Source organism: Ranitomeya imitator, chromosome 2 (assembly GCF_032444005.1).
Source record: "Ranitomeya imitator isolate aRanImi1 chromosome 2, aRanImi1.pri, whole genome shotgun sequence".
Taxonomy (NCBI): domain Eukaryota; kingdom Metazoa; phylum Chordata; class Amphibia; order Anura; family Dendrobatidae; genus Ranitomeya; species Ranitomeya imitator.
The window spans coordinates 783,490,484-783,634,662 of NC_091283.1; the positions used below are offsets into that span (position 1 = coordinate 783,490,484).

At 48.1% G+C, this 144,179-nt stretch overlaps 1 protein-coding gene across 5 annotated transcripts; it reads right to left on the reverse strand.

Moving 5' to 3' along the window:
• Positions 1 to 8,437: 8,437 nt before the first annotated feature.
• On the reverse strand, positions 8,438 to 106,006 carry IPMK (inositol polyphosphate multikinase). Of its 5 annotated transcripts, none has more exons than XM_069753543.1 (6): positions 105,707 to 106,006; positions 57,846 to 57,931; positions 52,770 to 52,866; positions 50,614 to 50,786; positions 12,570 to 12,651; positions 8,438 to 10,759 (listed from the first exon to the last, which is right to left on the reverse strand). In XM_069753543.1, the coding sequence occupies exons 1-6, from the start codon at positions 105,825 to 105,827 to the stop codon at positions 10,146 to 10,148; spliced, it is 1,173 nt and encodes a 390-aa protein (XP_069609644.1). In that variant the 5' UTR covers positions 105,828 to 106,006; the 3' UTR covers positions 8,438 to 10,145. The 5 variants fall into 5 exon arrangements, 2 of the variants coding, with proteins under 2 accessions (XP_069609644.1, XP_069609645.1); XM_069753544.1 differs by lacking the exon at positions 105,707 to 106,006 and adding an exon at positions 62,336 to 65,782; XR_011318520.1 differs by lacking the exons at positions 8,438 to 10,759; positions 12,570 to 12,651; positions 50,614 to 50,786; positions 52,770 to 52,866; positions 105,707 to 106,006 and adding exons at positions 62,336 to 64,345; positions 64,793 to 64,903; positions 65,027 to 65,821 and having other exon boundaries at positions 57,844 to 57,931.
• Between the last annotated feature and the right edge of the window lie 38,173 nt (positions 106,007 to 144,179).

Consider the following 144,179-nt stretch of genomic DNA (forward strand, 5'->3'; position numbering starts at 1 on the left):
TCTGGCCAATATACTACGTGACTGGCCAATATACTACGCAGCTGGGCAATGTACTACGTGGACATGCAATATATTTTATATATATATATATATATATATATATATATATATATATATATATATATATATATATATATATATATATATATATAATTATCCCCCTTTCGCCCCATTCAAAATAAAATAAAAATAAATAAATAAATGAATGAATAAAAACCTACACATATTTGGTATCGCCGCATTCAGAACTGCCCAATCCATCAATAAAAAAAATATAGGATTAACCGATCACTATACAGCGTAGCGAGAAAAAAAAAAAAGAGAACGCCAGAATTACTTTTTTTGGTTGCCGCGACATTGCATTAAAATGCAACAACGGGCGATCAAAAGAATGTATCTGCACCAAAATGGTATCATTGAAAACGTCAGCTCAGCACGCAAAAAATAAGCCCTCACCTGACCCCAGATCACGAAAAATGGAGACGCTACGGGTATTGGAAAATTGCGCATTTTTTTTTTTTTTAAGCAAAGTTTGGAATTTTTTTATTACTTAGATAAAACGTAACCTAGACATGTTTAGTGTCTGAACTCATAATGACCTGGAGAATCAAAATCGGAGGTCAGTTTTAGCATTTAGTGTACCTAGCAAAAAAGCCAAACAAAAAATAAGTGGGATTGCACTTTTTTTTGCAATTTCACCGCACTTGGAATTTGGCAGTTTTGTAGTACACGACATGCTAAAACCAATGAGGTCGTTCAAAAGTAAAACTTGTCCCGCAAAAATGAAACCCTCACATGGCCATATTGACGGGGAAAAAAAAAAAAAAAAAAAGTTATGGCTCTGGAAAGGAGGGGAGCGAAAAGCAAGAAGGCAAAAATGGAAAAGGGCAGGGTCTTGAAGGGGTTAAGCTCTTTAAGTTTATAATCGTCCTGTAGAACCGATCTGTTTTTTCCCTGAGGAAGAGCGGGGAGTAAAACCTTTTCCCTCTTTCTTCGGGGGGTGGAGGGGGAGGGGGGGGGGGGTTTGAGTACCTCCATAAGAACTCCCTTCCCCAGAAGTCCCATAACCTCCTGTTCCAGAGCTAGTTGTTCCTCTACTGAGCATCTCCAAGATGTTATCAGGAAGGATGGTTGGGGGGGGCGGAATTTGAACCTCAGTCTCAATTTTATTATGTCCAGGATCCAGGCACTGTTGGTTATCTTTTCCCAGGCTGAGAGAAAGAGGGACAACCTTCCCCCCATCTGGGGCAAGAGTTCATTGGGAGGTTTTTTTTTAGTATCGGTGGGGCTTTTGTTGAACATGAACCCCTTATTCTTTTTGTCCTCCCATCAGTTTTGTGTTCTTGGTGGCTTTCTACGGATGAATCTCTTACTCCGAAAGGGCCGCTTGTAGGATGGGTATGAGAGGATGGGGAAGGACTTTTTCTTATCCCCTGCCTTGTCTAAGATGTCATCTAAAGTGGAACCGAATAGGAACTCTCCCTCAGGGAATGTTGCATAGCTTCGATTTTGCCTGATGATCTCCAGGCCAACATTGAAGCCAAAGAGCTTGTCTAGCCGCGTTGGAGAAGACTGCTGATCTGGCAGCAAGTCTGATAGAGTCTGCAGATGCATCTGCCAGGAAAGCGGCCGCCCCTCATTACTGGTAAAGTGTTTACCATAATGTCCCGAGATGTTTTCCCTTTAAGCTGAGATTCTAACTCATCCAGCCAGATCATTAGGGAACGGGATGTACAGGCGGCTACTGCTGGTTTTAGTCCTCCCCTGGCTGCTTCCCAAGAACCTTTCAGGAAAGCTTCAGCTTTTTGGTCCATGGGGTCTTTTAAGACTCCCATATCCTAAAATGGAAGGGCAAACTTTTTAGACGCTTTAGCGATGGCTAAGTCCAATTTGAGTGATTTTCCCCAAAAAGGAGCATGCTGGGTCCTCAAAGGGGCACTTCATTTTGGGTGTAAGTAAGGCCTTCCTTATGGGTTTTTTCCATTCTTTGTTGTTAAACAAGGCCTGTATTTTTTCATTAAGCGGGAAAGCTCTCTTTTGTTCAAGCCCTCCAAACAGAATATCTTGAATTGATTTTTTGGGGTGGGGGGGTCAGCCAATCCCATGGGGTTTCTAACTGCTTTAACGAGGCTGTCTCCTCTAGAGGAAAGCAACTGCAACCCCCCTGTGGAAGATGACGATGAATTAGAGGAATCTGAACCTTTTCCTTCGCTATTTGTGTCACTAGAATCGGGTTCAGGGGACCTGTGTCTAATCTTAACTTTTTTACCTTCCTGAAGGGACCTAAAGGTGTCCTCTACTTGGGTTTTAAATTGGTGATCTAAGCTCTGTTGCGAACTCATGAAGCACTTCACAGAGTATGCAGTTCATGTATAGAACAGACAGTCTTTTTTCCCACGTGGAGAGCAGATCTTTACAAAGCGCACAGATCCTGTGTTTGGTTTTCCCTGAACTTTTTCTCCCCTAAAGAAGAGAAACAGAAAAAATAGGGCTCTATTACCCACAAACTTTCACGAAGATCACTCACCACCTGGTGGACCAATCAATACCGGTTGGGGGATGATCCGTATCTGCTGTAGGATTCTCCCTTACGCCAGAGGCTACACTGGAACCTTTGCTGTATTGAGATCCTGAGCGTCTTTTCCCAGTGGTGCCATGTTGCTGGTGAGAAGAAGCTTGTTTCCCCTTTGCCTGTGGTCGCCGTTTTTGCTGCTGCTGCTGCTGGGGTGGTGACCTGGCTTGTGGGGATCTTGATTCTGGCAGGTCTAGGTCAATCATGCCTGCTGGGGAACGCTGATCGTGCTCCATTTAGAAGCATCCGGTCAGAGTACTGTTCCCCTTAAATAGTATATGACTTGTTTATCCAGTCCTGACCCCTGCCAGCGAGCCATTATGCCCCGCGGTTACCCAGTCATGCATTGCGCCTGAACGCGTCGTTGTACCCGCGCATGCACACTAACCAGTCCCAGAGGTGATTTGAGGCGGTCCGCCTCCAGTAAAGGATCGCGTGCTTCCTTGTTCCCAGAGCCCCGGTGGCAGCAGATTCCATTCTGGGGAAGCACTTACCTGCGGCTGCTTCCCCCCAGTCCCACCCGGAGGGACCCCTCGCAGAGGTGTACTGCCGGCGACGCCATGGAGGGTTTTTTGGGAGCGGCGGTCTCGTTCCTGCCGCCACTCCTCGCACACCCTAGAGGCCCACTGACCCCAGCGGTGGCGCTTCGGGTAACCACACCAGCTGAGGCAGGGAACCCAAGCTGCCTGGATGGGTCTGACTGGCCCCAGTATTCCCACGAAGATTCCAAGGTAGGCTTGCTGCAGGTTCCCCATCAAGGACAGGAAACCAAACTGATGAGGGAGAGAGGTATCGCCTTTTTATCTGTAGGTTTTCTGTCCTTCTGTCGGAGGGCGGATCCCCTCTCTCTCCGTGATGCCGTCATGGGTTTCTCAACGCAGTGATCCAGAACACTGCCCCCATCCCTTATGGGAAATATGCAAATGCATGTAGAAAAGCAGCGGAGACACCATCACGTGTTTCTCAACGCAAGCAATTGGATCACTACGTTGAGAAACACGTGATGGTGTCTCCGCGGTGTTGGATGTTTTGATCTCCCCGAGGTCATTCATCCTTATGTTTAAAAAAGAGGAGCTGCCAGCAGCAGATCTTGATGCCTTGTGCTCCCAGTGCATTCAGCGTGGTAGAATATTGCACAGATGACCATTAATAGTCAACATGCTAAGGTGTGCAAGTGTATTTCTGCACATGGTACTCACATTCAATATATCTAAAGGTTTTTCAGCACTTTTCTTCATCTCTTGCATATCATTAACAGGTCTCAGTCCTGTAATTTCCATAATGTTTCCTTCTTGGTGTTAAAGAGTATAAAATTGTGGTATAAAAACCAGCCACTTTACCACAATTTGGGAAAATTACAGCAAAAACGTGCAACGATATAGGGTATGATTACATGATACAAATAATTGGGCGGGTAATTAGTCAAGCAAACAAAAAACAAGCAAATTATTGTAGAACAGATTTTAATAGCAATTCAGGTATGTCAAATATACAATTATATTTAGCTAAATACCACTTACATTACAAAAAAGTGGATTAGACCGTTTTGAAAAATAAATGTCCACTAAGATCACAGGTAAAATATTGTTTGTTTATCTACATGTAGTGACCAAGATTACCAAAAAATTAAAACATCCATGTTGTAATTACATCAAAATAACGCTTATACCACTTCTCGCACATTAGTTTATCAAGTACAATAGATTTTTAGTACTGGAGTTATGAATAGTTTTAAGACAAACTTTTCTATTTAGTTTCCAGATCTTTCATACAACTTGCAGTACGTATCCCAGAGATTAAAGTGTCGGCGTGCATACAAGGTCATCATTCAATGCATACATACAATGCACTTCCACATTGCAGCTTCATTGATAAGTGGTCAGTTTTGAGATTTCATTTGGTACAAAAACTTAAGAATAAACGTTAGGATATTGTCACACTGCAGTATTAGCTGGCCATGATGTGGTTATACAAGGAGCAATATAAGGAGTAATAAAGAGGTTTTTCCCCAATGCAAATGGTTGAAAACATTTTTCCAGTATTCCCGTCGATATACTGTCTAATCCTTTAGGCATTACATAAACACATACCTATTACAAACGTGGCCTTAAGCAATCCTCAAAACAGAATTTTATTTCTAGAAGAATTATTTCTTAAAAGTTCTTTATTAGCAATGAGGGAACATGCTAGGATAATGTCTTATCCGACTATGCTCGGGTGTTATCCGACCATCTCGGTTCGTGCTCGTATATTATGTTCGAGTCCCTGCAGCTGCATGATTTGCGACAGACAGCCTCGGCACTCAAAAGATAAATTTATTACCAAATACCAAAATGAGGCACAGGTAGCTCGCCATCGAACGGTAGTTTCCACACCACGCAGGCATGACTTGATTAAATTCCATGACCAGAGACCCCTCTCCGCTCAGATTCGGCTTGAAAAAGTCATCTTCTTGCCGAAACGTTGCAGCAGGAGTACATCTGTTTTACGCCTGGGTCATTCTTTCCCTCTTTTTTTTTTTTTTTTTTTCATATGGTGGTGGTTTGCCTTATATTTCATATGAGTATTTGGTAATAAATTTATCTTTTGAGTGCCGAAGTTTTTTGTTTCTTTACTTTTTGGAATTTTCTTCAGAGCAACACGATTCACTAACAGTGAGCACACCTTATATTCCACATGTTAGGACAGCCTCAAAACATGCGATTTGCGACTGTTAGACAGCCTCAACACATGCGGGGCTAGCCTAACAAACAGGTAATCCCCACGTGTTCAGGCTGTGCTACCGTCCAGCCAAGAGAGCCAGAACTGAAAGTGGCCAGCAGCTTGGTGGCCTACTGACACTAATGGAGAGGTAAGGGGGCGATCAGTCATTCACATGCAACTGCCAGCGCTTCATAAAATACAAGAAAACCACCAGCAGAACCCCCAACATTACTTGAATCCAAAATTCAGGGGGAAGAAATACAGACAGCATACAAGTAAAAAGTTACCAGGGATCCTAGAATTAGAATGGCTACCAATTTTGTCATTCTGTTCTGACCCCACCATCAATGATTATCCTGGGAAATTGAATTTCTGTATCAGAAAGATGGAACTAGTACTAAACTTCTATGACAAAACAAATCTGCACAGTATTGTAGAGCAAATTCGGATTGAAGAGTGGAAGAAAAAAAAAAAGTGATGTCCACTGCAATATTTTAGGACTGTCAAAGCACAGAAAATGTCTCTAGGGAAACAAGAGCCACAACCAAAGAGGATCTATAAAGTTCATGCAATTATTTCAGACCACAGTTGCGAACATTGACTTTTGCTAACAATTTAAGTGTCTATATTGCCAAACTCTCAGATATTGCTATGGACACGTAATATTTTTCTTCAGAAGACTCATTTCAGAACCAAAAATTTCCCTGCCCTCACAGAAAAAAAAAAATAAAAAAAAAAAAAAAATCAGGGACATGTTAAAGTAAAAATCCTACACCCAAAGAACAGAATTGATTAAAAAAAAATCCTATATAAAATTAGTTTTGGAGGCTTAGTGTAAGTTCAGAATGGCTGGTGGAACATGGGTAATGGATAGAGTTCAATATAAACTGAATTTAGGGAAGTTTGCAGGCACTAAGATTGGGAAATGTCTGGTGTATAGAAACTAGTATATATGTTAATTTATATTACAACGTTGCAACCATTAAGCATGTATTGCCGTCATCAGCAACAGGAAAACTAATAAATCAGTGGATCAATCCACTTCCAGCCATTTTAAAATTCTTGTCCCATCCCTTCATGTGGGGGAAAGGGGAGCAGCCAGCCAAAAATAAAAGGATTCCATATGATGGGGCTCAGAGGAGCCACAATCCTATAAAGTGCCCCTGTAAAAACTAGAGTTCTTAAGAAGAACACTCAAATATAGTTTGGGGTTGTTTTTTTTTCTCTCCAGTATTTTACATCAGGCCTTTAACCAAGTTTTTTTTTTTTTAGCTTTATTGCTTACATAAAATGGATTTCTCATGAGAATATAAGTTTAGTTAGAGAAGGTAAACTAGAGAGGGCTTGGTTTTTTTTTTTGTGGTCTAAGTGGACATTTTAACTTGCGTACCGTGCTGTACCTAGTACAGGGACAGAGGAACTCGAACTACACCAGCACAGTCCCGTACCACCTCCCTAAGCTTTGCCCTAGGTATAGAGCGTCCAATAAATAGTTCAAACTTTCCTTTAAAAGATAAAGTCAATGATTTTTCAATGATCATTATAGATATCTTAATTAACACAATTGAGCCTGCCCCCGTGATCGCTTCTCCGCAAAGATCCAGAATGATCTATACCACGGTACAAGAAGCCTTCCATCGTTTCCAAGAAACAGCAGGTACCACTTTAAATACATTACTAATCCTTTAAATCACAGCAGCAAAAATTAATGTAGAAATAAGTAACGAGATGAAAGCACTAATGTATGGCAAACCATAATCAAAGAGAACCGGTCATCCGATTCGTACTGGTCAAACAGTATGATGCATCAAAACAGTCGCGGCCCGGGTCCGGCGCCTCCCATCTTCATGCGATGACGTCCTCGGCCTTGCTTCCTGTCGCAGCTCCTGCGCAGACGTACTTTATCTGCCCTGTTGAGGACGTCTTCGCATAAAGATTGGAGGCTCCAGATCCGGACCGCGACGCCCATCGGAGTGGGTCGCAGCGGACTGCCCCCCACCCCCGGGTGAGTATAATCTAACTTTTTTTTTCTTATTCTTCAGGTTACATCAGGGGCTTATCTACAGCATTACAGAATGCTGTCGATAAGCCCCTAAGGGCGGTGGCCGAAGCTTATATACCAAAAAGTAGGTGACAGTTTCCCTTTTAAAGTGCAATAATGCAAAAAGTAGAAGAGAAAAAAAAAATAAAAAAGTGTTCACAATAAGACATCGTAAGTAAATGCATCTAAAAAAAAAAAAAACAATCAGAATAGGAAATTTGGGAGTCACATTTGCCTTCCAATTTTATGCTGCTGCCAAGGTGCACATCAAAAAGGAAACCAGCAGGCAAAAATCAGATCTAAGATTTGCAAAGGCAAAAAAAAAAAAAAGATAGATCTCACAGAGCAATTGTAGAATTTCATGGTGCAGCAATAAAAAGTTAGGGTTCATTTCCTTTGAGAGGTAGAAATCTTCTCTTGTAACCAAGCAGCATATGATCAGTCTAGTAATAGGAATGACACTGCTCACAATGGTAATTCAATTTTCGGTTTGAATATTTTATGGACACTGAAGAAATCTTTCGTTTTCATTTCAGATATTCAGAGAACAAGACTAAATGGAATATGGGAGAACATAAAGCTTCCTGGGCATTACGCTGATGCAGGTGAAGAGGCCAGCGTCCCATTATGTAGGTTTCAGGAACTAATTAGTGGAAGAAACCAATGAATAGTGAGATACACTACATCAACTCAAGAGCAATGCCTTCTTCCATTTCTACTTTCATACACCGAGGCTACTACTCCATGACCTACAAGTTTCCCTTCACCAGCTCTCCGAATCTTACCACATTTACGCCCCTCTAATTAGTATCCGCTCGGCCACACATCATCAACACGCTATGATGCCTTCACGAAGGATGATTTACTAGTCAAAGCCTAGTCACCTTCTTTTTCTTTGAAGCCATTAGATGTATTTCTAAACTACAGTAGTTCCCAAGGGCACTCAGGCCAAATTAGCAAGATGATTGTTACTTCCCGTAGCATCAAATAATTTACTACAGTTGCGTATGTAAAAAAAAAATATATATATATATATATATATATATATATATATATATATATATATATATATATATATATACATATATACATATATACATATACATACACACACATATACTCTAGTATAAACCAAGATTTTCAGCCCATTTTTCTGGGCTGATAGTCCCCCTCTCAGCTTATACTTGAGTCATACCCAGGGGTTGGCAGAGGAGGGGGAGCGGAGACTGTCTAATAATACTCACCTACTCCTGGCGCGGTCGCTGCAGGTCCCTGCTTCCCCGATGTCGCAGCTTCTTCCTGTAGTGGGCGGTCACATGGTACCGCTCATTACAGTAATGAATATGCGGCTCCACCTCCCATAGGGGTGGAGCCACATATTCATTACTGTAACGAGCGGTAACGGTGACCGCTCAATACAGGAAGCTGCAGCACCGGGAGGCAGGGACTGCACAGCGCCAGGAGCAAGTGAGTATAATGGGGAGGGTAGCGCAGCGCTGTGCGATATTCACCTGCTCCTTGTTCTGGCGCCGCTCCGTCTTCAGTGTCTTCTGAAGTGACGCTCAGGTCAGAGGGCGCGATGACGTGGTTAGTGCACACCCTCTGCCTGAATGTCTGTGCAGAAGAAGCTGAAGATGGAGCTGCGCCGGAACGAAGTCAGGTGAATATTGAAAGTGTCGGGGGCCTGAGCGACAGAGAGGCAAGTAGGTGATTCTTTTCTTTTTTTTTATCGCAGCAACAGCAAATGGGGCAAGTGTCTGTATGGAGCATCTTATGGGGCCCATCATAAACTTTATGGAGCATCTTATGCGGCCATAATCAACGTTTGTGTAGCACTATATGGCGCAAATATCTTTATGGAGCATCTTATTGGGCCATAATTAACGTTTGTGGAGCATTATATGGGGTAAGTGTCTGCATGGAGCATCTTATGGGGCCATAATCTAGGTTTGTGCAGCATTATATGGGGCATATTTTAATATGGAGCATCTTATGGGGCCATCATAAACTTTAGGGGCTCCTGATTCAATATGGATATTCAAAAAAACACTTAACCTACTGATGTCTCAATTAATTTTACTTTTAGTGGTATCTATTTTTACTTTTGACATTTACCGGTAGCTGCTGCATTTTCCACCCTAGGCTTATACTCGAGTCATTAAGTTTTCCCAGTTTTTTGTGGCAAAATTAGAGGGGGAGGTCAGTCGGCTTATACGCGAGTATATACGGTATATATCTCCATATCATCTACCATAGGCATTTCCAGTTTTAATCTTTGTAAACCATTAAATTGGGGTTAAACATACATGGATAAATGGCTCAGTATCAGGAAGGATGCATTGTAGCTATTCTATTTTTTCATAAAGGTAGAATATTTTCCTCCAAGACGAGTAGAACACCCTAGTGATTTCTGTAGGAAGGCACGGTTTACTTTACATCGAGACTTCCCATATACAATATACGGTCTTGGAAGAATGGTCCCAATTTTAGCTAGAACCTGGCCAAAATTGCATAAGTTTCCACCAGAGCACCAACACCTCCTCTTCCAATCATCATCATCCACCAAGCACTTTGAGAAGAACATTATCCAGTTTGCTCACCCTCCATAATTTCGCTAATGTCTACATATCATTCCAATTTTCCTGAGTAAATATTATAACACAAAAGGTATACCCCTCCCACCGAGATGAGAAAAACAAACAAAAGAATGAAGAATCACGATAAAAAGGGGAAAGAAAAAAAAAGTTACCACAATTACAAGTGCAAATATTCTTGAAGGTAAGTTCTTGATTATCTGGTCATTGGTTCCCAATAAGAATCACATAAAATCTATTCATTTAAAATACTCTGCAAGACAGAGATTAAATTTTTCAATCCATACATATACCCAAGGTCTTGGCCGTCACTAGGAAAGACATGAGCAAAGTCAATCATCCTCACGTCGACTTGTGCGCTATCCCTCGGGTCTGCAGAAACCTGGCAAAGTACACTTTCCAGTTTAGTGAGAAGGTTTCCATTTAGATGCTCCTGTGGAACAGGATTTTGATTTTTCGGGGTTGTGTCTTCTCCTTCCAGAAAGGCTTCGCTGTGCAGCCTTTTAGGACACGTCTTTTTGTGCGCGGCATAGATTTTACAGCGTTTCTTTTCGGCCAGTTCCTCGTTTTTCCCATTCTCCATAGAGCTCATTATGCTGATGTTATTGTTGCACTCCGTCACCTCGTCCTCTGTGAGCAGCTCCGTGGTACAGACTTTATTCTCGTGGACTCTTCCATCAACTGCCGACTGTGGGCAAGAACCGTCATACACAAAGAGCAGGGAGCTTGCATAAAAGTGGAGCGTGTCCTGGTCCTCGAACCATTGCAGAATGTGCTGCACCTTATGGAGGCAGGCGGACACCGCGTCTTTTCTCAGATAACAGCCATTGTGGAAGAATTTGGATAGACCTGCATATAAAAAAAATAAATAATCTGTAAGACTACGTAATCATTCTCATGCCCAACCAGGCTAGGTCATCATTAAAGATTGGGGGTTAGCGACATCTGGCAACCCCTGCCAATCAGCCAACTTTATGCCAGCAGGATATGATCAGCTGCACAGTTCCATCAACTGTATAGTGGTCACGGCACATCTGCCTCTTGACGTCAATGGACAGAAGCAGATGTGCAGTACCACGCCGCGGCCACTATGCAGTTGACAGAGCTGTGCACATCTGTCCGCCGCCGGCATTGGGAACAGCTTATTGGCTGAGGTGTTGCTCCCCCAATCAGATATTGAAGGCCTAGTCTAAAGACAGGCCATAACCACAAAAAAAAAAAAACCAGATAAACCCAATTTAGTGGCCTATATCTTGCACCAGTTCATTTCTGCAGCAACTAGACATGAGTGAATATGCTCGGCTCCCTCCTTATTCGGCAAGCTATAGCGGGAACACGGATAATCAGGTGTCCGGCACAGCAGCTGCATGATAGTCACAACACACAGGCACTCCATGCATGTAGAAAAAATTGGAGTCAGGCTCAACAGGACTGGATTTTCCTTTTCAAAAGAAATTATAGTGCACACAAAAGAAATATGTACATGGTCGACGTTTCGACTGAACCAAGAAATCAATATTAAAAAGCAGCAGGTATTTTTACCATAAGATCTGCGATCAGCATAGGGTAGATGGGAAGATGCAAAGATCACACCATAGTATTTAATTCAGTATGCTTCCATAATAAACTAATTAAAGGGAACCTGTCACCCCCAAAATCGAAGGTGAGCTAAGCCCACCAGCATCGGGGTCTTATCTAAAACATTCTGGAATGCTGTAGATAAGCCCCCGATGTATCCTGAAAGATGAGAAAAAGGTTAATTATACTCAGGGGCGGTCCTGGAAAGGTTCTGGTCAGATGGGTGTCGCAGTCCGGTCCGGGGCCTCCCATCTACTTACGATGACGTCTTGTCTTCACGCTGCGGCTCCTGCGCAGGTGTACTTTGTCTGTCCTGTTGAGGGTAGAGCAAAGTAGAGGCCCCGGACCAGACCGCGACGCCCATTGGACCAGAACCGGATCGGACCGCCCGCCCAGGTGAATATAATCTAACCTTTTTCTCATCTTTTGGGATACATCGGGGGCTTATATACAGAATGCTGTAGATAAGACCCTGATGCTGGTGGGCTTAGCTCACCTTCGATTTTGGGGGTGACAGGTTCCCTTTAATGCTAGGACTTTAATGAGAGCCGAGTTGAAGTACCTAACAACAGCCACTGCACGGCGCTGTGGAGTTCTTGCTCCATACAGTTTTCTGCAGCCTCTCTACCAGCTGATGGTGGGGGTGCTGGGTGTCAGACCACCACCGATTGATATTGCTGAACTATGCTAAGGATAGGTGACCAGTATCTCAGTTCTGGACAATCCTTTTAAGTGTAGAAGCTGGAGACACAGCTAGCAGATAGAATGGTAATCGAGTGCTTTGGCAGTAGCCGCAGACACTTGCAGCTGGTCATTCTGGCTGAAGCGGAATAATGAGGATCAAAGTGCTGCAGAAATCACAAAAGTTGTTCTTTCATGGAGAGCAATACTGAATAGTTCCTCAGGCGTATAAAGGCCTAGCAAGGAGTAATGATACGTGGGTAAATTCCTGGGCGCCTCTTGGAGATGCCTGATGGATGGAAATAAAGAGTCTGCACAATGTCGGCTTACAGGTCCATTCAATGTGGCTTTCACATCTGAGCTGTCCACTGTGAGCTCACACAATCTGCACGTTACTCACCCTGTTTTATTGTGTCCTTTGTCAGTCTCCGGCCATAATGCTGGTTTTGAGTCTCAAAGCTGTCAGAATCCATGTGATAAATCTATTATAAGTATTACAGAACAAGGACAGAAAAAAAAAAAATCCAGGTTAGGACATCAGCACTCAACCGCCATGTGAAAGGCAGAGACAAACATTATACTCTCCAAACTAACAAGGGCACAATTTGTTCTGGGAACATAGGAAGACCATTCGGAATATTATTAAAAAAAGATGGACCTGGTGTTTGAGCCAATGCAAAAAATAAAATATTCTATGTAATTTTAATAAAAAAAAGAAAATGCAGACTAGCTGTATGGGACACAATAGACATGTGTGGGGCAACACTGCCATCTAGTGTACAAATCTATAAAATACTTATGTTCTGGATACCAAAGTATAAAAGCTGGAAAACAAAAACAGGGAGATTGATTCTGGAAGTTATTTAATAACATTTTGTTTTAATTCCATTAGCCATCATGTAGATGTCACCAGGCAGTAAAACGTAGAGACAGACCCCGATTCTAGTGATGATACACTTACTGGGCTGCTTGCTGTAGCTTTCATAAACTCCTGTTAATAAGTGATTTGATCACCGCTACCGCCGATTGGCAGCTTTCTTACACTGTGCATAGGCAGAAAACCGCTAGTCAGTCAGTGGTGTGGGCAAATTATACAAAAGTTCTAAAGAGAACTGATTAGATAAGAACATTGTTTTATCGGATTCGTACCAAAACTGCAACAAGCAACCCAGTAAGTGACACATCACTGAAATCATGGTCTTTGCCACGCAGAGGAGGCAGCAAAAAAAATAGAATTATTCTTACCGTTAATTCGGTTTCTAGTAACCCACCACGACAGCACACCTGGAGGATGTTACCCCTTTCCTAATAGGGACAGGAAATGACAAGAGGTTAAATAACCCCTCCCTCATCCTCCCCTCAGTGTTATTATAAAGGACCACAGGAGAATGAATGCTTCAAATTATATTTATTCTTTTCAGAACGTATATTAAGCAAAGGGAGGGATTACTCCTGCTGTCGTGGTGGGTTACTAGAAACCGAATTAACGGTAAGAATAATTCTATTTTCTCTAGTAACCCCCCACGACAGCACACCTGGAGCAGTACCCAAGAGTAATTTTTAGGGAGGGACTACAGCACTAAGGACTTTTTCTCCGAAGGCTGTCTTCTTTTGACATCAGGTCAAGCCTGTAATGTTTGGAGAACGTATGGACCGAGGACCACGTAGCCGCTCTGCATATTTGCTCGATGGAAGCACTGGCTTTCTCGGCCCAGGAGACAGCTGTTGCTCTAGTAGAATGGGCTGTGAGCTTTTCTGGTGGTGGAAGGCCTTGAATTTGATAAGCCTCCAGGATTGCTCTTTTGATCCAATTTGCAATTGTGGATCTGGAAGTCTTCTTCCCTTTATTCTGGCCGAGAAGATGAATAAACAGATTTTGATCCTTTCTAATCTTCTCTGATGCATGAAGATAATAGAGTACCATTCTTCGAACATCCAAAGTATGGAAATGTTCCTCTTCCTCATTCTTTGGTTCTTGATAGAATGATGGAAGAATTATCTCCTGCGATTTGTGGAAATCGGAGACGACCTTTGGGAGAAAAGGATGGGTCTAATCGTAGGATAAGCCTGTCCTGAAGAATCTTCATGTAGAGCTCATTGATTGACAGGGCTTGTAGTTCACCCACTCTTCTGGCTGTTGTTATAGCTACCAGGAAGGTGGTTTTCCAAGCAAGTTTATCCATGGTTATGGAAGATAAGGGTTCAAATGGTGGCAGTGTAAGTCCTTTCAGGACTATATTCAGGTCCCAGGATGGAACTATATTTATGGGTCTTGGAGATATGCGGGATGCCGCCGTCATGAATCTTCTTACCCATCTATGGTTGGCTAAAGACTGGTCAAAATAAGAGCTCAAGGCTGCCACTTGTACCTTGAGGGTGCTGGGTCTGAGACCCTTCTCCAGCCCATCTTGTAGAAAATCCAGGATCTTGGCTAGGTTTGGTTTATCTGGGTTAGGTTGCTCAGGAGCACCCCACGTGATGAACGTCTTCCAGATCTTTTGGTAAATAGAATTAGTAACCGTTTTGCGACTTTTTTGTAATGTTTCAATTACCCTCTTTGATAGTCCTCTAGTTCTCAGAATTGAGAATTCAGAAGCCAAGCATTTAGGTGTAGCCTCTCTGGATCTGGATGCAGTATTGGCCCCTGGTAGAGAAGGTCTTTGACCGGTGGAAGTGCTATTGGCCCATCTATCTTTAGACTGATGAGGGCCCCAAACCAACCTCTTTTGGGCCAAAGTGGAGCCACTAGGATCACCTTGAGTTTTTCTGCCCTTATTTTCTGCAGGACTTTTGGTAGGACCGGCAATGGCGGGAAAGCGTATGCTAGCGAGAATGTCCATGGCTGGACCAATGCGTCCACAGCTAACCCCGGATTCATCGGATCTAGCGAGAAGAACTGGTCTACCTTTGCGTTCTGACTGTTCGCGAACAAGTCCACTTCTGGCTGTCCCCATCTTTTGACTAGTATCTGAAAGACTTCTGGGTTTAGGCTCCATTCTCCTGGATGGACCTCTGTTCTGCTCAGGAAGTCGGCTTGTACGTTTATCTCCCCTTTTAGGTGTAGGGCGGATATGGAGAGAACATGTTCTTCGGCCCACGAAAATATTCTTGCGGATATTCTTTTTAGATCTTCGTGTCTTGTACTTCCCTGGTGGCGAAGGTGGGCAACTGTTGTCATGTTGTCTGAGTATATTTTTAAATGGGAATTTTGTACAAGAGTTACCGCCGCTTTGAGAACTTCTTCTACTGCTTTTAGCTCTTTGAAATTCGAGGATTGTTGTGCTATTTCGGCTGACCAGAATCCCTGGAATATGTGTTGGTCTACCGTAGCTCCCCAACCTTTTCCACTGGCATCTACTGTTATGGTCACTGCTGGTACCTGCAACCAGGGAACTCCTCTCATTAAGTTCTCTTTTTGTAGCCACCATGTTAATGAGGACTTTACATGCGGTGGTATCCGGATCTTTTTGTCTAGAGAACCTGGGGATCCGTCCCAGCTTGACAGAATATGTGTCTGAAGTATCCTGGTGTGGGCTTGAGCCCATGCCACCATCTGGATGCAAGATGTCATGGTACCTAGAACCGACATGGCCCATCTTAGAGATACTCTCTTCTTGTCCCGCAATGTTCTTATCCTTGATGTAAGCAGGGACCGTTTTTGTTCGGGCAAGAAAGAGGTTTGTCTGTGGGAGTCTAATAAGACCCCTAAAAAGATCTTCGTTGTGGACGGAACCATATCCGATTTTTTGGGGTTTATCACCCAACCCAGGGATGACAGTACCTGGACTGTTTGAAGATGTTCCTGTAGAATTGGAACTGTGGGAGCCACTACCAAGAGGTCGTCGAGGTATGGGATTATGCATATCCGTCGACTTCTGATGTACGCCATCACCTCGGACATGACCTTTGTAAAGATCCTTGGAGCTGATGATAGTCCGAATGGGAGGACATTGAACTGGAAGTGGTCTATAACTTCTCCTCTGGTGAAGCTTAGAAATTTCCGATAGGTTGGATGGACTGGGACATGATAATATGCGTCCTGTAAGTCGATGGTTGCCATGACGAAGTCTTGCCCTATTAAGGGTACTGTCGATCTGACGGACTCCATTCTGAATCTTCTGTAGGTTACATATTGATTCAGCGGTTTCAGATTGATTATCATCCGATGGGTTCCGTTTGGTTTCCTTATCAGAAATAGGCTGGAATAATGGCCCTTGTTTCTTTCGTCTTTTGGGACTGTGGAGATCACATTGTTGATTAAGAGATCTTCTATCCCAGTTATCAGGGTGGACTGTAGCTTCGGTGTTGATAACGTTGTAGTTTTCATTCTTTTTTGGGGGTATGATGTAAACTCTATTTTCATCCCCTCTTTGACCAATCTTAAGGTCCACTGATCCACACCGATCTCTTGCCAGACTGGGAGGAAGTTCGAAATCCGACCCCCCACTATGACGGCATCATTGCTTTCTCTGGTTTTGGGGTTGTGAAAGAAAAAGATTCCTGTCTTTCCCTCCTTTCGGATAGCTCCAGCGACCTGTTTTACCCTTTCCTCTGTATTGAGGAGTATGCTCCTGCTGAGCGTGGAAGGGTCTTTTCCTAGGGTTTCTAGGTTCTGGTAAGGTCTTTTTCTTGTCTGAAGCCTTCTCCAAAAGGTCATCCAAGGCTGGTCCAAACATATACTTCCCTTTAAAAGGAATAGAACACAGCCTCATCTTGGAAGTCATATCCCCAGACCAGCATCTTAGCCAGAGTGCACGCCTTACCGAGTTTGACAGTGCGGATGATCTCGCCGTCACTCTCACGGATTCTGCGGAAGCATCTGCTAAAAAGCCTGTTGCTTTCTGGAAGATAGGCAAGGAGGCTAGAATATCTTCTCTCGGGGTACCTGAGGACAAGTGCTCCTCTAGCTGCCCCAGCCAGCGATGCATCGATCTAGCCACGCAGGTGGATACTGAATTGATGTTCAGTAAAGACGCTGACGTTTCCCACGACTTCCTTAGTAGTCCGTCCATTTTACGTTCCAGAGGGTCTCTCAGTTGGGAGGCATCCTCGAATGGTAGCGTGGTCTTTTTGGCTACTCTGGCAATCTGGACGTCCACTTTTGGAACTTCAGACCAGCATGACGCTGTCTCAGCATCCACAGGAAATCGGTCTTTGATTTCTGCTGGAGTAGTCAGCTTCTTTTCTGGGGATTCCCACTCGTCCAGAACTAAATCCCGGATGTTTTGGTGAATAGGAAACACCTGACGCTTCCTAGAACGAAGTCCTCCAAACATCTCTTCTTGCACTGACTGGGCCGTCTTCTGTTCCTCAACCTCCATAGTTTTCCTTACAGCCGTAAGGAGTTCTTCTATATCAGATGAAGAGAAGTAGTATCTCTCTTGCTGGACAGTTTCAGAGTCCAGGGATAACTCACCCTCCTCTGGGGGTTCGTCCGACGTCTCTCCTTGAGAGTCCTCCTGCTCTTCCTCCTGTGGATTAAGTTTCCTTTTCTTAGCCTCAGGAGGGGCACTAGGAGATGGTGTAGGCTGGGAAAGAGTGGCCAGAGATGTTTTAATCTCCTGCTGGATTAAGGTTTTAATCTTCTATCAGGGATGGCTGTTCCTCTCTGATTATTTTGTCTGTGCATTCTTTGCACAATGATTTCTTGTATGAAGAGGACAGCTTCTTCATACAAACTGCGCATTTGCGGGTAGTTTTTGTTTTACTTCCTGATGTGGGTTCCTTGTCCCCCTAAAAAAGAAGGGGAGAAGGAATCATAAGACTACAACCCACATCAGGGATTGGACACCCTGGGCCAGATTACTTACTGGGGCCGGGATGGTGCTGGGATCTGCAAGAGCAGAGCGCGAGGCAGACGTCTCCATGATTTCACCACACTGTGGTCTTACCTGAGACGTCTTCTTGTCCGGGGCTCTTAAATAGGCGACCGGACACAGCACCTGTCCTCCTGTGAGAGGACCTCCTCCTCCAATGTCCGGATGTGGGGGGAGAAACCGCCGATATCCACGCTAACTGTCATGCGTTCCAGCGTGGAACGCAAAAGGAGCCTCCTGAGTACTGAAGCCGGCCGGCGTCTGACGTCACTTCCTGCCGCCGGCTTCAGACCGGAAGCCCTCATCGCGCGCACAGCGCTGGAGGAGGAGAGGGGCTGGAGAGCTCAGGGAGGCCTCCAGCCGAAGAATGCCGCCCAGACCTTGCCTTATCGGTGCGAACTGGTGGCGGAAGTCCCGAGTCCGGAGAGACGGGAGCAGCGCTCGGGGAAGAGAGGTAAGTCTGCTCCCCAGCTGCCCGGCATAGAATCTCTATTCCCCCCGGTGACCGCTGCCGGCACAGCACACCTGGGATGACCTCTTCATCCCTAGTAGGGACAGGAAAAAACACTGAGGGGAGGATGAGGGAGGGGTTATTTAACCTCTTGTCATTTCCTGTCCCTATTAGGAAAGGGGTAACATCCTCCAGGTGTGCTGTCGTGGGGGGTTACTAGAGAAAATAAATAAATCTGGTGACGGATTCTCTTCAAGTCAATTTCCAACAGACCCTGCATTTTGGATCCAGTGGCAAATGGCAGCACGCAAGGTCTTGGATCCAAAACATTGTACGGGTGAAATTTACCGTATCTTGGGGAGGCTCATGTCTCGCAAGATAAATAGACATGGTGCAGCCTGGAGAGATGCGCCACATGTCTGTCTCCGCAGGCGAACCATGGACGCATAGTTGGAATAGGTTTCCTTGAAATCCCAATCCACTATGCTGTAACATCTGGATGCTGCGGACTGGAAGCGGCAGACGTACGCAGCGTCCAACCCGCAGCGTTTACTGATCATGTGCACATACCCTTAGGCTACGTTTCCAGAAGTCCTTGTCACGCCAGTTGGCTTATTTCAGCATTTAATAAGGGCACCGTGTGGCACTACAGCCTCATTTTTGTCTATGTAATCTGAAAGCAGCACAATGTAGGGGCTTAAAGCCTGATTCCAGTGATGTGTCACTTGCACTACAGTTGCCAAAGACAGAAATGTCCAACTCTATAATTGTTAAGCGCTACTCCTAATTATTATTACCCTCCCTCCAAGATGTGGCTACTAAACTTCTAACTATGTATACCATCACATCGCAAATTTTGGCCCCAGATTCATTAATACTGGTGCTTCGTTCTCCAAGCGTTAAATGAGGAGGGTATAGGAATAAGATGCGCCAAAGTCGCTATGAGGCGCACACCACTTAATGAATTCACGGTATCTTACCAGCAGCGTGCGCCTCAGGGACTGGAGTTAAATTTCTGGTCTACTGTCAGTTGACGCACAAGTCTTGGGAGCTGCGTTTCTCCACATTGAAGCCCGTTCCTGACCAGGGCCATTTTTTTTTTTCTTTTATTATATAATATTCATGGGAAACTTCTTTAAAAGAAACTGCAATTTTAATAGCCTGCTCGTCAAAAATTAGATAAGCAGGACCCTGGCGGTACCGACACATCTTCGACCATGTCTAGAATGCCACCTACTGGTGGCTTGATGACAGCTATTCCTTTAAAAAGGGAATCTGTCTACAGGTTTCAACCATTTAAATCCAAAAGCAGCATAATATAGGGCTCAAGAGCCGGATTCCAGGGATGTGTCACTTATTAGGATGTGTGTTGTAGTTTCAATACAAATCAGTGTTTAAAGGGAACCAGTCACTCCCAAAATCGAGGGTGAGCTAAGCCCACCGGCATCAGGGGCTTATCTGCAGCATTCTGTAATGAAGAATTTCCATTGAAATAAATCAGGAAACACATTTCAAGCAAAGTTCTGAGTCAGTCACGTCCAAGCTCTTAAACAGATTCACAAGGCGTTCGTTTGATTAAAAGGCTGCGATGGCTCAATGCCGTCGTCATTTATCTAAGCTCGTGCGTCCCCTGCGATCACAGAATACGCCTTCCCCTGTGATCAGACACTTGACAGTCAGATAGAACTTGTTTAATGTGAAGCCTCCTTTCCAATTAAAAAGTCGAGAGTCTCCAGCTACATAGTGCGCACTCGCCAGAAATCTCAAGAAAGCCTGGAAATTCTGTCAGGCATGGGAGTTAAAGGGCTAAGTCGTCTAATCTTCCAATTATTCCAAGCCCGAACGCTTACATTAGGGAAAAAGGCTAAATCATCTGAATACGGGCACAACGAGGCACCAGATCAGCCTCACAAATCATATGACCCCAAAGTTGTATTGGAGTGAAGGAAAGAAGGCTTAAAAAAAAAAAAAAAAAAAAGTGAGATTTTCTTACATTTCTCAGGCTGCTCTGCCAAGATGTACAGATTAGAATATATGCCAAGAAGGCAGACATTAGGAAAATGGCCTGTGAAGCACTCAACGTCGTGTGTCCATCTTTAAAATGGGAGAGACAGAGCATGGAGGGAACGGCTGTATGACGACAGCCGCTTTAATGGCGGTAACACGCCCCCGAAGAAATTACAATAATTTTTATGGATCCCAATTCATTGCAACATTAATATTATAGATCCCTCAGTAATATAGAGCACATATTAGCACAGTCAGTGCATTCCCATCTTCAGGATGAAAGGTAACTTATCGGTTGGACCTCAGCGATCACAATGGAGGTGAGCGAGCTCAACCTACGCTTCATTGTCTATGAGACTTCTGGAAATAGTACTGCACTACATCTGACAGACTCGTAGTCAAGGAGTACGGTTTCCGTATGCTGCCCACAAACACACACGCCATACAGCTCTTCTTACAAAAGAGTAAATACTATCAATTTACTCACACCCACCTCCGATACCAGTGCGGTTACAGCCTCTCTCCCAGGGATCGCATGACTTATGCCACTTTATCCCTGGGTCAATAAGTGCTGGCTCAGACAAGTCGCATACATCAGGAGACCTATTCCTCTGGACGTATGCCGGAGGTAGGTATGGGTGTTCTTACACAAGAGGAAAACAAAAGACTGTCCGAGTAGTGGAAAATCCTTTTAAATGTGGGAACAAAATGTACTGCCAAATGATATTTTGATTGACACTGCTCATTTTACCATATAAATGTAATAAGCAATTGAGGGGTGGAGGACAAAAGAAAAAATTTTAGAATATATATATATATATATATATATATATATATATATATATATATATATATATATATATATATATATATATATATATATATATATATATATATATATATATACACATATATATACATATATACACATATATATACACATATATATACATATATATATATATATAAGCTGAAGAGCCCGGCGTTGCCTGGGCATAGTTAGTATCTGTGGTTAGTTATAGCACCTCACGTCTCTTATTTTCCCATCACGCCTCTCATTTTCCCAATCACATCTTTCATTTTCCCCCTCACATCTCTCATTTTCTCCCTCACTCCTCTCATTCCCCCCTAACACTTGTCATTTCAACCTCACATCTGTCATTTTCTGATCACTCCACTATTTTTCCTCACTCCTCTCATTTTGCACTCACACCTTTTCATTTTCAGCTCATCACCTCAGTATATACATGTTTGTCATCTCCCTTATATATAGTATACATATGCATGTCATCTCCTGTATATAGTATATACCTGTATGTCATCTCCCCTGCATATAGTATATACCTACTGTGTGTCATCTCCCCTATATATAGTATATAATAATAATAATATAATTTTTATTTATATAGCGCCAACATATTCCGCAGCGCTTTACAAATTATAGAGGGGACTTGTACAGACAATAGACATTACAGCATAACAGAAATCACAGTTCAAAATAGATACCAAGAGGAGTGAGGGCCCTGCTCGCAAGCTTACAAACTATGGGGAAAAGGGGAGACACGAGAGGTGGATGGTAACAATTGCTATAGTTATTTGGACCAGCCATAGTGTAAGGCTCAGGTGTTCATGTAAAGCTGCATGAACCAGTTACCTGCCTAAGTATGTAGCAGTACAGACACAGAGGGCTAATACTGCATAAAGTGTATGAGAACATGATGCGAGGAACCTTTTTTTTTTTTTTTTATTATTATAAAATAGGCCACACAGGGATCGTTAGGTTAATGCATTGAGGCGGTAGGCCAGTCTGAACAAATGAGTTTTTAGGGCACGCTTAAAACTGTGGGGATTGGGGATTAATCGTATTAACCTAGTTAGTGCATTCCAAAGAATCGGCGCAGCACGTGTAAAGTCTTGGAGACGGGAGTGGGAGGTTCTGATTATTGAGGATGCCAACCTGAGGTCATTAGCGGAGCGGAGGTCACGGGTAGGGTGGTAGACTGATACCAGGGAGGAGATGTAGGGTGGTGCTGAGCCATGGAGTGCTTTGTGGATGAGGGTAGTAGTTTTGTACTGGATTCTGGAGAGGATGGGTAGCCAGTGTAATGACTGGCACAGGGTAGAGGCATCGGTGTAACGGTTGGTGAGGAATATGATCCTGGCTGCAGCATTCAGGACAGATTGGAGCGGGGAGAGTTTTGCAAGAGGGAGGCCGATTAGTAGAGAGTTACAATAGTCCAGACGAGAATGAATAAGTGAAACAGTCAGAGTTTTTGCAGAGTCGAAAGTAAGAAAAGGGCGAATTCTAGAAATGTTTTTGAGATGCAGGTAAGAAGAGCGAGCCAGTGATCGGATGTAGGGGGTGAATGAAAGGTCAGAATCAAGGATGACCCCAAGGCAGCGGGCATGTTGCTTTGGAGTAATGGTGGAACCGCATACGGAGATGGCAATGTCAGGCAAAGGTAGGTTAGTAGAGGGAGAGAACACGAGGAGTTCAGTTTTTGACAGGTTTAGTTTCAGATAGAGGGAGGACATGATGTTAGAGACAGCGGTAAGACAATCACTGGTGTTTTCTAAAAAGGTCGGTGTGATATCAGGAGAAGAAGTGTATAATTGGGTGTCGTCAGCATAGAGATGGTACTGGAAACCAAATCTACTGATTGTTTGTCCAATAGGGGCAGTATACAACGAGAAGAGTAGGGGGCCTAGGACTGATCCTTGAGGAACCCCAACAGTAAGGGGAAGGTGAGAGGAGGAGGAACCAGCAAAACATACAGTGAAGGATCGGTCAGAGAGATAGGAGGAGAACCAGGAGAGAACGGTGTCCTTGAGGCCGATGGAGCGGAGCATAGTGAAGAGGAGCTGATGATCCACAGTGTCGAATGCTGCAGAGAAATCCAAGAGAATTAGCATGGAGTAGTGACCATTAGATTTAGCTGTTAGTAGGTCATTAGAGACTTTATACCTGAATGTCATCTCCTTCTATATATAGTATATACCTGTATGTCATCTCCTCCTGTATATAGTATATACCTGTGTCATCTCCTTCTATATATAGTATTTACCTGTATGTCATCTCCTCCTGTATATAGTATATACCTGTATGTCATCTTCTATATATAGCATATACCTGTATGTCATCTCCTCCTGTATATAGTATATACCTGTAGGTAATCTGCTCCTGTATATAGTATATACCTGTGTGTCATCTCCTCCTGTATATAGCATATACCTGTATGTCATCTCCTCCTGTATATAGTATGTACCTGTATGTCATCTCCTCCTCTATATAGTATATACCTGTGTGTCATCGCTCCTGTATATAGTATATATCTGTGTGTCATCTCCCCTGTATATAGTATATAACTGTGTGATCTCCTGTATTAGACCTCGTTAACACGTTATTTGCTCAGTATTTTTACCTCAGTATTTGTAAGATAAATTGGCAGCCTGATAAATCCCCAGCCAAAAGGAACCCCTCCCCCTGGCAGTAAATATTAGCTCCCACATACACATAATAGACAGGTCATGTGACTGACAGCTGCTGTATTTCCTATATGGTACATTTGTTGCTCTTGTAGTTTGTCTGCTTATTAATCAGATTTTTATTTTTGAAGGCTAATACCAGACTTGTGTGTGTTTTAGGGCGAGTTTCGTTTGTCAAGTTGTGTGTGTTGAGTTGCGTGTGGCGACATGCATGTAGCGACTTTTGTGAGATGAGTTTTGTGTGGCAACATGCGTGTAGCAACTTTTTGTGTGTCGAGTTGCATGTGACAGGTTAGTGTAGCAAGTTGTGTGCAGCAAGTTTTGCGCATGGCGAGTTTTGCGCGTGGTGAGTTTTATGTCTGGTGCCTTTTGAGTATGTGCAAGTTTTGTGTGAGGCAACTTTTGCATGTGTTGCAAATTTTGTGCATGTGGCAATTTTTCCGCGTGTGCAAGTTTTGCGTGTGGCGAGTTTTCCATGAGGTGAGTTTTGCACTTGTGGCGAGTTTTGCGTGAGCCTAGTTTTTGCATGTGGCGAGTTTTGTGCGTGGTGAGTTTTGAGCGGTGACTTTTGTGTTTCGACTTTTATGTGGCGAGGTTGGTGTATGTGTGGTGAAATGTGTGCTGAGGGTGGTATATGTGTTCAAGCATGTGGTAGTGTGTGGCGCATTTTATGTGTGTGTTCATATCCCCATGTGTGGTGAGTATCTCATGTCGGGGCCCCACCTTAGCAACTGATCGGTATATACTCTTTGGCGCCATCGCTCTCATTCTTTAAGTCCCCCTTGTTCACATCTGGCAGCTGTCAATTTGCCCCCAACACTTTTCCTTTCACTTTTTTCCCCATTATGTAGATAGGGGCAAAATTGTTTGGTGAATTGGAACGCACGGGGTTAAAATTTCGCCTCACAATATAGCCTATGACGCTCTCGGGGTCCAGACATGTGACTGTGCAAAATGTTGTGGCTGTAGCTGCGACGGTGCAGATGCCAATCCCGGACATACATACACACACACATACACACATTCAGCTTTATATATTAGACTAGCTGAAGAGCCCGGCGTTGCCTGGGCATAGTAAATATCTGTGGTTAGTTATAGCACCTCACTTCTCTTATTTTCCCATCATGCCTCTCATTTTCCCAATCACATCTTTCATTTTCTCCCTCACACCTCTCATTTTCTCCCTCACTCCTCTCATTCCCCCCTAACACTTGTCATTTCAACCTCACATCTGTCATTTTCTGATCACTCCACTATTTTCCCTCACTCCTCTCATTTTGCACTCACACAGTATATACCTGTATGTCATCTCCTCCTATATATAGTATATACCTGTATGTAATCTCCTTCTATATATAGTATATACCTGTATGTCATCTCCTCCTGTATATAGTATATACCTGTGTGTCATCTCCCCTGTATATAGTATATATCTGTGTGTCATCTCCTCCTGTATATAGTATATACCTGTATGTCATCTTCTATATATAGCATATACCTGTATGTCATCTCCTCCTGTATATAGTATATACCTGTAGGTCATCTGCTCCTGTATACAGTATATACCTGTGTGTCATCTCCTCCTGTATATATTATATACCTGTATGTCATCTCCTCCTGTATATAGTATGTAACTGTATGTCATCTCCTCTATATAGTATATACCTGTGTGTCATCTCCCCTGTATATAGTATATACCTGTGTGTCATCTCCTTCTGTATTAGACCTCGTTCACACGTTATTTGCTCAGTATTTTTACCTCAGTATTTGTAAGCTAAATTGGCAGCCTGATAAATCCCCAGCCAACAGGAAGCCCTCACCCTGGCAGTATATATTAGCTCACACATACACATAATAGACAGGTCATGTGACTGACAGCTGCCATATTTCCTATATGGTACAGTTGTTGCTCTTGTAGTTTGTCTGCTTATTAATCAGATTTTTATTTCTGAAGGATAATACCAGACTTGTGTGTGTTTTAGGGCGAGTTTCGTTTGTCAAGTTGTGTGTGTTGAGTTGCGTGTGGCGACATGCATGTAGCGACTTTTGTGAGATGAGTTTTGTGTGGCAACATGCGTGTAGCAACTTTTTGTGTGTCGAGTTGCATGTGACAGGTTAGTGTAGCAAGTTTTGTGCATGGCGAGTTTTGCGCGTGGCGAGTTTTATGTGTGGTGCCTTTTGAGTATGTGCAAGTTTTGTGTGAGGCAACTTTTGCATGTGTTGCAACTTTTGTGCATGTGGCAATTATTCCGCGTGTGCAAGTTTTGCGTGTGGCGAGTTTTCCATGAGGTGAGTTTTGGACTTGTGGCGAGTTTTGCGTGAGCCTAGTTTTTGCATGTGGCAAGTTTTGCACGTGGTGAGTTTTGAGCGGTGACTTTTGTGTTTCGACTTTTATGTGGCGAGGTTGGTGTATGTGTGGTGAAATGTGTGCTGAGAGTAATATGTGTTCATGCACGTGGTAGTTTGTGGCGCATTTTGTGTGTGTGTGTTCATATCCCCGTGTGTGATGAGTATCCCATGTCGGGGCCCCACCTTAGCAACTGTACGGTATATACTCTTTGGCGCCATCGCTCTCATTCTTTAAGTCCCCCTTGTTCACATCTGGCAGCTGTCAATTTGCCTCCAACACTTTTCCTTTCACTTTTTCCCTATTATGTATTAGGATAGGGGCAAAATTGTTTGGTGAATTGGAAAGCGCGGGGTTAAAATTTCACCTCACAACATAGCCTATGACGCTCTCGGGGTCCAGACGTGTGACTGCAAAATTTTGTGGCTGTAGCTGCGACGGTGCAGATGCCAATCCCAGACATACATACACACACACACACACACACACACACACATACAGCTTTATATAGTAGATAATGGTGGCCCGATTCTAACGCATCGGGTATTCTAGAATATGCATGTCCACGTAGTATACTGCCCAGCCACGTAGTATACAGCACAGAGCCACGTAGTATACAGCACAGAGCCACGTAGTATATTGGCCAGCCCAGCCACGTATGTAACAGGTTAAAAAATAAACATTTACTCACCCTCCGAAGGCTCCTTGTAGTCCTGGCGCCTGTGTACGGTGCACGCGGCAGCTTGCGGTCCCAAGGTTGGTATGAGCGCAGGACCTGTGATGACGTCGCAGTCACATGACCGTGACGTCATGGAAGGTCCTTCTCGCATAGCATCTTTGGAACCAGAACCTGCCGCTTGCACTGCCGAGGACAACACGAACGGAGGGTGAGAATAACTTTTTTTTTTTTTTTTTTTTTACATTAGATCGTTTTACTATTGATGCTGCATACGCAGCATCAATAGTAAAAAGTTGGTCACACAGGGTTAATAGCTGCGTGATGCTGGCATTAACCCTGTGTGAGGGCTGACTGGATGACTGGAGGGGAGTATGGAGCGGGCACTGACTGCAGGGAGGAAAGAGTGGCCATATTGCCGCCGGACTGTGGCCGTTGCTGATTGGTCGTAAGCGTTTTGCCACGACCAATCAGCGACTTGGATTCCATGACCGGCAATTACATTTCAGTATATAGTTCCAGTAAACAGTCTTTAAAAGGGAGTACTGTCAGGTACAAGGTTCAGCAGTTGTATTGCAGGGAGGCAGATGGGCTCTTCGGCGTCTGTACCGAACACCTACATATCTGTTCAATTGATGCTCCTGCTCTCTCTGCCCAGGAGGTCGCCACCGATCTGGTTGAATGAGCTCTGACTTCCTCTGGAATGGCTTCATTACTTGACGAATACGAGAGGATGATGGCGTCCCTTATCCATCTCGCAAGTGTGGCATGCGATGCTTTATGCCCTTTATTTGGACCCTGAAAACACACAGAGACCTATCCTTCCTATAGTCTCTTGTGTCCACTAGATATTGGACTAAACATCTTTTAACGTCTAGTGTGTGTAGATGTTCCCCTTTCCCATTTCTGGGATTTGAACAGAACGGGTAATGAGATCTCCTGAGATCTATGGAAACGTGATGCCACTTTAGGAAGGTAGGATGGATCGGTTTTAAGGATTACCCTCATCTAGTATGCGTGTCAGAGGTGGGTATGCTGATAGGGCCTGCATGTCACTAATCCTCCGTGCTGACGTTAGTGCCACAAGAAGGGAGATCTTGAGAGATATTTTTAAAGAGGCTTGGGACAGCGACTCAAAAGGTGGTTTGGTTAGTGCGGAGAGCACTAGATTTAGATCCCAGGGAGGTGTAGTATGGTGTACCACTGGTCTACATCTGGTCGAGGCCTTAATGAATCTTTACCCAGCGGTTCCCCGCCAAGTCACAGTTGTAAAGGGCCCCCAGCGCTGCTACCCGGACTTTAAGCGTGCTCGTTGCCAAGCCTTTTTCTAGCCCCTTCTGAAGAAATTCTAGTATGTTTTGAATTGGGATTTCCTCAGATAAACTGGCACCTGATTCTGATAAAAATCTCCGCCAAACCTTCCCATATGCCCTAGCAGTCACTGGTTTTCTACTTAGCAGGAGAGTGGAGACTAGATTTGAAGAGAACCCTCTCTTGATTAGAATCTTCCTTTCAAATTCCAAGCCGTCATATGCAATTTCTTTACTTGCGGGTGATTTACCGGCCCCTGATACAGCAGGTTTGGAATCTCTGGAAGGACCCAAGGGTCTGTTACAGACATTATCCTTAGCCATGGAAACCATGCTCTCTTTGGCCAGAAAGGAGCCATCATGATGACTCTTGCTCCGTCCTCCCTGATCTTTTTCAACACTAAAAGGAATTAGCGCTATTGGGGGAACACATAGGCTAGATGAAAATTCCATGGAATTGAAAAGGCATCTAGGGTTACTGGGTTCCCGCACGGGTCTATTGAACAAAAGGCCTGAGTCTTCAGTTCCAGCAAAGGTAATCAGTTTTTGACAATTATGAGAGACAATTACCTTTCACAACTGGTTCAGGACCCAACAAGAAGGGGGGCACTGCTAGACCTAATATTAACCAACAGGCCAGACCGCATATCAAATATAAGGGTTGGGGGTCACTTGGGAAATAGCGATCACAAAATAATAAGTTTTCAAGTATCCTTTAAAAAGATGTGTAGTAGAGGAGTTACAAGGACACTAAACTTCAGGAGGGCAAATTTCCAACGGATGAGAGAGGATCTTGGTGCAATTAACTGGGACGATATCCTGAGACACAAAAATACACAAAGAAAATGGGAGACGTTTATTAGCATCCTGGATAGGACCTGTGCACAGTATATACCGTATGGGAATAAACATACTAGAAATAGGAGGAAACCAATATGGCTAAATAGAGCTGTAAGGGGCGCAATAAGTGACAAAAAGAAAGCATTTAGAGAATTAAAGGAAGTAGGTAGTGAGGAGGCATTAAATAAATACAGAAAATTAAATAAATTCTGTAAAAAGCAAATCAAGGCAGCAAAGATTGAGACAGAGAGACTCATTGCCAGAGAGAGTAAAAATAATCCTAAAATATTATTAACTACATAAATAGTAAGAAACTAAAAAATGATAGCGTTGGCCCCCTTAAAAATAGTCTGGGTGAGATGGTGGATGAGGATGAGGAAAAAGCCAATATGCTAAATGACTTTTTTTCATCAGTATTTACACAAGAAAATCCCATGGCAGACAAAATGTCTAGTGATAAAAATTCCCAATTAAATATCACCTGCTTAACCCAGCAGGAAGTGCGTCGGCGTCTAAAAAAATCACTAAAATTGACAAATCTCCGGGCCCGGATGGGATACACCCTCGAGTACTGCAGGAATTAAGTACAGTCATTGATAGACCATTATTTTTAATCTTTAAAGACTCCATAATAACAGGGTCTGTGCCACAGGACTGGCGTATAGCAAATGTGGTGCCAATATTCAAAAAGGGAACAAAAACTGAACTCGGAAATTATAGGCCAGTAAGATTAACCTCTACTGTGGGTAAAATCCTGGAGGGCATTCTAAGGGATGCTATACTGGAGTATCTGAAGAGGAATAACCTCATGACCCAGTATCAGCACGGGTTTACTAGGGACCGTTCATGTCAGACTAATTTGATCAGTTTCTATGAAGAGGTAAGTTCCAGATTGGACCAAGGGAACCCAGTGGATGTAGTGTATATGGACTTTTCAAAAGCTTTTGATACGGTGCCACACAAAAGGTTGATACATAAAATGAGAATAATGGGGATAGGGGAAAATATGTGCAAGTGGGTTGAGAGCTGGCTCAGGGATAGGAAACAAAGGGTGGTTATTAATGGAGCACACTCGGACTGGGTAGCGGTTAGCAGTGGGGTACCACAGGGGTCAGTATTGGGCCCTCTTCTTTTTAACATATTTATTAATGACCTTGTAGGGGGCATTCAGAGTAGAATTTCAATATTTGCAGATGACACTAAACTCTGCAGGGTAATCAATACAGAGGAGGACAATTTTATATTACAGGATGATTTATGTAAACTAGAAGCTTGGGCTGATAAATGGCAAATGAGCTTTAATGGGGATAAATGTAAGGTCATGCACTTGGGTAGAAGTAATAAGATGTATAATTATGTGCTTAATTCTAAAACTCTGGGCAAAACCGTCAATGAATAAGACCTGGGTGTATGGGTGGATGACAAACTTAAATTCAGTGGCCAGTGTCAGGCAGCTGCTACAAAGGCAAATAAAATAATGGGATGCATTAAAAGAGGCATAGATGCTCATGAGGAGAATATAATTTTACCTCTATACAAGTCACTAGTTCGACCACACTTAGAATACTGTGCACAGTTCTGGTCTCCGGTGTTTAAGAAAGACATAGCTGAACTGGAGCGGGTGCAGAGAAGAGCGACCAAGGTTATTAGAGGACTGGGGGGGTCTGCAATACCAAGATAGGTTATTACACTTGGGGCTATTTAGTTTGGAAAAACGAAGACTAAGGGGTGATCTTATTTTAATGTATAAATATATGAGGGGACAGTACAAAGACCTTTCTCATGATCTTTTTAATCACAGACCTGAAACAGGGACAAGGGGGCATCCTCTGCGGTTGGAGGAAAAAAGGTTTAAGCATAATAACAGACGCGGATTCTTTACTGTAAGAGCAGTGAGACTATGGAACTCTCTGCCGTATGATGTTGTAATGAGTGATTCATTACTTAAATTTAAGAGGGGACTGGATACCTTTCTGGAAAAGTATAATGTTACAGGGTATATACACTAGATTCCTTGATAGGGCGTTGATCCAGGGAACTAGTCTGATTGCCGTATGTGGAGTCGGGAAGGAATTTTTTTCCCCAATGTGGAGCTTACTCTTTGCACATGGGGTTTTTTTGCCTTCCTCTGGATCAACATGTTAGGGCATGTTAGGTTAGGCTATGGGTTGAACTAGATGGACATATAGTCTTCCTTCAACCTTAATAACTATGTAACTATGTAACTATGGTTGTTCGCAAATAAATCTATTTCTGTGAGACCCCACAATTGTACTATGTGGTTGAAGACTGCCTGATTGAATTCCCACTCTCCCTGGTTGAGTTGTGTTCGGCTTAGAAAATCTGCAATTTGATTTTCCGACCCCTTGATGTGAAGAGCTGACAGTGACGACAGATTGGCCTCTGCTAATAATAGAATGGATTTTGTCACTTCCATCAGTGTACGAGATCTCGTGCCCCCTGGTGATTTAAGTAGGCTACCACCACCCTGTTGTCCAAGAATACCCTCACGTGATGGGAATGGAGGGAGTGTAGGAAGTGGATGAGTGCATATTTTACTGCTAGGAGTACTTTCATGTTACAGGAACCCAGCTTTTCTTCCTCCGACCATGGCCCTTGAGCAACCTGGTTGTCTACATGAGCCCCCCAACCCCAAGGACTCGCGTCGGTAGTTAGGGTTATAGATGTTTGCCCATACCCATGGAACACCCCTGCTTAGATTGTGTGGGTCCACCCACCAAGCTAGGGAATGTATTGTTTGCAAGGAGATTTTTAAGTGCTTTTCTAAATCCCCTTTTAACATAGAAGCAGATTCTAAGATCTCCCACTGGAGGTCTCTGGTGTGACTCTGGGCCCATTGGACCGCTGGAAGACAGGCTGTCATCGATCCCAGTATGGACATCGCTTTTTTGTAGAGTTGATACTAGAGACTCTCCGAGTTGTTCTACCAGTTGGAGCATGTTTGAAACTTTCCCCCTGGAAGGCGGCATTCTTACCGGTTTGAGTCTATTATTAACCCCAAGTATCGTTGTACTTGGGTTGGAATTATTCTGGACTTTGCTAGGTTCAACATCCAACCTAGGTTTGTCAAGGATGTCATTACTTTGTTCAATTGTGGAGTGCAGTGGAGGGGAGTTTTGCCAACTACCAGGAGGTCATCCAAATATGGAACTATTAGGTTTTGCTCTTACACTATGTTCCAAATTATTATGCAGATTACATTTTTCTCGGATTTTCCTAAATGGTAGGTGCAAATGACAGTCAGTCTAATAAAAGTCATCACCCATTAGAGTATACATTGAATTTTATTGAAGAAACCTCCCAATGATATCAGTATAATCTCCAAAATGAATAAAAACTCAAAATGCACTGTTCCAAATTATTAGACAGTAGAATTTCTAAACATTTGATATGTTTTAAAGAACTGAAAATGGTCATTTGTGGAATTTGCAGCATTAGGAGGTCACATTCACTGAACAAAAAAAGCTATTTGACTCCAAAACATCCTAACAGGCCAAGTTACATGTTAACATAGGAACCCTTCTTTGATATCATCTTCACAATTCATGCAAAGACGTACAAGAAGAAACTCTCCAAAAACTCAAGAATGCAAGAAGTCCGAATAGCCTCCCAGAGCTGCCGTTTTGATGTGAACTGCCTCCCACCCTCATAGATCTTGTGCTGGATTATACTCCAAAGGTTTTCTATAGGGTTGAGGTCAGGGAAGATGGTGGCCACACCATGAGTTCATCTCCTTTTATGCCCATTTGAGCCAATGACTCAGAGGGGATTCTTTGCAGCATGAGATGGTGCATTGTCATGCATGAAGATGATTTTGCTCCTGAAGGCACGTTTCTGCTTTTAGACCATGGAAGAAAGTTGTCAGAAACGCTATTTACTTTACAGAGGTCATTTTCACATCTTCAGGAACCTTAAAGGGCCCCACCAGCTGTTTCCCCATGATTCCGGCCCAAAACAGGATTTCTCCACCTCCTTTCTGACGTCGCAGCCTTGTTGCGACATGGTGGCCAGCCACCAACCATCCACTACTCCATCCATCTGGACCATCCAGGATTGCTTGACACTCATCAGTAGGGTTGAGCGAAACGGATCGGTCATTTTCATAAGTCGCCGACTTTTGGCAAAGTCGGGTTTCATGAAACCTGACCCGATCCCTGTGTGGGATCGGCCATGCGGTACGCAACCTTCGCGCCAAACTCGCGTTTCATATGACGTGTTCAGCGTCATTTATCAGCCAATGAAGGAGGACGCAGAGTGTGGGCAGCGTGATGACATAGTTCTCGGTCCCCACCATCTTAGAGAAGGGCATTACAGTGATTGGCTTGCTTTCTGCAGCGTCACAGGGGCTATAAATGGGCGTGCAAGCCGACCGCCATCTTACTGCTGCTGATCTGATCATAGGGAGAGGTTGCTGCCACTTCGTCAGAAGCAGGGATAGCGTTAGGCAGGGAATATAAACCCCCAAGCCGCTTGTGCTGTAGCGATTTCCACTGTCCAACACCACCTTTTCCTTGCAGGGACAGTGGAGGCTAGATTTCAGTGCATCAGCTCTGTAGCTTATAAGGCTGCCTTATAAGGCTCCCTGATAGCTGCATTGCTGTGTGTACGCCGCTGTGCAAACCAACTGCTTTTTTCAAAGCACAAATCCTGTTGCTCCTTCCTTTCTGCACAGCTATCTTGTTTGTCCACACTTATTGCTGCCTGCCATACTTTTCTGAGATTACTGTAGGGAGATAGTAATTGTAGTACTATATATATATATATATATATATATATATATATATATATATACATACATATACATATACATATACATATACATATACATATACATATACATATACATATACATATATATATATATATATATATATATATATATATATACACATACATACATACATACATAATCTTCAAGCCACTTTCTGCCCCTGAAACTGTGTAGTGTGAAACAGTGGGCCTGTATTTTTCTGCACTGTCCCACACCTAAAAAGGGAGATTTATTTTGCCAATCAGTGCATCTGTGCCAGTCCAGTCTGTTGTATCTGTCAGTCATTTTCTGCCACAGAAACAATACTGTAAAACAGTGGGCCAGATTTATTCACTAGTCTTCCATATAAAAACAAAAAGGGGAGATTTTTTATTTCCAGTGTGTGCATCTGCGTCAGCCCTGTTAGTGGCATATCTGTCAGCCACTGAAACTGTGTACTGTAATACAGTGGGCCTGATTTTCCCTGCAGTCTCACACACCTATAAAGGGAGATTTAAAGTCACAACAATTTTGCGTCCACCTTGTAACTGGTGTTACAGTACCAAATACCGTTTGTTAGTTTGGTTACATATTTCCAAGAATGAGGAAGTCTGGTGGAAGAGGTCGTGGCCGTGGGCGGTCATTGCCAGCTGGTAATGATGGTAGTGGAGCATCAGGTGTTCATGGGAAAAGCAATATAGCACCTAAGTCTCGAGTTGTTCAGCCACCGTCATCGTATGGCTACACAAGGCCTCGAACGCTCCCTTTTCTGGGAGTAGGAAAACCGCTTTTAAAGCCGGAGCAGCAGGAACAAGTTTTGGCTTTCCTTGCTGACTCTGCCTCTACCTCTTTTGCCTCCTCTTCGGAAAGTGCAAAATGTAAAAGCAGCGCGTCGTCAGTGGATGTTCCCGGTCAGGGACAAGTCGCTTCCTTGCGTTCTTCACCCAGAACAACAGAGAAGGATGCGTCAGGCGACACAACGGGTTACTCCATGGAGCTCTTTACACATACCGTTCCTGGGTTAGAAAGGGAAATTGTTAACAGGCCATGCCCATTACAAGATGAATCGGACATGGAGTGCACAGATGCACAGCCAGCGCCAGATTACTATGCTGTTCCTTTGACTCAGACCAGAACATTGCCCTTGCAGTGTACTGATCCAGAATCTGACCCAGATGAGACTATGGAGCCCCGTCACGAACGCTATAGCACCGGCTTACACGGTGACACAGAGGAAGGTGCACAGGACATAGAAGAGGAGGTCATAGATGACCCAGTTGTTGACCCAGATTGGCAGCCATTGGGGGAACAGGGTGCAGCCGGCAGTAGCTCTGAAGCGGAGGAGCCGCAGCAGGCATCAACATCGCAACAGGTTGCATCTGGCAGGCCTGTATCTGGCCAAAAACGTGTGGCAAAACCAAAACCAGTTGTACGACAGCGTGGCCATCCGGTTAAAGTAGCTCAGTGTGCAATGTCTGAAGGTATCAGATAGTAGGAAGAGTGCAGTCTGGCATTTTTTTAACCAAGATCCAGATGATCAGTGCAGAGTCATCTGTAAGAAATGCTCAAGGACCTTCAGCAGAGGTCAGAATGTTAAAAATCTAAATACAAGTAGCATGCGTAGACATTTAACCACCATGCATTTGCAAGCCTGGACTAACTACCAAACGTCCCTTAACGTTGTTGCACCCTCTCACAATGAAGCTAGTCAGCAACGCTACATCCCTTCCCTCACTGTAAGCCCACCATTTACCACACCACCTGCAGCAAATGTGGAGGTTTCGTCGCAAGGCCAAAGCAATCAGGGAATCACCAGGTTCTTGGTAGGAAACACTGTATGTAGGCCAACAGCAAGAATACCAACACCAACCCTCTCTCAGTCTGCCATGTCCACCGGCACCCCCGCTAGTTCCACCATATGCAGCTCTCCAGTCCAGCTCACCCTACAAGAGAGACTCTCGTTAGGAAAAGGAAGTACTCATCCTCTCATCCGCGTACACAGGGTTTGAACGCCCACATTGATAGACTAATCTCGTTAGAGATGATGCCCTACCGGTTAGTTGAAAGCGAAGCTTTCAAAGCCCTGATGGACTACGCTGTACCACGCTACGAGCTACCCAGTCGACACCTCTTTTCGAGAAAAGCCATCCCAGCCCTCCACCAGCATGTAAAAGACCGCATTGTCCATGCACTCATGCAATCTGTGAGTAGAAAGGTGCACCTGACAACAGATGCATGGACCAGTAGGCATGGCCAGGGGCGTTACGTGTCCATCACGGCACACTGGGTTAATGTGGTGGATGCAGGGTCCACAGGGGACAGCAATATTGGGACAGTTTTACCTAGCCCATGGTCTAGGAAACAGTTGGCTGTAGGCGTTCGCCGCCCCCACCCCCCTCCTCCTCCTCCAGCAGAAGCGAGAGCTCGTCCACAGACTGCAGTCGCACGACCACTCCATCCGCAGCTGCCACTGTTGCACACAAGGTGTCCCATTATGGGACAGCTAGTGGCAAGCGTCAGCAGGCTGTATTGGCAATGAAGTGTTTGGGTGACAGACACCGCAGAAGTTCTGTCCGAGTTCTTGCAGCAAGAAACTCAGTCATGGCTGGGCAGTGTACATCTTGAGGCAGGCAAGGTAGTGAGTGATAACGGAAGGAATTTTACGGCTGCCATAGCCCTTTCACAACTGAAACACATTCCTTGCCTGGCTCACACCTTAAACCTGGTGGTGCAGTGCTTCCTGAAAAGTTATCCGGGGTTACCCGACCTGCTCCTGAAGGTGCGCAGACTTTGCTCGCACATGCGCCGTTCGCCCGTACACTCCAGCCGTATGCAGAACCATCAGCGATCTTTGAACCTTCCCCAGCATCGCCTAATAATCGACGTTGAAACAAGGTGGAACTCCACACTGCACATGCTTCAGAGACTGTGCGAACAGAGGCGTGCTGTTATGTATTTGTGTGTAGGATACACATACACGGGCAGGCAGTTGGATGGCAGACATGGAGTGGTCAGGTGTGCAGTAGTCGAAGCTACAAGACCTCTGTCAAGTCCTTCAGTGTTTTGAGGAATGCACACGGCTGGTTAATGCAGACAACGCCATAATAAGCATGAGCATCCCCCTAATGCGTCTGCTGATGCAAAGTTTGACGCATATAAAGGAGCAGGCATCTGCAGCCGAGGACGAGGGAAGCCATGATGACAGTCAGCCATTGTCTGGTCAGGGAAGTCTACTGGACGAGGTGGCGGGCGAAGAGGAGGATGACAAGGAGGATGATGGCGATGAGTATTTTTTTGGATGAGGAAGCTTCTCAGGGGGCAATAGAAACTGGTGGCGTTGCAAGGCCAGGTTCAGGGTTTTTGAGGGAGGCAAGTGACGTGGATTTGCCCGAAAGTGCTCCTCAACCCAGCACAAGCAGTAAATTGACAACTGGAACATTGGCCCACATGGCGGATTATGCCTTGCGTATCCAAAAAAGGGACACACGCATTATAAAAATGATGACCGATGACAATTACTGGTTGGCCTGCATCCTGGATCTACGCTATAAGGGGAAACTGCAAAACATCATGCCACATGAGAACCTTGAACAAATATTGGCAACCAAACAAGCAACTCTTGTAGACCATTTGGTTAAGGCATTCCCAGCACACAGCGGCGGTGATGGTTCTCACATGAGCTGCAGGGGGCAACAGGGCAGAGGTGTTAGAGGTGCACAAATCAGAAGTGGCGTTGGACAGAGGGGTTTTCTGACCAAGTTGTGGAGTGATTTCGCAATGACCGCAGACAGGACAAGTACTGCAGAATCAATTCAAAGTGACAGGATACAACATTTGTCCAGTATGGTTACTAACTATTTTTTCTCCCCTATCGATGTTCTCCCTCACCCGTCATTCCCATTTGATTACTGGGCATCCAAAATAGACATCTGGCCTGAATTGTCCGAATATGCATTGCAGGAGCTTGCTTGCCCAGCAGCTAGTGTGCTATCAGAAAGAGTATTCAGTGCTGCTGGTTCAATATTGACCGAAAAAAGGACTCGTCTGGCTACCCAAAATGTTGATGATCCAACCTTCGTTAAAATGAACCACTCATGGATTTCGAATTATTTTGCCCCACCTTTCCTTTAAAAAGGTCTTTCTTTTGGACTGGTCTTACTGAGTGTTCCAATTTCTCCATTTGCAGCTGCTTTATGTCCAGCATACGACATGTTTACACCTCCCTAAATGGGCTAACTCCCCCCCACGTGGCCGTGGTCTCGCCACTTGGCGAAAGCACCCGTGAGAGTGCAGTTTGTCTGAAGAGGTGGGTGTGCCTACTTTTGGTCGAAGGCATTGGCACCGGGTCCCTCATAGTACAATGAAGTGTCTCTGGTGGTGGTGGCGCGCACCCAACGTCAGACACACCGTTGTAACATGAGGGGCCTTGGGCCAGTACCGCCGGGCACGAGAGAGTGCCCCCTGTTGTGAATTCTGTTGTCGGGCTCCCTCCTGTGATCATGAATGGTACTTCGGCTGGTTCTGTCCATGGACTTCCTCTGGTGGGTGTTTCTGAGTTTCCTTCCACAGGTGACGAGGTTAATTCGTTAGCTGATTGCTCTATTTAACTCCACTTAGATCTTTGCTCCATGCCACCTGTCAATGTTCCAGTATTGGTCTAGTTCACTCCTGGATCGTTCTTGTGACCTGTCTTCCCAGCAGAAGCTAAGTTCCTGCTTGTATTTCTTTGGTTTGCTATTTTTCTGTCCAGCTTGCTATTTTTATTGTTGTCTTGCTTGCTGGAAGCTCTGGGACGCAGAGGGAACGCCTCCGCACCGTGAGTCGGTGCGGAGGGTCTTTTTGCGCCCTCTGCGTGGTCTTTTTGTAGGTTTTTGTGCTGACCGCAAAGCAACCTTTCCTATCCTCAGTCTGTTCAGTAAGTCGGGCCTCACTTTGCTAAATCTATTTCATCTCTGTGTTTGTATTTTCATCTTTACTCACAGTCATTATATGTGTGGGGGGCTGCCTTTTCCTTTGGGGAATTTCTCTGAGGCAAGGTAGGCTTTATTTTTCCCTATCTTCAGGGCTAGCTAGTTCCTTAGGCTGTGCCGAGTTGCATAAGGAGCGTTAGGAGCAATCCACGGCTATTTCTAGTGTGTGTGATAGGATTAGGGATTGCGGTCAGCAGAGTTCCCACGTCCCAGAGCTCGTCCTTTATTATCAGTAACTATCAGGTCATTCCGTGTGCTCTTAACCACCAGGTCCATTATTGTCCTGACCACCAGGTCATAACAGTACAGGTGGCCCAAAGTACTAATGCATCTCAATAGAGGGATAAGAGAAGTTCTGAGACCATTTTTTTTTCTTTGCAGTGTGTTTTGGCTCTCTTTTCCCCTTTACCTCTGGGTGGTTCAGGACACAGGTGTAAACATGGACATTCAAGGTCTGTCCTCTTGGATGGATAATCTCACTACAAGGGTACAAAACATTCAAGATTTTGTGGTTCAGAATCCGATGTCAGAGCCTAGGATTCCAATTCCTGATTTGTTTTTTGGTGATAGATCTAAGTTCTTGAATTTCAAAAATAATTGTAAATAGTTTCTTGCCTTGAAACCTCGCTCCTCAGGTGACCCTGTTCAACAAGTGAAGATCATTATTTCTTTGTTACGTGGTGACCCTCAAGACTGGGCATTTTCCCTTGCGCCAGGAGATCCGGCATTGCGTGATGTTGATGCGTTTTTCCTGGCGCTTGGATTGCTTTATGACGAACCTAATTCAGTGTATCAGGCAGAGAAAATCTTGCTGGCTCTGTGTCAGGGTCAGGATGAAGCGGAGATATATTGTCAGAAGTTTAGAAAGTGGTCTGTGCTCACTCAGTGGAATGAATGTGCCCTGGCAGCAATCTTCAGGAAGGGTCTCTCTGAAGCCCTTAAGGATTTCATGGTGGGATTTCCCATGCCTGCTGGTCTGAATGAGTCTATGTCTTTGGCCATTCAGATCGATCGACGCTTGCGGGAGCGTAAAGCTGTGCACCATTTGGCGGTACTATCTGAGCATGGGCCTGAGCCTATGCAATGTGATAGGACTTTGACCAAAGCTGAACGGCAAGAACACAGACGTCGGAATGGGCTATATTTTTACTGTGGTGATTCCACTCATGCTATCTCAGATTGTCCTAAGCGCACTAAGCGGTTCGCTAGGTCTGCCACCATTGGTACGGTACAGTGTAAATTTCTATTGTCCGTTACTCTGATTTGCTCTGTCATCCTATTCTGTTATGGCATTTGTGGATTCAGGCGCTGCCCTGAATTTGATGGACTTGGAGTATGCTAGGCGCTGTGGTTTTTTCTTGGAGCCCTTGCAGTATCCTATTCCATTGAGAGGAATTGATGCTACGCCTTTGGCCAAGAATAAGCCTCAGTACTGGACCCAATTGACCATGTGCATGGCTCCTGCACATCAGGAGGATATCCGCTTTCTGGTGTTGCATAATCTGCATGATGTGGTAGTTTTGGGGTTGCCATGGCTACAGGTTCATAATCCAGTATTGGACTGGAAATCTATGTCTGTGTCCAGCTGGGGTTGCCAGGGGGTACATGGTGATGTTCCATTTTTGTATATTTCGTCTTCCACTCCTTCTGAAGTTCCAGAGTTTTTGTCGGATTATCGGGATGTATTTGATGAGCCCAAAGCTAGTGCCCTACCTCCTCATAGGGATTGCGATTGTGCAATTAATTTGATTCCTGGTAGTAAGTTTCCTAAGGGCCGATTGTCCAATTTATCTGTGCCAGAACACGCCGCTAGGCGGAGTTATATAAAGGAATCCTCGGAGAAAGGCCATATTCGCCCGTCGTCATCACCGTTAGGAGCAGGGTTCTTTTTTGTGGCCAAGAAGGATGGTTCTTTGAGACCTTGTATTGATTACCGCCTTCTTAATAAAATTACAGTCAAATTTCAGTATCCTTTGCCGTTGCTGTCTGATTTGTTTGCTCGTATTAAAGGGGCTAGTTAGTTCACCAAGATAGATCTTCGAGGGGCGTATAATCTTGTGCGTATTAAACAAGGCGATGAATGGAAAACAGCATTTAATACGCCCGAGGGCCATTTTGAGTACCTGGTTATGCCATTCGGGCTTTCCAATGCTCCATCAGTATTTCAGTCCTTTATGCATGACATCTTCCGAGAGTACCTGGATAAATTCCTGATTGTGTATTTGGATGATATTTTGGTCTTTTCGGATGATTGGGAGTCTCATGTGAAGCAGGTCAGAATGGTATTCCAGGTCCTTCATGCGAATTCCTTGTTTGTGAAGGGGTCAGTGTCTCTTTGGAGTTCAGAAGGTTTCATTTTTGGGGTTCATTTTTTCCCCTTCTACTATCGAGATGGACCCTGTTAAAGTCCAGGCCATTTACGATTGGACTCAGCCGACATCTGTGAAGAGCCTGCAAAAGTTCCTGGGCTTTGCTAATTTTTATCGGCGCTTCATCGCTACTAATTTTTCTAGTGTTGCTAAACCGTTGACTGATTTGACCAAGAAGGGTGCTGATGTGGTCAATTGGTCTTCTGCGGCTGTAGAGGCTTTTCAGGAGTTGAAGCGTCGTTTTTCTTCTGCCCCTGTGTTGTGCCAGCCAGATGTTTCGCTCCTGTTTCAGGTTGAGGTTGATGCTTCTGAGATTGGAGCAGGGGCTGTTTTGTCGCAAAGAAGTTCTGATGGCTCGGTGATGAAGCCATGTGCTTTCTTTTCTAGAAAGTTTTCGCCCGCTGAGCGTAATTATGATGTTGGTAATCGAGAGTTGTTGGCCATGAAGTGGGTATTCGAGGAGTGGCGTCATTGGCTTGAAGGAGCCAAGCATCACGTGGTGGTCTTGACAGATCACAAGAATTTGACTTATCTTGAGTCTGCCAAACGGTTGAATCCGAGACAGGCTCAATGGTCGTTATTTTTCTCCCGTTTTGATTTTGTGGTTTCGTACCTTCCGGGCTCAAAGAATGTGAAGGCTGATGCCCTGTCAAGGAGTTTTTTGCCTGACTCTCCGGGTGTTCCTGAGCTGGCGGGTATTCTCAAAGAGGGGGTTATTTTGTCTGCCATCTCCCCTGATTTGCGGCGGGTGCTGCAAAAATTTCAGGCTGACCTGACCGTTGCCCAGCGGAGAAACTGTTTGTCCCTGATAGATGGACTAGTAGAGTTATCTCTGAGATTCATTGTTCAGTGTTGGCTGGGCATCCTGGAATCTTTGGTACCAGAGATTTGGTGGCTAGATCCTTCTGGTGGCCTTCTTTGTCACGGGATGTGCGTTCTTTTGTGCAGTCCTGTGGGACTTGTGCTCGGGCTAAGCCCTGCTGTTCTCGTGCCAGTGGGTTGCTTTTGCCCTTGCCGGTCCCGAAGAGGCCTTGGACACATATCTCTATGGATTTTATTTCGGATCTCCCTGTCTCTCAAAAGATGTCGGTCATTTGGGTGGTTTGTGATCGCTTTTCTAAGATGGTCCATTTGGTACCTTTGTCTAAATTGCCTTCCTCCTCTGATTTGGTGCCATTATTTTTCCAGCATGTGGTTCGTTTACATGGCATTCCGGAGAACATCATTTCTGACAGAGGTTCCCAGTTTGTTTCGAGGTTTTGGCGATCCTTTTGTGCTAGGATGGGCATTGATTTGTCTTTTTCCTCGGCTTTCCATCCTCAGACAAATGGCCAAACCGAACGAACTAATCAAACTTTGGAAACATATCTGAGATGCTTTGTTTCTGCTGATCAGGATGATTGGGTGTCCTTTTTGCCGTTGGCTGAGTTCGCCCTTAATAATCGGGCCAGCTCGGCTACTTTGGTTTCGCCGTTTTTCTGCAATTCTGGTTTCCATCCTCGTTTCTCTTCAGGGCAGGTTGAGCCTTCGGACTGTCCTGGTATGGATACTGTGGTGGATAGGTTGCAGCAGATTTGGACTCATGTGGTGGACAATTTGACATTGTCCCAGGAGAAGGCTCAACGTTTCGCTAACCGCCGGCGCTGTGTGGGTCCCCGACTTCGTGTTGGGGATTTGGTTTGGTTGTCGTCTCGTTATGTTCCTATGAAGTTTTCCTCTCCTAGTTTTAAGCCTCGTTTCATTGGTCCGTATAAGATTTCTGAGGTTATCAATCCTGTGTCATTTCGTTTGGCCCTTCCTGCTTCTTTTGCCATCCATAATGTGTTCCATAGGTCGTTATTGCGGAGATACGTGGGGCCTGTGGTTCCATCCGTTGATCCTCCTGCCCCGGTGTTGGTTGAGGTGGAGTTGGAGTATGTGGTGGAGAAGATTTTGGATTCTCGTATTTCGAGACGGAAACTCCAGTACCTGGTCAAGTGGAAGGGTTATGGTCAGGAAGATAATTCCTGGGTTTTTGCCTCTGATGTTCATGCTGCCGATCTGGTTCGTGCCTTTCATTTGGCTCAACCTGGTCGGCCTGGGGGCTCTGGTGAGGGTTCGGTGACCCCTCCTCAAGGGGGGGGGGGGTACTGTTGTGAATTCTGTTGTCGGGCTCCCTCCTGTGGTCATGAATGGTACTTCGGCTGGTTCTGTCCATGGACTTCCTCTGGTGGGTGTTTCTGAGTTTCCTTCCACAGGTGACGAGGTTAATTCGTTAGCTGGCTGCTCTATTTAACTCCACTTAGATCTTTGTTCCATGCCACCTGTCAATGTTCCAGTATTGGTCTAGTTCACTCCTGGATCGTTCTTGTGACCTGTCTTCCCAGCAGAAGCTAAGTTCCTGCTTGTTTTTCTTTGGTTTGCTATTTTTCTGTCCAGCTTGCTATTTTTATTGTTGTCTTGCTTGCTGGAAGCTCTGGGACGCAGAGGGAGCGCCTCCGCACCGTTAGTCGGTGCGGAAGGTCTTTTTGCGCCCTCTGCGTGGTCTTTTTGTAGGTTTTTGTGCTGACCGCAAAGCAACCTTTCCTATCCTCAGTCTGTTCAGTAAGTCGGGCCTCACTTTGCTAAATCTATTTCATCTCTGTGTTTGTATTTTCATCTTTACTCACAGTCATTATATGTGTGGGGGGCTGCCTTTTCCTTTGGGGAATTTCTCTGAGGCAAGGTAAGCTTTATTTTTCTATCTTCAGGGCTAGCTAGTTTCTTAGGCTGTGCCGAGTTGCATAGGGAGCGTTAGGAGCAATCCACGGCTATTTCTAGTGTGTGTGATAGGATTAGGGATTGCGGTCAGCAGAGTTCCCACGTCCCAGAGCTCGTCCTTTATTATCAGTAACTATCAGGTCATTCCGTGTGCTCTTAACCACCAGGTCCATTATTGTCCTGACCACCAGGTCATAACAGCCCCCCAGCTCAAACTGTGCTCTACCACTTGCAAAATTATCTGTCACTGCTCCACCGCTGTTTAGTCTATGCGGTGAAATCCTTCAATGCCTGGCACTGACAATACCAATTTGTTGACATGTATGATGCTAGTTAAAATAGTCAGTGGCCCTGTCCTACATTTACACCAGTAAATACTTTGTGTCAAATAATGTCTGAAAGTCAGCAGAGGAGCCCACCCCTGTACCTAAGTACGCCACCCTTTTTTTGGGGGGGTTTGTTGCGAGACATTAACATCTATGTATTATTTTGGAGTACTAACTGTGTCAGACACTCCTTCCAATAGTCCTCCGCTGACCACACCAATGCTGCCTGTGTACCCATGTAACCTTTTTTAAACCTGCATCGAGCCAACTTTGTGGTGTAAGGCCTACTAGCAGTGTGTCTGTGCCACTCAATACAGCTGTCCTCTTAAAAAAAATGACCTGCAATTGTCAGGTTTTCAGCCTATCAGAATTTTAATACTGCAGTGGGGCTCCAAGTTTGGTTGGGGCCTACTAACAGTGTCTGCCGCTCCAAGGTGTTCTCCTGGTTGCCTTTCCTGAGCTTCTATCTTCAGGCTATTGTTAAATAGAACAAATGCAGTGGGGCTACTAGTTTGGTTGGGGCCTACTTACGGTGTCAGCCGCTCCTTACTGTTCTCCTGGTTTCCTGTCCTGAACTTTGATCTTCAGGCTCTCGTTAAGTAGTTGTTAATATTACACTGCATTTGGCCTACTAGTTGGGTTGGGGCCTACTAACGGTGTCAGCCGCTCCTTGCTGTTCTCCTCCACTGAACAAAGCAGTGCCACCTGTTTACTACTGTTACCAATTTTGAACTGCATTTAGACTACTTACTGATTTGGGCCTACTCACTGTGTCAGCCTCTCATTACAGTTGTCCTCCAATGAACAAAGCAATGCCGCCTGGTTAGTCCTGTTACCAATTTTGAACTGCTTTTAGCCTACTTTTGTATTTGGGCCTATATCTGTTTTTCCTCCTCATCCTGCCCATTGCAGCCAGTGCTAGATGACTCTGCTGGTACATTGACCCAGACTGCTACATTCCCCTTGCACGCTACACAGCCAGATTCTGACCCTGCTGAAAGTGAGGTTCCCCTTCCCGCATACTACACCACCTTACATGGGGACAAAGAGCAAGGTGCAGATGAAAGTGCAGGTTCCTTCATCAGGGGGGGGTGAGAAATACTCGTTGGTGACGTCACTGGCACAGGTCCCCTCAAAGTACGCAAAAAAGTGTCGCTGCCGGTGGGAGGCGCCCCCACCGTGCAAACACACTGCCGTACTTTGAGGGGCCCTGTGCCAGTGCGAACGAGTGGGCCCCCCCCTGCTTGCTCAGGATCACAGCACTTGCAAAGTTGAAATACTTACCTCTCCCTGCTCCACTGCCGTGACGTGGTCCACATTTCCTGGGCCCACTAAATACTTGAACCAGCCCTACCCCCCACAACTTTAGCCAAATGACCCCCAATGTCCAATGCCTAACTATTATTATAAAGGTAAATTAAGATTGACAAGCTTCAGTACCAAGAATGGATGTTTTTGCCATTAAAATGGGCACTGTAGGCGTTTTCCTGGCCTCCACTCACTGCCGACTATGCTTCCCCATTGACTTGCATTGGGTTTCGGTCGACCCCCGACTTTTCGCGATAATCGGCCGATTTCACTCGACTCGACTTTTGAGCTAGTCGGGTTTCGCGAAACCCGACCCTAAAAAACTAAAAGTCGCTCAACCCTACTCATCAGTAAACAAGACTGTTTGAAAATTAGTTATCCTGTATGTCTGGGCCCACTGCAACTGTTTCTGCTCATGAACACTGTTTAGGGGGGCCAAATAGTAGGTTTATGCACCACAGCAAGCCTTTGAAGGATCATACACCTTGAGGTTTGAGGGACTCCAGAGGCACCAGCAGCTTCAAATAACTGTTTGCTGCTTTGTAATGGTATTTTGGCAGCTGCTCTCTTAATCCAATTTGTCTGGCAGAAACCTTCCTCATTATGCCTTTATCTGCATGAACTCTGTCTGTGCTCTGTTTCAGTCACAAATCTCTTCACAGTATGATGATCACAAAGTTTTTGTGAAGTATCTAATTTTTTCATAACTTGTCCAAGGCATTGCACTATTTAACGCTTTTCAGCAGCAGAGAGATCCTTATGTCTCATATTGCTTGAAAACTTTGGCTTGCTTAATAATGTGGAACATCGTTTCTAAGTAGTTTTCCTTTAATTAGAATCACCTTGAAAACTAATTATCACATGTGTTTAAGATTGATTTCAGTTATCTATTGAGCCCCGAGACACAATACCATCCACAAGTTTATTTAAAAAACAAAACAATTAAATCTTTATGACACATATCCAATTTGCATAATAATTTGGAACACACTGTATGTGAGCCATGACCTCCGCGATCAACTTCGCAAGTAACCTCGGGGCTATGGCTGGGCCGAAGGGAAAGGCCCTGCATTAATACCGCCACTCTGAGAAATTTCTGGTAGTCTGGGTGTATGGGCACATTGTAGTATGCGTCCTTTAGATCGATGACAGTCATAAAACAAGACTGATAAAGAGTTCTCACACATGTCTTTATTGTTTCCATCTTGAAACTCTCCGTCACTAGGTACTGATAAAAATTATTTATTATCGTGCTGTAAGTTCCATCCGGTTTCGTCCGAAGAAACAGAGGAGAACAGAATCCCATGCCTTTCTCCTGGTTTGGGACTTTCTAATAGCGTTTGAATCTCCTTTTGAAGGCCCAATTGTTCGGCTTCCGCTTTCCTTTGTGGTGTTATTACAAAGTGATTTGACGGCATTGAATGGAATATTAGTTTCAGCCCTGTTTTTGTTATATTTAGCGTCCATAGGCTCCCCGATATTTCTTCCCAGGCTGGGAGAAAGTGTGCCAGTCTCCCCCCACCTGGGGACCACCTTCATTGGGGTTGTTTTTTGGTGTCAGGCTTGTTAAACAAGTAGCCCTTTCCTTTAAGTTTATCGTTCCATCCTTCTTTCTGATTTTTTGGGGGCCTTCTACACATGAATTTTTTGTTCCGAAAGGACCGTTTATATAATTGATTAGGGAACCACGGAAAGGCTTTTTTCTTGTCCCCCGCTTTTTCCATGATATCATCTAGGGTAGGGCCAAATAGGAACTCCCCTTCACAGGGTATGAAACATAATTTGGCTTTCGTTTGTAGGTCCCCCGGCCAACATTTGAGCCATAAAGCCCACCTAGCTGCATTTGAAAAGGAAGCAGCTCTTGCCGCCAGTCTCACAGAGTCTATAGATGCGTCTGCTAGAAACGCAGCTGTTCCTTTTATTATTGAGATTGAATCTGATATTGATTCTCTCGGAGATCTATCTTTTAGCTGTGACTGTAAATGATGTAGCCAGACCATTAACACTAGCGGTGCACGTGGCGGCTATAGCTGGTTTTAGTTCCCCCCCCCCCCCTCCTCCCAGCAGCTTCCCAAGAACCATTTAAAAATAAGTCTGCCTTCTTATCCATGGGGTCCTTTAGGGTCCCCATATCTTCGAAAGGTAAAGCAAATTTTTTCGATGCTTTTGCAATGGTGACATCTAATTTTGGCGCCTTACTCCAGGAAGAACAGGCCGGGTCGTCAAAAGGATATTTCCTTTTCGGGGTTAAGAGGACTTTTTTGTCTGGCCTTTTCCACTCTTTATTAGGGCATGTATTTTATCATTTACTGGAAATGCCCTTCGTTTCCTTTGTTCTAAACTGCTAAACAAAGTCTTGAGTGTTTTTTTTGGATTTCACTAAAGCGTTTGTCTCAATGGGAAAGCAATTGCTGCCCCCCTCCGAGGAGGAAGAGGATGATATAGAGGAGAGGAGAGTTTCCTTTTTAAACCTTTGGCACTTTTTAATGCATCCTCTACCTGGGACTTAATTAACTGTTTTAAGTCAGATGCGAATCTTGGGGACTCTTCTGAAATGATATTTTCTATGCATATCGCACAGTTTTTTTACCCACGTAGCGGGCAGTTCTACAGAGCAGATCGGATCGGACATACTCTGTGCCTGGTTTTCGTTTTACACTTCTTCCCCTAAAGAAATCACAATAAAAACCCTTTTTAGAAAATGAGCATTAACGAAGATCACTTACCCTCCTAATTTGAGGGGGATACCGGTTCTGGCGTAGGAGTAGCTTCCTCGACTTGAACCGTTACTGGTCTTCCGGATCCACCCGAGCCTCTGCTATGTTGAGATCATGAGCTGCGACGCTGGGAAGGAGTGTCAAGCTGTCGCCGCTGCTGCGGATATTGCTGCGGTTGGCGCTTTTTCGGCGGGGACTGCAGAATTTCTTCTGCCGGTTGCTCCTTCTCACTCATGGTGAGAATTTGCTGAGCACCAGCCACGCTGGATTCTGTTTCTTTTTATCCATAAGCGGGGCGGCGCACCGCAGCATCCATTACCCAGAGATGCCGTGTGCCGCCCCGGAAGTGACCCCCGCTGCCGAGCATTCTGAGAATACCATAATGCTTTGCGGCCAGTACGCACGTGCTCATTCCTCCGGCGTCTTGCTTCCTGGACGGAGCTCTGCCATTTCATCGCCTGCCAGATCGCCACGCCGTCACCACCGCACCCGACCAGCCTCTCCTGGGATTACAGGCGCACTCCGCAGCAGAGGGAGCACCGCTCCAGCAGGAAAAACCAGCGGTAAGACACCAGGTGACCGCCGTAACCTATTACCGGCTGCTAAACTTATTTATGGGGAGAAGCAGACTGGGTCTTTCTTAACTGCTTCTCCCCTGTTCACGCACAAGGCCCGCTGACCCTGGGATCGTGGCCTTTGGGGGAGGGATATCCACCGCGTCCGAAGCAGGGCCCCCCGCTGCCAGTAATTGAAGCGATGGACCCCGGCATCCCACGACGATCATGCTGCAGGTTCCCCGTCAGGGACAGGAAACCTAACTGATGTGGGACAGAGGTACCGCCTTTTTCACCTGTAGGTTTCCTGTCCTTGAGGGCGGATCCCTCTCTCTCCGTGGTGCTGTCAAGGGGGTAAGAGAAATGGCAGTCATGAAGTGGTTAAAGCAGTGAAGTGAAACCATTAGATTTGGAGGTGTTGGGTGGGAGTCCTGCACTTACAAGCAGTATTACAGAAAACCAGGACAGATACCAGCTGCTTTCCCATTCCAGTGGCGTGCTGACAAACAACAAGCTTAATCTGCACTGGGACAAAGTCCCATTTGGCAGACAGATTCCAATTTTACACATCATGGAATTTAAAAAAATAAATAAATAAATGTCTTAACTTCAGCAGATAAGCATGGCGTGGACAACATGTGACTCATCCAAAAGGATCTTGTGAATTTTTCTCCAAGGAAAATTAGTTCCCCGCAGGCTTATTATGTTTGACTGCGTTCCAATACTCAAATCAGGATTTAGAACAGTAGGTGTAAAAGCTTTGTGCGAGGGATAAGGGGTAATGAGCTCCATTAGCAGCGTTTAACCTAAATCACTGCCAGACAGGCAGAAACATGCCTAGTTCATGCATTTACCGCTACCATTTAGAAGAAAAAAAATAAGTGAAAAGTTCTCAGATTCCTGCAGATCCTGTTTCAATGCATTCCAGCCCCCTACCCCTAGACAAAAAGAAAATGACCGCTTATCCATTATCACAAGATGGTCCCACATTCCTCATCAGTGGCCATCATTGCAGGAGGAAGAAGAGCCCGGCAAGGGACTGGTCAGCAACAGGGTCGGCGTGCCAGAAGAGGAGGGCGGCATCACTTCACACTAGTTTCAAGGTTTGACACCAGGTCTACGAATCCGAAATAAAAAAAGTGGCTCTGCCATCTTAAAGGAGCTACAAAGGTGACATCTAGAGACGCTCAAATCAGAAATAAGCAGTGCCGATGACATTATCACCTACGCTCAAATCGGCAGGGATTGTTCTATTAAACAAGACATGGACGCAATATCTGCCGAAGGGTATGGTGGTTGTAACATTATCGGCATTGCTCACTCTAATGTGGAAGTAGGTGGTTATGGAGGGCGCCAGATAAACACCCTCTCCCCAGTTGCAGTAACACAAGTGTGACACGAGTTATGCACTCTACATAAAAAAAAATATGTATAACGGGACATTCCGAATTCATGTTCTGCTATACTCTGCAGTGATTACATCTTCAGCCTCCGAGAGTTCTTCATGGAGTTCAATGACCTGTACTGAGCACAGCTGTGGCGGGAAATAGGATGGGCGCCAACGTGGGCCGCTGCTGGAATTCTAACAACCCTTAACTCCTCCAGAACCGGAGGCTACAATATGAAGTACAGGAATGGTTCCGGAACGTGGAAAGATTTGGTTCAGATAAAATATTTATGGTGCAATCTGCTTTAACAACAAGTATTGTGGCAAGTTTCATTCTCCCGCAAAACATACTATAAAGACTCATTCTTACCCTCATGCCTAAAACCAAAAAGCCAATCTCTTCCATCAAGGGGTACTTGCTGATCTGCTGCTGGATCTTCTCGGCTGACGCGTGTGGATCATAGCTCTTTTGGCCTATTTTTACATCCATGATACATGGTTTGTCAAATTTTCGGGTTACATCTTCCAGTTTTAAATAAAGATCTAAAAGCAAAATACACACCTTTATTATAATACACCAACAGTCTACATATCATTAAAAAAGAAAAAAAAAAAAAAAAAATTTGAAAAGCGTGTGAAACTTCTTTAGGCCTCATTGATGTCCGAGTGTCAACCTATACCATCAGTTTCATCGGTGATTTTCACGCATGGCTAAATTGCAATGTTAGGAGAAGCCTTGTAATGTTAATCGCAGACTGACGCCATCTGTGTGCCGTCCATGATTTTAGTGAACCCTTGTATCGGTAATTTTCATCCGTGACGTCGTGGTAGGGAGAAAATACACCACCCCAAAGATTATCATGGGTATGTGCTCTATACAGGTTCTATCTGTGGTTTTTCATGTATGTGAAACATGAACGTCTGAATGAGGCTTTAGAGAGTTGGCTGCACTTCAGCTTTGGACACTGACCGGCATTACATAGTCCAGGGCTAACATGCTCTCCCGCCTCCTGTCACAGCTGCACAGTGTAAAGCTTTAGTCACACTAAACGACTTACCAACGATCATGACCAGCGATACGACCTGGCCGTGGTCGTTGGTAAGTCGTTGTGTGGTCGCTGGGGAGCGGTCACACAGACAGCTCTCTCCAGCGACCAACGATCAGGAGAAAGACTTCGGCATCGTTGAAACTGTCTCCAACGATGCCGAAGTCCCCCTGCAGCACCCGGGTAAACATCGGGTTACTAAGTGCAGGGCCGCGCTTAGTAACCCGATATTTACCCTGGTTACCATTGTAAAAGTAAAAAAAAAAAAAAAAAAAAAACACTACATACTCACATTCTGATGTCTGTCACGTCCCCCGCCGGCGTCCACAGGGTTAAAACTGCTTTCGGCAAGAGTGTTGCTAATGCATGCGCTGCTGCCGAGAGCTTCCCTGCACTGACTGTCAGCGCCGGCAGTAACAGCGTGTGCTCTGCTTTACGGCCGGCGCTGACACAGTCAGTGCAGGGAAGCTCTCGGCAGCAGCGCGTGCATTAGCAGCGCTCCTGCCGAAAGCAGTTTTAACCCTGTGGACATCAGAATGTGAGTATGTACTGTTTTTTTTTTTTTTGTTTTTTTTTTTTAACTTTTACAATGGTAACCAGGGTAAATATTGGGTTACTAAGCGTGGCCCTGCGCTTAGTAACCCGATATTTACCCTGGTTACAAGTGAACACATCGCTGGATCGGCGTCACACACGCCGATCCAGCGATGACAGCGGGTGATCAGCGACCAAAAAATGGTCCTGATCATTCCCCAACGACCAACGATCTCCCAGCAGGGGCCTGATCGTTGGTCGCTGTCACACATAACGTTAGCGGGATCGTTGCTACGTCACCAAAAGCATGATGTTGCAACGATATCGTTAACGATATCGTTTTGTGTGACTCCAGCTTAAGAGATCGCACAGGGAGTGGGCTGCGGGTGTAAGAGCAAACTGTGCTGTTCTCCCAATTGAGAACAAACAGGGAATTTATCAAGACTGTCAATTTATTTGGGCATCTGAGTTTTCTAAGAGTCAGTACAGGAAATCTATGCCAGTTACGAGCTGGAGAAGATTTCAACTCCAATTCACCCCAATTTTCTGACATACAGTATAGCAAAATTGTTGGGGAGCAGTTGATTTTGTTGGGGAGTAGTTGAACACAAACTTTATGGTTAAAGGGGGTTGTTTGATAAACTCTGATTTAGTATCTTTAAAAACTAAGTATTTTATTTATTAATTTTTTTAAACAACCATACATTTCTTTATTGTTTTTTCAGGCTAGTGATACATCGAAACAATACTACATTGTACTCAAAACAGAGCAGAGCAAGGTAAAGATGTGGTTTTTTTTTTTTGTTTTTTAGTTTTTTTTAAACCAGACAGCTTCTATTCACTAATAAATAGATGAATTGCAGGTGGCGTCATGTGGGGAACTGAGCATGTAGTCAGCGTTGTACAATTAGGTGATTAAAATACAAAAGGGGAAAATAAATAATACCATTAGTAGATCCAGGGGGTGCCCATGTGCCAAAATATTTTGGTAAAAATATTTGTAAGTCTCGCAGCTTAGAATCAGTGCAGTCTCTTGAGAAAACCTGAAACAAAAAAAATATATATATATATATTTGGCTGTTTTGCTGGCAGTGAAGACTCATCTGTGAAATGTTAAAGTGACTGATCTTCTACTTTTATCCCCTTGGGATAAGAGAAAACATCAGACACAGTAGCTGTGAAGTGAACATTCTGCTTAATGATTCCGTAATGGAGCAAACGTGAAGTTCACTGGTTCAAAATATCAAACACTGCTGCCAATAGCCGGCGCTCAGACAAAATGAAATATCACAGAGAGTGAGCATGGATTATGAGAATTCTTCGAAGCAAAGGAAAAAAACCTGATCCCCAAGTCTGGCAAAATATAAATAGCAAAAGCATAAGCTAAAATTAAACTAACTGCATCCCAAACAAGGGAGTACATCATTTCCTACAGGATGGGCTCCGTTATCCCTGCACTCTTCTACTCAATTCAGCTCTACTGTACTGGCGTTCCCGAGAAGCCTTACCTCTAGATCAGCTGGGACATCATCCCAGCAGACAGAGGCTTTCCACAGGGACTGATCAACACAATAATATGTTACACGGATGCCAAGTCCCCATGGCCTGTCTTAGGCTAGGTTCCCATTGCGTTAATGGGACTGCGCTAACGGACAGCGTTGCACTGCGAAATTAATGCCGTGCAATGTGTCCGTTAGCGCGCCCATTAACAGCAATGGGGATGCGCATCACTAGCGCGTGCCATTTTCAGCACGCGCTAGCGATGTGCCGGTGTTTTGTGGCGCGCCGCGGACGCTGCTTGCAGCGTCCGAGGCGCGCCCGCGGTCCGTTCCCCGCTCTCGCAGATCGGAGATCTGCAACAGCGGGGACGTTTAACGCGACCCCTTTAAAACACATTACGTTGGCACTAAACGGATTGCACTAACGCAATCTGAACCTAGCCTACGTCTTACGTGGCACCTATTAGAACGTAGCACCATTGCATATAGGGTCGTTTAAAGAGAAAGGATTTGTTTTCACACCTTCAATTCAGGCCTGCTTCCATGGTAACAGACCACAAACAAATCTACGTAGTCAGAACATGCAGTCATACTCCCATGTGTCTCACAGAACATACATCGGAAAGCAGGTGAGGCTTTCTTACCGTGATCACCATATGAAGTGTCAGACATTGGATACAACAGTGTCTCAAAAAATAAAAAAATATACATATATTCATCAGGAGGTAGAGTATGTACTATATAGGCGACAAAGGGATAACAAGTGAAGGGCCCTACATGGCCCTTGTAGTTGCTTAAATCTTCTCGTTCCTCATTTCAAGGGAATATTTTTGGTCTCCTCTAGAGATGAGAGAGTTTGACTGGGTCCCTGCTTATTTGGCAAGCTATAGCACTTACCAAATAAACTGCAGAGAGAACCCGGCTTCCTGGATCGCTCCGGCTGATCAGTTGTTTGGCTCCGCAGCTGCATGTGTGTCGCGGCTGTGTGATAGTCACAGTACATGCAAGGAGAACCCAACACAGCCGCGACACATGCAGCTGCGGCGCCGGACAGCTGATCAGCCGGCGCGCTCCATGTATCCGGGTTCCTACTGCAGCTTATTCGGTAAGCGCTATAGCTTGCTGAATAAGCAGGGACCCGATCAAATGCGCTCAACTCTATCATAAATACTTAATCTGGTCAGATGAGACCAAACTTGAATTCTTTGATTCTTTGGATGCCAAAAGGCACTGCATATCACCTCAAAAACAACACTTTTTCAGCATATGGCACTGACAAACTTTATATAATTGAAGGATGAATGGACAAATGTACAGACATAGATAAAAATCTGCTGCCATCTACTAGGATTATGAAGATGAAAAGAGGGTGGACATTTTTAGCAAGACCGTGGTCCCAAATACCCAGCCAAGGAAACTCAATTGGTTTCAGAGTAAGAAAATAGAGCTGCTAGTAGAATAGCACAGCCAATTACATGACCTGAATCCAATAGAGCATTTATGGAACCAAATCTCAGAATTCATAGAAGGAGCCCACAGAAACGTATTGGAAGAGACTTTGTATGGAAGAATGGGCCAAAAATCACACCTGAGCAGTGCATGCAACTAGTTTCTCCATATAGGAGGAGTCTTAGGCTATGTGCATACGACGCGGATTTTGTGCAGATCCGCAGCAGTTTCCCATGAGTTTACAGTACATTGTAAACCTATGGGAAACAGAAATCGCCGTGCCCATGCTGCGGAAAAAGCCGCGCGGAAAATTTTCTGCAGCATGTCAATTTTTTGTGCGGAATCCGCAGCAGTTTTCCATCTGCTCCAATAGAAAACTGCAGATGGAAAACCGCAGCGGAATCAGCAGTAGAATCCGCAATAAATCCGCATTAAAAACTGCAGCTGATTTAGCAAATCTGCTGCGGAAAAATTCACAGTGGCCCATTCTACGTGTGCACATAGCCTTAAAACGGTCATCAAAGGCTTTTGTACACAGTATTTATTAAGTTTCAGCAAGAGTGTCCAATACTCTTCTCTTGTGTCATTTCTTATTATTACACAACTTAATTTATGGTCATCTATGGTTTTGATTTCTTTGCCTGTGTGTATTGGGTGGGTTGTTACAAACATCTGGCGAGAATTTCATCTTAACAGCACCTTTGGATATATATTTACTTAGAAAATTGGTGATGTGTTCAATACTTATTTCACCCGCTGTATATAATAGTTTAATTACTCCCCCTTAGGGCAGTCTCACATGTCCAGATAATTCCGGTACCAGGGAAAGAGGGGGGGAAAAAAAAAAAAAAAAAAAAAAAAAAAAAAAATCGGTACCGCAATTATCCGTGTCCTGGTGCGTTTGTGGCACACGTGTGCCCACTGGGTACCACATGCACCGTGCTGGGTACCACACGCACCAGCATCTGGTGCTGAAGCCGCGATTCATATCTTCCCTGCAGCAGCGTTTGCTGTAGAGAAGATATGAATAATCGTGTTTAAAATAAATATCCATGTGCCCACCCCCCTCCCACCCCGAGATCAGCGCGACCAAGAGACAATGATGGGAGTTGTATTCAGCAGCAACTGTGTAACAGCTGTGTAAAATAAAGAATACAGTGTAGCATACCGTGCAATTTTCATACGCAAAAGGGAAAGCCCACAGCTGGGGACTAATATTAATAATCTGGGACAATATCCCAAAAGGTTCTGAGGCGAATAACAGCTCACAGCTGTTTGATAAGCCTTTACTGGTGAATTTACCGCAAGCAAAAGAGAAAAAAGAAAAATGGGAGGCCCACCTATAGTTTCAGACCAGCAAAAGATAGACAGACAGCTCTGGGTTGATATTAAAAGCCTGGGAAGGGGTCATGGATACTGCCCCCACAGGCTACTAACATCAGCCCTCAGCTGCCCCGGAAGATGCCTCAAATCTCACGCTTAGCCTCGCTCCTCCCACTTGCTCTGGTGCAGTGGCAAGTAGGGTAATATTTGTGAGGTTGATGTCACCTTTGTATTGTCAGCCAACGCCTTTCTACTACTAACCCGTGGGCTTGATGTCACCTGACAACAGCCACATAAATTTAACTCTAGTTGCCTCCGCACCAGGGCAAGTAGTTAAGAGCAAGGCTAAGCACCTTATCGATGCTGCATTTCTGGGGCGGCTGTGGGTTGATATACCCTTCCTAGGCTATTCATATCAACCCACAGCTGTCAGTTTAGCTTTTGCTGGTTTGAATTTATAGAGGGACCTGACAGCTTTTCTGGGGTCCCACGTAAATTCACCAGTAAAGGGTAAGCAAACAGCTGTGAGCTGTTATTAAAAGCCTGGGACCCTTATGGGATACTGTCAATTGTCCCAGATTATTAACATCAGTCCCCAGTCATGGCTTTCCCTCTCCTGCTTATGAAAATTGCGAGGGAGCCCACGTCGTATTCTTTATTTTACACAGCTGTTCTACAGTTGCTGCTGAAAACAACTCCCATCACTATGTCCTGGTCACGCTGATCCCAGTTCGCGCAGGAGACCATGAAAGCTGCCTTCAGCCGCCGGGACCTGGGAACAGCGCAAATGGTCATCTGTATATCATCAGTGCAGTGTGCGGCATGCAGTGCCAAAAAAAAATAAATAAATAATAAAAATAAAAACCACCACAACAGGTCTACGAGTTTCACACGTGTACACGGTCCATGTGAAAAACCCGACGTGCGCACCACCATTAAATACAATGGGTGTGTGCGTGAACATATTTGCAGCCCTTAAAAACCGACCGCATACGGACACAAAAAAACGGATGTGTGAAGAAGGCCTAACAGATCGTTCTGTTCCCATGCATAGGTTTTCAGCAGAACATCTCCTGTTAACATTTGGTGATGCGCTTCTGAGAACAATGGTCCGGACTCATTAAGACTGGAATCGTGCAGCCAATCTTAATGAACGGGGCCGTTGGGAGCAACACGCAAACCACTTAATGCATTAGGAATCTTACAAGTGCTGTGTGTCTCCAGCAGAAATGTACACACTACAGAGGACTTAGAAGTCTGTCTCCTCTACAGTTCCTCTAGCCCAGGGGTCCCCAACTCCAGTCCTCAAGGCCCACCAACAGGTCATGTTTTCAGGATTTCCTTAGTCTTGCCCAGGTAATAATTGCATCACCTGTGCAATGCAAAGGAAATCCTGAAAACATGACCTGTTGGTGGGCCTTGAGGACTGGAGTTGGGGACCCCTGCTCTAGCCTCCCGCAGGTTAAAGAACCTTTGATGACAGCATGGTCCCATGTCCACCATACCAAAGATCCTTTTGCAGTCTTAAACTCAGAAAATATATTGACAATACAGAACTCACGTTATCAAAGCAGTTTCTACTTGAAACACTGGGGGCACATGGAAGGATGGTTGCCCTGAGCAATCGTCAGGTTTGCCACCTCCCAAAAGCCGATCCTGACTGACACCTCCAACAGAAGAAAAATGAAGCATCACATACAGAATGGAGACAGATGGTGGCCCACACCTTTCAACAATGGCATTTCACGTACCATGTTATAGAAGTCCAGTTCTCTTGGTCCACGTGGTGGTGGCTGTAATTGCTTTAACACCGTACCATCAGGATGCTGCAGTATGCCTGAAAGGAAAGTAATATTTTAGGTATTATTATTATTATACATTTTTATAGCAACTTATTTCATCAGATCAAATGCAAACCACATATGTTGTTCTTATTTGCAAGTAGATCAGTGTAGGACTGGGTCCTGAGACCCCTACCAAACAAAGTGCACCCCTCAAAAAAAAAAAAAAAAAAAAAGTCTGAAATCAGCCAACCAGAAGAAAACCGGTATACCTCGTTCGGGTCGGAACGATACCATAAAGAAGGGGAAAAAAAAAGTCATTTAATCACCAGTAATGGCACAAGACCAATTCTTGACCTGCTGTTTTTGTTTGTGGTTTTTCATTCTGCCTCCAAAAGATTGCAGTAAGGCTCGGCACACATTTATCTTGTGCTCTACGCTCACACCTGGGTTTCATGTAATTCTCTGAAATAAATGATTCAGATGGAATCCTCAGCGGAAAAGATTTCCTATGAGGCAGATGGAGGCACTGTGGATGCCGCCTGACCTGTGATCCGGCGGTGTCCGTCTTTTTAGGCGTGCATAAAAATGCAGTCTGCCACAGTTTTGTACACTTCTGAAAAGGAGACCGCTGAACAGAGGCCAGACAGAGTTCAGAGTAAAGGTACCTTCACACTAAGCGACGCTGCAGCGATACCGACAACGATGTCTATCGCTGCAGCGTCGCTGTTTGGTCACTGGAGAGCTGTCACACAGACAGTTCTCCAGCGACCAACGATGCCGGTAACCAGGGTAAACATCGGGTTACTAAGTGCAGGGCCGCGTTTAGTAACCCGATGTTTACCCTGGTTACCATCGTAAAAGTAAAAAAAACAAACACTACATACTTACCTTCGCTGTCTGTCCCCGGCGCTCTGCTTTCCTGCACTGACTGAGCACAGCGGCCGGAAAGCAGAGCGGTGACGTCACCGCTGTGCTTTCCAGCTGGCCGGCGCTCACAGCCAGAGCAGAGAAGCACAGCGCCGGGGACAGACAGCGAAGGTAAGTATGTAGTGTTTTTTTTGTTTTTTTTTTTTAACTTTTACGCTGGTAACCAGGGTAAACATCGGGTTACTAAGCGCGGCCCTGCGCTTCGTAACCCGATGTTTACCCTGGTTACCAGTGAAGACATCGCTGAATCAGTGTCACACACGCCGATTCAGCGATGTCTGCAGGGAGTCCAGCGACGAAATAAAGTTCTGGACTTTCTGCAGCGACCAACGACATCACAGCAGGATTCTGATCGCTGCTGCGTGTCAAACTGAACGATATCGCTAGCCAGGACGCTGCAACGTCACGGATCGCTAGCGATATCGTTCAGTGTGAAGGTACCTTAACTCTGTTGCCTCATAGTGAATGAGCCCGTCGGGTGTGTCATCTGAATTACGTCATTTGGAGATTTAGATGGAAACCCCGATGTAAGGGCTCAGCGTAGAGCACCGGATAAACGTCATCCCAAACGTTATATAAAATGTTCCCAATAAAAAAAAAAAAAAAAAAAACACAAAACACAGTACTCAGGTGTGTCATCTATCAAAGGAAATGTAGGGGCTGCCACATTACTGGTAGCACAGAGGCTCTGAAGAAGCATAATAGCACTTCGCCCGCCAAAAGAAACCCAGTGAATTCTGCACTGCCAAATCCAAATGCCACACAGTGTGCCTAAACCACATTTAGCACCCACATGGTTGGCATTTCTGGAGCGATGAGAGCCTGCCTAAATTACGGGTTTGTGTCTCCAGAAGCATGAGCTGGGAATAATGTACGGGCTATGGAGTTGGTGGAGTCAGAATGAAATGAATCAACTCAGACTTCTAAAATAAATAAAATTCGGTTCAGTAGTACAGTGCTGTAAATGTTCTCATAAGAATTTGGGAACGTTATGAAATGTCCTATAAATGTCTGTTCCTGATCTAAGGATCTCGGCTTGTAGCGGAGATGAATCTGTGCTGCACTTTATGTACTTGCTCATTAGTGACCAGTGCTGGGGAGTCGGAGTCTGGGAAGTTGAGGAGTCAAAGTTGGTGGTTTGACTTACCGACTCCACAGCCCTGGGCACAATAGCAAATTTGCAATTTCCACTCACAAACATCCACTGATGCTTGTTTCTGGAAAACCTCAATAAGTCTAAATCATCACTACACCTATAGATAAATTCCCAGAGGGGTAGAATTTCCAAAATGAGGTCACTTGAGGTGGATTCTGCTTTCTAAAGGAGCCCTGTATATTGAGTCCGTAAAACTATTCTAGGAAAATGTATGCTCCAAGCAGCAAATAGCGCTCCATCCCTCCCAAATCTCTCCATGTGGCTAAGCAATACTGTGCAGCCACATATGGGGTATTTCTAGTTCAATAGAAATTGGACAAATTTTGGGTTTTATTTTCTCCTATTACCCTTGTGAAAATAAATTGAGAGCTAAAGTAAAAAAAAAAAATTATATATATATATATATATATATATATATACACACATCCCTTCCACGTTGCATTAATTTCTGTGAAGCACCTGAAGGGATAATAACCTACTTGGACGTGGTTTTGAGCACCTTGAGGGGTGCAGTTTTTAGAATGGTGTCACTTTTGGGTATTTTCTGTCATATAGGCCCCTTAAAGTCACTTCAAATGTGATGTGCTACCTTAAATCAAAAGTTTTAGATTTTGCTGGTAAAATGAAAAATTGCTGATCAACTTTTAACCCTTCTAACGTAAAAAAACATGACAACTGCTTTAAGAGCAGAAAAATTACTAGTTAGAAATTTTACGAAAATTGAGCAATTTTCAGATATCTTCACAAATAAATGCAAGTCATATGGAACAAATATTAGCACTGTGATAAAGTACAATATGTCACGACAAAAAACCCCAGTGTCACAGAATCACTGCGATCCGTTGAAGGCCGGTTTCACACGTCAGTGTCTCCGGTACGTGAGGTGTCAGTTTCCTCACGTACCGGACACGCTGACTCACGTAGACACATTAAAATCAATGCATCTGTGCAGATGTCATTGATTTTTTGCGGACCGTGTCTCCGTGTGCCAAACACGGAGACATGTCAGTGTTCGTGGGAGCGCACGTATTACACGGACCCATTAAAGTCAATGGGTCCGTGTAAAACACGTACCGCACACGGACGTTGTCTGTGTGCAGTCCGTGTGCCGTGCAGGAGACAACGCTACATTAAGCGCTGTCCCCCCCACTGGTGCTGAAGCCGCGATTCATATCTTCCCTGCAGCAGCGTTTGCTGCAGAGAAGATATGAATAATAGTGTTTAAAATAAAGATCTATGTGCCAACCCCCCTTCCACCCCCTGTGCACCCCCCCGCTGTTCTGAAAATACTCACAAAGCTCCCTCGTTGGCTGTCGCTGCTTCCTGTTCTGGCCGCATCTTCTCCTGTATGCGGTCACATGGGGCCGCTCATTTACAGTAATGAATATGTGGCTCCACCTCCCATAGGGGTGGAGCCGCATATTCATTACTGTAATCGGCGGCCCCACGTGACCGCATGTGGTACCAAGTGGGCACACGGGCGGCACACGTGTGCCACACTGATGTGCCACAGAAACGTAGGGGCACACGGATAATTCCGGTACCAGAATTATCTGGATGTGTGAAACCGGCGAGAGACACAGAGAGCCACGCTAGAAAATACTTCCGAGCATGCTCAGAATAAAAATGTAATCAAAAAAACGTATACGTCGCTGGATTCCAGTTTTTGACGGTCAGCTATGGATCCTGCGCCCATAGGCTTTTATTATAGCCGTCGACAGGCAGCGCAGGACCCGTTGCTGAGCTATTTTCTGGCGTGCAGAAAAAACGTTCCTCTGAACGTTTTCTACGCCCGACAGACAGTTATTTGCCGACAGATCCTGTGCACAACAGATGAGATGGATGGCCATCCGTCGCTAATACAAGTCTAGGGGGGGGGGGGGGAGGAAAAATTTGCAGGATCCTGTTTTTTCTAAAATCAACGGATTATGATGGGAGCTAAAAGACTGAAGTGTGAAAGAGACCCAAGATGGAGCCAAAATAAATGCATTACCATTTTTTTTTCCCCCCTTGAAAATTTGGGGTGCGTCTCAGTTACTGTATTTTTCAGGCAATATTTTGTGTGATATAACGCTCTGGTTTAAGGGCATAAAATTTCAAAGTTTGAAATTTGACAAATGTTTTTATCTTTTCATAAATAAAACGCAAATCATATTGACTGAAGTTTACCCTAACATTAAGTACAACATGTCATGAAAAAAAAAAAAAAAAAATATTAAACCTCACAATTTTTTGGATAAGATGAAGAGTTCCAGAGTTATTACCACAAAGTGAAGATTGTCAGAAATAAAAAAAACAAGTTGGCCTCGTCCTGAAGGTGAAAACAGGCTGGGGTGAAGGGGTTAATATACTTGTAAAAAGCCGGATTACTCACCGGTAATACTCTTTTAGTGAGTCCACGACAGCACCCCACTGGAGAGAGGGATCCGCCCCGCAGGAACAGGAAACCTACCGAGAAATAAAAGGGGGCGGTCCGCCTCTCCTCCTCAGTTTTGATTTCAGAGTACCCGGAGGACCGCCAGTATTAGGCAAATATAATTTATTTCATTTTCAAACTTATTTGCTCATATATGATTAAAAGAATTTTACTCAATAGTAAGTACTATATTAATATAGGGAGGGATATAAGAGGGTGCTGTCGTGGACTCACTAAAAGAGTATTACCAGTGAGTAATCCGGCTTTTTCCCTTTCGCCACGACAGCACCCCACTGGAGATCTTACAGAGACCATCACCTAGGGGGGGACCACCGTGCTGAGGACAGTCCTGCCAAAGTCTAGGTCAGAAGTTGACGATAGGTCAAGCCTATAGTGATTATAGAATGTAGAGGGATTTGACCAAGTTGCCGCCTTACATATAGTCTCAATTGGGACCTCTCCCCTTTCTGCCCAGGAGGATGCCATAGCTCTGGTAGAGTGCGCTGTTATGCCTTCCGGAGGATTTTCTTTACTCGCGGAATAGGCCAGTCTGATAGACTCTCTGATCCACCGGGATAACGTGCTTTTCGTTATTCCATGACCCTTCTTGTGACCCTGGAAGGAAATAAACAGAGCCCTACACTGTCGCCAGCTACAGGTTCTTTCAATGTACTTTAACACTACTCTTTTAACATCTAGAGTGTGGTACTTTTGTTCTTCAGGAGTGGAAGGATTACTGAAGAAAGTGGGCAAGATTATTTCCTGAGACCTATGGAATGTCTTAGCTACTTTGGGAAGGTAGGAAGGGTCTGGTTTAAGGACCAACTTATCCTGAAAAGTTAGCAGGAAAGGTGGATCTATAGAGAGTGCTTGGATGTCACTGATTCTCCTGGCTGAAGTCAGTGCTACCAAGAGGGCCGTTTTTAGTGATAGGATCTTGATTGGTATTGAATCTACTGGTTCGAATGGAGAGTCTGTTAGGGCTTGTAAAACTAAGTTTAGATCCCAGGGAGGAACTCTAGGTATATTAACTGGATTTATCCGTTCACAGGCTGTAATAAAATCGGGATACCCATCTATTCCCCGCAATGTTATGGCCATAGAGAGCTCCTAGTGCTGAAACATGAACTTTTAAGGTGTTTGCAGTTAAACCTAGTTCTCTCCCTTTTTGAAGAAATTCCAGGATAGACTGTATCGGAATTTCTGAGGTGTTTGAAGATGTATGGAATTGTAGGAATTTCTTCCATATTTTTGTGTAAATTTTTGTAGTGGAAGGTTTTCTACTCTGGAGGAGCGCGTTTATCAATCCCTCCGAGAACCCCCTTGATTTTAGCATCTGCCTCTCAAATTCCAGGCCGTGAGATGTAGACTGTCCACTTGAGGGTGGAAAAACGGACCCTGGAAGAGAAGATTGGGTGTTGAGGGGAGGACCCAAGGATCTGAGACCGACATGGTTTGCAGCCACGAGAACCATGGTCTCTTGGGCCAGAATGGAGCTATTAGTATCACCCTCGCTCCTTCGGTTCTGATTTTGCGAATGACTTGGGGCAGCAGTATGATCGGCGGAAAAGCATATGCTAGACTGAACTGCCAAGGGGCTTGGAGAGCGTCCAGAATGTCCGGATGATCCGCTAGAGATAGGGAGGCAAATTTCCGGACTTTTTTGTTTCTTCTTGTGGCGAAGAGATCTACTTGAGGTTGACCCCATAGGGATACTATATCACGAAAAATCTGCTGGTTTAGGCACCACTCTCCTTGTTTCAAGGTGTGTCGACTTAAGAAGTCTGCCTGCTGGTTGTTTTCCCCTCTTATGTGCAGTGCAGTAAGGGATGTTAGGTGACTTTCTGCTAGATTCAGGATTTCTGTAGCAGAAGACATCAGAGTCTCTGATCGCGTGCCTCCTTGCCTGTTTAGATACGCCACTGTGGTGGTGTTGTCGGAAAGGATTCTGACGTCTTTCCCTCGTAGCTGTGGGAGAAAATGGCATAAGGCGTATTTTACTGCATTTAATTCTTTAACATTAGAGGAATAGCAGCTTTCCTCCATGTTCCAAAGCCCTTGGCAAAAATCATTCCCCATATGAGCGCCCCATCCATGAGGACTGGCGTCCGTGGTTATGGTATGAGATGGTGTTATTATCCATGGAACACCACTCATTAAATGGTCTGAATTCAGCCACCACGTTAAGGAAGTTAAAACTTCCTGAGATAAGGTTATTTTCACATTTAGGTGACCAGATAACCGTCTATGTTCTTGTAAAATCTGGTGTTGCAGTGTACGGGTATGATGTTGAGCCCATTTTACCGCAGGTATACAAGAGATAAGAGATCCTAGTAAGGACGTAGCTTGTCTTAGGGATATACGTGGATTGTTTATCGCCGCTAGGACTTTGTGTTTGATCAGTAGTATTTTTACCTGAGGCAGGAGACACTTTTGAGATACGGAGTCTAGATGGAACCCCAAGAACGCCTGGCAGGATAGCGGAGGGAGTCTGGATTTGTTGGTATTGATTATCCAGCCTAAATCCTGTAGAGAGGAAATTGCATGAGCCAAACGATCAGCACATTGAGTAACTGAATTTCCAATGACCAAAAAGTCATCCAGATAGGGAACAATTAGGGTTTCTTTTTGGCGAAGGTAGGCCATCACCTCTAGCATTATCTTGGTAAAGATCCTCGGTGCTGTTGAAAGGCCGAAGGGCATGGCTGTATATTGGAAATGATGAATCTCGCCGTTGATTGTCACTGCTACTCTGAGGTACTTTTGGTATCTGTCATGGATAGGGAGATGATTATAAGCATCTTTCAAATCAATGCCCCCCATCATACAGTTTGGAAAGAGGAGTTTTATAGTGGATCTAATGGATTCCATCTTAAATGTATGGTTTTTAACAAATGAATTGAGCTTTTTAAGGTTTATGATGGTCCTGAAAGAACCGTCGGGTTTAGAAATCAGGAATAAGGGAGAGTAGAATCCTCTGCCTTCCTGTCCCTCGGGGACTTGGACCAGGGCCGCCATCAGGGCATTACAGGCATCACTGCCGTATGGGGCCCGGTGATGAGGAGCAAAAAGGGGGGCCCGAGTGAGCACGCTGGCAGCCGGTCCGGTCCGCGCTCTGCTCGGGCCCCCCCTGACATTTTTATTGCGGCTGCCAGTGCCACTGTGCTGTGCCTGCTGTCCCTAAATCTGCCTTGTACCTTTAAGGCGGCCGGGCCCGCGGTGCATCATGGGCCCGCCCGCCGCAAGTTAGTGACGTCACACGCTGCCCTGCTCCACTTCCGGGACCAGAGCAGAGCAGCGTGCGGCGGTGTGACACCACGTGGACGGCGGAGGGAGCAGAGAAGAGGCAGCGGGGGACCACCGGACGACGAGGGACCCGGCGGAGAAGAGGCAGGCGGCTGCAGCGGGGGACCGGCAGAGGAGAGGGCAGAGGCAAGCGCCGGCCCGGCGGCAGCGGGGCCCGGGGCCAGAAGAGGCAAGCACCGGCGGGCGGCGGCAGCGGGGGACCGGCGGTCGGCGGGGGACCAGTCAGACGGCGGAGGAGAAGAGGCAGGCGGGGGAGGGGACCACCGGACGGCGGGGGGGGGGGGGGGGGGGACTAGAATGCTGGACACAGTGACAGGGGCAGAAATGCTGGACACTGACAGGGGCAGAAATGCTGGACACAGTGACAGGGGCAGAAATGCTGGACACAGTGACAGGGGCAGAAATGCTGGACACAGTGACAGGGGCAGAAATGCTGGACACAGTGACAGGGGCAGAAATGCTGGACACAGTGACAGGGGCAGAAATGCTGGACACAGTGACAGGGGCAGAAATGCTGGACACAGTGACAGGGGCAGAAATGCTGGACACAGTGACAGGGGCAGAAATGCTGGACACAGTGACAGGGGCAGAAATGCTGGACACAGTGACAGGGGCAGACTGTGAGACCCAGGGGCAGAATGCTGGACATTGGGGCAGAATGGAGATACGGGGCATGATTGGAGACACGGGGCAGGATGAAAGACATGGGGGCATGACTGGAGACAGATGGGGCAGGATTGGAGACAGATGGGGCAGAATGGAGACACAGGGGGCATGATTGGAGACAAGTGTCAGGATTGCAGACATGGGGGCATGGTTGAAGACATAGGGGGCAGAATGGAGACATGGGGCATGATTAAAGACACTGGGGGCAGAATTGGAGACAGATCGTGCAGGATCATGGGGCAGGATGGATATGATGGAGACAGATGGGGCAGGATGGAGAGATCACATGGGGCGATCATATGGGGCAGGATGGGGAGATCATATGGGGCAGAATGGATACTCATGAGGGCAGGATGGGAGAACATCTGGCTGACGCCAGGAATGAGACACACGGGGCCAGGCTGGGGGATATTATTAATACCATAGGGGCTAATTTAGGGATATTATTACTGCAGTGATGTATTTATTTTATTTTTTGAGTATACTGTTTTAAATGGGGGGCGGTCCTGTTACTGTATAGAGTGATACTATGTCGCCTTCTTCATGTGGTGTAATGTAGAAGTTGTGAAAACTTAAGTAATGTGTTCTGCAAGCGGAGCTCGAGATAACTGTGTTATTTCCTGCAGAGAGAAGTCCTGGCTGGATGAAATGATGGCGGTCTGTGCTGGATGAAAGATGAAGGACTTCACCTAGAGACATCACTGGTGAGTCAGTGTGTTACCTATACACTGACACTATACACTGTATACAGAGCTCCTGTGTATAATTTCACTAGTGATCACTATATTATCTGTACACAGACACTGCATACTAAGTACAGATCTCCTGTGTATAATGGCACTTCTGGTGATAGTATGGTGCTTTTTTTTAAATTACTGATCAGAATTGTAGTATTCAGTCACTATGTGGTGGTAGTATGTGATCTGGTCATGGTGTTGTGGTATTTGTTCCTTCTATGTGATATTATTGGGCATTTTAAAAATTGAAAAATAAATAAAAATATACCTAAATTGTATTGCATATTTTAACAAATAATTAATAGGTTACAGTAGAGTAGGGCCCGGCCAAAAGTGTCTACAGTGTTATGGTGGCGGCTTAAAAAATCTTTTGGCAAAAACAAAAGCTGCCTGCTATGTATGTGATCTGGTGATGGGAACTGTCAATGTGTGATTGGTGAGAAGTGGAGTTTTTCCAAGAGAGAGCGGTGGGACTGTGGACAGTTCGAGGGGTGGAGCCGGAGGCGGGGCTGGGGTGGAGCCTGGGCGGAGTCTCAAGGGGGCCCCGAAAATTTTGCCAGTATGGGGCCCCGAAATTTCTAGTGGCAGCCCTGACTTGGACTAAAACCCGCTTTGATAATAGGGTTTGAATTTCTAGCTCTAGAGCCTGCTGTTGTGCGGGCGAGCTGAGGGATGTTATAATATATGACTCGTGGGGAACACGAGAGAATTGTAGTTTAATTCCATCTCGGATGATGTTTAAAACCCACGAGCTAGATGTTACTTTTTCCCATTGTGTGGCGAAAAATTTCAGTCTGCCCCCTACTGGTATATCCTCAGAATTTATTGTCTTTTGGGGGGTTGGGTCTTCTAAACATGGTACCTCTTTGCCTGTCCTCTTTAGCAGTCCATGTTGTAGACCTATCCGTTTGCCTCCTTTTACCAAACGGTCTCCTCTTAAAGGCTCTCCTGTAAAAGGGAATAGAGGAATCAGGGAAAGCTTTCTTCCTGTCCTTTGCCTTTTTGAGTATCTCATCTAAGGTCTTGCCAAAGAGGTACTCACCCTCGCATGGGATTGCGCATATTTTGGATTTAGACTGCGCGTCCCCTTTCCAACTTTTCATCCAAAGTGCGCGTCTTGCATTGTTCACAAGACCTGCGGATCTCGCTGCTAACCGAAGCGAGTCGGCAGATGCGTCCGCCATAAAAGCTGCTGCTCCACGTATTAAGGGGATGGCCGCTCTAAGTTTCTCTCTCGAAACTTTATTTTCGATCTGCTGGTCCAACTGATCAATCCAAATGATCATTGACCGGGCAGCGCAGGTGCTGGCTACTGCAGGTTTAAAAATTCCTGTAGCCGCCTCCCAAGATCGCGTAAGGGATGATTCAGCTTTGCGATCTAATGGATCGACCAGAAGTCCCGCATCCTCCACAGGCAGAGTGGATTGCTTGGAGGTAGAAGCTACGGCTGCATCGACCTTAGGCACTTTGGTCCATGTAAGGAGCTCCTCATCACTAAACGGATATTTACGTTTAGACGCGGAGGGCAAAAAGCTTCTTTGATCCTGCTTCTCCCACTCTCTTAATTAATGCTTTCACCGCTGGTATAACCGGAAAACATCTCCTCTTTCTCTCTGCCAAACCCGCAAACATAATTTCCTGCGTGGTTTGCGCACCCTTTACCTCCTCACACCCCATGGTATTGCGGATTGATTTTACCAAGTTGTCCACACTGTCTAAGGGGAAACATGAACGCCCCTCGATTTCTGAGGAAGATGATGATGATGATGATTAGTGTTGAGCGATACCTTCCGATATCGGAAAGTATCGGTATCGGTTTGGATCGGCCGATATTCAAAAAATATCGGATATCGCCGATACCGATACCCGATCCCAATGCAAGTCAATGGGACCAAAATATCGGAATTAAAATAAACCCTTTCTTTCCTTGTAGGTTCATTCTACATGAAGGAAAACAACTAAGAATAATGCCGGATGTATTTGGGGAGGTGGCGGAGACATTAAAGTCATAGAGGTTTATCCCAATCAAATAGAATAGCATGTTTTTTGTTTTTTTTTAAGACGTTCGGAGTGACAAAGATATTGACTATGTAAATTTTTTTTTTATTTTGTCAGATATTGATGTTTCACTATTCCACGCCCTTCCCCTTCTTTTTTTTCTTTTTTTTTTCTTTTCCCACACTTTCATCTTCATCATCATCAGCATCTTTGACATCAACTTCTTCACCTTATTCATCTTCTTCTTCATCTTCTACCTATTTTTTTTTTTTTATTACATTCTTCATATTCATTTTATTCAACTATTATTATTCTTCTTATTCTACATATTCTTTTTATTCCACTGTTATTATTCTTCCTATTCTACTTCTTCATCATATTCTCATTTGTGACAGGCATTCCCGTAGTTGTTATCTATAAAAGTTTGAAGATTACACCTTCCGTTCTGCCAGTCACAAAAGTTACATTTGTCCGCGTTCAGTTTGGCCTGCAGCATCAGGCTTTATCCAGGGGCACCACGAGGAGGAACGGACTCACCCCCATACACTGCTTAGTCTTCTTCTGCATATAATTTAGATAATATCTTTTGCTCTGATATTAAGTCTTATGCTTAATGTTCTTCTGCTCTTTGTTCTGCAGCCTCTTGTTCTTCTGCTTCTCGGTCTTCCATGTTGTCGTCTCCAGGGTCGTCGTCTCCAGTGTCGTCATCTCCGCCGTCGTCGTCTCCGCCGTCGTCGTCGTCGTCATCGGGGTGGTCTTCCGTGTCGTCGTCATCGTGGTGGTCTTCCGGGTCGTCGACGTTAGGGTCTTCAACTTGGAAATGTAGCAGAAGGTACAAGAAGGCTGAGAAAATGCCAAGAACCAGCTGATGGAACTGGAACTCGGATGGCTACCCGAAGGTTCAAGAGCCTATGGAACTACCGAGGACCAGCTGACGTTACTGGAACCCGGTTACTAAGCAGGAGGTACCCGTGCTAAAAAGCACTACCAAGGACCGCCTGACGTTGACGGAACTCGGATACCCAGAAGGAGGCACCTAAGCCAAAGGCTCTGCCCGGAACCAGCTGACGTTACTGGAACCAGGATGGGGAGCAGAAGGTACAAGAGCAAAAGACACTGCCGAGAACCAGCTGACGGTACTGGAACCCGGATGGGTAGCCGAAGGTCCAAGAGCCAATGGAACTACCGAGGACCAGCTGACGTTACTGGAACCCGGTTACTAAGCAGGAGGTACCCGTGCCTGAAAGCACTACCAAGGACCACCTGACGTTGGTGGAACTTGGATACCCAGAAGGAGGCACCTAAGCCAAAGGCTCTGCCCGGAACCAGCTGACGGTACTGGAACCAGGATGGGGAGCAGAAGGTACAAGAGCAAAAGACACTGCCGAGAACCAGCTGACGGTGCTGGAACCAGGTGGTGGACCCGAAGGTCCACAGGAGAGGAGAGAACAGCTAGGCCGCGAGGCAGCCGCAGTTACCGAACCCCAACAGTCCTACAGGGGGAGCTGGGCCTACTGGCACTACAGAACCAGCCTTGACTACCAGTTCACGCAGCCCACATAGGAAGCTCCTAAACTGGAGGCACCCTGGAGTTGGCTAACCCGACCGCACCACGACGAGGCAAGCATAGGTGTCTCAGTGAGCTTGACACAACCCGGAAACAGCTGACGGTGCTGAAACCAGGCTTGGCACGAGGGAGTACCTGTGACAAAAACACTGCCGAGAACCAGCTGGCGGTGCTGGAACCCGGATGCGTTGCCCCAGTGTGCAAGAGCCAATGGCACGACCGAGGACCAGCTGACGGTGCTGGAACCCGGTTACTAAGCTGTAGGTGCCCGCGCTTAAAAGCACTACCAAGGACCGCCTGGCGTTGGCGGAACTCGGATACCCAGGAGGAGGCACCTAAGCCAAAGGCTCGGCCCGGAACCAGCTGACGGTGCTGGAACCAGGTGGTGGACCCGAAGGTCCACAGGAGAGGAGAGAACAGCTAGGCCGCGAGGCAGCCGCAGTTACCGAACCCCAACAGTCCTACAGGGGGAGCTGGGCCTACTGGCACTACAGAACCAGCCTTGACTACCAGTTCACGCAGCCCACATAGGAAGCTCCTAAACTGGAGGCACCCTGGAGTTGGCTAACCCGACCGCACCACGACGAGGCAAGCATAGGTGTCTCAGTGAGCTTGACACAACCCGGAAACAGCTGACGGTGCTGAAACCAGGCTTGGCACGAGGGAGTACCTGTGACAAAAACACTGCCGAGAACCAGCTGGCGGTGCTGGAACCCGGATGCGTTGCCCCAGTGTGCAAGAGCCAATGGCACGACCGAGGACCAGCTGACGGTGCTGGAACCCGGTTACTAAGCTGTAGGTGCCCGCGCTTAAAAGCACTACCAAGGACCGCCTGGCGTTGGCGGAACTCGGATACCCAGGAGGAGGCACCTAAGCCAAAGGCTCGGCCCGGAACCAGCTGACGGTGCTGGAACCAGGTGGTGGACCCCAAGGTCCACAGGAGAGGAGAGAACAGCTAGGCCGCGAGGCAGCCGCAGTTACCGAACCCCAACAGTCCTACAGGGGGAGCTGGGCCTACTGGCACTACAGAACCAGCCTTGACTACCAGTTCACGCAGCCCACATAGGAAGCTCCTAAACTGGAGGCACCCTGGAGTTGGCTAACCCGACCGCACCACGACGAGGCAAGCATAGGTGTCTCAGTGAGCTTGACACAACCCGGAAACAGCTGACGGTGCTGAAACCAGGCTTGGCACGAGGGAGTACCTGTGACAAAAACACTGCCGAGAACCAGCTGGCGGTGCTGGAACCCGGATGCGTTGCCCCAGTGTGCAAGAGCCAATGGCACGACCGAGGACCAGCTGACGGTGCTGGAACCCGGTTACTAAGCTGTAGGTGCCCGCGCTTAAAAGCACTACCAAGGACCGCCTGGCGTTGGCGGAACTCGGATACCCAGGAGGAGGCACCTAAGCCAAAGGCTCGGCCCGGAACCAGCTGACGGTGCTGGAACCAGGTGGTGGACCCCAAGGTCCACAGGAGAGGAGAGAACAGCTAGGCCGCGAGGCAGCCGCAGTTACCGAACCCCAACAGTCCTACAGGGGGAGCTGGGCCTACTGGCACTACAGAACCAGCCTTGACTACCAGTTCACGCAGCCCACATAGGAAGCTCCTAAACTGGAGGCACCCTGGAGTTGGCTAACCCGACCGCACCACGACGAGGCAAGCATAGGTGTCTCAGTGAGCTTGACACAACCCGGAAACAGCTGACGGTGCTGAAACCAGGCTTGGCACGAGGGAGTACCTGTGACAAAAACACTGCCGAGAACCAGCTGGCGGTGCTGGAACCCGGATGCGTTGCCCCAGTGTGCAAGAGCCAATGGCACGACCGAGGACCAGCTGACGGTGCTGGAACCCGGTTACTAAGCTGTAGGTGCCCGCGCTTAAAAGCACTACCAAGGACCGCCTGGCGTTGGCGGAACTCGGATACCCAGGAGGAGGCACCTAAGCCAAAGGCTCGGCCCGGAACCAGCTGACGGTGCTGGAACCAGGTGGTGGACCCGAAGGTCCACAGGAGAGGAGAGAACAGCTAGGCCGCGAGGCAGCCGCAGTTACCGAACCCCAACAGTCCTACAGGGGGAGCTGGGCCTACTGGCACTACAGAACCAGCCTTGACTACCAGTTCACGCAGCCCACATAGGAAGCTCCTAAACTGGAGGCACCCTGGAGTTGGCTAACCCGACCGCACCACGACGAGGCAAGCATAGGTGTCTCAGTGAGCTTGACACAACCCGGAAACAGCTGACGGTGCTGAAACCAGGCTTGGCACGAGGGAGTACCTGTGACAAAAACACTGCCGAGAACCAGCTGGCGGTGCTGGAACCCGGATGCGTTGCCCCAGTGTGCAAGAGCCAATGGCACGACCGAGGACCAGCTGACGGTGCTGGAACCCGGTTACTAAGCTGTAGGTGCCCGCGCTTAAAAGCACTACCAAGGACCGCCTGGCGTTGGCGGAACTCGGATACCCAGGAGGAGGCACCTAAGCCAAAGGCTCGGCCCGGAACCAGCTGACGGTGCTGGAACCAGGTGGTGGACCCCAAGGTCCACAGGAGAGGAGAGAACAGCTAGGCCGCGAGGCAGCCGCAGTTACCGAACCCCAACAGTCCTACAGGGGGAGCTGGGCCTACTGGCACTACAGAACCAGCCTTGACTACCAGTTCACGCAGCCCACATAGGAAGCTCCTAAACTGGAGGCACCCTGGAGTTGGCTAACCCGACCGCACCACGACGAGGCAAGCATAGGTGTCTCAGTGAGCTTGACACAACCCGGAAACAGCTGACGGTGCTGAAACCAGGCTTGGCACGAGGGAGTACCTGTGACAAAAACACTGCCGAGAACCAGCTGGCGGTGCTGGAACCCGGATGCGTTGCCCCAGTGTGCAAGAGCCAATGGCACGACCGAGGACCAGCTGACGGTGCTGGAACCCGGTTACTAAGCTGTAGGTGCCCGCGCTTAAAAGCACTACCAAGGACCGCCTGGCGTTGGCGGAACTCGGATACCCAGGAGGAGGCACCTAAGCCAAAGGCTCGGCCCGGAACCAGCTGACGGTGCTGGAACCAGGTGGTGGACCCCAAGGTCCACAGGAGAGGAGAGAACAGCTAGGCCGCGAGGCAGCCGCAGTTACCGAACCCCAACAGTCCTACAGGGGGAGCTGGGCCTACTGGCACTACAGAACCAGCCTTGACTACCAGTTCACGCAGCCCACATAGGAAGCTCCTAAACTGGAGGCACCCTGGAGTTGGCTAACCCGACCGCACCACGACGAGGCAAGCATAGGTGTCTCAGTGAGCTTGACACAACCCGGAAACAGCTGACGGTGCTGAAACCAGGCTTGGCACGAGGGAGTACCTGTGACAAAAACACTGCCGAGAACCAGCTGGCGGTGCTGGAACCCGGATGCGTTGCCCCAGTGTGCAAGAGCCAATGGCACGACCGAGGACCAGCTGACGGTGCTGGAACCCGGTTACTAAGCTGTAGGTGCCCGCGCTTAAAAGCACTACCAAGGACCGCCTGGCGTTGGCGGAACTCGGATACCCAGGAGGAGGCACCTAAGCCAAAGGCTCGGCCCGGAACCAGCTGACGGTGCTGGAACCAGGTGGTGGACCCCAAGGTCCACAGGAGAGGAGAGAACAGCTAGGCCGCGAGGCAGCCGCAGTTACCGAACCCCAACAGTCCTACAGGGGGAGCTGGGCCTACTGGCACTACAGAACCAGCCTTGACTACCAGTTCACGCAGCCCACATAGGAAGCTCCTAAACTGGAGGCACCCTGGAGTTGGCTAACCCGACCGCACCACGACGAGGCAAGCATAGGTGTCTCAGTGAGCTTGACACAACCCGGAAACAGCTGACGGTGCTGAAACCAGGCTTGGCACGAGGGAGTACCTGTGACAAAAACACTGCCGAGAACCAGCTGGCGGTGCTGGAACCCGGATGCGTTGCCCCAGTGTGCAAGAGCCAATGGCACGACCGAGGACCAGCTGACGGTGCTGGAACCCGGTTACTAAGCTGTAGGTGCCCGCGCTTAAAAGCACTACCAAGGACCGCCTGGCGTTGGCGGAACTCGGATACCCAGGAGGAGGCACCTAAGCCAAAGGCTCGGCCCGGAACCAGCTGACGGTGCTGGAACCAGGTGGTGGACCCCAAGGTCCACAGGAGAGGAGAGAACAGCTAGGCCGCGAGGCAGCCGCAGTTACCGAACCCCAACAGTCCTACAGGGGGAGCTGGGCCTACTGGCACTACAGAACCAGCCTTGACTACCAGTTCACGCAGCCCACATAGGAAGCTCCTAAACTGGAGGCACCCTGGAGTTGGCTAACCCGACCGCACCACGACGAGGCAAGCATAGGTGTCTCAGTGAGCTTGACACAACCCGGAAACAGCTGACGGTGCTGAAACCAGGCTTGGCACGAGGGAGTACCTGTGACAAAAACACTGCCGAGAACCAGCTGGCGGTGCTGGAACCCGGATGCGTTGCCCCAGTGTGCAAGAGCCAATGGCACGACCGAGGACCAGCTGACGGTGCTGGAACCCGGTTACTAAGCTGTAGGTGCCCGCGCTTAAAAGCACTACCAAGGACCGCCTGGCGTTGGCGGAACTCGGATACCCAGGAGGAGGCACCTAAGCCAAAGGCTCGGCCCGGAACCAGCTGACGGTGCTGGAACCAGGTGGTGGACCCCAAGGTCCACAGGAGAGGAGAGAACAGCTAGGCCGCGAGGCAGCCGCAGTTACCGAACCCCAACAGTCCTACAGGGGGAGCTGGGCCTACTGGCACTACAGAACCAGCCTTGACTACCAGTTCACGCAGCCCACATAGGAAGCTCCTAAACTGGAGGCACCCTGGAGTTGGCTAACCCGACCGCACCACGACGAGGCAAGCATAGGTGTCTCAGTGAGCTTGACACAACCCGGAAACAGCTGACGGTGCTGAAACCAGGCTTGGCACGAGGGAGTACCTGTGACAAAAACACTGCCGAGAACCAGCTGGCGGTGCTGGAACCCGGATGCGTTGCCCCAGTGTGCAAGAGCCAATGGCACGACCGAGGACCAGCTGACGGTGCTGGAACCCGGTTACTAAGCTGTAGGTGCCCGCGCTTAAAAGCACTACCAAGGACCGCCTGGCGTTGGCGGAACTCGGATACCCAGGAGGAGGCACCTAAGCCAAAGGCTCGGCCCGGAACCAGCTGACGGTGCTGGAACCAGGTGGTGGACCCCAAGGTCCACAGGAGAGGAGAGAACAGCTAGGCCGCGAGGCAGCCGCAGTTACCGAACCCCAACAGTCCTACAGGGGGAGCTGGGCCTACTGGCACTACAGAACCAGCCTTGACTACCAGTTCACGCAGCCCACATAGGAAGCTCCTAAACTGGAGGCACCCTGGAGTTGGCTAACCCGACCGCACCACGACGAGGCAAGCATAGGTGTCTCAGTGAGCTTGACACAACCCGGAAACAGCTGACGGTGCTGAAACCAGGCTTGGCACGAGGGAGTACCTGTGACAAAAACACTGCCGAGAACCAGCTGGCGGTGCTGGAACCCGGATGCGTTGCCCCAGTGTGCAAGAGCCAATGGCACGACCGAGGACCAGCTGACGGTGCTGGAACCCGGTTACTAAGCTGTAGGTGCCCGCGCTTAAAAGCACTACCAAGGACCGCCTGGCGTTGGCGGAACTCGGATACCCAGGAGGAGGCACCTAAGCCAAAGGCTCGGCCCGGAACCAGCTGACGGTGCTGGAACCAGGTGGTGGACCCCAAGGTCCACAGGAGAGGAGAGAACAGCTAGGCCGCGAGGCAGCCGCAGTTACCGAACCCCAACAGTCCTACAGGGGGAGCTGGGCCTACTGGCACTACAGAACCAGCCTTGACTACCAGTTCACGCAGCCCACATAGGAAGCTCCTAAACTGGAGGCACCCTGGAGTTGGCTAACCCGACCGCACCACGACGAGGCAAGCATAGGTGTCTCAGTGAGCTTGACACAACCCGGAAACAGCTGACGGTGCTGAAACCAGGCTTGGCACGAGGGAGTACCTGTGACAAAAACACTGCCGAGAACCAGCTGGCGGTGCTGGAACCCGGATGCGTTGCCCCAGTGTGCAAGAGCCAATGGCACGACCGAGGACCAGCTGACGGTGCTGGAACCCGGTTACTAAGCTGTAGGTGCCCGCGCTTAAAAGCACTACCAAGGACCGCCTGGCGTTGGCGGAACTCGGATACCCAGGAGGAGGCACCTAAGCCAAAGGCTCGGCCCGGAACCAGCTGACGGTGCTGGAACCAGGTGGTGGACCCCAAGGTCCACAGGAGAGGAGAGAACAGCTAGGCCGCGAGGCAGCCGCAGTTACCGAACCCCAACAGTCCTACAGGGGGAGCTGGGCCTACTGGCACTACAGAACCAGCCTTGACTACCAGTTCACGCAGCCCACATAGGAAGCTCCTAAACTGGAGGCACCCTGGAGTTGGCTAACCCGACCGCACCACGACGAGGCAAGCATAGGTGTCTCAGTGAGCTTGACACAACCCGGAAACAGCTGACGGTGCTGAAACCAGGCTTGGCACGAGGGAGTACCTGTGACAAAAACACTGCCGAGAACCAGCTGGCGGTGCTGGAACCCGGATGCGTTGCCCCAGTGTGCAAGAGCCAATGGCACGACCGAGGACCAGCTGACGGTGCTGGAACCCGGTTACTAAGCTGTAGGTGCCCGCGCTTAAAAGCACTACCAAGGACCGCCTGGCGTTGGCGGAACTCGGATACCCAGGAGGAGGCACCTAAGCCAAAGGCTCGGCCCGGAACCAGCTGACGGTGCTGGAACCAGGTGGTGGACCCCAAGGTCCACAGGAGAGGAGAGAACAGCTAGGCCGCGAGGCAGCCGCAGTTACCGAACCCCAACAGTCCTACAGGGGGAGCTGGGCCTACTGGCACTACAGAACCAGCCTTGACTACCAGTTCACGCAGCCCACATAGGAAGCTCCTAAACTGGAGGCACCCTGGAGTTGGCTAACCCGACCGCACCACGACGAGGCAAGCATAGGTGTCTCAGTGAGCTTGACACAACCCGGAAACAGCTGACGGTGCTGAAACCAGGCTTGGCACGAGGGAGTACCTGTGACAAAAACACTGCCGAGAACCAGCTGGCGGTGCTGGAACCCGGATGCGTTGCCCCAGTGTGCAAGAGCCAATGGCACGACCGAGGACCAGCTGACGGTGCTGGAACCCGGTTACTAAGCTGTAGGTGCCCGCGCTTAAAAGCACTACCAAGGACCGCCTGGCGTTGGCGGAACTCGGATACCCAGGAGGAGGCACCTAAGCCAAAGGCTCGGCCCGGAACCAGCTGACGGTGCTGGAACCAGGTGGTGGACCCCAAGGTCCACAGGAGAGGAGAGAACAGCTAGGCCGCGAGGCAGCCGCAGTTACCGAACCCCAACAGTCCTACAGGGGGAGCTGGGCCTACTGGCACTACAGAACCAGCCTTGACTACCAGTTCACGCAGCCCACATAGGAAGCTCCTAAACTGGAGGCACCCTGGAGTTGGCTAACCCGACCGCACCACGACGAGGCAAGCATAGGTGTCTCAGTGAGCTTGACACAACCCGGAAACAGCTGACGGTGCTGAAACCAGGCTTGGCACGAGGGAGTACCTGTGACAAAAACACTGCCGAGAACCAGCTGGCGGTGCTGGAACCCGGATGCGTTGCCCCAGTGTGCAAGAGCCAATGGCACGACCGAGGACCAGCTGACGGTGCTGGAACCCGGTTACTAAGCTGTAGGTGCCCGCGCTTAAAAGCACTACCAAGGACCGCCTGGCGTTGGCGGAACTCGGATACCCAGGAGGAGGCACCTAAGCCAAAGGCTCGGCCCGGAACCAGCTGACGGTGCTGGAACCAGGTGGTGGACCCCAAGGTCCACAGGAGAGGAGAGAACAGCTAGGCCGCGAGGCAGCCGCAGTTACCGAACCCCAACAGTCCTACAGGGGGAGCTGGGCCTACTGGCACTACAGAACCAGCCTTGACTACCAGTTCACGCAGCCCACATAGGAAGCTCCTAAACTGGAGGCACCCTGGAGTTGGCTAACCCGACCGCACCACGACGAGGCAAGCATAGGTGTCTCAGTGAGCTTGACACAACCCGGAAACAGCTGACGGTGCTGAAACCAGGCTTGGCACGAGGGAGTACCTGTGACAAAAACACTGCCGAGAACCAGCTGGCGGTGCTGGAACCCGGATGCGTTGCCCCAGTGTGCAAGAGCCAATGGCACGACCGAGGACCAGCTGACGGTGCTGGAACCCGGTTACTAAGCTGTAGGTGCCCGCGCTTAAAAGCACTACCAAGGACCGCCTGGCGTTGGCGGAACTCGGATACCCAGGAGGAGGCACCTAAGCCAAAGGCTCGGCCCGGAACCAGCTGACGGTGCTGGAACCAGGTGGTGGACCCCAAGGTCCACAGGAGAGGAGAGAACAGCTAGGCCGCGAGGCAGCCGCAGTTACCGAACCCCAACAGTCCTACAGGGGGAGCTGGGCCTACTGGCACTACAGAACCAGCCTTGACTACCAGTTCACGCAGCCCACATAGGAAGCTCCTAAACTGGAGGCACCCTGGAGTTGGCTAACCCGACCGCACCACGACGAGGCAAGCATAGGTGTCTCAGTGAGCTTGACACAACCCGGAAACAGCTGACGGTGCTGAAACCAGGCTTGGCACGAGGGAGTACCTGTGACAAAAACACTGCCGAGAACCAGCTGGCGGTGCTGGAACCCGGATGCGTTGCCCCAGTGTGCAAGAGCCAATGGCACGACCGAGGACCAGCTGACGGTGCTGGAACCCGGTTACTAAGCTGTAGGTGCCCGCGCTTAAAAGCACTACCAAGGACCGCCTGGCGTTGGCGGAACTCGGATACCCAGGAGGAGGCACCTAAGCCAAAGGCTCGGCCCGGAACCAGCTGACGGTGCTGGAACCAGGTGGTGGACCCCAAGGTCCACAGGAGAGGAGAGAACAGCTAGGCCGCGAGGCAGCCGCAGTTACCGAACCCCAACAGTCCTACAGGGGGAGCTGGGCCTACTGGCACTACAGAACCAGCCTTGACTACCAGTTCACGCAGCCCACATAGGAAGCTCCTAAACTGGAGGCACCCTGGAGTTGGCTAACTCGACCGCACCACGACGGGGCAAGCATAGGCGTCTCAGTGAAGTTGACACAACCCGGAAACAGCTGACGGTGCTGAAACCAGGCTTGGCACGAGGGAGTACCTGTGACAAGAACACTGCCGAGAACCAGCTGGCGGTGCTGGAACCCGGATGCGTTGCCTTGCCTATTAAAGATTGTCTTCCTAGAGCCCCAACTAGCGGTGTTGGAGCAAAGGGTAAGCAGGGGGAGATGAGTGTAGGCCGAAGCCTGCACTGGAGGCAGCTTTGTGTCTGCGTTGCGTTTGCAGGACACTTTGCCGGCTACACACTGGGGGAACAGCTGGCGTTGCTGAACCCCACTAACACAATGGCGTGTGTTTTTCTCTGTGCAGCTAGCACTTGCGGGCAAAAACTAGCGATGTTAGAGCCCGTGTTGAAGCAGGAGGAGGAGGAGAGGAGCAGAGTGTAGGCCGAAGCTTAGTTGAACCAATTTCAAAGGAAACCTTTAACCCCCCCCTCAGGTGTTACAAAGTACAAGAGACACACCTTGTGCAGTATTAATGCTGCACAAGTGAAAGGTTGCTCTATTAATTTGTCTACTTGCACACGCTGAATGAAAGACATACACAATTTACCCCATTCTACAGTCAAACTGTAGTGGATGCGTGACTTGGTTTTTTGATGAGACGCAGCACAGGTGTCCAAAATAACGCCTTGGTGCTTGGAGCAGCTTCCTGAGCGTTGTTATTTGCTGTACAGGAGTCTGCGCTCTTGTGTTATCCCTTGGCAATGCCCTGTTAGCGCTGCCCATCTTATGACATCATTTCATGTTGGCCGGTGCGGTTAACGATGGCCATAAATCCCAGACCCACAGTGTCTTTTCATAAAGCCACACTGCGGTGCTGGGATTCGTGGCCTTGAGCAGTAAATATTTTGGCCGCTCACACACGTCCTTACACCTGCTTCAGACTGGGCGGCCTCTGCTGATCCCTTCTCGCATGCCGCGGCCATGAGGCTGCACAGTCTGAAGAAGGCTGAAGGAGATGAGTTAAGACAGGCGAAGATATGCACTGCTCGTGCCCATCAATCACACCCTCGCAGTCAAAATAATTAAGACAACGAGGAGCATTTTATTCAGGCAGGGCGGACGAACAGGCGCAAGTAGCCAACCAATGATGTCAGAAGACGGGAAGCGCTACCAAGGGGGGTGCTGCGTATCATTAGAAAGGAAAGTCACACCTCAGGGACAGTGGAATGGTCTCAAAGAGACACATTTTGTACGTGTTGAGTTCCACGTGGGCAAGGAGAAAACATCAGCCACCTTGTACAAATGCAGCAGTACTGCTGTACAAGGTGGCTGTTATACATAGAAACACCTGGGGGTGGGGGCCAGGCTCCCTTCAATTTCAGTTCATGTGCCTGCGTGGCGTTTGCAGGTCACGTTGCAAGCTGCACAGCAGGGGAACAGCTGGCGGTGCTGAATCCCACTAACACATTGGCTGGTGTTTTTCTCTGTGCAGCTAGCATTTCCGGGCAAAAACTAGCGGTGTTTGAGCCCAGGGTCAGCAGGAGGAGGAGGAGAGGAGCAAAGTGTAGGCCGAAGCCTGCACTGGTGGCAGCTTTTGGTCGGTTGTGCCAGCGTGGCTTGTGCTGGACACGATGCCGGCTACACAGCGGGGGAACAGCTGGCGTTGCTGAACCCCACTAACACATTGGCTGGTGTTTTTCTCTGTGCAGCTAGCATTTCCGGGCAAAAACTAGCGTTGTTAGAGCCCAGGGTCAGCAGGAGGAGGAGAGGAGCAGAGTGTAGGCCGAAGCCTAGTTGAACCAATTTCAAAGGTTACCTTTAACCCCCCCTCAGGTGTTACAAAGAACAAGAGCCACTCCTTCTGCAGCATTAATGCTGCACAAGTAAAAGGTTGCTCTATTAATTTGTCTACTTGCACAAGCTGAATGCAACACGTAGACTATTTAGCCCATTATACTGTTAATCAGTAGTGGAGGCGTGACTTGTCTTTTTAAAGAAAAGCAGCACAGGTGTCGAAAACAACACCTTTTTGCATGGGCGCAGCTTCCTGAGCGTTGTTAGTTGCTGTACAGGAGTCTGCGCTCTTGTGATCCTTTGGCCATGCGCTGTGAGCGCTTCCTGTCTTATGACCTCATTTCATGTTGGCCGTTGCGGTTAGCGATGGACATGAATCCCAGACCCACAGTGTGTTTTTAAAAAATCACACTGCGGTGCTGGGATTCGTGCCCTGGTGCAGTAAATATGTTTGCCGCTCACACATGTCCTTACACCTGCTTCAGACTGGACGGCCTCATCTGATCCCTTATCGCCTGCCGAGGCCATGAGGACACCCAGTCTGAAGAAGGCGGAAGGAGATGAGTGAACACAGGCAAACATATGCACTGCACATGCCCATCAATCACACCCTCGCTGTCCAAAAAAATAAGACACCGAGGGCCGTTGTTTCGAGCAGGGGAGATGCACAGGCGCAGCCAGCTAACCAATGATGTCAAAAGACGGGCAGCGCTAACAAGGGTGGTGCTGCGTGTCATTACAAAGGAAAGTCACACCTCAGGGACATTGTAATGGTCTCTAATGAGACACATTTTGTACGTGTTGAGTTCCACGTGGGCAAGGAGAAAAAGTCAGCCACCTCGTACAAATGCAGCAGTACTGCTGTACAAGGTGGCTGTTATACATAGAAACACCTGTGGGTGGGGGGCAGGCTCCCTTCAATTTCAGTTCATGTGCCTGCGTGGCGTTTGCAGGTCACGTTGCAAGCTACACAGCAGGGGAACAGCTGGCGTTGCTGAACCCCACTGACACATTGACTGGTGTTTTTCTCTGTGCAGATTGCATGTCCGGGCAAAAACTAGCGGTGTTAGAGCCCAGGGTCAGCAGGAGGAGGAGGAGAGGAGCAAAGTGTAGGCCGAAGCCTGCACTGGTGGCAGCTTTTGGTCGGTTGTGCCAGCGTGGCTTGTGCTGGACACGATGCCGGCTACACAGCGGGGGAACAGCTGGCGGTGCTGAACCCCACTAACACATTGGCTGGTGTTTTTCTCTGTGCAGCTAGCATTTCCGGGCAAAAACTAGCGTTGTTTGAGCCCAGGGTCAGCAGGAGGAGTAGAGGAGCAGAGTGTAGGCCGAAGCCTAGTTGAACCAATTTCAAAGGTTACCTTTAACCCCCCCCCTCAGGTGTTGCAAGGTACAAGAGCCACACCTTGAACAGCATTAATGATGCACAAGTCAAAGGTTGCTCTATTTAATTTTGCTCCTTGCACACGCTGAATTAAACACGTACACTATTTAGCCCATTATACTGTCAAACAGTTGTGGAGGCGTGACTTGTCTTTTTAACGAGACGCAGCACAGGTGTCAAAATTTGCACCTAGGTACTGGGCGCAGATTCCTGAGCGTTGTTATTTGCTGTACAGGAGTCTGCGCTATTGTGTTATCCCTTGGCAATACCCTGTTAGTGCAGGCCGTCTCATGACCTCATTTCATGTTGGCCGGTGCGGTTAACGATGGCCATAAATCCCAGACCCATAGTGGCTTTTCCTAAAGTCACACTGCGGTGCTGGGATTCGTGGCCTTGTGCAGTAAATATGTTCGCCGCTCACACATGTCCTTACACCTGCTTCAGACTGGGCGGCCTCAGCTGATCCCTTATCGCATGCCGCGGCCATGAGGCCGCACAGTCAGAAGAAGGCGGAAGGAGGGGAGTGAAAACAGGGGAACATATGCACTGCTCGTGCCCATCAATCACACCCTCGCAGTCAAAATATATGAGACAACGGGGGGCGTTGTGTCGGGCAGGGGGGACGCACAGGCACAGCCAGCCAACCAATGATGTCAGGAGACGGGCAGCGCTAACAATGGGGGTGCTGCGTGTCATTAAAAAGGAAAGTCACACCTCAGGGACATTGTAATGGTCTGTAATGAGACACATTTTGTACTTGTTGAGTTCCACGTGTGCAAGGAGAAAAAGTCAGCCACCTTGTACAAATGCAGCAGTACTGCTGTACAAGGTGGCTGTTATACATAGAAACACCTGTGGGTGGGGGGCAGGCTCCCTTCAATTTCAGTTCATGTGCCTGCGTGGCGTTTGCAGGTCACGTTGCAAGCTACACAGCAGGGGAACAGCTGGCGTTGCTGAACCCCACTGACACATTGACTGGTGTTTTTCTCTGTGCACATTGCATGTCCGGGCAAAAACTAGCGGTGTTAGAGCCCAGGGTCAGCAGGAGGAGGAGGAGAGGAGCAAAGTGTAGGCCGCAGCCTGCACTGGTGGCAGCTTTTGTTCTGTTGTGCCAGCGTGGCTTGTGCTGGACACGTTGCCGACTACACAGCAGGGGAACAGCTGGCGGTGCTGAACCCCACTAACACATTGGCTGGTGTTTTTCTCTGTGCAGCTAGCATTTCCGGGCAGAAACTGGCGTTGTTTGAGCCCAGGGTCAGCAGGAGGAGTAGAGGAGCAGAGTGTAGGCCGAAGCCTAGTTGAACCAATTTCAAAGGTTACCTTTAACCCCCCCCTCAGGTGTTGCAAGGTACAAGAGCCACACCTTGAACAGCATTAATGATGCACAAGTCAAAGGTTGCTCTATTTAATTTTGCTCCTTGCACACGCTGAATTAAACACGTACACTATTTAGCCCATTATACTGTCAAACAGTTGTGGAGGCGTGACTTGTCTTTTTAACGAGACGCAGCACAGGTGTCAAAATTTGCACCTAGGTACTGGGCGCAGATTCCTGAGCGTTGTTATTTGCTGTACAGGAGTCTGCGCTCTTGTGTTATCCCTTGGCAATACCCTGTTAGTGCAGGCCGTCTCATGACCTCATTTCATGTTGGCCGGTGCGGTTAACGATGGCCATAAATCCCAGACCCACAGTGGCTTTTCCTAAAGTCACACTGCGGTGCTGGGATTCGTGGCCTTGTGCAGTAAATATGATCGCCGCTCACACATGTCCTTACACCTGCTTCAGACTGGGCGGCCTCAGCTGATCCCTTATCGCATGCCGCGGCCATGAGGCCGCACAGTCAGAAGAAGGCGGAAGGAGGGGAGTGAAAACAGGGGAACATATGCACTGCTCGTGCCCATCAATCACACCCTCGCAGTCAAAATATATGAGACAACGGGGGGCGTTGTGTCGGGCAGGGGGGACGCACAGGCACAGCCAGCCAACCAATGATGTCAGGAGACGGGCAGCGCTAACAATGGGGGTGCTGCGTGTCATTACAAAGGAAAGTCACACCTCAGGGACATTGTAATGGTCTCTAATGAGACACATTTTGTACGTGTTGAGTTCCACGTGGGCAAGGAGAAAAAGTCAGCCACCTCGTACAAATGCAGCAGTACTGCTGTACAAGGTGGCTGATATACATAGAAACACCTGTGGGTGGGGGGCAGGCTCCCTTCAATTTCAGTTCATGTGCCTGCGTGGCGTTTGCAGGTCACGTTGCAAGCTACACAGCAGGGGAACAGCTGGCGTTGCTGAACCCCACTAACACATTGGCTGGTGTTTTTCTCTGTGCAGCTAGCATGTCCGGGCAGAAACTGGCGTTGTTTGAGCCCAGGGTCAGCAGGAGGAGGAGAGGAGCAAAGTGTAGGCCGAAGCCTGCACTGGTGGCAGCTTTTGGTCGGTTGTGCCAACGTGGCTTGTGCTGGACACGTTGCCGACTACACAGCAGGGGAACAGCTGGCGGTGCTGAACCCCACTAACACATTGGCTGGTGTTTTTCTCTGTGCAGCTAGCATTTCCGGGCAGAAACTGGCGTTGTTTGAGCCCAGGGTCAGCAGGAGGAGTAGAGGAGCAGAGTGTAGGCCGAAGCCTAGTTGAACCAATTTCAAAGGTTACCTTTAACCCCCCCCTCAGGTGTTGCAAGGTACAAGAGCCACACCTTGAACAGCATTAATGATGCACAAGTCAAAGGTTGCTCTATTTAATTTTGCTCCTTGCACACGCTGAATTAAACACGTACACTATTTAGCCCATTATACTGTCAAACAGTTGTGGAGGCGTGACTTGTCTTTTTAACGAGACGCAGCACAGGTGTCAAAATTTGCACCTAGGTACTGGGCGCAGATTCCTGAGCGTTGTTATTTGCTGTACAGGAGTCTGCGCTCTTGTGTTATCCCTTGGCAATACCCTGTTAGTGCAGGCCGTCTCATGACCTCATTTCATGTTGGCCGGTGCGGTTAACGATGGCCATAAATCCCAGACCCACAGTGGCTTTTCCTAAAGTCACACTGCGGTGCTGGGATTCGTGGCCTTGTGCAGTAAATATGATCGCCGCTCACACATGTCCTTACACCTGCTTCAGACTGGGCGGCCTCAGCTGATCCCTTATCGCATGCCGCGGCCATGAGGCCGCACAGTCAGAAGAAGGCGGAAGGAGGGGAGTGAAAACAGGGGAACATATGCACTGCTCGTGCCCATCAATCACACCCTCGCAGTCAAAATATATGAGACAACGGGGGGCGTTGTGTCGGGCAGGGGGGACGCACAGGCACAGCCAGCCAACCAATGATGTCAGGAGACGGGCAGCGCTAACAATGGGGGTGCTGCGTGTCATTACAAAGGAAAGTCACACCTCAGGGACATTGTAATGGTCTCTAATGAGACACATTTTGTACGTGTTGAGTTCCACGTGGGCAAGGAGAAAAAGTCAGCCACCTCGTACAAATGCAGCAGTACTGCTGTACAAGGTGGCTGATATACATAGAAACACCTGTGGGTGGGGGGCAGGCTCCCTTCAATTTCAGTTCATGTGCCTGCGTGGCGTTTGCAGGTCACGTTGCAAGCTACACAGCAGGGGAACAGCTGGCGTTGCTGAACCCCACTAACACATTGGCTGGTGTTTTTCTCTGTGCAGCTAGCATGTCCGGGCAGAAACTGGCGTTGTTTGAGCCCAGGGTCAGCAGGAGGAGGAGAGGAGCAAAGTGTAGGCCGAAGCCTGCACTGGTGGCAGCTTTTGGTCGGTTGTGCCAGCGTGGCTTGTGCTGGACACGTTGCCGACTACACAGCAGGGGAACAGCTGGCGGTGCTGAACCCCACTAACACATTGGCTGGTGTTTTTCTCTGTGCAGCTAGCATTTCCGGGCAAAAACTAGCGGTGTTTGAGCCCAGGGTCAGCAGGAGGAGTAGAGGAGCAGAGTGTAGGCCGAAGCCTAGTTGAACCAATTTCAAAGGTTACCTTTAACCCCCCCCTCAGGTGTTGCAAGGTACAAGAGCCACACCTTGTGCAGCATTAATGCTGCACAAGTAAAAGGTTGCTCTATTTGTTTTGCTCCTTGCACACGCTGACTAAAACACGTACACTATTTAGCCCATTATACTGTCAAACAGTTGTGGAGGCGTGACTTGTCTTTTTAACGAGACGGAGCACAGGTGTCAAAATTTGCACCTAGGTACTGGGCGCAGATTCCTGAGCGTTCTTATTTGCTGTACAGGAGTCTGCGCTATTGTGATCCCTTGGCCATGCGCTGTGAGCGCTTCCTGTCTTCTGACCTCATTTCATGTCGGCCGTTGCGGTTAGCGATGGACATGAATCCCAGACCCACAGTGTGTTTTTAAAAAATCACACTGCGGTGCTGGGATTCGTGCCCTGGTGCACTAAATATGTTTGCCGCTCACACATGTCCTTACACCTGCTTCAGACTGGGCGGCCTCATCTGATCCCTTATCGCCTGCCGCGGCCATGAGGACACCCAGTCTGAAGAAGGCGGAAGGAGATGAGTGAACACAGGCAAACATATGCACTGCACATGCCCATCAATCACACCCTCGCTGTCCAAAAAAATAAGACACCGAGGGCCGTTGTTTCGAGCAGGGGAGATGCACAGGCGCAGCCAGCTAACCAATGATGTCAAAAGACGGGCAGCGCTAACAAGGGTGGTGCTGCGTGTCATTACAAAGGAAAGTCACACCTCAGGGACATTGTAATGGTCTCTAATGAGACACATTTTGTACGTGTTGAGTTCCACGTGGGCAAGGAGAAACAGTCAGCCACCTCGTACAAATGCAGCAGTACTGCTGTACAAGGTGGCTGATATACATAGAAACACCTGTGGGTGGGGGGCAGGCTCCCTTCAATTTCAGTTCATGTGCCTGCGTGGCGTTTGCAGGTCACGTTGCAAGCTACACAGCAGGGGAACAGCTGGCGTTGCTGAACCCCACTGACACATTGACTGGTGTTTTTCTCTGTGCAGATTGCATGTCCGGGCAAAAACTAGCGGTGTTAGAGCCCAGGGTCAGCAGGAGGAGGAGGAGAGGAGCAAAGTGTAGGCCGAAGCCTGCACTGGTGGCAGCTTTTGGTCGGTTGTGCCAGCGTGGCTTGTGCTGGACACGATGCCGGCTACACAGCGGGGGAACAGCAGGCGGTGCTGAACCCCACTAACACATTGGCTGGTGTTTTTCTCTGTGCAGCTAGCATGTCCGGGCAGAAACTGGCGTTGTTTGAGCCCAGGGTCAGCAGGAGGAGGAGAGGAGCAAAGTGTAGGCCGAAGCCTGCACTGGTGGCAGCTTTTGGTCGGTTGTGCCAGCGTGGCTTGTGCTGGACACGATGCCGGCTACACAGCGGGGGAACAGCAGGCGGTGCTGAACCCCACTAACACATTGGCTGGTGTTTTTCTCTGTGCAGCTAGCATGTCCGGGCAGAAACTGGCGTTGTTTGAGCCCAGGGTCAGCAGGAGGAGGAGAGGAGCAAAGTGTAGGCCGAAGCCTGCACTGGTGGCAGCTTTTGGTCGGTTGTGCCAGCGTGGCTTGTGCTGGACACGTTGCCGACTACACAGCAGGGGAACAGCTGGCGGTGCTGAACCCCACTAACACATTGGCTGGTGTTTTTCTCTGTGCAGCTAGCATTTCCGGGCAAAAACTAGCGGTGTTTGAGCCCAGGGTCAGCAGGAGGAGTAGAGAAGCAGAGTGTAGGCCGAAGCCTAGTTGAACCAATTTCAAAGGTTACCTTTAACCCCCCCCTCAGGTGTTGCAAGGTACAAGAGCCACACCTTGTGCAGCATTAATGCTGCACAAGTAAAAGGTTGCTCTATTTGTTTTGCTCCTTGCACACGCTGACTAAAACACGTACACTATTTAGCCCATTATACTGTCAAACAGTTGTGGAGGCGTGACTTGTCTTTTTAACGAGACGCAGCACAGGTGTCAAAATTTGCACCTAGGTACTGGGCGCAGATTCCTGAGCGTTGTTATTTGCTGTACAGGAGTCTGCGCTATTGTGATCCCTTGGCCATGCGCTGTGAGCGCTTCCTGTCTTCTGACCTCATTTCATGTCGGCCGTTGCGGTTAGCGATGGACATGAATCCCAGACCCACAGTGTGTTTTCAAAAAATCACACTGCGTGGCTGGGATTCGTGGCCTTGTGCAGTAAATAGGTTTGCCGCTTACACATGTCCTTACACCTGCTCCAGACTGGGCGGCCTCAGCTGATCCCTTATCGCCTACCACGGCCAGGAGGCCGCACAGTCTGAAGAAGGCGGAAGGAGATGAGTTAAGACAGGCGAACATATGCACTGCTCGTGCCCATAAACCACACCCTCGCTGACAAAATAAATATGACAACGAGGGGCGTTGTTTCTAGCAGGGCGGATGCACAGGCGCAGCCAGCTAACCATGATGACAAAAGACGGGAAACGCTACCAAGGGGGGTGCTGCGTATCATTACAAAGGAAAGTCACACCTCAGGGACAGTGGAATGGTCTCAATGAGACACATTTTGTACGTGTTGAGTTCCACGTGGGCAAGGAGAAAAAGTCAGCCACCTTGTACAAATGCAGCAGTACTGCTGTACTAGGTGGCTGTTATACATAGAAACACCTGGGGGGGTGGGGCCAGGTTCCCTTTTAATTTCAGTTCCTGTGCCTGCATGGCGTTTGCAGGTCACGTTGCCGGCTACACAGCAGGGGAACAGCTGGCGTTGCTGAACCCCACTAACACATTGGCTGGTGTTTTTCTCTGTGCAGCTAGCACTTCCGGGCAAAAACTAGCGGTGTTTGAGCCCAGGGTCAGCAGGAGGAGGAGAGGAGCAGAGTGTAGGCCGAAGCCTGCACTGGTGGCAGCTTTTGTTCTGTTGTGCCAGCGTGGCTTGTGCTGGACACGTTGCCGACTACACAGCAGGGGAACAGCTGGCGGTGCTGAACCCCACTGACACATCACCTAGTGTTTTTTTCTGTGTAGACAACACTTCCAGGTGGCAACTGACAGTGTTGAAACCCAGGGAATCAAAGAGGAGCAGAGTGTAGGCCGAAGCCTGCAGTGGAGCAAGTTGAAAGGGAACCTTTAACCCCCCCCCCCAGGCATTTGTTGCTGAAAGAGCCATCTTGTACAGCAGTAATACTGCACATGGAAAATGGTGGCTCCGAAAATTATGCTCCTTGCAAACGCTGAAGTACACACTCATATAATGTGTCCCCTCACACCGTCAAACCATCCCGGAAGTGGGACTTTCCTTTGTAATGTGACACAGCACAGCCGTCATTCCAACCCCCTTGGTGCCGGGCACCACCTCCTCAACGTTGTTTGGTTCTGTCACGGAGCCCGCACTGTAATGTTATCCCTTGGCCATGCACAGTTAGCGGTGCCCGTCTTCTGACATCATGTAGGTGTCAGGCTGGCAGTGCCTGTGCGTCCAAGCTGCCCGAGATCCAACCTTGCAGTGTCATCTAATGTAGTCCCACTGCGGGCCAGGGATCCATGGGCATGCGCAGTGCATATCATCGCCTCTCACTCACCTCCTTCCTGCTTCTTCAGACTGTGCGGCGTCACGGCCGTGGCATGCTATTAGGGATCAGCTGACGCCGCCTAGTCTGAAGAAGCGTGAAGAAGGGGAGTGAGAGGCTAGTATATGCACTGCGCATGGCCATGGATACCAGGCCCACTGTGGGATCACATTAGACGACACTGCGAGGTGTGATTTCGGGCAGCGTGGACGCACAGGCGCAGCCAGGACGACAACAAATGATGTCAGAGGACGGGCAGCGCAAACTGTGCATGGCCAAGGGATAACATAACAGCGCAGGGTCCATGACGGAATCAAACAACGCTAAGGAGGCAGCGCACGGTGCCAAGGGGGTAGCAATGACGGCTGTGCTGTGTCACATTACAAAGGAAAGTCCCACCTCCGGGACGGTTGGACGGTGTGAGGGGACACATTACATGAGTGTGTAGTTCAGCGTTTGCAAGGAGCATAATTTCAAGAGCGACCTTTCCCTTGTGCAGTATTAGTGCTGCACATGGTGGCTCTTTCAGTAACAAACGCCTAGGGGGGGGGGGGGGGGACAGGTCCCCTTACATTTTAGTTGTGCCAGCGTGGCGGTCGCATGACACGTTGCCGGATACACAGCTGGGGATCAGCTGACGTTACTGAACCCCAATAACAGAGGAGCGACTGTTGACTGTGCACACAGCACTTCCAGGCACCAACTGGCGGTGTTAGAGCCCAGGGACAGCAGGAGGAGCAGATTGGAGGTATTGCCGCACACACAGCTGGGGATCAGCTGACGTTACTGAACCCCAATAACAGAGGAGCGACTGTTGACTGTGCACACAGCACTTCCAGGCACCAACTGGCGGTGTTAGAGCCCAGGGACAGCAGGAGGAGCAGAGGAACAGAGTGTAGGCCGAAGCCTGATTGGAGCAAGTTGAAAGGAAACCTTTAACCCCCCCCCCCAAGACGTTTGTAGCTGAAAGAGCCATGTTGTGCAGCACTAAGGATGCAAAAGGAAAAGGTTGCTCTTTTAATTATGCTCCTTGCAAACACCGAAGTAAACACTAAAAATGTGTCCCTTTATACCGTTAAACCGTTCCGGAGGTGCGAATTTCCTTCGTAATGGGACACAGCACAGCTGTCATTCCTATCCCCTTGATGCCGTGCGCTGCCTCCTCAGCGTTGTTTTAAGCTGCCACGGAGCCTGCGCTGTTCTGTTAGCCCTTGGCCATGCCCAATTAGCGCTGCCTGTCTTCTGACATAATTTGGTGTCAGGCTGTCAGTGCCTGTGCGTCCACGCTGCTCCAGATCCCACCTCGCAGTCTCATCTAACGTAATCCCACTGCGGGCCTTGGAACCATGGGCATGCACAGTGCATAACCTCGACTCTCACTCCCCTCCTTCCCTCTTCTTCAGACTGTGCGGTGTCACGGCCGTGGCATGCTAGGGATCAGCTGACGGCGCACAGTCTAAAGAAGGCGGAGGGAAATGAGCGAGAGCCCGAGGGGAAGATATGCACTGCGCATGCCCATGGATCCCAGGCCCGCAGTGTGACTCAATCAGAAGACACTGCGAGGCGGGATCTCGGGCAGCGCGGCCGCACAGGCGCAGCCAGCCTGACACCAAATTATGTCAGAAGACAGGCAGCGCAAATAGGGCATGCCCAAGGGATAACAGAACAGCGCAGGCTCCGTGACAGCTTAAAACAACGCTGAGGAGGCAGCGCATGGCACCAAGGGGGTAGGAATGACGGCTGTGCTGCGTCACATTACGAAGGAAAGTCCCAGCTCCGGGACGGTATAACGGTATCAGTGAACACATTTTATAAGTGTTAAGTTCTGCGTGTGCAAAGAGCTAAAAAAAAAGAGCTACCTTTTCCTTGTGCAGCATTACTGCTGCACAAGATGGCTCTTTCAGTAACAAACGACGGGGGGGGGGGGGACAGGTTCCCTTACATTTAGGTTGTTGTGCCAGCGTGGCGGTCGCAGGACACATTGCCGGCTACACAGCTGGGGATCAGCTGACGTTACTGAAACCCAATAACACTGGGTCGTATGTTTTTACTGTGCAGCCTGCACTTCTGAGCCGCAACTGGCGGTGTTGGAGCCCAGGAATAGCAGTTCAGGTGGTAGAAAGATGAACACAGCAGGAGACCTGGATGACACCCAATTACTTAATCAGGCAGAGGAGTGGCAAATTCCTGCGAGATCCAGGCCTGGTTCATTTTCAGGAAAGTAAGCCGGTCAACGTTATCGGAGGATAGTCGCATGCGACGGTCTGTTAGTACACCACCTGCGGCACTAAAGACACGTTCCGATAAGACACTAGCCGCAGGGCAAGCCAGCACCTCCAATGCATACTGGCTTAGCTCTGGCCATGTATCCAGCTTAGAGACCCAAAACTTGAACGGGGAAGAGCCGTCTGGGAGTACAGTAAGAGGGCAAGCCATGTAGTCTGTCACCATCTGACGGAACCGTTGCCTCCTGCTGACTGGAGCCGCCGGTGATGGTGTAGACATTTGGGGCGGGCACACAAAAGTGTGCCAGAGTTGTGCCATACTGGGCTTGCCTTGGGCAGAGGCACTGCTTCTGCTCCCTCTTTGGGCAGAGCCTCCCCCACTGCCTCGACGCACTGAGCTGCTTTGTAAAGCACTAGCAGCACTCCTCTCAGTTGGACAGGAGAAGATGATGGAATTCACCAGTGTGTCGTGGTACTCCCGCAATTTACGCTCCCGGGTCAACGCAGGGATGAGGTTTTGGACGTTGTCCCGGTAGCGAGGATCGAGGAGGGTGAACACCCAATAATCAGGCATGTTGAGAATGTGGTCGATGCGGCGGTCGTTTCTCAGGCACTGCAGCATGAAATCCACCATGTGCTGCAGAGTGCCAACCGGCCCAGAAACGCTGTCCCCTGCTTGAGACATGATCTCTGCCCGCTCGTCATCACCCCACCCTCGCTGTACACACTGACCACTGGACAATTGTGTCGCTCCCTCCTCTGGACGGAGCTCTTCCTCCTCCATTGACTCCTCCTCATCCTCCTCACAAATTGGCCCCTGCGTACCCCTTTGTGAGGAACCACGTGGCGCTGACTCTCCAGAAGCTGATGGAAAAGGTGACTCCTCATCCTCCACCTCTTCCACCACATCATCCCTTAACCCTTGCAAAGTTTGCTGAAGCAGGCAGATAAGGGGGACAGTCATGCTGACTAGTGCATCATCTGCACTTGCCATCCGCGTGGAATAATCAAAAGGACGCAAAACCTGGCAGACGTCCTTCATAGTGGCCCACTCTGTGGTTGTGAAGTCTGATCGGCGCTGACTGCGACTTCTTTGCGCCTGATGCAGCTGGTACTCCATAACTGCTTGCTGCTGCTCACACAACCGCTCCAACATATGTAACGTGGAATTCCACCGGGTAGGTAGGTCACATATGATGCGGTGTTCCGGAAGGCGGAATCGGCGCTGCAGAGCAGCAATGCGGGATCTGGCCAAGCTGGAACGCCGCAAGTGAGCACACTCTAGGCGGACCTTGTGCAGCAGGGCATCAAGATCCGGATAGTCCCTCAGAAAACTCTGCACAACCAAATTGAGCACATGTGCCAGACATGGGATGTGAGTGAGGTTGCCAAGGGCCAAAGCTGCCACCAGATTTCGGCCATTGTCACACACTACCATGCCTGGCTGGAGATTCGCTGGCAGTAACCACACATCGCTCTCCTGCTTTATGGCATTCCAGAGCTCCTGCGCTGTGTGGCTTCGATGCCCCAATGAAACTAGTTTCAAGACGGCCTGCTGACGTTTGGCCACGGCTGTGCTCATGTCGGTCATAGGTAAACGTTCACGGGTCCATGTGGGGGTGGACTGTGACGGATCCTGCAGAGAGGAATCAGAGGAACTGGTGTAAGAGGAGGAGTCGATGCGTACAGACTGGATTCCTGCAATCCTTGGAGTGGGCAGGACACGTCCTGCGCCACTCGCACGATCTGTACCTGGCTCAACAACATTAACCCAATGGGCAGTGAGGGAAACATATCGCCCCTGTCCATGCTGACTGGTCCACGCATCGGTGGTGAGGTGGACCTTGCTACTGACGGCGTTCAGTAGCGCATGTTTTATGTTTGCCTCAACATGCCTGTGCAGGGCAGGGACAGCCTGCCTGCTGAAGTAAAAGCGGCTGGGCACCTTGTACTGTGGGACTGCCAATGCCATCAAGTCACGGAAGCTGTCAGTCTCCACCAGCCTGAACGAGAGCATTTCCAGGGACAACAGTTTGGCAATGCCTGCATTCAGAGCCTGTGCTCGGGGGTGGTTGGCCGAGAATGCCCGCCTTTTCTCCCATGCCTGTACTACCGATGGCTGTAGAGTAGACTGGGAGTGTGAGGATGACTGGGAAGGTGGTGCTGTGGGTGGAATTACACAAGGTCTCTGGGAGGAAGCCAAACCAGCTGTGCGTGAGCTGGAGGAAGAGGCAACACGAGCTGAAGAGGTGGTAGCTGCCGCTGTTGGTTGGCCTACATCTTCAGTGTGTTTCTGTAACTCCACCGCGTGCCTGGTCCGCACATGTTTCCACATATTTGTGGTATTGAGGTTGCTGACATTTTTCCCTCTTTTTACTTTATGATGACACAGCTTGCATTTGACAAAACAAATGTCATCTGCAACTGTGTCAAAAAAGGACCAGGCACTGCAAGTCTTGGGAGCGCCCTTTTTGGCTTTGGAAAGAGACAGGCTCCTAACGGGTGCCAAAGTGGAGGCTACAGGCTCCGCAGTCTTCCCCCTCCCTCTCCCTCTTTGGCCCGTAAGAGGAAGCTCTTCCTCTGAGCTGCTCCCACCACCTTCCTGTTCCTCACGCCACGATGGGTCAAGGACCTCATCATCTCCACTACCCTCTGCCACCAACTGCTCCTCCTGGGTAGTCTCAGCAGCACAGTACGCACGAGAAAGCGGCACCTGAGTTTCATCATCAGATGCGTACTGCGCTGTGGTCACCGGAGGCACTGGCCCACCTGCCTCTTCAGAGTCAGAGAGATAAAGCTTTTGGGCATCACTGCACACTGCCTCTTCTTCCATTTCTCCAATGCTGCTTGGCTGGCCCCCTGTTTCCAAGCCAAGAGATTCAGAGAACAGAAGTAGAGACGGCTCCTGTCCTGGGCTCTCTGACTGCCTGGCCAATTTGGCAGGTGGTGAAGAGACAGATGGCTGCTCTCCAGTGCTCTGTGCCTGAGAGGATGTGGCACTAACTGAAGTCGATGCCGAGGCGTTAGCTGCCATCCACCCGACAACGGCTTCAATTTGGTCTTCACGCAGCAGCGGTGCACGGCGCTCTCCGACAAAGCTGCGCATGAAGGACTGTTCCCTGCTGAAACTGAGTGACGACGAGTCACCGGCGCCCGCAGCAGGCACAGAATCACCACGTCCTCTCCCTGCTCCTCTCCCTGCTCCGCGCCCACGCCCACGTGCCTTACTCCCTGCCCTCTTCATCTTGGTTGACAGATAAAGATAAGCAGAAAAGTACTAAGGCCTTAGTGTGCTTATTCCTGTAATGCTCCTCCTAACAGGTGTAAGAAACACTAATGTTGTAAATTGTGGACTAAACTTTATTATTTTTCAAATGTGGCCTACACAAGTGTAAGTTGTGTTTGGTGAACTTAACCTTTTTTTTGGTGCAGATCGGGCTACAGAGCTAGTTTAAATCACACGGAGACCGTGCAGACAGCCGTAAACGGCGCTGCAAGGCCAAGAAACCCTCCTCTAGGTTATCCTATATAGTGTTTTTCCACTATTTAGCTGGATACAAGTGGAAAGACACTAATAGGAATTTTTTTTTTCAAATTTTAAACTGGCTGCACTATTTGAAAAAAAGGAAATTGTTTTTCAAGGTATGAGGCAGTAACGCACCCTGAGCTGAATCCAACCGGCTATGGCTGCACACAGACTACAGGGCGAGCTGGGCTCACACGGAGACCGTGCAGACAGCCGTAAACGGCGCTGCAAGGCCAAAAAACCCTCCTCTAGGTTATCCTATATAGTGTTTTTCCACTATTTAGCTGGATACGAGTGGAAAGACACTAATAGGAATTTTTTTTTTCAAATTTTAAACAGGCTGCACTATTTGAAAAAAAGGAAAATTTTTCTCAAGGTATGAGCCAGTAACGAACCCTGAGCTGAATCCAACCGGCTATGGCTGCACACAGACTACAGGGCGAGCTGGGCTCACACGGAGACCGTGCAGACAGCCGTAAACGGCGCTGCAAGGCCCAAAAACCCCCCTCTAGGTTATCCTATGTAGTGTTTTTCCACAATAGAGCTGGAGACTGGTGGAAAAACACTAATAGGAAATTTGAGAAAAAATGTGCAGCAGGCTGCACTAAGAGCAAAAAAGAACAACTGTGTGAGGCAGTGTGAACCCCCCCTGAGCTGAATACAACCGGGTATATGGCTGCACACAGACTACAGAGTGAGCTGCACACACACACACACACAGAGACCTTGCAGAACGCTGTTAAAACAGCGCTGCAAGGCAAGAGCAAGGTGAACAGTGAAGAACACACAGCGTTTTGCTAAATTAGCCTTTGGAAAGGAAAATAAAGCAATTAGCTAGCTCAACTGGCCCTCAGTTAGAACACAGCGTCCTGTCCCTAACTGAAATCACAGCAGAGTGAGCGCAAAATGGCGGCAGCGCTTTTTTATAGTGCAGAGTGACATCATTTCAGCAGCCAATCCAAGCCTTGCCAGTACTTACATGCCCACCATGCTAAACAGGATGTGCCCACACTTTCATTCATTCCTCATTGGCTGCTGCGTTCAATTTGAATTCTGGGAACTTCCGATTCCGGTATCCGATACGCGGGAAGTATCGGAATTCGGTATCGGAATTCCGATACCGCAAATATCGGCCGATACCCGATACTTGCGGTATCGGAATGCTCAACACTAATGATGATGATAGGGAGGCTTCTGACAGTACCGTCTGGTCACTTTCGGAGTCTGACATAAGTGTTGGTGTTTTGGACTTAGCTTTACGCGGTATTTCCTGGGTCATATTTTTAAGCTCCTCTCTAATAATGGCCGTAAGTCCGTAACGGACACTGTCGCTCCCTGAGTTGTTTCCTTGAAACAGTCTTTGCACAGTTTTTTGGGGTATGAGTCCGGAAGGGGCTGGCTACACAAGGCACATTCCTTATGCTTGGACTTTTGTCGTTTTTTAGACTGGGCGTAATAAGTAGCGAGAGAGAGAGAAAAGAGAGAGAAATAGGGAGACAGCGTCAGCTTAATAGGCAGAGTTTAAACACTCACCCAGTGAAGCGAATAGTACCGGATCAGAAGGCCGAGATCCTGTTCTGGAACCGTCACTCTTACGAGCGGACTCCGAGGATCCTTTGGTGTGATCTTTGGTGGGGGGCACTGGATCTCCAGCTGTGGGGTCCATGGCACCTGGGGATGACATGTCTGCATCGCCGCATTATTGTTTCTGGGCGTTTTTAAATAGTGCGCCCTTTTTCCTCTTTTTTTTTCCCCCTGCGCAATGCGCATGCGCGGGTTGCCGCTGGCTCCCCCGCCCCAGATCCGGCCTAGGCGCCCCGGAAGTGACTCCTTCAGTTCCGGGGTAGCCAGTATTGCGGCGGTCGGCGCATGCGCGGTCCGGGATTCAGCGCCGGACCGCAATGGAGATTCTCTTACCCGGCTCCTTGCCGCACCGCACGCCGGAGAAGACGCCGGGCGGCCCTCCCCGGACCCGGCCGTCTGCTCCATCCACCAGCTGAGGAGGGAGCCGTCTAACGGAACTCCCCCGACGCTGCTTCTGAGCTGCAGCCCCTGCCGTTCTCAAGGATACCGCGCAGGCGGCATGCTAGCCCAGGTATGTCCTGTAGTCCTGTCGTTCCTGGATTGTTCCCGCAGGAACAGGAAACCTAAACTGAGAAGAGGCGGACCGCCCCCTTTTATTTCTCGGTAGGTTTCCTGTTCCTGCGGGGCGGATCCCTCTCTCCAGTGGGGTGCTGTCGTGGCGAAAGGGAAAAATTAAAAAGGGGCCTTTGGACAAAAGTTGGCAGTCACTTTACGCACATTGTCACAATGATATTACTTTCACAAGCAGTCATGTGCCAACTAGGCATTTTCAGCTTCTCTCAAAAGGAAGAGACCAGAGAGCTGTTGAGACTAGTCGGCAAATTGCATGCACGGTCAGGTGAAAGCCCGCCTGCACAGGCAACACCAGAGACTCGCGAGTGCGCACATTCATGAATCAACAGTTCTGTAAAGTCATAGAAATCCTGGACAAGCTCTTTAAATATCACTGCGATCAACTGAAGGAGCAGAAACAAGAACCACAGCACTGGTGCCACCATACAGGGGGTGAAAAGCCACAGGACTAGGCTCCACATGGCACCCTCACTGATCAGCTGTTTGAAGGTCTTGTGGCAGACAGAAGTAAGCAGGGTAAACTCCTGGCAATCAGATCGATGAAGTTGGTCACCCACTGACCCAATACTGAAAAAGGTTTGGTTTTTTAGTCCAAAAAAAAAAACAAAAAACCTTTAAATCAAGGTGCCAACTAAACAGGACAGTAAAGCGCAGGCCATTCAGCAAAGGTAAATGGTTTCCTTGAAAGGAAGTTAATGCAACATCAAGTATGTCAGCACTTTCTCAATTCAGTCTTGCACACACAGACCATGACACACGCTCTTGAGTGTTGTGCAGCTCTCTGCAATCTTAGAACTTGTGGCACCTTCACCAGGAAGCCTCATTATGGGGCAGTTAACTTTGCTGGAGTTCTGCATGAAGGCATCAGTGCAGACCTCTATTGATTCACAGAGCAAAGGTAAACCCTGTAAAATAAACATTTCACAAAAGGCGCGGCTGCGAATGACCATGCTGAGCGATATCCTGCTGGGTAAAATGGAGGGCAGAGAGGTATTACCAGAAGATGAGGTGCCATCAGGCTCAGAGGTGGGAGCCTAATCCTACTAAAGAATGGCTACGTTCATAATAGGCGTTGTGTCAGCTGTTTTTTTTGGCAAGAAAGAAGCTGCAGGAAAAAAAAAAAAAAAAGATGTATTTCTTGCTTTTTCTGGGGGTTTTGTTGCTTTTTTTTTTAGCATGCTAGATTTGTCTCTTGTGCATGCTGATAAAGTGTCGTCCCCCCCCCCCCCCCCCCCAACATCACCACCCATTCATTTCAGTGAGTGAAAAACACACACAAAAAAAAAAAAAAAAAAAAAAAAATCTTAAAGAAGTGACCTGCTCCATTGTACAAAAAAAAAAAAAAAAAAAAAAAAACCGTGGGTGCATGAGATTTCTGAAATCTCAGACACAGATGATACTGTAAGGGTATGTGCACATGATCTGAAGTTGCTGCAGGTTTGACACTGTGTACTTTTGCAGCGTCCAGATGTTACAGCATAGTGGATTTCAAGAAATCCCATACCCACTATGCGTCCACACACTCACGCGGATCACCCGTGGAGGCCGACATGCAGCACGTCTTTCCAGACCGCAGCATGTCAAGTTTTCTTGCAGATATGCTAGTCTCCGCAAGAGAAATCTCAGCCATAGAATGTAGTGGATGCAGTAAAGCCGCACGGTTCAGTGAACACATGCAGATATACAGGTGTTCAACAGACGGAAGCGCTGTGGACACAGTGAACATGTTCTGCGTCCAAAGCACTGCCACTTCCGGATCGTGTGCCCCCTGCCTAAAAAACAGCTGACAATTTGCATTAAAAAAAAAAAGCATCAAAAAGACGCTGCAAAAACGCCATTTGTGAACTTAGCCTTAGTCTAAGTTCACATTAGCGTTGCGCCGCTGTTGCGTCGGCGACGCAGCGGCGACGCGCCCCTATGTTTAACATAGGGGACGCGTGCGTCTTTTTGGTTGCGTTTTTCGCCACGTGCGTCGTTTCCGACACTGGCGTCGGACGCACGAAAACGCTACAAGTTGCATTTTCTGTGCGTCCGATTTTGGTCAAAAACGACGCACGCGTCGCAAAACGCGCGCGTTTTTGCGCGCGTTTGCGCGCGTTTTTCGATGCGTCGCGCGTTGCGTCGCCGACGCAGGGCGGCGCAACGCTAGTGTGAACGTACCCTTAGAGAGTTGCCTGGCCAGCACTTCTATCATGCACACAGAGTTTGTAATGATACACGGAAGTATAAATCAATTACATAAATGTCTTCCACTTACAAATGTGGTGCATCATGCGTCCAAGCTGTACCAGTCTTACAGCAAATGACCCTGGTTCTTGTACAGGCGCCGCGCAGTAATGGTCAACAAAGCACACTGCTAGTACAATAATGTGAATACAGCCTTAAGTTAAGGTACCTTCACACTAAACGATATCGCTAGCGATCCGTGACGTTGCAGCGTCCTCGCTAGCGATATCGTTCAGTGTGACACGCAGCAGCGATCAGAATCCTGCTGTGATGTCGTTGGTCGGGGCTAGAGGGCCAGAACTTTCTTTGGTCGCTGGATCTCCCGCTGACATCGCTGAATCGGCGTGTGTGACACCGATTCAGCGAGGTCTTCGCTGGTAACCAGGGTAAACATCGGGTTACTAAGCGCAGGGCCGCACTTAGTAACCCGATGTTTACCCTGGATACCATCCTAAAAATAAAAAAAACCAAACGCTTCATACTTACCTTCCGCTGTCTGTCCTCCGGCGCTGTGCTTTCCTGCACTCACTGTCAGCGCCGGCCGGCTGTAAAGCACAGCGGTGACGTCACCGCTCTGCTTTCCGGCCGCTGTGCTCACAGCCAGTACAGAGGAGCACAGCGCCGGGGACAGACAGCCGAAGGTAAGTATGAAGCGTTTGTTTGTTTTTATTTTTAGGATGGTATCCAGGGTAAACATCGGGTTACTAAGCACGGCCCTGCTCTTAGCAACCCGATGTTTACCCTGGTTACCGGCATCGTTGGTCGCTGGAGAGCTGTCTGTGTGACAGCTCTCCAGCAACCAAACAGCGACGCTGCAGCGATCCGGATCGTTGTCGGTATCGCTGCAGCGTCGTTTTGTGTGAAGGTACCTTTACATGCACATGGAGGTTATGGGGGGGGGTAGTGTGGGGGTTTTGAGGCAGTCAAAAACAAGTTCTGGTGGAAATCGCTTGAGGAAACAATGAACAGACAGAGAATGTCACGTAAGGACATTAGAACTCTGAAGGTGTTAAAAGAAGTTACATAAGAGAACAAGTGCACAGCAACACGCTTTTCACATTGCTGTATATTATGTCTACTGTATGGAACACTTTCAGGCCGAATCTGCTTGAGAAAGACGCCAAGTATATATATCCTAAAAGTCTGCAAGGTGCATTTCCAGCAGAAAGTGTAGAAGTCCAGTGCTTTCTACAAAGTCATGAACTGGGAGATATTCATATCAGGCAGCAGTAAAGAGCACAATTTTCACACCTAACCTCCATTATTGTCTGAACACTACAAGTGGGTTTACACTAACATTAGATGGCAGACTAAAAGACCCCCCCATGTCCTGTCTACCTCAGGCTCCTCGCTTTAATGACTTACCACCAAGCTTGTATAGGGGTAGGGAAACAGAGGGTAGTGGACAGCGTGTTCCCAAAGACTGCGCATGGTGATTAGTAGGAGTCTGACAGAAAATTACTTTACAAACCAAGCACAGGCGCTCAGAACACCCTGGGCAAGGCAGAGTTAAGTCCCTTTTACCAACCACCTCTGCTCCAGGTGAGGAAGAGATGCAGATCAAGTAGGCGGAAAGGTGCTCTAAATAGTTTGCCACGTCAAAGGTGCAGCAAGGAACAGAGTCATTCTGTGCTGCCATACTTTTAACATTTTGAGAACTGAAGGAATATTTGTCCCCAAGTTTTAAAGGGAAACCAATTTGATTGGTACTCAGAGATCGAGGAGTCATCCAGCACTAACTTTCACATACGGAGGCGACATTGTGCAGCCAGACACTCAGGTCTTGTGTGTAGCTCAGGTCTTCTAGCAAGTAGGAGAGGGGTACAAGACCTGGTAGGTGGCCACGGACAGCGCCTTCACCGGCAAATGTGAAAGCGGGAAGTATTAGATAACCCCCATTAAGGGTCTACAATGTCGACTTTCATTGAAAAGAGGCAGAAAAATGCAACACTTCCCTTCTGCCAAATATGAAAGAGTTCAGCTCAGAAAAAGTGCGGCAGCTTCATAAATACGAGCAACACCATGGACAGCGTAAATCAGCCCTTCACATTCATCACAGAGCAGTAATCAACTAGGATTAGAAGTGTCACATCCTTTCGTCTCAGCACCAATGAACAACAGCCCCAATCATCTCTGTTCACTAAAGTAAAAAATTATGTCCTTAGACAGCAAGTTTTTTTTTTTTTTTGATTGCTTTTTGAGGGTTTTTTTTTTGCTTTTTTTTTTTTTTAAGCAGCAGACGCAATAACTAGCTGATCAAAGCAGCAGCGCCCCCCACCCCCCATGGCTGAGGAATTAGCCGAACACATCCTCTTTATGCAGGGTAAATAAAGCATTAAAATTACATATATCCTTACAGCTGCAATTTTGGAGAAAGTAATCTGACCAACGGAGAGGTTTTCCCCCATCAGCTAATATAGGTCATATAGTGACACACGTCCATTATCAACTTGTGACTTTCCAGAAAGTAGCAGTGCCGACTACAGTACTACAAAATACGATGACGCTGGCTCATTGCATGAAAGCCCCTCCAAAACCCACTGTGGTCAGATGACATCTCACAAAGTTACCACCAGCCTGATCTGGCACCTCCCCCGACATGACCATTTTAGTAATGAATTGTTCTCCAATATACAAAACCCACGGCTCATCTCTTAGATCTGTTTGATGCAGTCAGTTATTCCGCCTACAAATCGTAAGTAACTGACAGCTGGGCGTTACCTGTTAGGGGGTGTGTCCTGTGCACTGGCTGTCCAATCAGTGCTGACAATGCCAGAGTGTAGACACGCCCCTGAGGTAGGTAATCCAGATGTGGTAATTCATTCATGTGCTTCTAGGAGGAATGGCAGAGGAACGGCCCAAAGCAGAGGACAGAGAAAAGATGCTCCAGAACTATTAATTCATGGGGGAAATATAATAAATATTGTTCTGTACAGGAGTTTAGGGGAAGAAAAGATCCCATCACCCCTAATGAAAATAAAATGAGATAAATCAGTCTTGAAAGGGTTATTCCACTAAATACATTTGATAAATGTATGATTGATCGAGGTCTGACTGTTGGGACCACCAACGACCAGGTCACACAGGGGTCTTTGGAGGTAATGTTAATAGTAGTGCACGTATGTAGCCACTTCTACATTCACTTCTATGGAGCACAAACAAGTTGATATCCTTACACACTGGAGCTCTTCGGACCACTTCTCAGGACCAGCGAGTGTCGCAGTCAGACTCACAGCCATCATACATTTAAAGACAAGTGTTTTCACATCCCTTTTAAGGTTATATGCACACGTTGCGGATTTTGCTGTGGATCCGCAGCAGATTGGCCGCTGTTTTCCATGTGTTGTACAGTACCATGTAAACCTATGGAAAAGAAAATCCGCAGTTCACATGCTGCGGAAAAAATGAGCAGAAACTCAGCATTGTTTATTCCACAGCATGTCTATTCTCCGTTAAGGCCCCTTCACATTTAGCGACGCTGCAGCGATACCGACAACGATCCGAATCGCTGCAGCGTCGCTGTTTGGTCGCTGGAGAGCTGTCACACAGACCGCTCTCCAGCGACCAACGATGCCGGTAACCAGGGTAAACATCGGGTAACTAAGCGCAGGGCCGCGCTTAGTAACCCGATGTTTACCCTGGTTACCATGCTAAAAGTAAAAAAAAAAAAACAAACAGTACATACTTACCTACAGCTGTCTGTCCTCCAGCACTGCGCTCTGCTTCTCTGCTCTCCTCCTGTACTGTCTGTGAGCCGGAAAGCAGAGCGGTGACGTCACCGCTCTGCTTTCCGGCTCACAGCCAGTACAGGAGGAGTGCAGAGCGCAGCGCTGGAGGACAGACGGCTGTAGGTAAGTATGTACTGTTTGTTTTTTTTTACTTTTAGCATGGTAACCAGGGTAAACATCGGGTTACTAAGCGCGGCCCTGCGCTTAGTTACCCGATGTTTACCCTGGTTACCAGTGAAGACATCGCTGGATCGGTGTCACACACGCCGATCCAGCGATGTCTCCAGGGAGTCCAGCGACGAAATAAAGTTCTGGACTTTATTCAGCGACCAACGATCTCCCAGCAGGGGCCTGATCGTTGGTCGCTGTCACACATAACGATTTCATTAACGATATCGTTGCTACGTCACAAATAGCAACGATATCGTTAACAATATCGTTATGTGTGAAGGTACCTTTAGGATTCCGCAGCGGTTTACACCCGCTCCATAATAGGAGTCCGCAGGGGTAAAACCCGCATAAAATCCGCAGTGTGGTTTCCTTGCGCATTTACAAAAAACAGTGTAGAATTAAAAAAAAAAAAAAAAAAAAGGCACACCATTCTGCAACCTGTGTACATAGCCTAACAGGAATATTCCAGTTGGAAGTAGAGCTGCGGCATCTGTAAGCCAAACCTCCGACCTCACTACTGAGCATGTGCATAAAGTGCAGCACAGGTTCATCTCATCTATGACCCCCACAGCACTGGTCACTACTGAGCATGTGCATAAAGTGCAGCACAGGTTCATCTCATCTATGACCCCACAGCACTGGTCACTACTGAGCATGTGCATAAAGTGCAGCACAGGTTCATCTCAGCCAACAGCCGAGATTCTTAGATCAGGAGCAGAACAGACATTTATAGGACATTTCACAACTTTCCCAAATTCTTATGAAAACATTTACAGCACAGCCTGCATGGTACTACTGAACCCAATTTATATATTTAGCAGTCGGTCGACTTTATAGCGACTGTACGGTCCTGGTCAGAAGACACAATCATCATCCACAGGACCATGTACATATCGGTGGGAGAAGGTCCGGCCACAGGGGCTCTGGGCCACCGATGGTAAGAACTGGGCACTGTCGCTCCATGCATTCTCTACAGGATGGCACTTGCCCCCTTCTGGCAGAAGTGGGGTCCCTGCAATGTAAGTGACCACACACCCCATGATATTAACCCTGTACGGGTCTGCTCTCCAGCCAGGACAGTAGTGCACATAGGAGGACACAAACCCATAGTCCCCAGCATCCCCCATCACAGTAGAGGCACTAGCGCCCCCTGCAGCGCTCAGCAATACACACCGACTTTATCCTTGCCGTACATGTGGCCAGCCACCTGATGCGACAGCGGGACGCAGCCATTGAGTAACTTGTGGTCTTTCTCCGCGGGGGTCTCGCCGGCACTGTGCTGCTGGGTGGCCATGCTGCAGAGAGGAGGCGCCCCCGCACCGCTCACCGGCCGCACTCCTCCTCCACGTCCCCGAGCTCCGGCATGCCGGGCGCCGGCTCAGGTACACACGGCACCGCACACGGGCGCCGCTGCTGGGCTCTGAGCCTACTGCGTCACCGCGTTACTTTTCTGGCAGCTTCGGAACCGCCCACCTCCCCCTGCTGACGTCACGGGCGCTCACACGTCGCGTTTGCCCGTACAGAATGCACACACTGGCCGCTCCGCAGCGTCACCAGGGGGCGTGGTTCCCATGCAAATCACGGCAGCGGGCTTGGTGCTGTGCTGGGTGCGAGCGTTAACCATTCTGTCGCCGGGTCAGAATGAAGGCAGGGCCGCGTGTTATCAGCAGGTATATACCTAGAGTGCAAAGGTCGCGTGTGCAGATAATGTCACTGCAGGGCAGAGGCGGCGATGGCGGGCACCACAGCTTCATCTGGAGGAAAGCACCGGCCGTATGCTTTTGTATGGAAAATCGACTTGCTGCTCACATGTTCAGTCTTTTCAGCGTCTTTTAACCACTCAAGAGGCCACATGCACACACTGCGTATTTGGTCAGTATTTTACCTCAGTATCTGTGAGCCAAAACCAGGAGTGGGTGATAATACAGAAGTGGTGACGTGTTTCTATAAGGGTATGTGCACACGTTGGAGGATTAGCCTTCGGAATTTAGGAAGGTGCGGTTATGTTGCGTTTATGAAAGCTAAATAAAGATCTATTGGTATGTGCACACGTTGCGGATTCTCTGCGGATCCGCAGCGTTTTTTGAGGTGCAGAAACGCTGCAGATCCGCAACTGATTTACAGTACAGTGTAAATCAACGAGAGAAAAAAAATGCTGTGCACACTTTGCGGAAAATCCGCTGCGGAAATGCTGCGGTTTAAAAGAAGGAGCATGTCACTACTTTTTTGTGAATCTGCAGCGTTTTTGTACCCATTCCATTATAGAAAACCGCAAGGGTAAAAAATGCAGCAAATCTGCAAGAAAACCGCAGCAAAAACACAAAAAATGCTGCGGAACCGCACAAAAACCGCGACAAATCCGCAGGTGCGTTTTCTGCCACGAGAGGCAGAATCCGCACCAGAAATTCCTAAGGCTAATCTGCAACGTGTGCCAGTCACTTGCAGATCTGCAGCGTTTCTGCGCGGAAAAAAAAGCTGCAGTTCTGCAGGAAATCTGCAACGTGTGCACATACCCTTGTTGACAAAAAAAAAAGAATTGTGATGTAATTTCTTGTCCAACCTCCTTTTTTACATTTGTCCAACCCACACTCCATTACACAGATAGATAGATAGATAGATAGATAGAAGGAAGGAATGAGGCCGGTGTCACACTAGAGAGTTTCACGGACGTATGAGAGGCGCAAAAACAACGCATTGCACACGGACCAATGATTCTCTATGGGGCAGCTCCTATCTGCCGTATATTTCACAGCCGCATTTTACGGGTGTAGAAAATCGCAGCATGCTGCGTTTGTCAGCGTATTGCGCAAAAATTCCGCCAATGAAAGACTTGCCAACGGATTACATACATAACACTGTTTTGGGAACATTTCTGCGTATTGCGCCCGTAAAAAATGGACCATATTGTCCGACGCCAAGTGTGACGCCGGCCTGAGATAGATAGAAGGAATGAGATGGATAGATGTAGATAGATATATGGATAGTTAGGCTACTTTCACACATCAGTTTGTTTCCATCAGGCAGGATCCGGCAAATTTTTGAAAAAACGGATACGTTGCAAATAGTGAAAAACTGATGCAACTGATCTGGTTTTTTAGAAGAAAAAAAAAAAGAGAGAAAATATGCATGATTTGAATGGAAACATGCATGAAAAAACGGATTTGGAGGCTGGATTCATCATTTCACATCTCAGTTTCATACGTTTTTCACCGGATCCGTCGCTGTGTGTTTTTTCGCCGGACAGAAAAACCTTTCCTCTGTATGTGTTTTCCATCTGGCGGAAACAGCTTTTTTGACGGATCTGGCAAAAAACGGATGAAATGTGTGTTTTTTCAAAACTCGCTGGATTGTGCCAGCCGGCAAAAACCTGATGTGTGAAATTAGCCAGATAGATATATGGATAGAAACATCTATGTACAGTATCTATAGATCTATCTATAGATAGATCTATCAATATATAGGCCAACGTTGATAAATGAACATAAGGAAAAAAACGGGAGAAAAAACGGCGTGGGCTCCCGTGAAATTTTCTGCGCCAGAGGGGGAAAGCCAACGACCGGGAGCCAATATTTGTAGCCTGGGAAGGGGGTAATACCCATGGCCCCTCCCAGGCTATGAATACCAGCCCTCAGCTGTCTGCGTAGCCTTTACTGGCTATTAAAATAGGGGGACCCCCCAAAAAAATGACATGGGGTACCCCTATATTTTATAGCCAGAAAGGATACGCAGACAGCTGGGGGGTGATATTAGCCTAGAGAGGGGCCATGGATATTGCCCCTCCCCCCCCGGCTACAAATACCAGTCCGCAGCCGCCCCAGAAATGGCGCATCTGTAAGATGCGCCAATTCTGACACTTAGCCCCTCTCTTCCCACACCCGTGTAGCGGTGGGATATGGGGTAATAAGGGGTTAATGTCACCTTGCTAATGTAAAGTGACATTAAGCCGGGTTAATAATGGAGAGGCGTCAATAAGACGCATATCCATTATTAATCCTAGAGTAGTGAAAGAGTTTAAAAAAAATAAAGACACAGCCAGAAAAAAGTATTTTATTAGTCTTAATTTAACCATACTTACCATACTTCAGCGCCTGCAAAAAACGTAAAATAATAAACCGAATACTACCTGTCCGCCGTAGTCCAATTAATAACGAGTGTCCCACAACGATCTCCCCTATAGAACAGTGACATCGGGTGATGTCACTGCTCTATAGGACCCTCAGTGACACACTGACAGTAGACAATGGCTCCTGCAGTGCATCACTGAGAGGTTACCTTAGTTCACTGGTCTCACTTTTTGGCATTTGCTGCGTGGGAACTTTCTCACACAGCAGTGCCAAAAGTGAGGCTAGGGACTATTTTTTACAGTGGCGGAGGAATACAGTGCGGAAGAATACCTTCCTCCCGTCATTGTATTCCTGGGGCCCCTAGAGAGCGGTTGCATCAGCTGATGCTGCTGTTCTCCACGGGAGATCGTCGTGGGACACTCCTAGATTTCTGCGGATCAGGGAGTATATTGTTTGTTTTAATATTTTTTACAGGTGACACTGGCTTCGGGGAACAAAGTGACAAGTGATGGTGAGTATGTACTCTGTTATATGTACTGTATGTCTATGTATGTTATATGTTGTATGTTCTGTCATATGTTGTATGTACTGTCATATGTTGTATGTACTGTCATGTTGTATGTTCTGTCATATGTTGTATGTTCTGTCATATGTTGAATGTAAGGTCATATGTTGTATGTTCTGTCATGTTGTATGTTCTGTCATATGTTGTATGTACTGTCATATGTTGTATGTACTGTCATATGTTGCATGTTCTGTCATATGTTGCATGTTCTGTCATACGTTGTATATACTGTCGTATGTTGTATATACTGTCATATGTCGCATGTTGTATGTACTGTCATATGTTGTATGTACTGTTGTATGTTGTATGTACTGTCATATGTTGTATGTACTGTCATATGTTGTATGTACTGTCATGTGTTCTATGTTGTATGTACTATCATATGTTGTATGTACTGTTGTATGTTGTATGTACTATCATATGTTGTATGTACTGTTGTATGTTGTATGTACTATCATATGTTGTATGTACTGTCATATGTTGTATGTACTATCATATGTTGTATGTACTGTCATATGTTGTATGTACTGTTGTATGTACTGTCGTATGACTACGTTCACATTTGCGGTGTTGGGCGCAGCGTCGTCGACGCATACCGACGCATGCGTCATGCGCCCCTATCTTTAAAATGGGGGGGCGCATGGACATGCACCGGTATGCGTTGTATTGCATTTAACGACGCATGTGTCATATTGAGGCACAGAGAGGGCGCAGAAAACGCTACTTGTAGCGTTTTCCCTGCGCCGAAATTCCTGCTCTGTACGATCTTATGACAACGCATGCATCGCAAAACGCTGCCTTGTGTAGCCAACGCTGCGCCCAACAACGCAAATATGAACGTTACCTATGTTGTATGTACTGTCATATGTTGTATGTTATGTGATGTGTTATATGTTGTATGTACTGTTGTATGTTATATGTTGTATGTACTGTCGTATGTTCTGTTGTATGTTCGTGTTTTTTGGGTTTTTTTTTACATTCAACACATTAGCCGGATATTGGGACTACTATTGTCCCATCATTGGCTAATGTGTAAATCACTGTCACTGTAGCAGGCATAGCCCGATGGGACTTGTAGTCCCATCGGACGATGTCTGCACGCGTACACACCCCCAAGGACCCTGACAGCCCAGCACAGACCCCCCACAGCCCGGCACAGACCCCCCACAGCCCAGCGCAGACCCCCCACAGCCCAGCACAGACCCCCCACAGCCCAGCACAGACCCCCCACAGCCCGGCACAGACCCCCCACAGCCCGCCGCAGACCCCCAGCAGTCTTGCACAGACCCTCGACAGCCCGTCGCAGACCCCCGACAGCCCGCCGCAGCCCCCCAGCAGCCCCGCACAGACGCCCGACAGCCCCGCGCGATCGCTGCAGACACAAACACCTGCATACAGACACGCACATCTTCCCCGCACACACACAGTCTCCGCCCACACACACAGTCTCCGCCCACACTCCGCCCACACACTCTTCCCCCCTCCTGATCTGCAGCGTTTCTCACAGCAAAACTGCAGATCTTTTTTACATCTGCGGTTTTGCTGCGGATGTGCCTGACTCAATGCAAGTCAATGGGTGCAGAAACGCTGCAGATCCGCACAAATAAATGACATGTTCCTTCTTTTAACCCGCAGCGTTTTCAGTGCGGAGTTTTCCGCATCATTAGCACAGCATTTTTTTTCCATTGATTTACATTGTACTGTAAATCACTTGCAGATCTGCAGCGTTTCTGCACGGTAAAAAACGCTGCTGATCCGCAGGAAATCCGCAACGTGTGCACATAGCCTAATACTTTCCCTCTGATTGTTCCACTCTTGGTTTGGGCTTACGAATACTGAGGTAAAATACTGACCAAATACTGAACGTGTGAATATGGCCTTAGGGTACGTGCCCATGATGCGGGATAGCAGCGGTTTCACCACAGCTCCCCTACATCCACAATACAAGCACAGTGGATGGGATTTATAGGAATGCTATGCCCACCGTGCTTCTATTTAACCCTGCGGTGCATCTCCGCTGTGTAGTTTTCCCCATGGCTGGTCATTAGATGCGGTAAATCCACAGAGATCACTAAGAACATGCGTCATTTCATTAGTACACAGCGTTCTGGAGGGAAGAAAAATACCCTGCGTCCAAAACACCATGAGTTCTGGGTTATTTTCTTATGCTGCGTATTTACATAAAAATGCAAGTAACCTATTTTACTTAAAGGGAACCCGTCACCAGGTTTGGCCGATACAAGATACGGCCATCACCTTTCAGGGCTGATATACAGCATAATGCAGTGTATCTGCCCCCAGCCCGATCTGGAAGATAAGAAAAATAAGTTTTATTATACTCACCCGGGGGCCGTCCGGTCCGATAGGTGTCGCAGGTCCGGCACCTCCCATCTTATGACCGCCGTCCTCCTGCTTGCGTCATCGCCCTCCTGCGCAGGTGTACTTATCTGCTGTGTTGAGGGCAGAGCAAAGTACTGCAGTGCGCAGGTGCTGGGCCTCTCTGACCTTTCCCGGCGCCTGCGCACTGCAGTTCTTTGCTCTGCCCTCATCAGGACAGATTAGTGCGCCTGCGCAGAAGCGTGGTACTGGAAAGCCATGACGCAAGCAGGAGGACGGCGATCATAAGAAGATGGGAGGTGCCGGACCCGCGATACCTTTTGGACCAGACCGCCCCCGGGTGAGTATAATAAAACTTATTTTTCTTTTTCAGGTCGGATCGGGGGCTTATATACAGCATTATAGAATGCTACAAAACCAAATAAAAAACAATATGTGCATATACCCTAATGAAAATAAATAAGTAAAAAAGCAAGTGCATTAAATAGTTAGTATAGGGTACTTAGTAAACACTGTTTTTGATTTAAAAAAAAAAGCATAAATCTGTCCCACCGCAGCAAGGTGCACCCAATTAGGACAGTAACTACTCTCTAATCTTCCAAGCTATGTGCACACGTTGCGGATTTGATGCTGTGGATCTGCAGCAGTTTTCCCTGAGTTTACAGTACCATGTAAACGTATGTAAAACAAAATCCGCAGTGCTGCAGGAAAAAAATGCGCGGAAACGCAGCAGTTTTTTCCGCAGCATGTAGCATGTCAATTCTTTGTGCGGATTCCGCAGCGGTTTACACCTGCTCCTCAATAGGAATCCGCAGGTGTAAAACCGCAGGTGGAATCCGCACAAAAACTGTGGTAAATCTGCAGGTAATCCGCAGTGCGGTTTACCTGCAGATTTTGCAAAAACAGTGCTGAAAAATCCGCACACCGATCCGCAAAGTGCACATAGCCAAAACCTACCTTGTGTGAATAGTAGCAGAGAGTCACCGGGACCCATCCGGACACCCAACTTTGGAGGAACTATATATGAACTGCCAGCTCAGTGAAAAGGGGGCCACACCCTATTTGTACTGAATGCAATAATACCAAAGAAAAACTGAAAACTGAGCCGGAGTATGACTTGAAAACATGCAAGATGTAAAAGCATGTTCACACTGGCCATGGAAACAAACAAAACCAAAGAAAAACAATATGTGTAATAGGTCATACTCCGGCTCAGTTTTCTGTTTTTCTTGAGTATTTTTGTATTCAGTACAAATAGGGTGTGCAGGGGCGGATTATCAGAGGATCAATATGGGCGGTAGCCCAGGGCCCAGTGGTGTGGGGGGGCCCTGGGCTACCGCTCAGATTGACCCTCTGCTAATCCGCCCGAGTGTGACTGCCCGCCAGCATTTATGTGCCCCCGGACCCGGTGGGCAGAGAGAGGGGGCCCGCATTGGGCCCCTTCTCATCTGCTCACCGGGCCCCTTCCGGCGCTGCGGCGGTTTCCTACTGACGTGCGGGCGCGCGTCAATAGTTAACAACAGCCGCCAGCCAATTGGAGGCTGGCAGCTGAAGTCGGCCACAGCGCACACGTCGCCGGCGTCTGACGTCATTGTCAGGCCCCGGCGAGTGTGCGCTGTTGGAGGGAGCTCGCCGCTGGAGCGCACAGGTCAGGTGAGGAGACTCTGTTTGTTTTTTTGTTTTGTTTTTTGATAACGGTGGACACACTGGGAGCAATGCTGGAGGACACACTGGGGCAGATGATTGCTGGAGACACTGGGCAATGCTGGAGACACTGGGGCAGATTGATGGACACACTGGGGCAATGCTGAAGGACACACTGGGGCAGATTGCTGGAGACACTGGGGCAATGCTGGAGACACTGGGGCAGATGATTGCTGGAGACACTGGGGCAATGCTGGAGACACTGGAGCAATGCTGGAGACACTGGGGCAATGCTGGAGACAGTGGGGCAGATTGCTGGAGACACTGGGGCAATGCTGGAGGACACTGGGGCAATGCTGGAGACACTGGGGCAATGCTGGAGGACACTGGGGCAGATTGCTGGAGACACTGGGGCAATGCTGGAGACACTGGGGCAGATTGCTGGACACACTGGGGGCAATGCTGGAGGAAACACTGGGGCAGATGATTGCTGGAGACACTGGGGCAATGCTGGAGACACTGGGGCAGATTGCTGGAGAGACTGGGGCAGATTGCTGGAGACACTGGGGCAATGCTGGAGGACACTGGGGCAGATTGCTGGAGACACTGGGGCAATGCTGGAGACACTGGGGCAGATTGCTGGAGACACTGGGGCAGATTTCTGGAGGACACTGGGGCAGATTGCTGGAGACACTGGGGCAATGCTGGAGACACTGGGGCAATGCTGGATACACTGGGGCAATGCTGGATACACTGGGGCAATGCTGGAGACACTGGGGCAGATTGCTGGAGACACTGGGGCAATGCTGGAGACACTGGGGCAATGTTGGACACACTGGGACAGATTGCTGGACACACTGTGGGCAATGCTGTACAATTGGACATACTGGGGCAGATTGCTGGACACACTGGGGGCAATGCTGGACATACTGGGGCAGATTGCTGGACACACTGGTGGTAATATGCTGGACACACTAGGGGAGATTGCTGGACACACTGTCTGGGGGCAATGCTGGACACACTGGGGCAGATTGCTGGACACACTGTCTGGGGGCAATGCTGGACATACTGGGGCAGATTGCTGGACACACTGGGGGTAATATGCTGGACACACGGGCAGATTGCTGGACACACGGGCAGATAGCTGGACACACTGGGGGCAATGCTGGACACACTGGGGCAGATTGCTGGACACACTGGGGGCAATATGCTGGATACACTGTCTGGGGGCAATGCTGGACACACTGGGGCAGATTGCTGGACACTGGGGCAATATGCTGGACATACTGGGGCAGATTGCTGGACACACTGGGGGCATGATTGGAGGCATGGGCAGAATGTAGACATGGGGCATGATTGGAGACACAGGGCAGAATGAAAAACATGGGGCAGGATGGATACGATGGAGACAGATGGGGCAGGATGTGGAGATCATATGGGGTAGAATGAATACTCATGAGGGCAGGATGCGAGAACATATGGCTGGAGCCAGGAATGAGACACACGGGGCCAGGGTGGGGAATATTATTACCATAGGGGCTAATTAAGGGATATTATTACTGCAGTGATGTATTTATTTTATTTTTTTGAGTATACTGTTTTAAATGAGGGGGGGGTCCTGTTACTGTGCAGAGTGACACTATATCGCCCCTTTTTCTTCATGTGGTGTAATGTATAAGTTGTGAAAAATTAAGTAATGTGCTCTGCAAGCAGAGCTCAAGATAACTGTGTTATTTCCTGCAGAAACGAGTCCTGGCTGGAAGAAGTGATGGCGGTCTGTGCTGGATGAAAGATGAAGGACTTCACCTAGAGACATCACTGGTGAGTCAGTGTTGCCTATACACTGACACTATACACTGTATACTATATACAGTGGTCCTGTGTACAATGTCACCAGTGATCACTGTATTACCTATACATTATATACAGAGCTCCTGTGTACAATACCACCAGTGATTTCTGTATTACCTCTACACAGACACTGCATACTAAGTACAGATCTCCTGTGAATACTGGCACATATGGTGATCAGGGGCAGATTATAATAGGGTCAATCTGGGCGGTAGCCCAGGGCCCAGTGGTGTGGGGGGGCCCTGGGCTACTGCTCAGATTGCCTGCCACCATCAGGGCATTACTGCCCTGACTGGCATATGGGCCCGGGGGGCAGAGGGGGCCAGCATCTGGCCCCGTCTCGTTTGCTCACCGAGCCCCTACTGGCGCTGCGGCAGTTTCACCTATTGACGTGCGGGCGCGATCCAATCAGAGCAAGAAAAAAGGGAAATGAGAATATACTATATATAAACTATAGGATTAAATTGGTCCGAATGTAATCTGATTGTTAATCGTATTGCATTCATCCTATTTAATCGCAAGTAGGAATGAGCCCTTACAGTGTAAGTCTATGGAGCAGCAGAGCTAGGCCCCATGGGCTTCTATTGTAATAGAGACTCCCGACTCGTGCATAGAGTATAGAGAGGGCCGTTTATTTATATATATATATATATATATATATATATATATATATATATATATATATATATATATATATATATATATATATATATATATATATATATATATACAGTTAGGGCCAGAAATATTTGGACAGTGACACAATTTTCGCGAGTTGGGCTCTGCATGCCACCACATTGGATTTGAAATGAAACCTCTACAACAGAATTCAAGTGCAGATTGTAACATTTAATTTGAAGGGTTGAACAAAAATATCTGATAGAAAATGTAGGAATTGTACACATTTCTTTACAAACACTCCACATTTTAGGAGGTCAAAAGTAATTGGACAAATAAACATAACCCAAACAAAATATTTTTATTTTCAATATTTTGTTGCAAATCCTTTGGAGGCAATCACTGCCTTAAGTCTGGAACCCATGGACATCACCAAACGCTGGGTTTCCTCCTTCTTAATGCTTTGCCAGGCCTTTACAGCCGCAGCCTTCAGGTCTTGCTTGTTTGTGGGTCTTTCCGTCTTAAGTCTGGATTTGAGCAAGTGAAATGCATGCTCAATTGGGTTTAGATCTGGAGATTGACTTGGCCATTGCAGAATGTTCCACTTTTTGGCACTCATGAACTCCTGGGTAGCTTTGGATGTATGCTTGGGGTCATTGTCCATCTGTACTATGAAGCGCCGTCCAATCAACTTTGCAGCATTTGGCTGAATCTGGGCTGAAAGTATATCCCGGTACACTTCAGAATTCATCCGGCTACTCTTGTCTGCTCTTATGTCATCAATAAATACAAGTGACCCAGTGCCATTGAAAGCCATGCATGCCCATGCCATCACGTTGCCTCCACCATGTTTTACAGAGGATGTGGTGTGCCTTGGATCATGTGCCGTTCCCTTTCTTCTCCAAACTTTTTTCTTCCCATCATTCTGGTACAGGTTGATCTTTGTCTCATCTGTCCATAGAATACTTTTCCAGAACTGAGCTGGCTTCTTGAGGTGTTTTTCTGCAAATTTAACTCTGGCCTGTCTATTTTTGGTATTGATGAATGGTTTGCATCTAGATGTGAACCCTTTGTATTTACTGTCATGGAGTCTTCTCTTTACTGTTGACTTAGAGACAGATACACCTACTTCACTGAGAGTGTTCTGGACTTCAGTTGATGTTGTGAACGGGTTCTTCTTCACCAAATTAAGTATGCGGCGATCATCCACCACTGTTGTCATCCGTGGACGCCCAGGCCTTTTTGAGTTCCCAAGCTCACCAGTCAATTCCTTTTTTCTCAGAATGTACCCAACTGTTGATTTTGCTACTCCAAGCATGTCTGCTATCTCTCTGATGGATTTTTTCTTTTTTTTCAGCCTCAGGATGTTCTGCTTCACCTCAATTGAGAGTTCCTTTGACCGCATGTTGTCTGCTCACAGCAACAGCTTCCAAATGCAAAACCACACACCTGGAATCCACCCCTGACCTTTTAACTACTTCATTGATTACAGGTTAACGAGGGAGACGCCTTCAGAGTTAATTGCAGCCCTTAGAGTCCATTGTCCAATTACTTTTGGTCCCTTGAAAAAGAGGACGCTATGCATTACAGAGCTATGATTCCTAAACCCTTTCTCCGATTTGGATGTGGAAACTATCATATTGCAGCTGGGAGTGTGCACTTTCAGCCCATATTATATATATAATTGTATTTCTGAACATGTTTTTGTAAACAGCTAAAATAACAAAACTTGTGTCACTGTCCAAATATTTCTGGCCCTAACTGTATATACCGTATATACTCGAGTATAAGCCGAGATTTTCAGACCATTTTTTGGGGCTGAAAGTCCCCCTCTCGGCTTATACTCGAGTCATATACCCGGGTGTCGGCAGGGGAGGGGGAGCGGGGGCTGTGTAGATATACTTACCTGCTGCGGCGCGGTCCCTGCAGTCCCTGGCTTCTCCGGCGCTGCAGATTCTTCCTGCACTGAGCGGTCACATGGCACCGCTCATTACAGAAATGAATAGGCGGCTCCACCCCCATAGGGGAGGAGCCGCATATTCATTGCTGTAAATGATCGGTGCCATGTGACCGCTCAATTACAGGAAGAAGCTGCAGCGCCAGAGAAGCCAGGGACTGCAGGGACCGCGCCGCAGCAGGTAAGGGGAGCGCAGCGCTATAATTACCTGCTCCTCGCTCCGGTGCGGCTCCGTCTGCAGCGTCCTCTAGCAGTGACGCTCAGGTTAGAGGGCGCTGTGACGTAGTCAGTGCGCGCCCTCTGCTGAGCGTCAGTGCTGGAGACGGAGCCGCACGAGGAGCAGGTAATTATTGAAAGCGCCGGCGTCCTGAGAAGAGAGGTGAGTATGTGATTTTTTTTTTTTTATTGCAGCCGCATTCTATATGGCACAGCATTATAAGGGGCATCTATGGGGCCATAATCAAAGGTGCAGAGCATATATGGCACAGCATTATAAGGAGCATCTATGGGGCCATAATCAAAGGTGCAGAGCATTATATATGGCACAACATTATAAGGGGCATCTATGGGGCCATAATCAAAGGTGCAGAGCATATATGGCACAGCATTATAAGGAGCATTTATGGGGCCATAATCAAAGGTGCAGAGCATTATATATGGCACAGCATTATAAGGGGCATCTATGGGGCCATAATCAACGGTGCAGAGCATATATGGCACAGCATTATAAGGGGCATCTATGGGGCCATAATCAAAGGTGCAGAGCATATATGGCACAACATTATAAGGAGCATCTATGGGGCCATAATCAAAGGTGCAGAGCATATATGGCACAGCATTATAAGGGGCATCTATGGGGCCATAATCAAAGGTGCAGAGCATATATGGCACAACATTATAAGGAGCATCTATGGGGCCATAATCAAAGGTGCAGAGCATATATGGCACAGCATTATAAGGAGCATTTATGGGGCCATAATCAAAGGTGCAGAGCATTATATATGGCACAGCATTATAAGGAGCATCTATGGGGCCATAATCAACGGTGCAGAGCATATATGGCACAGCATTATAAGGAGCATTTATGGGGCCATAATCAAAGGTGCAGAGCATTATATATGGCACAGCATTATAAGGGGCATCTATGGGGCCATAATCAACGGTGCAGAGCATTATACAGTTAGGTCCATATATATTTGGACAGAGACAACATTTTTCTAATTTTGGTTATAGATATTACCACAATGAATTTTAGATAAAACAATTCAGATACAGTTGAAGTTCAGTCTTTCAGCTTTCATTTGAGGGTATCCACATTAAAATTGGATGAAGGGTTTAGGAGTTTCAGCTCCTTAACATGTGCCACCCTGTTTTTAAAGGGACCAAAAGTAATTGGACAGATTCAATAATTTTAACTAAAATGTTCATTTTTAGTACTTGGTTGAAAACCCTTTGTTGGCAATGACTGCCTGAAGTCTTGAACTCATGGACATCACCAGACGCTGTGTTAGCTCCTTTTTGATGCTCTGCCAGGCCTTCACTGCGGTGGTTTTCAGTTGCTGTTTGTTTGTGGGCCTTTCTGTCTGAAGTTTAGTCTTTAACAAGTGAAATGCATGCTCAATTGGATTGAGATCAGATGACTGACTTGGCCATTCAAGAATATTCCACTTCTTTGCTTTAATAAACTCCTGGGTTGCTTTGGCTTTATGTTTTGGGTCATTGTCCATCTGTAGTATGAAATGACGACCAATCCGTTTTGCTGCATTTGGCTGGATCTGAGCACACAGTATGTCTCTGAATACCTCAGAATTCATTCGGCTGCTTCTGTTTTGTGTCACATCATCAATAAACACTAGTGACCCAGTGCCACTGGCAGCCATGCATGCCCAAGCCATCACACTGCCTCCGCCATGTTTTACAGATGATGTGGTATGCTTTGGATCATGAGCTGTACCACGCCTTCGCCATACTTTTCTCTTTCCATCATTCTGGTAGAGGTTGATCTTGGGTTCATCTGTCCAAAGAATGTTCATCCAGAACTGTGCTGGCATTTTTAGATGTTTTATAGCAAAGTCCAGTCTAGCCTTTTTCTTCTTGATGCTTATGAGTGGCTTGCACCGTGTAGTGACCCCTCTGTATTTACTTTCATGCAGTCTTCTCTTTATGGTAGATTTGGATATTGATACGCACTCCTGGAGAGTGTTGGTCACTTGGTTGTCTGTTGTGAAGGGGTTTCTCTTCACCATGGAGATCATTCTGCGATCATCCATCACTGTTGTCTTCCGTGGCGCCCAGGTCTTTTTGCATTGATGAGTTCACCAGTGCTTTCTTTCTTTCTCAGGATGTACCAAACTGTAGATTTTGCCACTCCTAATATTGTAGCAATTTCTCAGATGTTTTTTTTTCTGTTTTCGCAGCTTTAGGATGGCTTGTTTCACCTGCATGGAGAGCTCCTTTGACCACATGTTTACTTCACAGCAAAACCTTCCAAATGCAAGAACCACACCTCAAATCAACTCCAGGCCTTTTATCTGCTTAATTGAGAATGATATAATGAAGGGATTGCCCACACCTGTCCATGAAATAGCCTTGGAGTCAATTGTCCAATTACTTATGGTCCCATTAAAAACAGGGTGGCACATGTTAAGGAGCTGAAAATCCTAAACCCTTCATCCAATTTTAATGTGGATAACCTCAAATGAAAGCCGAGAGTCTGAACTTCAACTGCATCTGAATTGTTTTGTTTAAAATTCATTGTGGTAATGTCTGTAACCGAAATTAGAAAAATGTTGTCTTTGTCCAAATATATATGGACCTAACTGTATATGGCACAGCATTATAAGGAGCATCTATGGGGCCATAATCAACGGTGCAGAGCATATATGGCACAGCATTATAAGGAGCATCTATGGGGCAATAATGAACGGTGCAGAGCATTCTATATAGCACAGTTGTATATGGAGCATCTATGGGGCAATAATGAACGGTATGGAGCATCTATTTTTATTTTTGAAATTCACCGGTAGCTGCTGCATTTTCTACCCTAGGCTTATACTCGAGTCAATAAGTTTTCCCAGTTTTTTGTGGCAAAATTAGGGGGGTCGGCTTATACTCGGGTCGGCTTATACTATAGGAACAGCACAATGCTTACCGATGGGTGCCAAGCCTCCTGGGTAAGACGGTCCACTCATCCACCCAAGTAATATGCCAAAAAGAAGAAAAGAACGCAGCACTCCAATTCTTAGAAAGGTGAAAAACTGTGAAGTTTATTCAGACCCACATCTCTGTGCGACGTTTCGGCTCACACTGAGCCTTCCTCAGGCTTGAGGAAGGCTCAGTGTGAGCCGAATCGTCGCACAGAGATGTGGGTCTGAATAAACGTCACAGTTTTTCACCTTTGTAAGAATTGGAGTGCTGCCTTCTTTTCTTCTTTTTGGTATATATATATATATATATATATATATATTGATCGCCCGCTAGAGCCGTGGGGTACTCGGGCCGGGTCGACGGTTCTTAAAGGGATGTGTCATGGCAGCAGTGACCCCGTGGCTCTGGGCATCCAATAAAAGTGTCAATGAAATGAAAGGGGAATAAAATTTATAGGGGATTTGTTCGTGACACCACCTGTGGTACTCGGCTAGGGATGGCCGACGCTGCTTAAGGCTACTTTCACATTTACGTCGGTACTGTGCCGTCACAAAGCGATGTCGTGACGTACCGACGTACGTTTGTGAGTTTATGCATAAACCTGAGCAGCGGACACAGTATTTCAACACGTCCGCTGCCCATTCTAAAGTTCCGGGGAGGAGAGAGAGATCTCCGCCTGGGCATGCACAGTTAAAATGCAGGATGCAACGTGCGAAAAAACGTTCCCTTGAACGTTTTTTCCAAACGACGGGCCGCATCCAGTGGACGACGCATGCAACGTATGGCCATACATCGCAATGCGTCGCTAATGCAAGTCTATGGTGCAAAAACGCCTCCTGCGGGCAACTTTGCAGGATGCGTTTTTTCTCCAAAACGACGCATTGTGACGGTTCCAAAACAATGGAAATGTGAAAGTAGCCTAAAGAGTCCTCTGGGGCTGATGGTGATGCAGCAGAGTTGTTACCGCTCTCCACAGGTAGAGCTTAGCCCCAGGGTAGTGATGGTGTTACATGTGATGATGGATGTTGTGATGCAGGGCAGGTGACGCAGTAATAATTCAGAGGACACAGCGGGGTGCAGTTGCCACACTTTTACTCACGGTTTGAAGTGCAGGCCGGGGCCCTAGTTACAGATGACAATGGAGGTCCGGGGAGCCTGGAAGCAACTTAGGATTCACTAAGCCAGATGGGTTTTGAGGCCTCCTTGCTGCGCTGTCCTCTGAGGTCCTTGCTGCCTTAAGCTATGCTCAGTCCTCTGTTCCTTAGTGTTCTGAAGTATTTGCCCGTATGGCAGGCAACTTGAGCTAATTGCAGGTGTCGCTCCTTTATGGCGGCTTTGGGCTCTGATATGCAGCTGTGCCTCTGGGTGTTAGATGGGGTCAGGAGACCTGCAGTCTCCTGCCCTCTGGATTTAGCTGCCGGGACTTTAGTACCCATGCAACCATGGACTCTGGTGTCCGGTTTCTGGCACTGAGTACTGGGGTGAGCTTGGTTGCAGCTCCACTCCCCAAGTTCTCTTTTACTGCTCTCCTCTCTCCTCTGTTCCAGACACTGACTGACTCACCCCTCCTCCAGGCCAGAACTTATAGAGAAGCTCCCCTAAATCCGGATTTAGAGCTCCCCTTCTGATCTGGAGTCAAGAAAGATGTTGGATGTGAGTGTTATCTAGGCAGGGAAACCCTCCTTGCTTCCAGGCATGTCATCACCCCCTGTGAGGGAGGCAATGCCACTGTGGCAACCGGACTCCTGGGGTGCTATACTGTATGTATATATATCTTCTTTAATTTCAAAAGCATCACATGTGGTGTCTGATGTAAAGGAGCTGATTTTTGCTTTTTTGGATTCAATATTCACCTTACATGTTTATTATCTTGTACGTGGCTCAGACCGGGGAGGGATGAAAGTCAGACAAGGGGTCAATTATTTCCTTTATTACATTTAATGGTGGACACTGAGTGATGGTGAAAAGCCGCAGAGGACTGAGAGCAGAAAAGGCAAAGGGGCTTCCTCTTCTCTACAGGAAAAACAAGACTGGGACCAACATACAAGCTTACATCGGAAGGGGAGAAAAGGGTAAGGGTATGTGCACACGTAGAATTGACCTCTGCGGATTTTTCCGCAGCGAATTTTAGAAATCCACAGGTGAAAGGCACTGTGTTTTACCTGCGGATTTACTGCGGTTTTTATGTGGATTTTGTGCGGATTCCACTGCCTAAGGCTATGTGCACACATTGCGGATTTTGCTGCGGATCCGCACCGGATCTGCAGCTGCGGGTCAATAGCAGATTTCCATGCATTTACAGTACAATGTAAACCTATGGAAACCGCAGTCCGCAGTGCACATGCTGCGGGGAAAAAATGCGCGGAAACTCTGCGGGTTACATTCCGCAGCATGTCAATTTTTTGTGCGGATTCAGCTGCGGTTTACACCTGCTCCACAATAGGAATCCGCAGGTGTAAAACTGCAGTGGAATCCGCACAAAATCTGCATAAAAACCGCGGTAAATCCGCAGGTAAAACGCAATGTCTTTTACCTGCGGATTTCTAAAATCCGCTGCGCAAAAATGTGCAGAGGTCATTTCTACGTGTGCACATACCCTTAAGCCTCTTACACAGACGCAATGATGAGGAGCTAAGTACATTTTATTACTCAATGATCCTGCTCCACTTATTCCCTATGTGGCGTCCAAGTGCTGAGCTCGGCTTTTTTCTGGCAGCCCCATAGAGAATGAATGGAGCTTCAGATGGTTCCTGACTTTCAGCTCCTTTCTAACAGGATACAGGTTCCTCAATCTGAGGATGGTGCAGGTTCCAGCGGTCGGAACCCACCAAGCAGTAAGTTACGGCATCATCTCGCCTGTGGATAGGTGATAACTTGTTTCATTGGACATCCCCTGTAAGGCATGGAGCATGCTAGCAGTGAAGGAGGGAGGAAGCCCTGGGTATAAGGCAAATTTTACTATTGGGCATATGAGTAGTAGACACTTCATCAGGATGACTTCGCCCCAGCATGACTCTGACTGGTGTCAAAATAAACCTTAATTAGGACCCCGACTGCCATAGAAAATCCACAGCACTGTGATTGCGCCTCCCTCTCCTTCTCTTTACACCACCTAGGTGCTGTGGTTGCTACTGACTGTGGTGTAAAAGGGCTTAAGCTGCCAGGATCAGGGCTAGCTCCACTGCCAGTAGTTGGGGCAGAAGCGGGTTGTATAATATACCAGTACGACTGCCGCACATCTTGTAGGTGCCCTGACAGCACCAGCCTGGTGAAAATGTGCACTATAGAGCGGGTACTGGAACCTGACTGCGATGTACATGTTAGATGTTTTCTCGGGAACCAATATAAGTAATTAGTATAAGCAGTTTTACCCTTAAAGGTAATCTGTCAGCATGCTTTGTTATGTAATCTGAAAGCAGCATGATGTAGGAGAAGAGAATCTGATTCCAGTGATGTGTCAATTAATGGGCTGTGTTTTGCTGCTTTAATACAATCAGTGTTTTCTCAGCAGAAGATTATCACTACAGGACTAGGTGTCTCGTGTCTCCTAGTCCAACCACTGTCCCCAGCACTGATTAGCAGCTTTCTGTCAATATACAGTGTACACAGTAAGCAGTCCATCAGTGGTGTGGACGGGGTTATACACAACTCAACATCTGAGCTCTGCTAGATCTGCTGAAGAGAAAACTGTGATTCTATCCCACCTGCTGCACCCAGAAAACTAAGTGATACATTGCTGGAATCAGAATTTCTGTCCCTACATCATGGTGCTGTCAAATTGCATAGCAAAAACTTGTTGGCGGATTCCCTTTAAGGCCCAGTTGTAATATCACTGTAGCTCTATCACTAGATGTGACCTCCCTATACCGGTATACCTGCTGCTGTGATTCTGCAGAAGTGTTATTCACAAAACTGCTGTATACATGTACATCTCCTGAATGGTATTACTGCATATCTTCTATAGATATAATAGAGAGGTTCTTAGCGCACATTTTGAGCAAATTGTGCGAGCCCATCTGCCAACGACAAGGCGACCTCTTCAGATGGGACCTACACTAACCTAACACTACCATATTAACTAATGGGACTCTGCCTCACAAATCTGTTATTATTATTACTACACTTTTTATTATTTATTAAAAATGTACCTTTTATCATTTACTTTTTGATTTATTAGTTTTATCATTTTTATTACTCTTGTGACTCTAATAATGATATTACTAAGGTCCCTATGTCTAAAGCTTTTGATCCAGAAGAAGGCAAAAACCCCAGGACACATTCAGCCAATTTGTGTCACTGAGAGAAAATTCCTTCTCGACCCCGAGAAAAGGCGATCAGTCCTAGAACCCTGGATCAAACCTAATTATGTTATTACTAGTGTTGAGCGATACCTTCCGATATCGGAAAGTATCAGTATCGGATAGGATCGGCCGATATTCAAAAAATATCGGATATCGCCGATACCGATACCCGATCCCAATGCAAGTCAATGGGACCAAAATATCGGAATTAAAATAAACCCTTTCTTGCCTTGTAGGCTCATTCTACATGAAGGAAAACAACTAAGAATAATGCCGGATGTATTTGGGAAGGTGGCGGAGACATTAAAGTCATAGAGGTTTATCCCAATCAAATAGAATAGCATGTTTTTTTTTGTTTTTTTTTAAGACGTTCGGAGTGACAAAGATATTGACTATGTACATTTTTTTTTTTATTTTGTCAGATATTGATGTTTCACTATTCCACGCCCTTCCCCTTCTTTTTTTTTCTTTTTTTTTTTTTCTTTTCCCACACTTTCATCTTCATCATCATCAGCATCTTTGACATCAACTTCTTCTTCACCTTATTCATCTTCTTCTTCATCCTTTACCTTTTTTTTATTTTTTTTATTACATTCTTCATATTCATTTTATTCAACTATTATTATTCTTCCTATTCTACATATTCTTTTTATTCCACTGTTATTATTCTTCCTATTCTACTTCTTCATCATATTCTCATTTGTGACAGGCATTCCCGTAGTTGTTATCTATAAAAGTTGGAAGATTACACCTTCCGTTCTGCCAGTCACAAAAGTTACATTTGTCCGCGTTCAGTTTGGCCTGCAGCATCAGGCTTTATCCAGGGGCAAAGCAAAAAAGAGGGAAGAAGCCAGCACTGCTTATGGTCAGAACGCAATAACTGAAGTGCAATTGCACATAAATTCTAACTGTATTTCAAATATGAGACATTTAGCAAACAATTGATCAATTCTTTGAGCTACCCCGCCACTTCACGGCAATCTCATAATGGGGCAGTCCTAATCTTCGTATTTTATTTACGTTGTGCCATTATGGCCTCCTGAATGTATAAAGAGTATAAAAAAAAAAAAAAAAAAAAAAAAGGACCACATTAAATGCTAACTGTACCTGGAGCATTTTCAGAATCACTCCCTTGGTGCCAGGAAAGGCAAGCGCAGGTAAAGGCCGATCAGGTCCAGTGCGGACATTTCAGATCTGGCTTCCACACTGCCAAACCCGCACCAAAGATGAAGGGTGAGACAGGCTGAGACACAGGTGCACAATCAACTTGAGCCTGAGGCGGGGCACACAGCAGCCCTGCCCCGCCTCAGGCTCAAGTTAATTGTGCACCTGTGTCTCAGCCTGTCTCACCCTTCATCTTTGGTGCGGGTTTGGCAGTGTGGAAGCCAGATCTGAAATGTCCGTACTGGACCTGATCGGCCTTTACCTGCGCTTGCCTTTCCTGGCACCAAGGGAGTGATTCTGAAAATGCTCCAGGTACAGTTAGCATTTAATGTGGTCCTTTTTTTTTTTTTTTTATACATTCAGGAAGCCATAATGGCACAACGTAAATAAAATACGAAGATTAGGACTGCCCCATTATGAGATTGCCGTGAAGTGGCGGGGTAGCTCAAAGAATTGATCAATTGTTTGCTAAATGTCTCATATTTGAAATACAGTTAGAATTTATGTGCAATTGCACTTCAGTTATTGCGTTCTGACCATAAGCAGTGCTGGCTTCTTCCCTTTTTTTTGCTTTATCCAGGGGCACCACGAGGAGGAACGGACTCACCCCCATACACTGCTTAGTCTTCTTCTGCATATAATTTAGATAATATCTTTTGCTCTGATATTAAGTCTTATGCTTAATGTTCTTCTGCTCTTTGTTATGCAGCCTCTTGTTCTTCTGCTTCTCGGTCTTCCATGTCGTCGTCTCCAGGGTCGTCGTCTCCAGTGTCGTCATCTCCGCCGTCGTCGTCTCCGCCGTCGTCGTCGTCATCGTCATCGGGGTGGTCTTCCGGGTCGTCGTCATCGGGGTGGTCTTCCGGGTCGTCGACTTTAGGGTCTTCAACTTGGAAATGTAGCAGAAGGTACAAGAAGGCTGAGAAAATGCCAAGAACCAGCTGATGGAACTGGAACTCGGATGGCTACCCGAAGGTTCAAGAGCCTATGGAACTACCGAGGACCAGCTGACGTTACTGGAACCCGGTTACTAAGCAGGAGGTACCCGTGCTAAAAAGCACTACCAAGGACCGTCTGACGTTGGCGGAACTCGGATACCCAGAAGGAGGCACCTAAGCCAAAGGCTCTGCCCGGAACCAGCTGACGGTACTGGAACCAGGATGGGGAGCAGAAGGTACAAGAGCAAAAGACACTGCCGAGAACCAGCTGACGGTACTGGAACCCGGATGGGTAGCCGAAGGTCCAAGAGCCAATGGAACTACGGAGGACCAGCTGACGTTACTGGAACCCGGTTACTAAGCAGATGGTACCCGTGCCCGAAAGCACTACCAAGGACCACCTGACGTTGGTGGAACTTGGATACCCAGAAGGAGGCACCTAAGCCAAAGGCTCTGCCCGGAACCAGCTGACGTTACTGGAACCAGGATGGGGAGCAGAAGGTACAAGAGCAAAAGACACTGCCGAGAACCAGCTGACGGTGCTGGAACCAGGTGGTGGACCTGAAGGCCCACAGGAGAGGAGAGAACAGCTAGGCCGCGAGGCAGCCGCAGTTACCGAACCCCAACAGTCCTACAGGGGGAGCTGGGCCTACTGGCACTACAGAACCAGCCTTGACTACCAGTTCACGCAGCCCACATAGGAAGCTCCTAAACTGGAGGCACCCTGGAGTTGGCTAACCCGACAGCACCACGACGGGGCAAGCATAGGCGTCTCAGTGAGCTTGACACAACCCGGAAACAGCTGACGGTGCTGAAACCAGGCTTGGCACGAGGGAGTACCTGTGTCAAAAACACTGCCGAGAACCAGCTGGCGTTGCTGGAACCCAGATGCGTTGCCCCAGTGTGCAAGAGCCAATGGCACGACCGAGGACCAGCTGGCGGTGCTGGAACCCGGTTACTAAGCTGTAGGTGCCCGCGCTTAAAAGCACTACCAAGGACCGCCTGACGTTGGCGGAACTCGGATACCCAGGAGGAGGCACCTAAGCCAAAGGCTCGGCCTGGAACCAGCTGACGGTGCTGGAACCAGGTGGTGGACCCGAAGGTCCACAGGAGAGGAGAGAACAGCTAGGCCGCGAGGCAGCCGCAGTTACCGAACCCCAACAGTCCTACAGGGGGAGCTGGGCCTACTGGCACTACAGAACCAGCCTTGACTACCAGTTCACGCAGCCCACATAGGAAGCTCCAAAACTGGAGGCACCCTGGAGTTGGCTAACCCGACCACAACACGACGGGGCAAGCATAGGCATCTCAGTGAGCTTGACACAACCCGGAAACAGCTGACGGTGCTGAAACCAGGCTTGGCACGAGGGAGTACCTGTGTCAAAAACACTGCCGAGAACCAGCTGGCGTTGCTGGAACACAGATGCGTTGCCCCAGTGTGCAAGAGCCAATGGCACGACCGAGGACCAGCTGGCGGTGCTGGAACCCGGTTACTAAGCTGTAGGTGCCCGCGCTTAAAAGCACTACCAAGGACCGCCTGACGTTGGCGGAACTCGGATACCCAGGAGGAGGCACCTAAGCCAAAGGCTCGGCCTGGAACCAGCTGACGGTGCTGGAACCAGGTGGTGGACCCGAAGGTCCACAGGAGAGGAGAGAACAGCTAGGCCGCGAGGCAGCCGCAGTTACCGAACCCCAACAGTCCTACAGGGGGAGCTGGGCCTACTGGCACTACAGAACCAGCCTTGACTACCAGTTCACGCTGCCCACATAGGAAGCTCCAAAACTGGAGGCACCCTGGAGTTGGCTAACCCGACCGCAACACGACGGTTCAAGCATAGGCGTCTCAGTGAGCTTGACACAACCCGGAAACAGCTGACGGTGCTGAAACCAGGCTTGGCACGAGGGAGTACCTGTGACAAGAACACTGCCGAGAACCAGTTGGCGGTGCTGGAACCCAGATGCGTTGCCTATTAGAGATTGTCTTCCTAGAGCCCCAACTAGCGGTGCTGGAGCAAAGGGTAAGCAGGGGGAGCAGAGTGTAGGCCGAAGCCTGCACTGGAGGCAGCTTTGTGTCAGCGTTGCGTTTGCAGGACACTTTGCCGGCTACACAGTGTGGGAACAGCTGGCGTTGCTGAACCCCACTAATACAATGGCGGGTGTTTTTCTCTGTGCAGCTAGCACTTGCGGGCAAAAACTTGCGATGTTAGAGCCCGTGGTGAAGCAGGAGGAGGAGGAGAGGAGCAGAGTGTAGGCCGAAGCCTAGTTGAACCAATTTCAAAGGAAACCTTTAACCCCCCCTCAGGTGTTACAAACTACAAGAGACACACCTTGTGCAGTATTAATGCTGCACAAGTGAAAGGTTGCTCTATTAATTTGTCTACTTGCACACGCTGAATGAAAGACGTACACAATTTAGCCCATTCTACAGTCAAACTGTAGTGGATGCGTGACTTGGCTTTTTAAGGAGACGCAGCACAGGTGTCCCAAATAACGCCTTGGTGCTTGGCGCAGCTTCCTGAGCGTTGTTATTTGCTGTACAGGAGTCTGCGCTCTTGTGTTATCCCTTGGCAATGCCCTGTTAGAGCTGCCCGTCTTATGACCTCATTTCATGTTGGCCGGTGCGGTTAACGATGGCCATAAATCCCAGACCCACAGTGCCTTTTCATAAAGTCACACTGCGGTGCTGGGATTCGTGGCCTTGAGCAGTAAATATTTTGGCCGCTCACACACGTCCTTACACCTGCTTCAGACTGGGCGGCCTCTGCTGATCCCTTCTCGCATGCCGCGGCCATGAGGCTGCACAGTCTGAAGAAGGCGGAAGGAGATGAGTTAAGACAGGCGAAGATATGCACTGCTCGTGCCCATCAATCACACCCTCGCAGTCAAAATATATGAGACAACGAGGGGCGTTGTGTCGGGCAGGGCGGACGCACAGGCACAGCCAGCCAACTAATGATGTCAGAAGACGGGCAGCGCTAACAATGGGGGTGCTGCGTGTCATTAGAAAGGAAAGTCACACCTCAGGGACAGTGGAATGGTCTCTAATGAGACACATTTTGTACGTGTTGAGTTCCACGTGGGCAAGGAGAAAAAGTCAGCCACCTTGTACAAATGCAGCAGTACTGCTGTACAAGGTGGCTGTTATACATAGAAACACCTGGGGGGGTGGGGCCAGGTTCCCTTTAATTTCAGTTCATGTGCCTGCGTGGCGTTTGCAGGTCACGTTTCCGGCTACACAGCAGGGGAACAGCTGGCGGTGCTGAACCCCACTAACACATTGGCTGGTGTTTTTCTCTGTGCAGCTAGCACTTCCGGGCAAAAACTAGCGGTGTTTGAGCCCAGGGTCAGCAGGAGGAGGAGAGGAGCAGAGTGTAGGCCGAAGCCTGCACTGGTGGCAGCTTTTGTTCTGTTGTGCCAGCGTGGCTTGTGCTGGACACGATGTCGGCTACACAGCAGGGGAACAGCTGGCGGTGCTGAACCCCACTAACACATTGGCTGGTGTTTTTCTCTGTGCAGCTAGCACTCCCAGGCTACAACTGGCGGTGTTATAGCCCAGGGTCAGCAGGAGGAGGAGAGGAGCAGAGTGTAGGCCGAAGCCTAGTTGAACCAATTTCAAAGGTAACCTTTAACCCCCCTCAGGTGTTGCAAGGTACAAGAGCCACACCTTGAACTGCATTAATGATGCACAAGTCAAAGGTTGCTCTCTTAATTTTGCTCCTTGCACACGCTGAATAAAACACGTACACTATTTAGCCCATTATACTGTCAAACAGTAGTGGAGGCGTGACTTGTCTTTTTAAGGAGACGCAGCACAGGTGTACAAATTTACACCTAGGTGCTGGGCGCAGATTCCTTACCGTTGTTATTTGCAGTACAGGAAACTGCGCTCTTGTGTTATCCCTTGGCAATACCCTGTTAGTGCAGGCCGTCTCATGACCTCATTTCATGTTGGCCGGTGCGGTTAACGATGGCCATAAATCCCAGACCCACAGTGCCTTTTCCTAAAGTCACACTGCGGTGCTGGGATTCGTGGCCTTGTGCAGTAAATATGTCCGCCGCTCACACATGTCCTTACACCTGCTTCAGACTGGGCGGCCTCAGCTGATCCCTTATCGCATGCCGCGGCCATGAGGCCGCACAGTCAGAAGAAGGCGGAAGGAGGGGAGTGAAGACAGGGGAACATATGCACTGCTCGTGCCCATCAATCACACCCTCGCAGTCAAAATATATGAGACAACGAGGGGCGTTGTGTTGGGCAGGGCGGACGCACAGGCACAGCCAGCCAACCAATGATGTCAGAAGACGGGCAGCGCTAACAATGGGGGTGCTGCGTGTCATTAGAAAGGAAAGTCACACCTCAGGGACAGTGGAATGGTCTCTAATGAGACACATTTTGTACGTGTTGAGTTCCACGTGGGCAAGGAGAAAAAGTCAGCCACCTTGTACAAATGCAGCAGTACTGCTGTACAAGGTGGCTGTTATACATAGAAACACCTGGGGGGGTGGGGCCAGGTTCCCTTTAATTTCAGTTCATGTGCCTGCGTGGCGTTTGCAGGTCACGTTGCCGGCTACACAGCAGGGGAACAGCTGGCGGTGCTGAACCCCACTGACACATTGGCTGGTGTTTTTCTCTGTGCAGCTAGCACTTCCGGGCAGAAACTGGAGGTGTTTGAGCCCAGGGTCAGCAGGAGGAGGAGAGGAGCAGAGTGTAGGCCGAAGCCTGCACTGGTGGCAGCTTTTGGTCGGTTGTGCCAGCGTGGCTTGTGCTGGACACGATGTCGGCTACACAGCAGGGGAACAGCTGGCGGTGCTGAACCCCACTAACACATTGGCTGGTGTTTTTCTCTGTGCAGCTAGCATGTCCGGGCAGAAACTGGCGGTGTTTGAGCCCAGGGTCAGCAGGAGGAGGAGAGGAGCAGAGTGTAGGCCGAAGCCTGCACTGGTGGCAGCTTTTGGTCGGTTGTGCCAGCGTGGCTTGTGCTGGACACGATGCAAGCTACACAGCAGGGGAACAGCTGGCGTTGCTGAACCCCACTGACACATTGACTGGTGTTTTTCTCTGTGCAGCTCGCATGTCCGGGCAAAAACTGGCGGTGTTAGAGCCCAGGGTCAGCAGGAGGAGGAGAGGAGCAATGTGTAGGCCGAAGCCTGCACTGTTGGCAGCTTTTGGTCGGTTGTGCCAGCGTGGCATGTGCTGGACACGATGCAAGCTACACAGCAGGGGAACAGCTGGCGTTGCTGAACCCCACTGACACATTGACTGGTGTTTTTCTCTGTGCAGATCGCATGTCCGGGCAAAAACTGGCGGTGTTAGAGCCCAGGGTCAGCAGGAGGAGGAGAGGAGCAGAGTGTAGGCCGAAGCCTAGTTGAACCAATTTCAAAGGTTACCTTTAACCCCCCCTCAGGTGTTGCAAGGTACAAGAGCCACACCTTGTGCAGCATTAATGCTGCACAAGTAAAAGGTTGCTCTATTTAGTTTGCTCCTTGCACACGCTGAATAAAACACGTACACTATTTAGCCCATTATACTGTCAAACAGTTGTGGAGGCGTGACTTGTCTTTTTAAGGAGACGCAGCACAGGTGTCAAAATTTGCACCTAGGTACTGGGCGCAGATTCCTGAGCGTTGTTATTTGCTGTACAGGAGTCTGCGCTATTGTGATCCCTTGGCCATGCGCTGTGAGCGCTTCCTGTCTTCGGACCTCATTTCATGTCGGCCGTTGCGGTTAGCGATGGACATGAATCCCAGACCCACAGTGTGTTTTCAAAAAATCACACTGCGTGGCTGGGATTCGTGGCCTTGTGCAGTAAATATGTTTGACACTCACACATGTCCTTACACCAGCTTCAGACTGGGCGACCTCATCTGATCCCTTATCGCCTGCCGCGGCCATGAGGACACCCAGTCTGAAGAAGGCGGAAGGAGATGAGTGAACACAGGCAAACATATGCACTGCACATGCCCATCAATCACACCCTCGCTGTCCAAAAAAATAAGACACCGAGGGGCGTTGTTTCGAGCAGGGCAGACGCACAGGCGCAGCCAGCTAACCAATGATGTCAAAAGACGGGCAGCGCTAACAAGGGTGGTGCTGCGTTTCATTAGAAAGGAAAGTCACACCTCAGGGACAGTGGAATGGTCTCAATGAGACACATTTTGTACGTGTTGAGTTCCACGTGGGCAAGGAGAAAAAGTCAGCCACCTTGTACAAATGCAGCAGTACTGCTGTACAAGGTGGCTGTTATACATAGAAACACCTGGGGGTGGGGGGCAGGCTCCCTTCAATTTCAGTTAATGTGCCTGCGTGGCGTTTGCAGGTCATGTTGCAAGCTACACAGCAGGGGAACAGCTGGCGTTGCTGAACCCCACTGACACATTGACTGGTGTTTTTCTCTGTGCAGCTCGCATGTCCGGGCAAAAACTGGCGGTGTTAGAGCCCAGGGTCAGCAGGAGGAGGAGAGGAGCAATGTGTAGGCCGAAGCCTGCACTGGTGGCAGCTTTTGGTCGGTTGTGCCAGCGTGGCTTGTGCTGGACACGATGCAAGCTACACAGCAGGGGAACAGCTGGCGTTGCTGAACCCCACTGACACATTGACTGGTGTTTTTCTCTGTGCAGCTCGCATGTCCGGGCAAAAACTGGCGGTGTTAGAGCCCAGGGTCAGCAGGAGGAGGAGAGGAGCAATGTGTAGGCCGAAGCCTGCACTGTTGGCAGCTTTTGGTCGGTTGTGCCAGCGTCGCTTGTGCTGGACACGATGCAAGCTACACAGCAGGGGAACAGCTGGCGTTGCTGAACCCCACTGACACATTGACTGGTGTTTTTCTCTGTGCAGATCGCATGTCCGGGCAAAAACTGGCGGTGTTAGAGCCCAGCGTCAGCAGGAGGAGGAGAGGAGTAGAGTGTAGGCCGAAGCCTAGTTGAACCAATTTCAAAGGTTACCTTTAACCCCCCCCCTCAGGTGTTGCAAGGTACAAGAGCCACACCTTGTGCAGCATTAATGCTGCACAAGTAAAAGGTTGCTCTATTTAATTTGCTCCTTGCACACGCTGAATAAAACACGTACACTATTTAGCCCATTATACTGTCAAACAGTTGTGGAGGCGTGACTTGTCTTTTTAAGGAGACGCAGCACAGGTGTCAAAATTTGCACCTAGGTACTGGGCGCAGATTCCTGAGCGTTGTTATTTGCTGTACAGGAGTCTGCGCTATTGTGATCCCTTGGCCATGCGCTGTGAGCGCTTCCTGTCTTCTGACCTCATTTCATGTCGGCCGTTGCGGTTAGCGATGGACATGAATCCCAGACCCACAGTGTGTTTTCAAAAAATCACACTGCGTGGCTGGGATTCGTGGCCTTGTGCAGTAAATAGGTTTGCCGCTCACACATGTCCTTACACCTGCTTCAGACTGGGCGGCCTCAGCTGATCCCTTATCGCCTACCACGGCCAGGAGGCCGCACAGTCTGAAGAAGGCGGAAGGAGATGAGTTAAGACAGGCGAACATATGCACTGCTCGTGCCCATAAACCACACCCTCGCTGACAAAATAAATATGACAACGAGGGGCGTTGTTTCTAGCAGGGCGGATGCACAGGCGCAGCCAGCTAACCATGATGACAAAAGACGGGAAACGCTACCAAGGGGGGTGCTGCGTATCATTAGAAAGGAAAGTCTCACCTCAGGGACAGTGGAATGGTCTCAATGAGACACATTTTGTACGTGTTGAGTTCCACGTGGCAAGGAGAAAAAGTCAGCCACCTTGTACAAATGCAGCAGTACTGCTGTACTAGGTGGCTGTTATACATAGAAACACCTGGGGGGGTGGGGCCAGGTTCCCTTTAATTTCAGTTCATGTGCCTGCGTGGCGTTTGCAGGTCACGTTGGCGGCTACACAGCAGGGGAACAGCTGGCGGTGCTGAACCCCACTAACACATTGGCTGGTGTTTTTCTCTGTGCAGCTAGCACTTCCGGGCAAAAACTAGCGGTGTTTGAGCCCAGGGTCAGCAGGAGGAGGAGAGGAGCAGAGTGTAGGCCGAAGCCTGCACTGGTGGCAGCTTTTGTTCTGTTGTGCCAGCGTGGCTTGTGCTGGACACGTTGCCGACTACACAGCAGGGGAACAGCTGGCGGTGCTGAACCCCACTGACACATCACCTAGTGTTTTTTCTGTGTAGACAACACTTCCAGGTGGCAACTGACAGTGTTGAAACCCAGGGAAGCAAAGAGGAGCAGAGTGTAGGCCGAAGCCTGCAGTGGAGCAAGTTGAAAGGGAACCTCTAACCCCCCCCCCCCCCCCAGGCATTTGTTGCTGAAAGAGCCATCTTGTACAGCAGTAATACTGCACATGGAAAATGGTGGCTCCGAAAATTATGCTCCTTGCAAACGCTGAAGTACACACTCATATAATGTGTCCCCTCACACCATCAAACCATCCCGGAAGTGGGACTTTCCTTTGTAATGTGACACAGCACAGCCGTCATTCCAACCCCCTTGGTGCCGGGCGCCACCTCCTCAACGTTGTTTGGTTCTGTCACGGAGCCCGCGCTGTAATGTTATCCTTTGGCCATGCACAGTTAGCGGTGCCCGTCTTCTGACATCATGTACAGTGGGGCAAAAAAGTATTTAGTCAGTCAGCAATAGTGCAAGTTCCACCACTTAAAAAGATGAGAGGCGTCTGTAATTTACATCATAGGTAGACCTCAACTATGGGAGACAAACTGAGAAAAAAAATTCCAGAAAATCACATTGTCTGTTTTTTTAACATTTTATTTGCATATTATGGTGGAAAATAAGTATTTGGTCAGAAACAAAATTTCATCTCAATACTTTGTAATATATCCTTTGTTGGCAATGACAGAGGTCAAACGTTTTCTGTAAGTCTTCACAAGGTTGCCACACACTGTTGTTGGTATGTTGGCCCATTCCTCCATGCAGATCTCCTCTAGAGCAGTGATGTTTTTGGCTTTTCGCTTGGCAACACGGACTTTCAACTCCCTCCAAAGGTTTTCTATAGGGTTGAGATCTGGAGACTGGCTAGGCCACTCCAGGACCTTGAAATGCTTCTTACGAAGCCACTCCTTCGTTGTCCTGGCGGTGTGCTTTGGATCATTGTCATGTTGAAAGACCCAGCCACGTTTCATCTTCAATGCCCTTGCTGATGGAAGGAGGTTTGCACTCAAAATCTCGTAATCCCACTGCGGGCCTTGGAACCATGGACATGCACAGTGCATATCCTCGACTCTCACTCCCATCCTTCCCTCTTCTTCAGACTGTGCGGTGTCACGGCCGTGGCATGCTATTAGGGATCAGCTGACGGCGCACAGTCTAAAGAAGGCGGAGGGAAATGAGCGAGAGCCCGAGGGGAAGATATGCACTGCGCATGGCCATGGATCCCACGCCCGCAGTGTGACTCAATCAGAAGACACAGCGAGGCGGGATCTCGGGCAGCGCGGCCGCACAGGCGCAGCCAGCCTGACACCAAATTATGTCAGAAGACAGGCAGCGCAAATAGGGCATGCCCAAGGGATAACAGAACAGCGCAGGCTCCGTGACAGCTTAAAACAACGCTGAGGAGGCAGCGCATGGCACCAAGGGGGTAGGAATGACGGCTGTGCTGCGTCACATTGCGAAGGAAAGTCCCAGCTCCGGGACAGTATAACGGTATCAGTGAACACATTTTATAAGTGTTAAGTTCTGCGTGTGCAAGGAGCTAAAAAAAAAGAGCTACCTTTTCCTTGTGCAGCATTACTGCTGCACAAGATGGCTCTTTCAGTAACAAACGACGGGGGGGGGGACAGGTTCCCTTACATTTAGGTTGTTGTGCCAGCGTGGCGGTCGCAGGACACATTGCCGGCTACACAGCTGGGGATCAGCTGACGTTACTGAAACCCAATAACACTGGGTCGTATGTTTTTACTGTGCAGCCTGCACTTCTGAGCCGCAACTGGCGGTGTTGGAGCCCAGGAATAGCAGTTCAGGTGGTAGAAAGATGAACACAGCAGGAGACCTGGATGACACCCAATTACTTAATCAGGCAGAGGAGTGGCAAATTCCTGCGAGATCCAGGCCTGGTTCATTTTCAGGAAAGTAAGCCGGTCAATGTTATCGGAGCATAGTCGCATGCGACGGTCTGTTAGTACACCACCTGCGGCACTAAAGACACGTTCCGATAAGACACTAGCCGCAGGGCAAGCCAGCACCTCCAATGCATACTGGCTTAGCTCTGGCCATGTATCCAGCTTAGAGACCCAAAACTTGAACGGGGAAGAGCCGTCTGGGAGTACAGTAAGAGGGCAAGCCATGTAGTCTGTCACCATCTGACGGAACCGTTGCCTCCTGCTGACTGGAGCCGCCGGTGATGGTGTAGACATTTGGGGCGGGCACACAAAAGTGTGCCAGAGTTGTGCCATACTGGGCTTGCCTTGGGCAGAGGCACTGCTTCTGCTCCCTCTTTGGGCAGAGCCTCCCCCACTGCCTCGACGCACTGAGCTGCTTTGTAAAGCACTAGCAGCACTCCTCTCAGTTGGACAGGAGAAGATGATGGAATTCACCAGTGTGTCGTGGTACTCCCGCAATTTACGCTCCCGGGTCAACGCAGGGATGAGGTTTTGGACGTTGTCCCGGTAGCGAGGATCGAGGAGGGTGAACACCCAATAATCAGGCATGTTGAGAATGTGGTCGATGCGGCGGTCGTTTCTCAGGCACTGCAGCATGAAATCCACCATGTGCTGCAGAGTGCCAACTGGCCCAGAAACGCTGTCCCCTGCTTGAGACATGATCTCTGCCCGCTCGTCATCACCCCACCCTCGCTGTACACACTGACCACTAGACAATTGTGTCGCTCCCTCCTCTGGACGGAGCTCTTCCTCCTCCATTGACTCCTCCTCATCCTCCTCACAAATTGGCCCCTGCGTACCCCTTTGTGAGGAACCACGTGGCGCTGACTCTCCAGAAGCTGATGGAAAAGGTGACTCCTCATCCTCCACCTCTTCCACAACATCATCCCTTAACCCTTGCAAAGTTTGCTGAAGCAGGCAGATAAGGGGGACAGTCATGCTGACTAGTGCATCATCTGCACTTGCCATCCGCGTGGAATAATCAAAAGGACGCAAAACCTGGCAGACGTCCTTCATAGTGGCCCACTCTGTGGTTGTAAAGTCTGATCGGCGCTGACTGCGACTTCTTTGCGCCTGATGCAGCTGGTACTCCATAACTGCTTGCTGCTGCTCACACAACCGCTCCAACATATGTAACGTGGAATTCCACCGGGTAGGTAGGTCAATATGATACGGTGTTCCGGAAGGCGGAATCGGCGCTGCAGAGCAGCAATGCGGGATCTGGCCAAGCTGGAACGCCGCAAGTGAGCACACTCTAGGCGGACCTTGTGCAGCAGGGCATCAAGATCCGGATAGTCCCTCAGAAAACTCTGCACAACCAAATTGAGCACATGTGCCAGACATGGGATGTGAGTGAGGTTGCCAAGGGCCAAAGCTGCCACCAGATTTCGGCCATTGTCACACACTACCATGCCTGGCTGGAGATTCGCTGGCAGTAACCACACATCGCTCTCCTGCTTGATGGCATTCCAGAGCTCCTGCGCTGTGTGGCTTCGATGCCCCAATGAAACTAGTTTCAAGACGGCCTGCTGACGTTTGGCCACGGCTGTGCTCATGTCGGTCATAGGTAAACGTTCACGGGTCCATGTGGAGGTGGACTGTGACGGATCCTGCAGAGAGGAATCTGAGGAACTGGTGTAAGAGGAGGAGTCGATGCGTACAGACTGGATTCCTGCAATCCTTGGAGTGGGCAGGACACATCCTGCGCCACTCGCACGATCTGTACCTGGCTCAACAACATTAACCCAATGGGCAGTGAGGGAAACATATCGCCCCTGTCCATGCTGACTGGTCCACGCATCGGTGGTGAGGTGGACCTTGCTACTGACGGCGTTCAGTAGCGCATGTTTTATGTTTGCCTCAACATGCCTGTGCAGGGCAGGGACAGCCTGCCTGCTGAAGTAAAAGCGGCTGGGCACCTTGTACTGTGGGACTGCCAATGCCATCAAGTCACGGAAGCTGTCAGTCTCCACCAGCCTGAACGAGAGCATTTCCAGGGACAACAGTTTGGCAATGCCTGCATTCAGAGCCTGTGCTCGGGGGTGGTTGGCCGAGAATGCCCGCCTTTTCTCCCATGCCTGTACTACCGATGGCTGTAGAGTAGACTGGGAGTGTGAGGATGACTGGGAAGGTGGTGCTGTGGGTGAAATTACACTAGGTCTCTGGACAACAGTGGAGGAAGAGGCAACACGAGATGAAGAGGTGGTAGCTGCCGCTGTTGGTTGGCCTACGTCTTCACTGTGTTTCTGTAACTCCACCGCGTGCCTGGTCCGCACATGTTTCCACATATTTGTGGTATTGAGGTTGCTGACACTTTTACCTCTTTTTACTTTCTGATGACACAGCTTGCATTTGACAAAACAAATGTCATCTGCAACTGTGTCAAAAAAGGACCAGGCACTGCAAGTCTTGGGAGCGCCCTTTTTGGCTTTGGAAAGAGACAGGCTCCTAACGGGTGCCAAAGTGGAGGCTACAGGCTCCGCAGTCTTCCCCCTCCCTCTCCCTCTTTGGCCCGTAAGGGGAAGCTCTTCCTCAGAGCTGCTCCCACCACCTTCCTGTTCCTCACGCCACGATGGGTCAAGGACCTCATCATCTCCACTACCCTCTGCCACCAACTGCTCCTCCTGGGTAGTCTCGGCAGCACAGTACGCATCAGAAAGCGGCACCTGAGTTTCATCATCAGATGCGTACTGCGCTGTGGTCACCGGAGGCACTGGCCCACCTGCCTCTTCAGAGTCAGAGAGAAAAAGCTGTTGGGCATCACTGCACACTGCCTCTTCTTCCATTTCTCCAATGCTGCTTGGCTGGCCCCCTGTTTCCAAGCCAAGAGATTCAGAGAACAGAAGTAGAGACGGCTCCTGTCCTGGGCTCTCTGACTGCCTGGCCAATTTGGCAGGTGGTGAAGAGACAGATGGCTGCTCTCCAGTGCTCTGTGCCTGAGAGGATGTGGCACTAACTGAAGTCGATGCCGAGGCGTTAGCTGCCATCCACCCGACAACGGCTTCAATTTGGTCTTCACGCAGCAGCGGTGCACGGCGCTCTCCGACAAAGCTGCGCATGAAGGACTGTTCCCTGCTGAAACTGAGTGACGACGAGTCACCGGCGCCCGCAGCAGGCACAGAATCACCACGTCCTCTCCCTGCTCCTCTCCCTGCTCCGCGCCCACGCCCACGTGCCTTACTCCCTGCCCTCTTCATCTTGGTTGACAGATAAAGATAAGCAGAAAAGTACTAAGGCCTTAGCGTGCTTATTCCTGAAATGCTCCTTCTAACAGGTGTAAGAAACACTAATGTTGTAAAGTGTGGACTAAACTTTATTATTTTTCAAATGTGGCCTACACAAGTGTTAAGTTGTGTTTGGTGAACTTTACTTTTTTTTTGTGCAGATCGGGCTACAGAGCTAGTTTAAATCACACGGAGACCGTGCAGACAGCCGTAAACGGCGCTGCAAGGCCAAAAAACCCTCCTCTAGGTTATCCTATGTAGTGTTTTTCCACTATTTAGCTGGAGACGGGTGGAAAGACACTAATAGGAATTTTTTTTAAAAAATTTTAAACAGGCTGCACTATTTGAAAAAAAGGAAATTGTTTTTCAAGGTATGAGGCAGTAACGCACCCTGAGCTGAATCCAACCGGCTATGGCTGCACACAGACTACAGGGCGAGCTGGGCTCACACGGAGACCGTGCAGACAGCCGTAAACGGCGCTGCAAGGCCCAAAAACCCCCCTCTAGGTTATCCTATGTAGTGTTTTTCCACTATTTAGCTGGAGACGGGTGGAAAAACACTGATAGGGATTTTTTTTTACATTTTTAAACAGGCTGCACTATTTGAAAGAAAGGAAAATTTTTCTCAAGGTATGAGCCAGTAACGAACCCTGAGCTGAATCCAACCGGCTATGGCTGCACACAGACTACAGGGCGAGCTGGGCTCACACGGAGACCGTGCAGACAGCCGTAAACGGCGCTGCAAGGCCCAAAAACCCCCCTCTAGGTTATCCTATGTAGTGTTTTTCCACAATTTAGCTGGAGACGGGTGGAAAAACACTAATAGGAAATTTGAGAAAAAATGTGCAGCAGGCTGCACTATGAGCAAAAAAGGACAACTGTGTGAGGCAGTGTGAACCCCCCCTGAGCTGAATACAACTGGGTATATGGCTGCACACAGACTACAGAGTGAGCTGCACACACACACACACACAGAGACCTTGCAGAACGCTGTTAAAACAGCGCTGCAAGGCAAGAGCAAGGTGAACAGTGAAGAACACACAGCGTTTTGCTAAATTAGCCTTTGGAAAGGAAAATAAAGCAATTAGCTAGCTCAACTGGCCCTCAGTTAGAACACAGCGTCCTGTCCCTAACTGAAATCACAGCAGAGTGAGCGCAAAATGGCGGCAGCGTTTTTTATAGTGCAGAGTGACATCATTTCAGCAGCCAATCACAGCCTTGCCAGTACTTACATGCCCACCATGCTAAACAGGATGTGCCCACACTTCCAATCATTCCTCATTGGCTGCTGCGTTCTGTTTGAATTCTGGGAACTTCCGATTCCGGTATCCGATACGCGGGAAGTATCGGAATTCGGTATCGGAATTCCGATACCGCAAATATCGGCCGATACCCGATACTTGCGGTATCGGAATGCTCAACACTAGTTATTACTAGGGATCTAACTAATATTACAGTGCTAATTCTACTACTACTATAGTTACTATTATAATGTATAGGGGTTTGTTCTTTTTATAGGTTTTATATCTATTATTTACGTCCTGCTATCTTATTACTGTACTATTCTAACTTTTCTATACCTATTTCACATTACAGCACTGATTGAGCTACGACTATAATTATTGTAATTTTAGGTTCTTGTCTTTTTATAGATATAATTATTTTATATTCTTACTATTATTAATACAGCTATTTTATGATTGCAATATTCTAACTTTTCCATTATCATTAATACTACCTTATTCTTACACTGTTGATCCAGAAGAAGGCAAAAACCCCAGGACACATTCAGCCAATTTGTGTCACAAGGGGAAAAATTCCTTCTTGACCCCGAGAAAAGGCGATCAGTCCTAGAACCCTGGATCACACTGCTATTCCACCTACTGCTATTACTACTGTTAATTTATTACTATTTTATGACTTTCTTATTATCACTAATCTAATTACTCTTGTTAGTCTAATGGTGATATCTAGCCACTATATTACTATTATGCTGCTATTATTATTTCTAGTGTTTTTTTATACTTACCAGCCGATAATGCCAATGTATCGGCAGAGGGGTCCCAGCAGGATGGTCCACATGATGTTCTTCCATGTCATGGGAGAGGCTTGGCTGACTTGGTGGCGGACGTCGTAGGGCCTGGTCCTGCTTCTTCGCGTGGTGTTTCTCGGGAGCCTAATGTCCAGTTTGATCTTTGCCGCCATCTCCTCTTCTTCCTTCTCTTCTTTCTCGTCTTCCTCCTCGTCCAGATAGGCCAGCATTTCTCTCAGCGTCACTTCTTCTTCCCTCTTCCTTTCCTCCCTTGCTCGGATACTTCTGGATGGAGCGGGCCGTTCTTCATCCCTTACAGCAAACCTTCTCTGGGCTTCTGGGTTGGTTGGCATGAGGCGCTAGGAAGAGAAGAGATGAAGTTAGAAGGATGACTAGGAATATCCGAGTACATAACTACCTCAACTTAGTTTTCTCACTGACCTCCTTCTTGTAGAGGGGTGACGGGAGAAGCTTGGTACAATACGCCAGTCTTCTCAGTTGCTCCTCAGGTGTGACGTAAACTGAAGAAAACACAACCAGATATTAGGATCAATCCTAACCGTACAAAGAGGATGTGATAGAGAAGCCACTACTGAAATTTACTAAGCGACACTTAGGAAATAAGCGTAAAAGAGCTACAAACTTGCATTTCAGACTGTCAGAAAGAGCTCACTGATAGATTCTCAGTTAGTTAATTCTGCAGCCAGCAATAGATGGCACAGCTCAGAGATAATAGGAAGCAAATAATGGAAATTGTTTAATGAAACTCAAATGCAAAAATAATTTTTACCACTTATTACACGCATTTAAGTAAAACCAAAAATGCCCCCAAAGATAGACAACCCCTATAAAGTAAAGCCCCAGAAACCCATCCAACAGCAGTGTAGAGAGCGGTCAGTTATCACAGACTGATGGAAGCTACCTGATCCAGCGCTGGCAGAATACCCGCTCCACATGGCGACCGCTGATAACTTCTCTGACAAAATGTGTCCAAATCCTATAAGACATCAGGAATAGTCAGCAGTGCTTTTAGTAATTGATTCATATTTATTTTATCATAAATTCAGGTGCAGGGAAGGGCAACATTGGGAAATATATGGGATATTGGCGGTTACATCTGTGAGCTTCATTACAGGGGTATTTTCAGTTGGAGCAAGTTATACATGGGATCGGTGATGACTTATAGATCAGTGGGGTCCGTCCACTGGAAATTCCAGCCATCACCAGAACTTTTATCCCCATTAGAAGGTAGAGGAGGTGCACATGCTCCCCTGCTGCTCCATTCATCCTCTCTGGGGCCTGCAGGAGCTGTACTCGTTGCTCTCTGGCAGTCCCGGTGGTCGGGGGAGGTACTGCTGCTGCCGTTTAATGAGATAACAGCGCCCTGTTCTGGCGATTGGTGCGGTTCCCAGTGATCGGACTCTGATCTTATCCTGCAGACAGGTGATAACTTGTCCCAATGGGATCACCCCTCCCCTTTAGCATGTGGTATATATGGAGGACGGGATATCATGCAGAGTACTAGCAATACTACACTGCGGGCCATCATGTGTGTGTGCCGGGGACATTCCCCATGGAGGAGCAGAGCGGAGGGTAAATATCGGGATCTTGTCTCTGGATCGATCCAGATGGGAGATGTCACGAGTACCGGCCTCACCCACTGATATCTCCACATCATGTGTTGGGGGAAATAATAACTTGGT

Bases quoted from the DNA above. Each gene is read 5' to 3' on its own strand.
- IPMK (XM_069753543.1), bottom strand. From the start codon at position 105,827: ATGGCCACCCAGCAGCACAGTGCCGGCGAGACCCCCGCGGAGAAAGAC. The intron at 57,932-105,706 runs GTGTGTATTGCT...CTTTCCTTTCAG, and splicing joins GTACGGCAAGGATAAAGTCG to GCATACTGCAGCATCCTGAT. The intron at 10,760-12,569 runs GTGAGTAACGTG...TTTTATATGCAG, and splicing joins AAAGGACACAATAAAACAGG to GTCTATCCAAATTCTTCCAC.